This window comes from Pseudonaja textilis, chromosome 1, assembly GCF_049901715.1.
Source record: "Pseudonaja textilis isolate UNSWEBS1 chromosome 1, rPseTex1.2, whole genome shotgun sequence".
In the NCBI taxonomy this organism is placed as follows: domain Eukaryota; kingdom Metazoa; phylum Chordata; class Lepidosauria; order Squamata; family Elapidae; genus Pseudonaja; species Pseudonaja textilis.
Genome location: NC_141990.1, coordinates 332726857 through 332840770, shown reverse-complemented (window position 1 = coordinate 332840770; position 113914 = coordinate 332726857). Strand labels below are relative to the sequence as shown.

Here is a 113914-nt window from a genome sequence, read left to right as displayed (position 1 = left end):
AATAAACGAGAGATTTGAAGTAGGAGAAGGGGGAACGCTCTAATGAAATAATGATTTTAAATATGTGATGTCGGGGGGAAATAACTATGGAAAATAGGGGTTCCCATAAAAGTATGATATTTAACTGAAAAATAATGTGTTAAGTGTTTAAGATCTAAATGAATATTAATATTAACGAATAGATTTGTATTCGCATTGATGATATTGTATAATTTTAGAATGTACCAAACAGAATCCCAATGTAAGCTATGTATTTTATATTAAGTACTATAAATGTAAGGGAAAGAGACAAAGGCGTCATACTCCAATTAGTGTACAGGAGAAGTTTTGTTTAAAGAAGAAAGATAAATGGATATCTGGAAACAGAACAGACAAAGAATAATAAATATTATGATTTGAATCGAGATGAGATAAATAAAATAAAATTAAGAGAATTTAAAAGAGATGAGAAGCTATATAGAAAACTGAAAATGGTAATAAGATATGGAATGGTATACAAAATGAATATGAATTTGAATTTGTGTCTGTATGAAGAGTTGTAACCCGGGACTAAGCAACTGTCAGAAAAGATTTTTTTTTATGTTTCTATGTTTTGTGTTTTTGTGTGTTTATGTTTGATTGAGTAAATAAAACCTTGGAGGAATGTTAGAAGAGGACAATTGAGAACAAAATATAGAAGAGAATAAAGCAAGTCAGAAGGGAAAATAAGTATAGTGAATAAAAACATATAAAATGGATAAATATAGAAAAGAAATATAATTGAGTAAAAGTAAAGGGAGAAATAATTAGGAACTTGAAAGGATACGTATGTGTTTATAAGGAGATGTGTTAATGGTGTATAAAATGTTTTATTTGTTTTGTTAAAATTTACAAATAACTTTCAGAAAAAAGGTTTTATGTTCTTATGTTTTATGTTTTGTATGTCTTTAAAAATTAATAAAATTTGTTCAAAAAAAAAAGAATGTACCAAGCAGAATTTGATTGGAAGTTATGTATTATGTATTATATTGAAGGTCATAACCTTAAGGTATATATTGAAGTTTAAATAAGAGTTGAATGGATATAATTAAAAGATATAAAGGTGTCATACTCCAATTAGTAACTACAGGAGAAAATTTGTTTAATGAGAAAAGATAATATGAAATTGAAACAGAATAGACAAAAGTACAAATATAATGATTTGAATTGAGATGAGATAATCAAAATAAAATTGAGAAAATTAAAAGAGGGGAAAATCTATATAGAAAATGTAGAATAGTATAAGATACGGAACAGAACACAAAAATGAGCATGAAATTGAGTTTGTGTCTGTATAAAGAAGTTCAACCCGGGACCATGCTATTTTCAAAAAAGATGTTTTACTTGTATTTTGTGTGCGTGAAAACCCAAATAAAACTTTATTAAAAAAAAAAAGCAGCAGCCCAGTGGCCAGGCCAGTGAGTTCCCCCCCCCGTCCTTTCCCCCCTCCCCTCACTACCTCGTATTGTTCACGATGCAAGCGACACAAGCCTTGTGCTCCCACGGGCCATGTGGGTGGCACAGCCTTGTGTTCCTGCGCAGCCTGGATTAATTGCTTTGGGGGTGATGTTTCTCTGCGGACCACCAAAATTTGCTGGCTGACCACCAGTGATCCCCGGCCCACTGGTTGGCGACACTGATCTAGACTATTATCAATGTGCTTAACAGGCGTTCTTATTTTATATACAGCCATTCTACCTTTCTCCATTAATTCTATGTAATAATTCATAAGTTTTAAAAGTATCACTACTTATCTCTTGTGTAAGGGAAGCCAGCCCATTATGAGCTCATATTTCCCGAAGTTCATTGCCAGCTGTTTTTAAAAAGAATACTAAAAGATTCATGTCTCATGAGACAAAAAGTCAAATTTAAATATTTTGCCCAATGTGGCCCAGACATGTCTAACCGCCTTTAAGGCTGGAAAGAAAATGACTTACTGCTATAGTTAGAAATAAGAACTTCCGAGACCCTAAAATCCTTCTCCAGCTGAGCCACGTTCACATCTACCTAGAGTCTTGTATGTAAGATGGACAGCTCTAAAAATGCAACAAATGAAAGCAAATATCAAATAAAACAATACTATTAGGTGTCACACTCTTTTAAAAGCCCAATTGTCTAAAATCAAGAAAATTGAAACTACAGTCATCAGTTTTAACTAGGACATCCTCTATATTTGTCCTTTTCACAGAACTGAAACTATTAATGTTTTAATAGTTTAAATATTTAAGTGTGACCAAAAGAGGCATTGCTGTCAAAGTACATAACAATCTTGATACAAAATTCACTTTCACGGCATTACGCTTTCCCCACAGATGTACATCCTACCTGGGAGACATGATGTGAGGACCCGGCGCTCTCAGGGAGTGTCTGATGTCGGGTCCAACTAGACAGGAGGAGGAGAGGACCCACGGATGGACGGATGGACGGATGGAGGCGCCTCTCAGTTACGAGATTGAGAGGGCCCCATCAGAAGCGCTGAAGTGCCAGAGTAAGGATGGGTCCCCCTGGAGGAAACCTATCCATGGGGTTGCTAGGACTTGAAAACGGTGGCACCTTATCTGTCTATTGAATTGAACTGGATATTCTCTCTCTCCAGCAAGGGACTCTGGGCAGCTTAAAATAGGGAGCCAAAAATAGCATGTAAAACAATTAAAAACATTAAAATTGGCTTTAAAAATTAAAATTCCAGGTCTACCTGCACAGTATACAAAACCCCTACACCTGTTGCACCCGTTGAACTGCTTTTGCTCAGGGAGCACTAGAGAGAGGTGGTCAGTGGCCCTCCCCTCCCCACTTCTTTCCAGCCCCTCCTGCAGGGTCTCTCCCCCCTCTAGCGTGATAGCAGCCCCTCCCTCTTCCGGATAATTTCCATCATTTTGGAAAGTCATTTTGTCTTCAGTTTCCTCAGCGCTTGAGAAGAGACAGGAGGACGGGGGGTGCCCACTGCCTCTCTTGAACAGAAGGGGCTCCTGAGTCTCGGGGGAGGGGGGCATGCCACACACTGAGCCTGAGTGAGCCAACCGACTCTCTTGGAGGTGGGGGGTGGGGGTGGGGAGAGCAGCCCCCCTCCTTGGTTAAAAGTCCCCCCCCCACCTGGGCTGGAGAACAGCCCAGTGGGTCTCCCCGCTGAGGCAGCAGTGCCAAAGTGCCAGGAAAGTCTGTTAATGGGTCAGGTGGGCATCGGCACCTGTATCTGACCTGCTGTATCTATGCTATGCAGGGCTGGGGAGAGGGGGAAGAGACCCTCACCCTGGGCCTGGAGGGAAAGGCCCGCCCAGTTCCAGGGCTCCTTGCTCTGGCTCTTTGCTTGGGGAAACCCATCCACTGAGTGGATGATGCCGTGCAGGACTGACTCTGTCTTGGACTGAATGTAATTGCTGTGACTCACTGTCTCCTCACTGAGCCAGGGAATGTGCGTGTGCACACTTCTGCCGGGTGGGGTGGGGGGAGGCAAGCAGGGAGGGAGAGAAGCCCCAGATCTCCCCTTGGCGATCCTGCCCCTGGGGAGTTCTGGATCCACTTCTGATTCTGGAACCAGCCCCGATTTCCACCCTTGCTCCCCCCCCCCCCTCTTTCCATATGGCTTCCATCCCATCTCTGCTTCCCCTCCATCCCGCCCCACCCACCCTAAGGATGTTGTTTATGGCCTATCCTTCCCAGGGCCTGCTTGGCAACTGGCCAGGAAAAGATGGGAGCTGGCTTCTCCTCCTTTGCTTTTCAACCGTCCATGATCAATTTTGCACTTCCCCTGCCCTGCTTCCCCCCGCCCTCCACATGAGAAGCACAGGTGATATTTTTAGTTGCAGACATGATCCCCTGGGGGGGGAGGGGGAATTGCCTGTGAATTCTGCGGAAGGGTGAACCTCCAACTTGTTCCTTACCCAAACCTTTCCCTGAGAGTCTGAGCGCAACAGCTGCTGCTCCTGTTGTTGTTGTTGGGGGGGTGACAGTGCTCAGCAGTGCATCCCCCCACCCCGCTGTGGGAGGAGGCTGCAGCCTGGGCACTCGCTCTCCTCCCTCCCTCCTGCCCCTGCTACCACCCCAATCGCCACCCTCCGTGGGACCCGCCCAAACTGAAACGCGAGGGAGTTTCCGCAGGGCGGGTGCACGCCCGGGCTTGGCTCTGCCAAAGCCTCTTCTTGGCTCCTATGGGTATGAAGCTCCAGGGGAAGCCCACGGACAGCTGTCCCCGGTGCCGCTCCAGGCCAAGAGGGCTGTGGGTGAGGCGGCCATGGGGCCCCGCTTCCGACGTGCTCAACTTCTGGTGAGTAGCCGTCCCGTCTGCTTCGTGCCGGCCCTTCAGAGTCCGCCACAAGGGCCCCGTGCCTGGAGAAGTTCATTCGCGAGGAATCCTGGGCCTTTGGAGCGCCTCCCGCTGCTGGCCGTGACCCGGTCCAAGAGGGACTTCCCAGGTCTTGCCTCGGATCCCGGGCTGCTTGCTGGAGATTCGTGTTTGCTGCTGCGGCCGCTGTGCTGAGCCGTCGGCCTGGCTTCCGCAGGGATGGGAGGGCAGTGCAGCTGCGGGAGCCCCGGGCCCGCCCGGGCAGCTGCCAGCTGTCACCGACCGCCGCTGTACAAGGCAGAGCTGCCTCCAGAGCGGCAGCAGTAAGTGTCGCGGATGTGTCCCGTTGCGGTGCTCGCCCTTTGCCTAGAAGCGGAGACCTCGGGCTGCCGCTAATTCTGCCTTCCCGCTTCCTTGGGCGCAGAGCAATGCTAGTTCCCGAAGCAGCCCCCAGCCCGCCAGTTTGTTAGAGTCGCGCTGTTTCTGGGTGAGGAGGCCCGTTGAGCTAAGGGGGCGAATAAGGTTAAGTCAGTCGGGCTGGGACTTGAGAAACCGAAAGAGCATGCTGTAAAAATGAAAGAAGCCCCTGGACGAGACGCGGGGAGATCTATCATGGTTTCTGCACTCACAACTTCTGGAGGGCGATTTGTGGCCCTTGCCAGCCTCTTGCTTCAGAATAACTCAGTTGGAAGGGACCTTGGAGGTCTTGTAGTACCCCAACAGGAGACACCCCCCCCATACCATTCCAGACAAGTGGCTGTTCAATATCTTCTTAAAGGCCTCCAGTGATGGAGCACCCACAACTTCTGGTGGCAGGCTGTTCCACAGGTTAATTGTTCTCACTGTAAGGAAATTTCCCCTCGGTTGGAGGCTGGATCTCTCTTCAATGATCCTGCCCTGCTCTCTGGTGTTTTGGAAAGTAGGTTGGCCCCTCAAGTTCTGCCTGGTCCCTTCCTGCTCCCCTTTCCAAAGGGCCACCAGGCCCAGGCCCCCCCCAGGAGCTGCTCTCTCTGTCCCCCGTCCCCCAATGCCCCCTTTCCCTTCTAAGGCCCCTGGGCTGGAAACGTCGGGCCACCTGTGCCGGGAGGCTAAGCCTTCTAGCAAAGCCTGGGACTTGGTGGAAGAACAAGAAGTCTGCCTCTTCTTCGGCTTTTTGCAACACTGAGCCTCTCTTATGGGCCCGTTAAATCTCACTCTCGCTTCTGTCGCCCCCAGATGCTCCTCCTTGCGGAGGATCCACAGGTAGCCGCAGAAGCTGAGCTGTTGTGTCCTGGGGACATGGTGGAAGGGACCCTTGCTCCACCACTAGGTTCTTAAGGGAGACTCCCCCCTTATGGTATCCCTGGCGGTGGGGCTGCACGTAGGACAGCTGCTGGCCCGCTTGGCAGTGGGCCCCCCACCCGCTTGGCTGATCTCCAGGGCATAACCGCACGGCTGTTCTGGGCGGCTGTGATGGTTGGAATCCGGCAGCCCAGGCTGCTCTTTTGTGGGTAGCAGACCCGTCAGTTTCAAACCTTTTCTTGGTGCCAATCCCCAAGCGCCCCCTTTCCCTCCAAGGACTTGGCCCGAACCCCATGTGCCCGGTCCCCAAAAAGGACATCACCCGTGTAATTCATCCAGTGTACCCTCTGCCTTCGCTCAGGATGATACAAAAGTTGAAACCATGTTGCTTTCAGCCTATCTATGTGGTTACTCAAGGTCACTGGGGTGGCATCTAATCGGTCAAAATGTTTTTTTAGATACATAAAATAATAGCACTAACTATACCCGTAATCGATCTGTATATTGTTCACCTCTGCACTGAGAATGCCCCCCCTCTGCCAGCCACTCCCCTTAGCCCCAGAGAGAGGAACTCCCTTCCGCCTGAGCCTTTTGTTTTAGGCCAGTGGTTCTCAACCTTCCTGATGCCGCGACCCTTTAATACAGTTCCTCATGTTGTGGTGACCCCCAACCATAAAATGATGGCTTGGTTCCTAAGACCATCGAAAATATGTGTTTTCCGGTGGCCTTAGGTGACCCCTGTGACCCCACAGGTTGAGAACCATGGCTTTAGGCGCTCCAGGGCAGGTGGGGCTGACATCCGTCAGAGACCTTGCCCCTCCATCTCTGGGGGAACTGGGAGGCTGGCCTGGGGATGCCCTCCTCAGGGGCCCTGGAATGGCAGGCTCAGGGGTCAAAAGCCTTTCAGGGGGCGCCCACATTAAGGGGTATTGTCTCCCCAAAGTCAGTTGAATTTCCAAGACTTGTCTTCATCCGCTTGGCATTCCCACAGCCTGGGCTCGACAGAAGTTGTGTCGCTTCTTAAACTTAGTGGTGCACCCTTTAAATCACAGCTTGCCTTCTCCAAGGCGGGACACAAACAGATTGATCAGGCAGGATGGTCATTCCCTGAGGCCCCCCCTGAAGAAGCCACTGCCCACCAGGCCACAAGAGCTGGCCAAGGCTCGTGCCGAGTCTCCGGGGCTGCTGCCGCTGGGTGTGCTGGCAAATCCTGTGACAAAGCAGCCTCTTTGCCGGCTGCTCAGAGGGCGAAGGCTGCCGGTGCAGGTCCCTCGTGGCTCTGCTTGCCAGGGGCTCAGGCGCTGCTTGGCCCACCGGGCAGCCTTCCATCCATCTTGCCCCCGAGGGATGGTCAAGACCTGGACTGAGGTTTTCCCCTGCTTTCTGGGATGCCTTATCGTCTCTCTCTCTCTGAGGGGCACGTTCCTCTTTTGCTCCCAGTTTTTCTCTACAGGGCTTCTACCCTCAGTTGGGAAGCCAGTCAGAAGGCCTCGCCAACCAGGAGGAGGCGAGGAAAGCATTTGCATCCCTTTGGCGCTACAGTCTGGCCAGGGGAGACTTTTGCACTAAGCTTACAAGATATCCTTCCTTTCCTGACAAAGGTTTTGGAAATGTTCCTTTCCCTCTGGTGTTTCCCTACAGGCAGCTGTCCCGCTGGAGGGTCTTGTTCCTGGTTGGCCTGGTCTTTGCATGCACAGTGCAGGTGAGTCCACCCAGCCCAACCCAGAAATGCTCTCCAGAACTGGGTGAGACGACGACTCTCCCCTTCAGCCCACTGCCCCAGCGGTGGGGTTCAAATTTTTTTTACTACCGGTTCTGTGGGTGTGGCTAGGGGGACGTGGCCATGCGACTGGGGGGGCGTGTTTTGTTTTTTGCTTTCTGCAGTAAACCCCCCCACCACTCAATTTTTGGGCTTTCTGGGCCTCAGAGAAGCCTCCTGGGGGAGGGAGTTTTTGTGCCCAGAAAGCTTCCCTGGGGCTCAGGAAGGCAGAGAACGGGGGATAGGAGGGGTACGCAGCACTCCCCGGGCTCCATTTTGGGGCATTCGAAGCCTCCGGGAAGCCTTGGGGGGGGGTGTTGAAGGCTTCCCCTGGGCTCAGGAAGGCAGAAGATGGAGCATGGGGGTGGGGCATGCAGCCCCCCCGCCCTGGAAGGACCTGCCAGGCGGTCGATATGTCCACTGCATTTATGAGCGCCCCTTGACTGGGTCTGGGCCACCTTCGTCCCCAGAGGGCCTGGAGGGGCGGGGGCTACATTCTTCCTTTCTCCTTGGGGGACTCTGCAGGGCGACCCTCGAGGCCTGCCTTTTCTTACTGGAAAGAAAGGCAGGCAGGCAGGCAAGGCCCAGGGGGGAAATGGGGGTGTGGCCCAGAGTCTGGGGGTGCCTTTTGTGCTTCTGGAGGGGAGGGAAAGGAACGTCTTCCACGAAAGTGTTTCGGTCTCCTGGGCCAGAGAGCGCTTCGGTTTGAGAATCCTGGTCATCTGCAGCCCTTTTTTCTTTGAGAAGTCACGGAGGGCAGAGACGGTGCCAGAGAAGGGCTGGAGAAAGGAAGTGTTGTTTCTGCCTCCAGAAAGGGAAAATAGGAGAGAGGGCTGAGGTCATCGCAGACCAATCAACTGGAGGGTCGTGCCACACAGACCTCCAGAACAGATGCTAAGCTGTCGGTTTGTGAGTAAGCAGGAAAGAATGTGATGTGGCTTGGCAGGAGCCAGCGGGGCTCTATCAAGGATAAGTCATGTCAAAGGAGCCAGAATAACCCATTCAACTGACCCGGGAATGTACTGAACATGGTGCCCTTTGACTTCAGGAAAACATGGGACAAGTTGATCAAGGATGACACGTTGTGTACCATCAAGTCATCGTCAATGTAGATGGCTTCTGTCCCTAGCCTGGTTCTTCAGGTGCCACTCAGGTGCCACCGTGACCCCCCCTTGCTGCTGGCTGTCCTCTTCTTCCCTTCCGCCTATCCCAGACTCTCCCTCAGGCGGCTGATGTCATGTGTCTGAGTACCATAATTCGAGCCTTGCCATTTTCCCCTCAAGTAAGAACTCCCAGACTGACAAAATCTCCCAAGAAATCCTGGTTAAAAAAATGACACACTCTGATTTTTGGGGAAATGCTAAGTGACTGTTAAAAGTAAAGGAATATAAAGTCGGTTTATTTGATTGAGGTTAATATATAAGTGTTGTTATTTCTTCTAATTCTTAATAGACTTTTGTTGTTGAGTAGGACTGAATGACCAAGCTTTGAGAAATGGCAGGTAAGAGATGAGGTGGGATATGGGAAGAAGAGGTCATTTGTGATAGGATAAGAGAAAGTTATCAAAACTGTCTTGATGAAGGGAGAATCACTTCTTTATGACTTTCCCTTTTAATGTGTGTGTGTTCATTAAAAAATTATCTCGTTTTTTATTTTTTACACGTTTCACTTGTGTTAGTTTTTAAAATTATTTTTAATCTTTATTAATTTAAAGCTGGAGTTGGAACTCATCACTGATTTAATTTAGTTATTTGTTTTCTTGGTTTTGCTCTTGAATTTTCCTTTGTAAAGCAAAATTTTAAACATTAGCATTTGCTTAATCGTTATGGGCCTCTTTTTCCTTATCCTTTATTTTTTTCTCTCCAAGAAAATTTGGTCACTGCACTGAGAAGCCACGCTCCCTCATGGCTGCAAGAGGCCTGGGTGCAGGAAAACGCTTCTGAAAAGTGCCCACCGGTGCCAAGCAGCCGGCCAAGTGCTGGCACAGCTGATGGGCTTGGTTGGCTACCCTGATCCAGCCTGGTACATCATGACCGGTTCATGACAAGACGCAGAGCCTTATGCCAGTCGGCTGCATGCTCCGTGAGGGCTCCCCTCTGCCCGCTCCCAACAGCAGCCACCGGGTGCCCTTTCCTTGGTCAGAGGAGGCTTCTTCACCTGCCCGTTCAGTCCACGGTGCCACAGTGATGATAACAAGCTGCCTCTGTGCTTGGCATCTGCTGCAGGGAAGGGGGCGAAATGCCACTGCTGCTGCCAGGGAGGGCAGATTGCACTTTACGCCATGATCACCCACGAGCTCTTCTGGAAGCTGCCATTCAGTGGCACAAGGGCAGTCAAAGTGCTCCTTTAGAGCCTCAGGGTTGGGTGGGGGAGGTGTCCAGTAGCCCTCCCCAAATGGAGGGGAGGGAAAGCAGGCCTGATTAATCAGGAGCTGGCATGGCCTTTTCCGGACCAGGTCACGCCTGCCCAGAGAAGGGGTTGATCCTCCCTTCCTCCCTGCCAGCCAGCCAGCCAGCAGGCAGAGCGCAAGACGGGGAGGGGGGGGCCACCCAGAGATGTCAGCGGAGCAGCTGCCTGCCCGTCCGTTGGACCAGAGAGGAAGCTGGCCGGGAAGCGGCACCTTCACTGGATGCTAATCAGGAGAGACGAGTCCAGACGGGGCGGCCAAGGCCCGTAGCAGCCGTCCTTGAGACAGATTCCTGGTAGGGAGCCCTGGGCAAGCTCAGCACAAAGCCTCCTGAGTCGTCAGAGTCACCGCAGCAGCCTGGGCGGTTCGACCAAGGGCCTCCGCTCCCAAAGAGCGTCTCTTAAGTTGACCCACTGCCCCAGCAGCTTCAGAGAGGGCACCCCCCCTGCCGTTGCCAGCAGAGGGGGGAATTAGAGAAGGCCAGGCTGCCCAGGTGGAGAGAGGAGGCTGCCCTGGTCTGCGAGAGACCCCTCCTGGCTCTCTGGGCCAGGCCTGCAAGTGGGGCCTAAGGTGCCCCCTTCCCTTCTCCCACGCAGGGACCACGTGGCCTCCTGAGGGCTGCCCTGTCTTGGCCCCTTCGATGTGGGGGAGTTTCCTCTTGGAGCCCCCTTCTTCCCTTGACTTCTGCCCTGGTGCCCTGGCCAGGGACAGGCCTTCTGACTCCTAAACAGCTTCCCTGTTCATTTGCACACAGGCACGCTGTCTGGCCCCACATCCCTCTGTCTGGCCCACATTGCCAAAGTCTAGCTGGGCACATCCTAAGAGGTTGCCTCAGGATGGCATGGAGGAGAAGACACAGTCCTGCTTCCGATTGAGAGGCAGGGAGTTGCTCAATAGGCCCAAACATGTCAGAAATCTCTCTCTCTCTCTCTCTCTCTCTCTCACACACACACACACACACTTTGGAGGCTGTGCTGAGTGGTACTGGGCCGGTGCCTATCTCCTCACTGGTGACTTTGCCATCTTCTTTTAAGTAGGGGAGAAACAATGGCCCACTGGACCTTGACCGGGAATCAGAGCCCCCGCACCGACACCAACCAGCCCACGGGACATGGACTCACTGGGGCAGCTGGAGTGCTTGTTCCAGTACCTGCGGGGACGGCGTCTCCTTCCGGATCCGCAGGTGCATCAGGTGAGCACACGAGACCTGTTTAGACGTAGCTGCTCAGGGGAAAGGCCTCTCAGAATACAGTATTACAACAAGGGTAACAACAATAAGTTGGAAGGGACTTTGGAGGTCTTCCAATTCTTCCCCCTGCTCAAGCAGGAGATCCTATACCATTCTGGACAAATGGCTGCCCAGTCTCTTCTTAAAGACCTCCGGGGATGATGGAGCCACTACAACCTCTGAAGGGAAGCTGATCCTCTAGTTAATTGTTCTCACTGTCCGGAGGTTCCTCTGTAGTTCTGGGTCGATTCTCTCCTTGATTATTTTCCTTATTTCTTGTCCTGCCTTCACGCACTTTGGGAGAATGGGTTGGCCCCCTCCTCTTTGTGGCAGCCCCTTAGATATTGGAAGGCTGCTATAGAGCCAGTTTCTGCAACCGTTCATCAGAGGCTTTAGCCTCCAGTCCGCTAATCATCTTTGTTGCTCTTCTCTACACTCTTTCCAGAATCCCAACATCTTTTTTTTGTATCGTGGTGACCTAAATTGGACAAAGTATTCCAAGTGGGGATCTGACCAGTGCAGTATTCAGCAGTACTACCACTTCATGTGACCCTGGTACTCTCCCTTTGATGGGGCCGTCTAGGAGTGCAGCGGCAGCTGCAGCACAGTGCTGGCTTGCACTTAAGGGATTGTCCTCTAGGCTAAATGGTTAAATCTGCCCATATGTTGTGAAATTAAAAAGTTTTCATCATGTCTTCTGACTGTTCACGGATGCATTCTGCCAGTCTTCTGCCTGTTTGTCCTACCTTGTGGCTGTTGCACTCATTACATTGTATGTTGTAAATTACTCCTGTTTTTACTTTTGGGGCTGTTGTGTCTTTTACTTAGGATATTTTTTTTTTGTGTGTGTGTGTGTTAGTTGGCTTGTGTGTTTTGCTGATTCCATCTGATAGTCCGTTGGTAGTTTCTGAGATGTTCTTGATGTGTGGCGGTGTTATTCCTTTTAGGACTTGTGTTGATTGTGCTGTAGTGGGTTGAGCGATCAGCACTTTTTCAAAAATTTGCCTGGATATCCATTTTGTTGGAATATGCTATATAGATGCTCTGTTTCCTCTTTCTGCTCTTCCAGGTTGCTGCAATGAGTTTGTGCTCATCTATATGAAGTTCTTACACAGTTTTTCTTGTGGGAGGTTGGGTCGTTGCATTGGTAGTGGAGCACCTGGTTGGTAAGGGTAGTGTTTCTATATACTTGTGTTTCTCGTTTGCCGTTGTAGTCTCTGTTGATCAGGATGGCCAGGAAGGGTAGTGAGTGGGGGTTTTTTTCCCCCTCAAATTGGACCTTTTTTATTATGGCGAAGGTGTCCTCTACATATCTGGTGCATGTTTTGCATTTGTGGGAGTGCTATGGCTTCTAGACATTGCCTTACAACCTCCACTAAAAGTCCTGAAAGCAGTGATCCCAGGGGGTGTGCCTTTCCTTTGTTGGTATGTCCATCAAATTGGAAATATGTGGCTAGGCAGAGGTTTATGAGAGCCTGGGTGTTTTGAAAAATCAGATGTCCAGGTACAGATTGAAAGAAACCTGGCTCAATAGCAGTAACTGCGAGAGGGATCTTGGACTCCAGCAATGTGCGGCAGCTGCCAAAAAAGCCGATACAATCCTAGGCTGTATTAACAGAGGGATAGAAATGAAGTGTTAATATCACTTTATAATGTCTTGGTAAATCTAGTTTTGAGGACCACAATATAAACATGATGTGATTCTGGAAAGAGTGCAGAAAATGACTGGGGGCTTGAAGCTAAAATACATGAAGAACGGTCACAGGAATTGCGATGTCTAATCTACTGAAAAGAAGGACTAGGGGTGACGTCATAGCAGTGCTCCAATATCTAAGGGGCCATCATAGGGAAAAGGAGGGGAACCTATTCTCCCAAAGTGCGTGAAGGCAGGACAAGAAGCACGGATGGAAGGTCATCCAAGAGAGATCCAACCTAGAACGAAGGAGAAACTTCCTGACAGTGAGAAGAAAGAACCAGTGGAATGGCTTGTCTTCAGAAGCGGTGAATGCTCTCACCCTGGAGGTTTTTAAAAAGAAATTGGACGATGATTTGTCTGAAATGGTATAGGGCTTCCTGCCTGAGGAGGAGGTTGGACTAGAAGACCTCCAAGATCCCGTCCGTCCAACTCTGTTCTGTTATTCTGTTTCTCTTGGGCCACAGGCTTCCTGGAGAGGAGCCCTGCCGAGCAGAGGCCAGGCAGTATCGTGTCTGTGAGCAGAAAGTGAGTACCCTCCACTCCCCTGCTGAGCCCGTCTTGATAGGGAGCAGGTGGGCTTAACCGAGAGGCTGGAGGCCACTTGCAGACCTCAGTCGTGGGGAGGTGGGAGGGCAAGCAAAAAGGCACTGGGGGGGTCCTGGTTTGACCATAGTCCTTGGATGCTCAAGGGAACCTTTGCTGGCGTGGCCTGGGAGGAAATCCAACACGCCCATGGTCGCTGCGTGGCCATCATGGTCGCCAGCAGCGTGACCAACATATAAGTGCACACCCAAATTATGGAGAGACAGATCAGCTGAATGCTGCCCAGACCAGAGGTGGCATATTCAGCAGGTTCTGACCAGTTCTGGAGAACCGGTAGCAGAAATTTTGACTAGTTCAGAGGACTGGAAAATGCCACCTCTGATTGGCCCCGCCCCCATCTATTATCCGCCTCCTGAGTCCCAGCTGATTGGCTGGGTCTTCTTTGGTTGCCCTGCACAGGAGAACGGAGCTGGAAAGCAGGTTAGTGGGGTGGGGAGGGAATGGGATTTTGCAGTAACCTTCCCCCAGGAGTGGGGAGGGAATGGAGATTGGATAGTATCCTTCCCCTGCCATGCCCATCAAGCCATGCCCACCAAGCCATGCCATTCCCACAGAACCGGTAGTAAAACAAAATTGAATCCCACCACTGGCCCAGACCGCTTCCTCATAAATGGAGAATCCCTCCTGATTATTATGGGTCTGGAATTTTTTTTCCTTTTTATGACCCTGTAATCCCTTAATTTGGGGGTTATGCCCATCGAATACCCAAACTATATATGTACCAAATACGTTACTAGAAGAAAAAGTAAAGCAGAAACTCCTCTGAAACTCAATCCACAAAATGAGAAACCCCAAACCTTGCAAAAAGAATATGCCCAAATTGAACATAATAATGATCAAACAACTTCTAAAAGAATTGACCTCTTAGAAGAAGAAGAAGAAGAAGAGGAAGAGGAAGAAGAAGAAGAAGAAGAAGAAGAAGAAGAAGAAGAAGAAGAAGAAGAAGAAGAAGAAGAAGAAGAAGAAGAAGAAGAAGAAGAAGAAGAAGAAGAAGACGACAGATGGAAACATGTCACGCGTAGAAAAAAACACAAACCGAGTACAAAACCCCCGTCCAAACCAGCCCAGTCTGATGCAGCCCCACTGGTGCTAAGCAATCCATTTCATGGACTTTCATGGCTAGAAGAAAACTTGCAGACACGTAGAAAAGAAGCACCATCAAGTATCTCTAAAAAAGTAACACCATCGAATGCGTCTGTGACAGACAGAAAAAAACCCAAACCTCCCTCAGGGGAAAAAAAAGGCAAGTGCTGGTGATAGGAGATTCAATTCTCAAGGGAACAGAACAAGCCACCTGTAAGACCAGACAGAGAAGTATGTTGTCTCCCTGCAGCTAAAATCAAAGATGTGGCTGAGAACCTAAATAATAAAACCCACAGTCCCCTTTCTATTACCACATGTAGGGATGAATGACACTAAAAAGGACTTGAAAACAATATTGAATGGTTATGAGCAGGTAGGCAAGAAAGTCAGGAATTTAGGTGCCCAAGTAGTTTTTTTATCTGTACTGCCAACGAAAGGACAACATCCAGTAAGAGGACAACGAATTCTAGAAGTGAACCACTGGCTAAAGCAGGGGTCAGGGAACTTTTTTACCTCTTACCCCCCAAAAAATTTATAAACGCAGACGTTACCCCTCCCGGCCTCTCCCCTCCCCGGCCACCTCAGGCTGCTGACACATAATTTGGAGGTCGAGGCGGGAGGAGGTGCCCTCCCCCGCGGCTGGGAAGAAGGCGGGATAGCTCGCTCCAGGGAATGAAATGTCACCAGGCTTCCCGAGGGCTTCTGGGAATTTTCTCGGGGCCAAGGCGGCAGTTGCAGGTGCCTCTTCGCTTCCTGTGTGCCTGGCAGTGATGAGAGGCTTCGGGGAGGGAGCCGGGCTGGCTGGCTAGTTGGCAGGCAGGCAGGGCCTGGGGGCGAGGAAGCGGGAAGGGAGGATGATATTTGGGAGCCACGGTGACACAAACTGCGCGCGAAAAGCGTGCGGTCATCGCAGCGCGGGGGAAAGCGTCCCTTTTCCCAAAATGCTCTGCCCTATGCCAGAAGCTCGCCTTCCCCTAAAAAACGGGCGGCGCGGCTCTTGCAGAATCTAGCCTGGAGTCATTTCCGACCCAGGAAACAAGGGTGGGGTGGAGGGGATAAATTTGCCTCAAGGGTGTTTTAATAACTGCTGCTATGCCGATAGTTCCGCCATTGGCCAGCGCAACCTCCTCATTACCCCCAGATTTTCACTTTTACCCCATTTGGGGTAATTTACCCCTGTTCCCTGACCACTGGGCTAAAGGATTGGTGTCACCAAAAAATTTTTGGATTCCTGGACCATGGGCTGTGCTATCTCCATGATGGGCTTTTGGATTGTGAAGAATGTCTTTGGAAAATGACTGGCTCAACTTATCAGGAGGCCTTTAAACTAAAATTGAGGGGGGGCGGGAGACCAATCTTGAGGACCCCCAGGACCTTATTCCAAGCAAAAACCCCTAGAAAGCAAGTCATATAATGGGGAAAGGAGGGGTGGGAAGGCAGACAAACTCAAACATGAAGTATAGCCAGGGTGAGACATAAAGGCCTCAAGTGCCTATATACACATGCACAAAGTCTGGGGAACAAACAGGGTGAACTTGAACTACTAATACATGAAGGCAGATATGATATAATTGAAATAAACTTAGCGGGATGAAACCCATGACTGAAACATACTGATAGAAGGATACAAACTGTTCAAAAAACCCAGACCCCATAAAAGAGGAGGTGCACTGTATGTAAACAACCACTAAGATGAAACCAAAGATGAAAACATCCCAGAATGCATATGGCTCAATATAAAAGTAAAAAAAGAATGACATGGCCATGGGTGTGTACTATAGGCCAGGGGTTGCCAACCGTTTGGACCTCAGGGACCACCAAACTCATAATTTTAGATCCCAGGGACCACTAACCGGTTCTGTGGGTGTGGCTTAATTTGTGGGTGTGGCTTGGTGGTCATGCGACTGGCTGGGCATGGCTTGTATGTAAATATTATAAATATTTATATAAATACTGAATTTTTTTATTAAAAAAGAAACTTTTACCCAAAATCAGGCAAAACAGGCAGGCAGATTGAGTTGCTCACAGAATCACAGATTCATTCAGAGATCTATCTTATCTGCCATTGGCTAGCTCAGTCTGTCACATAAAATTTGCTTGCAAGCAAACTCATAAAATTTGCTAGTAAGCAAACTCATAAAAGTAACTCACAACACACCATGCATGTAAATATTGCATTTTTTATTTTAAAAAAGAGCAACTTTTAGCCAAAATCAGGCAAAACAGGCAGGCAGATTGAGTTGCTCACAGAATCACAGATTCATTCAGAGATCTATCTTATCTGCCATTGGCCAGCTCAGTCTGTCACATAAAATTTGCTTTCAAGCAAACTCACAAAATTAACTCGCAACACACCATGCATGTAAATATTGAATTTTTTATAAAAAAGAGCAACTTTAACCCAAAATCAGGCAAAGCAGGCAGATTGAGTTGCTCACAGAATCATTCAGTGGTCTATCTATCTGCCATCAGCTAGCTCAGTCTCTCAAATTTGCTTGCTGTGAGTCTGCACTGAATTTGCTTGCAAGCAAACCTTCAGTCCTAAGGGAGGTTCGGCTCTCCTGAGCCGAAGATCTAAAGACTACCTAGAAAGCAAGAAATTCAACCATTTCCTGCTTTCTAGCTAATCTCCCGGCACAGCAGAACTGATGATGGTTGGAAAAAGGAAAAATAGCAATTTATCAGGCAAGTTTACCTGGTAAGGAGTGAGTGGGCAGGGAGGGTTTCCGCGGACTATGTGGGCCATGCAGCCTTGTGTTTCTGCGCAGCCTGGATTAATTGCTTTGTGAGGGTGCTCTGAGGGTGAGATTTCTCTGCGGCCCATCAAAATTTTCCCATGGCCCACCAGTGGGCCGCGGCCCACCAGTTGGCGACCGCTGCTATAGGCCACCCAATCAAGCAGAAAAATAGATATCCTTTTTGCCAACCAACTAACAACTATATGTAGGAAACACTCTACAATAGTAATGGGGGACTTCAATTACCCTGATATCAATTGGAAAACTAATTCTGCACCAAGTGAGAAATCAGATAAGTTCCTAACCAACCCAGCTGACAACTATATTGCCAAAAGGTAGAGGAGGGAACTAGAGGGACAGCCATACTGGATTTAATTCTTACCAACACAGAAGAAGTGATAGAGGGAGTTGAAACTGCAGGAAACTTGGATGAGAGTGACTATGTCATACTAGAATTCAACATAACACAAACACAAACCGCCAAACAGAATGACACCAGAGTCTTAGATTTTAAAAGAGCTGATTTTAATGAACTCAGAACTTGGAAAAGATTCCTTTGGATGAAAATCCTAAAGGGGAAAACAACTCAAGAATCTTGGGAAACTCTAAAAAGTACAATCATAAAAGCCCAGACCAGCACAATACCACTGAGAAAGAAAAACAAATCCAATAACAAACCAGCATGGCTGCACAAAGATCTCTCTGACAAATTGAAAGACAAAAAGGACAAGTACAAAAAATGGAAAGAAGGACATACAATTAAGGCAGAATATCAGCAGATAGCCAGAATCTGCAAAGATAAAGTCAGGAAAGCAAAGGCTCAGAACGAACAAAGACTTGCAACAAAAGTCAAAGATAATAAAAAAAAGTTTCTTCCAACATATAAATAACAAGAAAAAAATCAAGGAAGCAGTCGGTCTACTAAAGAGAGAAGATGGCAAGGATGTAACAGGCAACAGAGAGAAAGCAGAGCTGCTTAACCCATTCTTTGCATCAGTCTTCACACACACACACAAAATCCTATAGGCCAACCTATCAAAAACATAACTGTAAATGAAATAGTAAGAGAACATCTGTTTGATCTCAATGAACACAAATCACCGGGATCTGATGGATTACATCTCAGAGTTTTAAAGGAACTGGCAGAGGTCATCTCAGAACCACTGCACCATATCTTTCAAAAATCCTGGAGCACCGGGGAACTACCAGAGGACTGGAAAAGAGCTGAGGTGGTTCCCATCTTTAAAAAAGGGAAAAAAAACAGACCCAGAAAACTACAGACCAATCAGCCTAACGTCAATACCCGGGAAGATACTGGAAAAGATTAAAAAAATAAACATCTGCCAACATCTAGAAACAAGTAATAACTAGCAGTCAGCATGGGTTTGTTAAAAACAGATCATGCCAAACCAATCTTATTTCATTCTTCAACATAAATTAGTAGACCAGTGAAATACTGTGGACGTAATATACTTAGATTTCAGCAAGGCATTCAACAAAGTAGACCACAACCTACTTCTTGGTAAGCTAGAAAAAGGTGGAATAGATAGCACCACCACCAGATGGATTTGCAACTGGCTGGCAATCCGTACTCAACCAGTAGTTTTTAATGGGTCTAAGTTTACATGGAGGGAAGTAAGCAGTGGGGTGCCACAAGGTTCCTCTTAGACCCAGGACTCTTCAATATCTTCATAAACAATGAGGGAATAAAAGGGGAATTTACCAAATTTGCAGATGATACTAAGCTGGCAGGAATAGCTAACACCCAAGAAGAAGATAGCCTCAAGGTCCAGATGGATCTTGGCAGCCTTGAACCCTGGGCCCTATCTAACAAAATGAAATTCAATGTAGAGAAAAGTAAAGTCCTACACTTAGGCAAGAAAAACCAAAAGTACACATATAGACTGGGTGAAACCAGAAATTGTGGGAGCTTCAACACTGGAGGCTTTCAAGAAGAGACTGGACTGCTATTTGTCAGAAATGGTGTAGAGCCATGATGGCGAACCTATGGCACACAGAGCCATTTGTGCTGGCACGCGAGCTGCAGGCAAACTTACCTCACTGCGCATGCGCACACCTCACAGGTGATTTTCAGTCAGTTTGAGGCCTTTCTCGGCCTCCCAGATGTTTGAGGAAGGCTTCTGCAGGCTTTTCAGGCCGAAAACTAGGCCTGTTTTGTCACTTCCTGTTTTTCTGGAAATACTGGAAGTGACGAAACAGGCCTAGTTTTCGGCCTGCAGAAGCCTTCCTCAAGTCTCTGGGAGGCGGAAAAAGGCCTCAAACCGGCTAAAAATCAGCTGTGAGGTGTAGTGCAGGTAGGTGGGCAGTGCGGAGTAGGTGGGTGGGTTGGGATTGCATACGTAGGGGACGTAGGGGAGGGTGCATTGCCTTCTGGGTGCTGCCGCACGTGTGTGCTAGTGTGCGCACAATTTTTGGCACAGGAGCCCAAAAAGGTTAGCCACCACTGGTGTAGGGTCTCCTGCTTGGGCAGGGGGTTAGACTAAATGACCTACAAGGTCCCTTCCAACTCTGTTAATCTGTACTCTGTGCGTGTGGGGGTAGAGTTGGCATGACAGAATGAATGGAACTGAGATCTACTGGTCAGATGCCCTTCCTGATGCCCACACAGAGCTCTCAGCAGATATATTCTTTTTGCGAGAAACATCTGCTGCTATCGAGGACTGAACACTCGACCTTCTGAGTGGGGGGTGAGTGTCTTCACCACTAGGCCACCACACCACTCAGAATGGGTACAGAATGCAGGGGTCAATTTCTGCCCAAAGTTTCAGGTAGGCACAAATAGCACTGGGGCCTTGTGGATTTGTGCTTACATTCAAGATGCATAGTTAACATCCAGCCTTGTATTCTAGGACTTTTGTATAAAAACATCACATTTCACAGAATGACAGAATGAGAGTTGCAAGGGACCTTGGAGGTCTTCTAGTCCAACCCCCTACCCAAGCAGGAGACCCTATGCCATTTCAGACAGGTGGCTATCCAAGTCTCTTCTTTTTTTTTTAATTTTTATTGGTTTTTAAAACAAACATAAACAAACAAAACATAAAAACATCAAGCCATCTTCCATATATATACATACAGTGTGCCGGTTGGTTTACAAATTGTTTTGTGCTTCCATTTCATAGTCTTCAATTACAATTACATTGTATATAATCTCGTATTTTCAATCAAAAATTAAATACATTAATATTATTAATCATTTGACTATACTTTTATTCATTCATGTTTTACGAAATATTCATATTTTACTTAATTTGTTTTATGACAGTTCATATTATCATCCCAAATCTATCCTAGAATCATTTTGTAGATATAATAAGGAAAGAATCTTTATATATTTATTATTTTCTAAAAGTCTACATATTTCATTACTATATTTTATTGTCTAACCATTGATAGAATAGATCCCAAATTTTATAAAATTGTTTATCATCTTGTTCTCTAATTTCAAATGTCAATCTACTCATTTCAGCAGATTCCAATATTTTCTTAATGATTTCCTCCTGTGATGGTGTTTTCTCATTTTTCCAGTTTTTAGCAAATACAATCCTAGCCGCTGTTAATACATTTACAATCAGGTATTTCAAGTCTTTACTATATATTTCAGGTAAAATTCCCAATAAAAATATCTCTGGTTTCAAATCTATATGTTTTTTTGTCATTTTTTCCAACCACGTGTGGATTTTAGTCCAGTATTTTTTAGCATACGCACAAGTCCACCACATATGGTAATATGAGCCAGGTGTCTGATGACATTTCCAACATTTTTCAGATTTATTCTTGAACATTCTTGCTATTCTTGTCGGGGGAAAATGCCACCTGTAACACATCTTATACAAATTTTCTTTATATGCTGTTGACATTGTCATTTTATAATTTTGAGACCACAATTTTTGCCATTTCTCTAAATCGATCCCATATCCAAAATTCTTCCCCCAAGCAATCATACTTTCTTTAACTTGTTCTTCTTCTAGTTTAATTTCTAATAAATATCCATACAATTTTTTAATCACTTTTTCATCAGTACCAGACAAAATCTTATCTAAGTCAGTCAGTTTATCATAGAAACCTTCTGTTTTAGAATCTTTATCATACCTTGAATGTATTTGCGCATATGAAAACCAATTCATCTTTATATCTTGTTCCTCTAGTTTTTGTATAGATTTAAGTTCACCCTTTTCATTCGATATTTCACCATATCTAACTGTTTATTCCTTTTTGTATATTATAGGATAAGAAAATGCTTCAACAGTTGATAGCCAGACTGGAATTTCCAAATAACGTTGTCTTTTAATCTTCTCCCAGTTTAACCACAGAGACTCCCGTATATAATGTCTTCTAAAATACCCCTGTGTTTTAGTTCCTTTATACCATAAAAAAGCAAAAGAGTCTTTCTGTTTTGCTTTATTGTTTTCTGTGCTGTATAGTCCAGTTTATTGTCTACAATTCCATTAAAATCTCCCATCATAACTATATTAGTATAGTCCAGTACAATTATTTTCATATGCAATTTTTTATAAAATTCTTCTTGATTGTCATTCAGGGCATAGATTGCAATCAGGAGTGTTTTCATTTTATTGTCCATTATTTCCACCATCAGTATTCTTCTGTCGTCATCAGTATAAATAAATTTCGCTGGGATGGTCTCTTTAATATATAAAACCACTCCTCTTTTCTTGCATTGTGTCAAGGAAGTAAATATTTTCCCTAATTTTGGCTGTATCAACAATTGTTCATATAGCTTTTTAATATGTACTGCTTGTAGGCAGATTATATCAAATTTTAATTTCTCTAATTTATGGAAGGTTTTCCTTCTTTTAACGGCTGAATTAAGTCCATTTATATTAATCGTAATCTATTTTTTTCTCTTCCATGGTTATATTTTGTGGTTAGGTTTGACAGCTCTCATGGATCTTGGTTCACGTTGTTCTTTGGCTTACTCCTTTCCACCTACTGCACCTTCTTCTTTTTCAGTCGTCATTTGGCAGTCCTCTTGGAATTCAATTAGTGAAATTTCTTTTTCTGCCTCTTCCTCTTTCCCTCTGAAAAATTCTGTGTAAAATGATTCAGCTTTCTCAATTGAGTCAATTCTATATCTCTGTTCTTGCCATGTGAACATTAAACCTTCTGGAATCAGCCATCTATAATTCACCTCTTTTTTAAGTAGCAATTTAGTCAAGAATCGGTATTTTCTTCTCATCTCTCTCACTCTTTTGGGTACTTGTTTCAAGACCACAATCTCCAAGATCGCATGCCGTATCATCGCGACACCAGCTCCGCCCCCCGCTATCCAAATCTCTTCTTGAAAACCTCCAGGGATGGAGCAACCAAAACCTCTGAAGGCAAGTCGTTCCATCGACAGACTGCTCTCACTGCTAGTCATCAACGTATTTGACAGATTGACGTGTGAAGCTTGCTGTTGACTTTATTGTGTATTGCCTAACCACCATTCATTTGCAGTAACAATGGTACTGAAAAAGGTGATGAAGCAGTCCTCACGCTTAATGGCCATCGCAGCGTCCATATAGCCAGTGTGCTTATGATGTGGGAGTTTGGCAGCTGGTGCTCATTTACCACACAGCTGTGTGATCGCCATCTGTGGCCTTCCCAAAGTCAATAGGAAAGCCAGGGGCAAGTTGCACTCACCGGATGTCTAGTTTGACAGTCATGGGTGGTTTCCTTAACGGCCATACCAAAAAAAGCTCATTAGGTCAGGTGCTTAATGACCACTTAAAGATGATTTTTTTTCCAGTCTCTATTGGTGTCATAAATCAAGGACTATCTATTGTGGCAGAGGCCACCACGTGCTTTTGAAGTGTTACTACGTTTCATTACAATTTTATTATTCTGTGATTCTGAATGAGAGTGTTGGTGTGTTCTTGTTTGGTACTGTTGGCTCTTATGGGCGTGCCACTTATTGAATGGATGAAGGCCAACTCATAAAATATTTCCATGGTCTTTTTAGAGTTGCCAACCGAAAGCGAGGGGGGAGCAGTGCAGAATGAATGCTTGGGGGAGGAAGTCAGCCGGGACATGTCTTTTCTTTCCACCCCGCAGTCGTGTGCTAACGGTGGTCCTTTCCCTTCCTTCTCTCTCACAGGCCTGCCCAGCCGGCACTGCCCCCTTCAGGGCCATGCAGTGCGCTCTCTACAACAGCAGGCCCATCCTAGGGGGGCAGGCCCAGTACCAGTGGGTCCCCTTCCACGGAGGTGAGAGCATCGGGGAGGAGAGCCAGGCCCTCAAGGCCACTGGGGTGGGGGGGGCTTGGCTGGGGGCTCCTTTCCAGCTTCACTTTGGTAAGTGCTGGGCCTGATCGTGGTGACCAGCTTTCTCCAGCTCCCCAGTCAAGGCAAGGGCCATCCTGAAGGGAGGGAGCCTCATGGCTTGGAGTCCTATGCTTGGGGGGGGGGGGAACCTAAAGACCCCCCCTACCTCTATAAACAATGACTGGCAGACACGAATGCTTCCCCCTTTTCAAGAAAAAAGCCTCAGAGCATCATTATGAGATTAAAAGGTGCTATCAATCCACTGGAAGAGGTTTCCTTGGGTCCCCGTGAAGGGCGTGACTGGAGGCTTCCCTCAGGGAGGAAACCGCCCCCAGGAGGAGGCAGTGGGGAAACAGGTTGATTGCCAGTGAATTGAGCAGGAGGAGTTAAACTTTCTGCTCTGGCAAATGGCCACCGAACTTCATCGTCCAGTGATTCAAATGTGCAGGGGGGCTGGGCCCCCCAAAAGATTGTCTAGGCCAGGCTATCCCCAGCTGAGCGTGGGTTTTGTGTCTTATTTTTGTGGGTTTTGACATTGGGTCCAGTTCACATCCTACACAGCTTAGGACAAGGTGTCAGCCAATGGCTTCTCCTATAAGACCCTAGTGGCATCAGTTGGTGGAGCCTCAGAGCCTTGTGAAGCTGGGGAAGAAGCCCACCCACCCTTGCCGCCCCCTTGCCCTTTCCGAGAAGCTGTGTCTGGGGACAAAGAAGACGACCAGGGAGAGGAGGGAGGGATTCAGCCCGTGTCGTCTGCCTTCTTCTCCTGTGGGGTTCATCTTCTGCTCTGATTGCAAACCAGATGTAGGACCCAATTTATTGGGACAAGTGTGGAGAGTCGGTCTGACGTCTGACTGGCTCAGCAAGGTTACAAATCCCACCAGAGCTGCATTGTGAGGATGGGCGCAAGTAGTGGAGCAGAGCATTAATGGTGCCAAGACAGAACTGAAGTGCCAAAGTGGCCCCAGAAATCAGGGCTCTGCTGGGAACTCTAGATATGTGTGTGTTGTGTGCTTCACATACACACCATTGCCGGGATGGGAATTTGCTGAAAGGGGAGAGAGAATTTTAAAATATTTCCTTCCACCCAAGGGGAAAGTGAGCTGGGATCCCCCAACGGTGGGCTGCCCAGGGCTGGAGGAAAGTCAGTTGCGAGGGGGCAGAGTGCGCCACTGGCCAACCCCCTGGAGCAAAGGCAGCGAGAGGGACTGAAGAACTTCAACCCTGGTCTGGTGCTGTGTGACCTTTAGGCCAACCCCGCCGCCAGTCAAATGATGGGGTACTTTTTGTACCACTGCCTGGCTCTCATGCCCCCTCTGCCTCCTTTGCCCCCCCAGCTGCCAACCTCTGTGACCTTAACTGCCTGGCGATTGGGCACAATTTTTACTACAGCTTTGGCCGAGTCCTGGACGGAACCCCCTGCAGCCCAGCATCGCCAGAACTCTGCATCAGTGGCCGGTGTTTGGTGAGTCAGCCGGCATCCTCGGGTGTGGTGGGTTCTGCCTGTGAGCGGGAGGGGTGTGATGGAAGCAGTGCCAGAGGATTTCCCAGGAAGCACATTCCGGGGAGGGGGAGGGGGTGGGGGCTGAGACAAGCAGCAGCCCAGCCCAGAGCTGATTGGGGGCAGAGGAAGAGAGTTAGGAGAGCCCTCCCCAGGAACCCCCCGGGGTGTCTCTGTTTGGGCAGGGGCAGGGGCAGGGGTGCAATTCAACCGGTATAACCACCGGTTCAGTGAACGCATGCTTTGCGTGCTCACACGCCATGCTCTGCGCGCGGGCTCCGTGTTTAAAATAGCTAATACTTACCTTCAACAGCAGCTGAAGAAAACAGCTGAGGTGCAGCAGAACACTGTGCCTTACGAATCAGCTGTGCTCGAACAAAAAGACACGGAGCCTGGGAAAGAGTAGGGGCGGGTGGGAGGGCCCACATGTTTGTCGGAGCAAACTGGTTTGGAGCCAGGTGATCATAGCACGAAGGGGTTGGGCCCAACTGGGAGAATCCCACCCCTGGGCAGGGGCAGTAAAGGGTACTCTGGCAAGATGCAGTCTGTTTGGTGTGAATAAATAAAGAACTACCTTTGGCTGGATTGTTCAATGTTGTTCTTGGCCCTCCCCCCTTTTGGCCAGTGGAAGGACAGGTGGCCCAGATCCTCCCATTCTCGGCCCTCATTCTCCAAGCACAGCAAGATAAAAACACAAAACCCCACACAAGTGAGGTGTATCACAAACGAAGGAGGCGCTGGAGCAACAGCAGCCTCCATGTTGACCAGGTGACTAAGGAAAGCCGCAGGTGTCGCCATTTTCTAGAGGAGCAGAGCTCAGGAGGAAGAGCAGCCCACCCACAAAACAAGACTTTGGCTTTATGGGTGGGGGGAGGGGCGAGGAGAAATGCTTACTCTGGGGAGGGTTTCCCTGTCCCACCCCAGGACATCCCTGAGCGGCAGCTCTAGCGGTGAGTGGGGATGTAGGGCAGCCTTGCGGTGGGCTTTCTCCAGCCCCCATAACAAGTGGCGTCTCTTCCAAGCACTTCTAATTGCCACCCTTTGTCCAATCCCTCAGAGAGCTGGCTGTGATGGGATCCTGGGCTCCGAGGCCCTGGCCGATGCCTGTGGCGTCTGTGGGGGCAGGAATGAGTCCTGTGTCTTCGTCCAGGAAGCCTTCCGGGCGACGATTCCCGCCTCTGGTGATTGAATGTGCTGACGTGGGTGAAGCTTTGGCTTTTGGCGTTTGTCAACCCAACTCCTTGCCTCTCCTCCCCCTCCCCCTTCCCTCCTCCTCCCTCCCCTGCTCCTGCTCCTGCTCTGCTGGCTGGCTGGGGCTGTCCTGAAGGTGGGTTTTGCCCACCTGACACGCAGGGTGACCCGGGTGTCCTCTAGGAGCCCCACCTCCAGGCTTGCGGGCCGAGCACCTGACACCCTCCTTCCCATAAGCTGAAGCCCTTCACGATGGGCAGCAGGGCACCCCGCAGCTTTGCAGATCCTTCCTGCCCACGGAGGGGGCACCAACACTCTTGGATGGGCACCAGAGTCTCAGCATTCTTGGCGCACAAGAGTAACACAAAAGCACTCCTAAGCAACAGGCAGATGCCCCCGGAGACCAAAAGCAGGACGGAAACGGCTAAGAATAGCGTGATGAAGGGAGAGGCGCATTGTGAGTCTGTGAAATTCACCAAAAGGATTCGTATGGAATCAGTCTGGATGAAACGTATCCACCTGTCTAGCGAGAACACCACTGTGCAAATGACACAGTTGCAGATGTCAGACCCAAGTCCTACCGTACCTGTGTTGTCATTGTGCCCTCTTGGCCCGTCCCACCTCTTGCGCACTTCACATCCAATCTCAAAGACTCGAGCTGACAAGTGCACACCGGGAAATAAAGTGTGTACCAAACGGGGTGTGTGTGTGGGTGGTGCACAGATGAAAGTGAGGCTCCCGGGTGGTGATGCAGAGATGTTGCCATGAACTCTGACAAGGGGAGAACCAGGGGTGCATTTTGGAAACTGAAGGAAGCCCGGGGGAGGGGGGGGGGATGTCCTTGCTTCCTTTGATGAAGGAAGCGGGTGAGGGAGGAGGCAGAGAAAACGTTGACTGGGCCTCTGGAACACAACGCTTTTCAGCCAGGCAGACTGCATGTCGGCACACCCGGCAAAGGACTGGCCCTCCGTCTAAGAGCAAGTCTGATGAGGGGGATGCAGGCTGAACTCTTGAGAGCAGACGCCAAGGCCGGCCGTGAGGGGGCAGGCTGCCTTCATGGCCCTGAGAGGAGCTGGGGGGGGGGGAGGAGAAAGGAAAGAGGGTGGGAAGGAGGAGACGGGGCCAGGCTCTGTCCCAGCAGAGAAGAGGTGGAAAATGGGCCCTTCCTGGGCGCCCCTCCACTCCCTGAATTGGCATGGAGACCCCGGCGTGGCCCATGGGAGGTGTCGCCAAAAGAGTTGGGCATTTTCATGCCACCATTCCTGGCATGTGTGAAGATGAGTCTAGAAGTGGCTGGAATGGCGTAACTGGAAGTCAAAAACAGACCGGGGGAGGGAGAACCTGAAAGAAAACTGGGAGCGGGTGACGCAACGAGGGAGGATTAAGAAGGAAACAGCGCTGAACCGGGTGCACAGAAATGGAGGGAAGAAGCCAGGAGGTCTGCATCAGGCAAACTCCCGGGGCCGGGTGGACAGAGGAGAAAAGCCACCCCTGGTAGGCGGGAAGAGCCTGACCTCTTCAGAGGGCAAGAACGGACGGTCCAATAAGAGGCTGAGACAAGGCGGAGGGAGGGGAGGGGAGGGGAGGAGGGGAGGGGAGGGAAGGGAGGGAGGATGGAGAGGAAGGAAGCATTGCTCTCTCGGTGCAGAACAGGACAGGAGGGCCCCCAAGAGCGGCCAGGGAGGCCCCAGTCCTCCAAAGGGAAGTGGGGAGCGGCTGCAAAGGCCAGGGTGGCCCCTTAGGTGGTCTCCCCAGTGCAGGTCTCGCTTCCCTTGGGCCCCACTCCCCAGACTTCCCTCGCTTCCGCCTTTCTCTGACCGGCTCCCCTCCGACTCTCCCCAACAGGTCTCTTGGGGTACAGGAACGTGACCCGGATCCCGGCCGGAGCCAGACAGATCAGGGCAATGGACAACAGCCGCAACTATCTCGGTAGGTCCGTGCTGCTTCCTCCCTGGCTGCAGCTCCGGTCAGCCTTAGCCTTCCCCCCTTGGGCCTCTCTCGCCACAGCCATGGCGGGGCTGAGGGGTGGGGGGAATCCCAGCAGGCAGCCTCGGAGGGAGAGTGCCAGCCGGAGGTTAAAGGTGGGCAGGGAGGGAGGGGCGATGGGCACCCAATCCTGCCAGGCCCTTCCTTTGCCCAATTCCACGATGGGGATGCAAAGCCTGAAGCCCCAGCCCCCGGGGGCCCCTCCCCAAGAGGAGGCTCAGCATGCCAATGGCCTCCGGTGAGGACACACCCTAGCGTGCCACCCCAGAGACGTTGTCCACTCTTCTCCTGGGTGTGCGTGCAGGAGAGCTTCCGGCTCAGGGAAAATGGCCCAGAGCAGACAAGGGGAGGCACCAGGGCCTGTGGGCATGGGAACACAAGGCTGCCTCCACATTCAGCAGTGCCCGCTCAGTCCCGGAGAAGGGCAGGGCATGTCGCCTCCCTCTCCCGGCCAGATCTCAGGAAGGTTTCCTCTCGTCAGAGGGCGCTGTGGCTGGAGGTGCCCCCCCCCCCGGCTCCCTGAAAGAACATAGAATAATAGAGTTGGAAGGGACCTTCAAGGTATTCTAGACCAACCCCCTGCAACAGCAGGAGACCCTGTACCATTTCAGATAAAGGATTGTCCAGTAGATAAGTGATTGACCAAAGCAGAGGGACGGGGCCCTTGCGCCTTCTGCAAACCCCCCCCCCCATTGGTTCGCTCGCACACATTCTGACCCAAAGAGCCAGCAAGGATCAAAGCCACGGGGCCGCAGCCTCCCAGGATCTGTGTGCTGTGCCGGTCCAGCCCTTGGCACAGCAGCCCAGATGGCTGCTTCTCAAAGCAACCAAGACTTCCAAACTAAAGGCCTCCCTCCCCCTCCCCAGCTCTGCCACCTAGTTCTCTCTGCCGAGCCCACCCAGGCACCCCCAACCCTTCCTGTGCTCTCTCCCTCTGCAGCCCTGATGGAAGCAAACCAGCATTATATCCTCAACGGGGAGTGGGACGTGGACGAGCCGGGTGCCTTCGAGGCAGCAGGCACCCAGTGGCATTACTCTCGCACAGCTAATGGGCATGAGACCCTGGAGGCCACTGGACCCACAAGCGAGGATCTGTTTATCATGGTGAGAAGGGACCCACCCCCTCGAAAACAGAAATGGGACAGTCACTGTTTTTAGCCCCTTTGAAGGAGGCCACCTCTGGGCACTAAAAGCTGGGTGGGAGGCCCAGGCCACCCAAGGACTCGTGGGCCTCACCCTAGAGATGCGGGAAACGGCCCACAGTCCTGGCTTCTCCTGGTTCTCTAAACTGGAACGCAAGGAAGGAAACGGCACAGGCACAGGAGCAGCTTTGCAAGGGCAGGCAGCCGGAAGGGGGTGCAAGTGCGCCTGGGCCTCGGCTAACACCCCCCCCCACCCCCACCCCATTGCCAGGTGCTTTTTCAGGAGGAGAGCCTCAGCATAGACTACCAGTACTGGGGGCCAAGGAAGCAGACCCTCCACCATGCGCAGGGGGAGGCCCGTGCTCTGCGCCAGCCGCAGGCCAGGAAGGTCGAGGCCCAGCACCCAGAAGGCCCTGCAGACTTTTCTGAAGCCACAGCAGCGACACGCCGTTTCACCAAGGCCCAGGAGGCGGCCCAGGAGGCGGCCCAGAAGAAGGTCACCCCAGCACCCCTGAGGACTCCTGCAGTGCCAGGTAGCTCTGGGGCAGGCATGGGGGGGGGGGGGAGAGCCCCCAATTATCCAGACCGTCCATTTCTGTTTCTCTGGCAGAGGCAGGAAGGGGAGCAATGGGCAGGTGAGGCACGACAGATTTCTAGGTGGAACAGCTGCCCTGTGGCCCAGCTCTGGCCCCAAAGGCCCACAGATATACAGGGGCATCCTCTAGCTCAGTGGTGCCCCCCCCCCCGCAACTTCTTAAATGCTACTGTATTCTTTGTTAATGCCGCTCCTAAGGACCTGAACTGGGAGTCCACTGGAGTGCTCCCGAGAGAGGGGTCAGGCCTTTCTTCGGGGGGCGCGGGGGGGACTGCGGGGGGCATTGGCTCTTGGGAGGGAGAGTCCTTAGAAAGAGATGCTCATGAGTTGGCAGGCAGGTAGCCCTGTGAAGCAGGGAAGGGGGCCTTGAGGTCATCCACTCCCATCCTGCTCCAACAAGCCCTTCACTCAAATCCATCCAGCGAAGGGAAGTCTGTGGCACCTTCCATGATCGAACAGCTCCTGGCCTTCCTGTGACTAAAATGCCTGTTGTACACTTCGGGACAGGGAAGAACGTGACGCTTCTCCTTCCCTTCTCAAGGCAAAGCATCCCCAGTTCCTTCCACCCCCCTGGCCAGCTGGGCTTCTGCCCCCGCACTCTCTAAACCGGTTCCAGCCAGGGATGGGATCTGACTGGTACAACTACCGGTTCTATTAGCGTCGCGTGCGCATGTGCGAGTCGTGCGAGTGCAATTTACAACCTGCTGAGCTGCCCGGACAACTGAGCAGCACTGCGTGCAAGTGCGCAGTGGTTGGAAAAGCGCTTTTTCCCTGCTTTTTCAACCGTAGCTGTGCTGCGCAAAGCAGCTGCAGTAGAAAAAGCAGGAAATAAAGGTCAGGTAAGAGCCCAGGCAGGCGGGTGGGCCACATCAGCATCAGACATAGAACCAGTTCTATGTCTGCTGCTCTTCGGAGCAACCGGTTCTACAGAGCTGGACGGAACCGGTAGAAACCCACCCCTGGTTCCAGCCTCTAAATCCTCCTTGCGGGGGCGGGGTGCCCAGCCCGGGAATCAGGGCTCAAGAGAGGCTGGCTCTGATCCCTCCAGCCAGAGTGTCCACAGCTACCTTCTTCGCCTTTTGCTGGCACCTTTCCACCCTACCCTGCACTAGATTTTGGGCAAGCTGGACTGGATTCCTTTCTGCTTGCCTGCTTGCTTGCTTGCTGACTGCCACTTCTACAGCACCCAGATAGGAGCCTCTTCAACCCCTCTTTAAAAGAGGAGGGGCCCTCCACCCCACTTCCCCAGGCAGCTGGTCCCACTGTAGAACGGCTCTGTTATTAGAAAATTCTTCTTCGTGTCCAGGGAGAACCTGCCTATGATGGACAACCCAAAGGCATCTCAGGGAACTATTTCTCCCCAGCAAGGGACAGGCAGCCCAGCAGGACTGCTGGACATCAGAATCGTTGCCATAGCAACCCTAGACTCAGGCACAGACCGTTGACCATTGATCAGAGCCCCTTCCCTTGACATCTTCCACTCCCTCTTTGGCTGCTCCTGGGCAGGGGGCTCTCCCTAACAGCCCTGTAGGCCTTCCAACAGGGCCCACTGCTCCTCTCACAGAGTCTCTGCCACTTGCCCAAAGAGGGTCTAAAGTGGTCATTGCTGCTTTCAGTCGGGACCGGGAGAAGATTTACCCACTGGATTTTCAGCAGCTCCTCAGTAAAACAAGAGGACAGCCAACAGGTGCAATTCCGCCAGGCCCTCACCTGTGACATTGGCACTAAGGAAATCACTGAGATGTGTAGGGGAACTGACCCCCCCACAACCAGCTGGCATCATCGAAAGGTTGCAGATCGGAGGAGTGGCAGCTTGACCAGAAACAACGGGGTGGGTCTAGGCAGTTGGAAAAGCATGCTCCCCCCCCCCTGCAATTTCCCCATGGGCTGCTGCCTTTAATCCAGGAGGAGGAGGAGGCCCAAACCTAGTCCTCTCCTTGCCAGCAGCAGCAGCAGCAGCAGCAGCTCAGGCCGTCTCTCCCTCCCCTCCCCTCTCTTCCTCCTGGCCTTGTAGGACCCTGTGGGAAATGCGACCCGCGGAGAGGGAAGTCGCAACGGCTACATCACTATTGCAACAGCGACTTCGGTAGGTAGTCTTTCCCCTTGCCGGGCTGGGCTGAAGGGGAGACTGGCTGCGCAGGGGCACGGCACTCGGGTCTCCCGTGGCGCCGGCTTCCTTCCCTCAGTCGGTCCACGTTAGGATCCATTCAGGCTGCACAGAAATCCGCTTGGATGGTCCGGGAAGACGTCCGCGCTCAAAACGGCTCATCGGCTCTGCCTCACCGGCGTACCGTAGGAGCCTCAGGCAGCAGACAGGCCGGCACTCCGGCGGTAGCGCGCGAGGAGGAACGCGCCGAGTCCGTATCCAGGGGCAGCCGGCCGCTCGTGGACCAGGGGGGCGGGGGGCGGTGCAGGATGAAGCGGGGAATGGGCGAGCAAGGCCGCGGGACAGCGGCTGATCGGCGGGCGGGCTTCTTCCCTGCAGTCTTCCGAGCACGGATCCTCTCCAAGCGCTACGTCGGCTCCGAGACGCGCTACGACGTGCAGGTGCAGCAGACCTACCGCAACCGTTTCCCTCTGCGCTCGCGCGAGTACGTCTGGGTGCCCAACACCTGCGACTGCCCCCCGCTGCTGGAGCGGCGTGAGTATCTGTTCATGGCGCGGAACCACGTCAACTTCGAGCAGACCCTCAACCGGCTCCTGCTGCAGCGCGACGGCTACGCCCGGCCCTGGTCACCCCGCGAAGACCTGCTGCTTCGCGAGGCAGCCCCGCGTTGCCAGCCCGGCCCTCCGGCCTGAGAGCCCCCGAGGTCTGCTCGCGGAAGGGAGCCGCGAGCCCCCGCGACTGCTCAGCGCGCCACGGAGCCCAGTCCGCCCCGCCCGGCAGGGCAGCGCAGAGGCGGGACTCTGCCGCCGGCGCCCGAGGCTTCGGAGCTGCCCGGGGACGGTGCTGGGAAACCCTGCCGCCGCCGAGGCGCAGCCAAGCCGGGCGAGTCCGGGACCGAGCCGAAGGGGTCCGTTGGGTCAGCCCCGTGATCGTCCCCCGGAAGAGCCGCCGAGCCCCGGGCGTCCAGTGGCCTCTGCCCTTTGGCTCCCAGCTGGACTGGGTGCGTGTCCCGGCCCCGCCGCCCCGGGGTTAGTCTTGCGCTGATCCCCTCGGTCTGAAGGAGAGGCCTGCCTCGGGACACTGACGGAAAGGAGGCGCTCCCACCCCTGCTAGCGATGGTATTTTTTTATTTTTATTTAATAACATTGAAACTCCACCCCCCAATTTATCCATTTTTCTTTGACAGAGAGATCTTTTTCACATTTCATGCAATAATTCAACATTATCCAACATTCAGGGTTCCACAAATTCTGGCATCTCTGTGCTGAAGATGTTACCTGTTACCTTAATAAGCCCTGACTGGGTGTCTTTGCGGATGTACAATTTGTCCCTTTTTCTCTTGCCGGCACCACATGACCCCGTTAGGTGCTGGGCTGAGGGATCGCCCTGGTATATGGAAACCACCTGGAGTAACTCATTTGGCACACAGTTTACATTCCAACTCGGTATGCTTAACTTTCAGACGGAGATAATTTAAGTTTAAAATAAATGTATACATAAACCATAAGTAAGAATCCAGCTTAAATGTTACTATTAAAGATGTATAAATTTATGACACAAATAAATAGGTGCTCAAACCAACGACTTAAAAACATAAGCCTAAAACTGATTGTTACCTTGTTGGATAATGAAAGGTTTGCAGAAAAAAGAGTGCAGAGAGCATCAAAAACCCTGAAGTTCAACCCTGAAGTACAAATATTCTCTTATATTTATAAGCCTAAAATTTAAAAAGACTAATAAAAAAAATAGAAAATAAATTACAAACGAATTTGCAAAAACACGGAGATCGAGTTCAGCATCTCCGCATCCCACTTCCTGGGGGTGACGGAGGCCAACCCAGACTTGGGAAAGGAAACCCAGTGGGAATGTCCTCCCTACAAGCGACAAAACCATTCCAAACAGTCTGTTTTCAGAAAAGGGGAACTACATCACAGTGACCCTAGTCTGGCGCTATAATCATCGGGGCAGAATGTCCAATGCTCCCATGATGACAAAGGGGGGGGAGGGGCAAAACCTGGCAGACAAGGGGAGCCAAGAAGGTCATCCCCACATTTGGCTGGGGGGAGGGGATTTCAAACTGCCCTAAAAGAATCCCAGCCAGAACACAAAACTCAGGCCAGGAGTTGCTCTGGAAAGGGGCCCCAGAGCGGGTCAGAAGCAGGAAGTGGGCGAAGCCCAGTGGTGGGATTCCATTTTATTTTACTACCGGTTCTGTGGGCGTGGCTTGGTGGGCGTGGCAGGGGAAGGATACTGTAAAATCTCCAGCCAGGCGTGGTATTTGCCAGTTCTCTGAACTACTCAAAATTTCCGCTATCGGTTCTCCAGAACTGGTCAGAACCTGCTGAATCCCCCTCTGGCGAAGCCCAAAGGCGCAGGTGCGCAAACCCCCCCCCCCCAAGGAGCGCCTGGCAAGGGAGGTTCAGAGTGAATCAAAGAAACCTCTGTGTCAAGCTAGGCTCCCCACGAAGGCATCTGGATGGAAGAGGATAATAACTTCATTCATCCTGACAGATCTGGATAGCTGCCGAATCGCCTGCGATGTAATCTGTGTTACGTCATTATGTTTTTGATTTTACTGTTGGTTGGTTGATCTGTCTGCCACCCTGCACTGTACGTTGGCTAGGTGGCCATGTAAATTGTCTAAATACAGTGGTCAGCCACATTGCTAAAACCAGACAAATTCCTGGGGGCAGGTGGCACCTCCCCGACTGTAGCAATGACATCCCCGGCTGCATCAATAGGTCAAACCAGGACCAAAAGAGGCCCCTGTGTTTCAGCACGGGTCAGTCCTGTGCACCCCATTTTAGGAAAGATATTGGAAAAGATGGGGGGGGGTCTTACCAGGGGAGAGCAAGAAAGGTGAGATGGGGCCTGAAGAGCAGCGCCTGGGAGCTTTGGGTGTGTTCAGCCTGTGGGATGCACTGAGGCTGAATGCAGGGACCGGCTTCATGGGGGCTGGAGGACCTTCAGTTGCGGGTTCCAGGATTGACACCAGGGAACAGCCAAGAGGGCTCCCACTCTGGATCTGAGAAAGGAATCCCCCACCCCCCGTGTCTCAGGGCCAATGTTGCCAGAACAGGGATGCTCAGGTGTACCCTCCGTGGAGGTTGATCTCTGCCCTGGGGACCTGTTCAGAAGAGAGGTGGCAGCACCCCTGACTATGCCTGGCCCGCCCAGGTGTTGAACCTGCGCACAGAGGCCATGCCATGGATAGGGAGTGGGCAGGGGAGCCGGTGGCCCAGCTCCTGGCACGTCTCATTGTAGGGGTCCAAAATCACCATGTTTGGGACCGCAGCGTTCCCCCGCCTCTCTGCCAGCAGATAGATGCGTCCGTTGGCTGAGCTGCATCCTTCAAAGAACTTCTGAGCCAGGCCATCGTCCTCCACGGGGGTCCACTCGTCGGTGTAGACGTCGAAGCGGAAGGCCCCCCCTCCAAAAGTGTAGAGGGCCCCGTTCAAGGCTGCCACACAGAGGTCATACCTGAAGGAAAGAGAAGCGGGGCGGTGGGGGGGATGGAGCCACCCCACGAACAACACTGGTCTCTGGAGCGACCCGGATCCACGGTTGGGGCTCCCCACAGAGCCTGAGTTGCCAGCAGCCCAACAGCTCAGTCGTGTTGAGAAGCTGTAATGGGGTGCTCCACATCTGGGGTGGCCCTTCAAACGGTAGCCTCGTCTAGCTGAACCTGGCACGAGGAAGGAATCTCTCCCCAAAGCAGCACATCTGAGGAAGGGCAGAGATGGCCCCCAAGACCCCCTTCGGCCCCGACCTCTCCTTCGGCCACACAGGACGCCAGGGAACATCTAAGTCCTCCCCTCTCTGCAGCCCACCCCCTCCCCCAAAGGGAAAGCCGGCCCGCCTCACCTTGGCAACGGTGAGAAAGAAACAACATCCCACATGTCCGTCTCTATGTCCAGCCGCTGAACGGCCCGGCAGACATCCCCGTTTTCATCCAGGCCACAGACCACGTAGATCCGCGTCCCCACACCGATGGCTCCAGCCCGTTCCACGGGGTGGATCAGGGGGCGGGTGGGCTTCCAGGAGGAGTCCGCCAGGGCGAGGCGCTCAACGCTGGGGGTGACGCCCTCCAGGGTGCTCCCCCCCATTACATACAGGTGGAAGCCAACCCCCACGGCGCAGTGGCTATCGCGAGCCTCCTTCATGGCCGGCCCCTCCAGCCAGCTGTCTTCCCAGCTGTTGTAGATCCACACCCAGTCCACGGGGGCCCAGAAAAACTCCTCCCGGAAGTTCCCTCCCGTGACGAAGAGGAGGTTGCCTGCAGAGAGAGCACAGGGAAAGGAGGAGGCTCTGTGCCCGGGGAAGGCTGGCACTTTGCTCCTGGTTGGGAAAGGGAAAGGCTTGGCGGAGGCGGCTCCCTGCCTTCCCCGGGACCTCAGCACCAGCATGGCACTGGGCGGGTTCACAGCAGCACCGAGTTGCGCATCCCAAGGGGGGGCAGGTTGACTGCCACCCACCGAGGGGGAGGGGCGGGAGCCCTGCCTGGAGCCAAAGGTCCAAGGGGAGCCCCGGTAGCAGCTGTCGCCCAAGAAGCGGAGCCTCAAGGTAGGCTGCCTCAGAACAGTCCGTTCCTTATTGGGCCACGACACCTGATGGCCTCCCAAAGGGCTTCGAAATCGCTCACTTTGGCAATAAAGGGGGCACCTCCCCCCAAATTGCCCAGGCCCCACCCTGGCCAGCCACGCGGTGCTCGGAAGTGAGGGGGGGCCCTGCCACCCAGAAGCAGAGCCACTGCCCAGAGTGCATCCAGAAGACTCTCCCCCTTCCTAGCTTGCAGCCCATCAGGACTTGGAGCAGAGCCCCCGACTCAAGTCCCAGCTCTCTCCTCCTTCCAGTTCCACCCTGGGCATTGGGGAGGGAGGCCAAAGGCCCAGCAACCACAAGGCGAGGAACCAGCCCCAGGGCAGAGCACCCAAGAGCCTTTCCCATGACCGTGCAGCTCTGGTGAGGGGGCTTCTAGGGAGCAGAGCAAGCCCAGAGCCGCGTTAGCCATGACTCTCTCCCTGCCCCCCTCTTGTTACGGGGCTGCAGCCCGGAGCCCACCCTCCTCCCACCCCCAGGGAAGGAGCATTACCCACGGCAGCCACAGCATACTGGGTGAGGTTTCTGCGCTTGAGCGGCGAGCAGGCCTGCCAGGCTCCCGTCTTGGGCAGGAAGTGGAAGAGCTCCTGCTGTTCTTGGTCACGCTTCCCGGCCATCACAAAGAGAGTCTCATAGCTCCGGCTCGCGCAGGGGGCCTGGGCAGCATCCTGCCAGTTGGGGGGGGGGGAAGCGGTCCAGCTCTTTCAGCAGCTGAGCCCGAGTGCCCATCCCGGGGCACTGGCTGCCCTTCACCAGGCGGCCAAGGAAGGGGAGGCTGAGGAAGGGCACTCGCACGAGGCCCATCAGCTCCAGGAAATCCTTGGCCCGCCCGGGCAGATCGGCCACTACCCACTGCATCACCGTGTCAAAGACCACGTCCTCGCAAGCCACAAAGAGCTCGTCACTCTGCAGCAGCTCCATCAGAGCCTCCTTGGGCAGCTCCTCAACCTCGCCATTGGTCACCACGTCGGCCCAGTGGCTGAGGGCCACATTGAGGGCCGCAGAACCAAGTGCCACGCAAGCAAAGTGCTGTGCGTAGGCCCTGAGGCTCAGGCAGTTGGAGACATGCAGCTCCCTTTCCAGAAAGGTCTCACAGCGCCTCTTGGCAGCCTCCAGCCGCAGGAAGTCGGCCGTCTGCAGAAGGCTGGTGACATTGCCAGGGGTGATGCCAAGGCTGCCTGTCCGGGTGAAGTCTAGAAGCGCCTGGAAGGGCTCCGCCTCAAGCCCCTGGATCCGGATGTGCCGCTCTGTGCATTCCCGGGTGCCACCAAAGAACATGGCCTCGAAATAGCTGCTGTGGCGGGCCAGGGCCCACCGGTTGACCGGGAAGCACTTCCCCCCCACTTCCAGGACTGCATCGCTCTCAGGGTTGGCCTGAACTGCCACACACGGGGACGGATCCATGGCGGCTGGCTGACTCGAGAAGCTGAACCCAGAATAAAACGCCTTCCTGTCCTGTGACCTTGGCTCCCGTTCAAACCCTGGGGATGGGCCAGCCGAGCAGTTGCTAGGCCCGATATAGACACCACTCCAACCCTAAAAATAGAGGCCAGGCTCCTTTGCCCAGGGACCCATGTCACAACCCCGCATGCCCACTTGCTGCCTGGTGGCAAACCTGCTTGCCTGTCCACCTGGAGCAAGTACAACCGTTTCCGTACAAGAGGAGAAGGAACACCAATCCTGAGGTTAGAAAAGGTGACACAAGGTAACTAGTGGGAAGGCGGTTTGGTATCGGGGCGAAGGTGCAGGCCGAGAAACCACCAGTTCCAGTCCCGCCTTAGGCATCAGCGCTGGCTGGCTGACTTTTGCACCAATTTCTCTCTCTCTCTCTCTCTCTCTCCGATTGCACAGCCCAGGGCTGTTATGAGGAAAAGAGGCGGCAGGAGTATTAAGAAAGTTTGCCACCACGAGTTGCATAATACAACAGTAGGGTGAAATGTTAGTAACTGCTCAGCTGCCCAAGTCTTTGACCCTTACCTAAACGTTGCAACAAGTGGAATTTTGAAAGACTTAACCCGAACAGGAACGATGGGGCTACACTGTGCCTGGGAGGCCGCGTGTACCTTTGGTGAAACAAGTCAGCCGTGGGCAAATCCCTCCTTGGCCCAAAGAACCATTTTTGACTACGACCGACTGCCATTTGTGTTATCTTCCTTTTTAACACCCTTATCTTTTGAGATTCAGACTACTTGGTGTTACACGTTTGCCCTCCATTATAACATTCCTAACATTAGGGAAGTTATGCAGCATTGGAGCAGCAGCGACCTGCAGACCCTATAGGAGCCTACAGTGGATTTTAAAGGCTTTATTTTAGCACCTCACTTTTACTCTCATTCATACCGCACACCTTTCATGTTATTGGTCAGTGGCAAAAGGTGGTAAGAAGCCCCCTTAGAGGGCCAAGATGAACCTCAATGGAAATTGGAAGGTGTGAGTTCAGATTTTTCTTCCCTCAGGTTTTTTTTACTCAACAAAGTCATCCATTTTAGTGATTGTCCATCAAAGTCTGCTTAGTCCTCAACATGTTCTTCATTATGACAATATGGCATTAAGTACAGAGAAATGTACAGTCAAAAATTATCCCTCAGTGAGTTGGCCTGGGAAATCTTGTATTTGGGTATAGACAATTGTTATCAATAGCTGCCGGATTACTTTCCCAACTTCTGCAGCCAATGGTCCCCCCCCCCCCACGCTTCCCCCACCTTTCAAACACAGGTTTTCACCACAACCCGGTGACTGGCACACAAGCCCTTGCTTGCCCATTTTGTCTCCAAGATAGAAACGCCGCTTGCCCGGAGAGAGGCAAGAACCTGGAAAAGGAAGCTGGGCCACTGTTCGGCCCAGGATGTAAATGGAATAATTGCCTTTTTGCTGTGGATCAAAGTCTCTAGCCCAACAAGCAAAGATGGGCAGTTTGCCACCAAGCAAGCAGATACAGACCAGGTTCAAGATTCTATCCCAGGAATCGTTTTGAAGAAAACAGCTGTTGTGCCTCAAGCCCAGCCTACCACTTAAATTGACAGTTTACAATTTTTTCTCAATGTGCACTACCCATGAGTTTTCACATTTTCCTACATTCGACTTGTGAGAAGATTCCGGATGCGTTTTATTATTTGTCAAATAAATTCTCTTCCTTCAACAAGGAACAAAAAGAAAAAGGAATGCTCACAAACTACACACATTTTATCACGTTTCCTTTATGACTAAATGTTCACGTGGCTACTGTTCATTTGTCCTAGATGCCTTCCTGAGAAAACAACAGAGTTATCAGCAAAGATGAAGGCCTGAGGACACAGAACCAAACCAGGAAGCGATCGGATTGTTTATCCAGAGATTAAAGGAACAGGAACCAACCAGAATAGTCTGTTGGGTTTTACCAAACTTTCCAATGTGCTTTCAATGGTTTACAGCAGAAAAGATGGTCCAAGTCCACTGCAGGCAAAAGACACCATCTCGTTGTAAGACTATTTCTTGGCCCCCACACAGTGTCACGCAAAACAAGAACAAATATTATAAGTTCCTCCTCCTCATATACAAAATGAGCATAAAAAAATAATTTCTCCTGGAAATGTGGCTCCTTTCCAGAAACCGCCTTCCACTCCTCCTAAGGTCTTGAACCACAGAACAATGGTCAGCCATCTTGCTGCTGAATGAAGGGGTTCGGAATGGCTTCCATCCCGTCTTGCGGGCAGATGAGGACCACTGAGGTTCCCCTGCAGACCACCAGGCCCAGCTGGCGGGTGTCTTCCGTGAGTTTGTACTGGTCATCCGGATCTGAAGGGGGAGGGGGGGATCCGAAAGCGTTATATGGGCAGGCGCCCCTGGGCAAAGGCCGCGGCCCCAGAGCAGCAGATAGGAGAGCAGGACAACACACACACGCCCCCCCGCCCCGATGAGGTTACCTAGCTGGGCCACGAAACGTCCGAGAGGAAAGCCCCCGCCCACCCCCGTCTCCCACCCCTCATGGGGAGAGCCCGAGGGCCGCCGCCTGCCTCCTTCCCTCCGGTCGGGGGGACGGACGGACGGACGGCAGGGGGCTTCGGGCACCCACCTCTCATGTACTCGATGGTCCCGTCCAGCACCAGGTTGAGCAGCGGGTCGAAGCCTTTCAGGACGCCGCTGGCTGTGGGGAGAGAAAGGGAGAAATGCCCGGCACTCTCCGTGCCACCGCAACCCGGTCGCCCAGCCCACTGGCAGCCCCCGCCGCCGCTCCCGCCGCCGCCGCTCACCTTCCCGTCCGCCCTGGAACTTCACGCGGATGGTCTTGTCGATGTACTTGGAGAGGTCCAAGATGCTCTCCTTCTTCTTCTTCTCCTTGTCCTGCGGCCGGAGAGAAGGACGTCAGGACCCGCCGCCGCTCACCGCCACCCGGAGGGGAGGAGAGCCGCCCCTCCCGCTGACGCCCCCGCCCCCCACCCCGCCGCCGTCGCGGCTGCCGCTCACCGCCATCTTGCTCTCGCCGGGGATCCCGCGGCCGGGACCCTCGTGGCGTCACTTCCGCCCACGGGCCTCCGGGACCGCCCTCTCGCCCCCAATGAGCGACGGGGAGTGCGGTCACGTGACCGGAGGGCGCCTCCGCGGCCACCGAGACTTCCGGGGCTCTCGCGCGAGGGTCCTCGGGTCGAACCCCGTTCCGCTCCGGCGCCGAGACTGGGCTCGAGAGGGGCTCCCGGGCCGCCCCGCGACGGTCTCCGGCTTTCCGCTCCCGGAAGCCCCCCGCCGCGAAGCTCCCCGGCCGGCCGGGAGGAGCTTCCGGGGTTGCTAAGGAACGGGCGCCCGCTTCCTGCCTGGCGCGGGTCGGCCTTCCCCGCTGTTCCTCCGGTGCCCGCGGGAGACGAGAGGGAGAGGCGGCCATGGCGGCTGGCGGGCCGCGCGGATGGGTGCTGGCGCTGCTAGTTGCCCAGGTGAGCGTCCCTCCGCGGGAGGCGGGGAGAGGGGCGGCCGGCCGGCCTCCGGCGGGGTCCCCGAACTGTCCCGGCTGCTCTGCCTCCCGCCAGGTCTCCGGCGAGTACGGCGTGGCCCGCGTCTTCCCGGAGAAGGGCGGCGGCGGCGGCGGCGGCGGCGGGAAGGACTACTGCATCCTCTTCAACTCGCAGTGGGCCCACCTGCCGCACGACCTAGGCAAGGCGGTGAGTCCCCGGGGGGGGGAGGGGGCGGGGGGCGGGGCGGCGGGGGTCCCGGCCGGGCTGGCTGACGGAAGGCCCCCTCCCCCGCGCCCCCCCCCGCGCAGTCTCTCCTGGCGCTGCAGGATCAGACGGTGTCGGCCCTGTGCGCGGCCTCCGAGGTGCCCGAGGGCGGCTTCGGCAACGCGGTGCCCATGGTGATGCGGGGCAACTGCACCTTCTACGAGAAGGTCCGCCTCGCGCAGGTGAACGGCGCCCGCGGGCTGCTGATCGTCAGCAAGGAGAGGCTGGTGAGTGGGCGCGCGGGGGGGACCCCGACCTGGCTGGGAGGGAAGGGGGCTCTCCTCCTCCTCCCCCTCTTTTCCCCTCCCTTTGCAGTGTCTTCGTTAAGGAAACGTTTCACCAAGTGAAAAGGTAGAAAGCAAGAAAGCGCCAGAACGTTAGAAAGCAAAAAGAAGGCAAAAGATAGTAAAGAAGTGACTTTCCATTGTTACACACATCTTTCCCCCTTCTGAGTTGCATCAGGCGGGTCCCTTCTCCCTTATTCAACCCTGAAGAATCACTAGGGTCAGAAATCATCCCTTCCCTTTTATCCACTACAGTTGCACGAAGTCCTTTTTAAAAGGTTTGGTCTTCTATAACAGTGGCTGCTGTTCCCTTCCTAATCAAATATCAATTCAGCCATTTCTGCAAGTTCTGCCGTGGTCACAACCCAAGCATGAAGGTTTAAGGCGGTTCTGATCTGTCTGTGTTGCCCTTCTCTTTGGCCTCCCGTGGCCTTGTGCTCCTAAACACGCACACGTGCTGTTACATTTTTAGCACCTTCAGATCTCCCTCCCACGCCTATATAGGTTAAACAGAGCTGCCCTGAGGCTGGTGAGCTTAGATTTCGGGCCGCAGGAATTGAGCTGATGTTTCCTAGGTGGTGCATTTAGGTGCTGCTGTCCTTTCTACTCTTCTCATCAGGTGCCCCCCGCCGGTAACCGGAGTCAGTATGAGGAAATTGATATCCCGGTGGCCCTGCTCAGCTATGCAGACATGCTGGACATAGGACAGGTGAGACTTCTGCACGTTTGGGTGTTCCTCCACGTAGTCGAGCAAGAGGTGCTTCTAGATAAAATGTTGGGGAAACTGAAAAGCAGAATCAATTTTTCCAATGAAAGTAACATTGATTATTTAATTGGTAAACCTTGGAAAATTGTGGAACGAATATAAACCCCCCTCCCCCAAGGAAAAAGAGTAGCGGTGCTTAAAGAAATAGCGTGTCTTCCTTTTTTAACTGGTAGGCTCTTCCTTCGCAGACTGGGGTCCTAAAGTACTGAGGGGGACAGGTGACCATCCAGCCCCCACTTTGGAGGGGATCTCGTCGCTTCACGTAGCAGAGTGTTCTGCCTTGGTTCTCTAGTTTTCTGGGGTCTCATCAACCTTCCAGGAATTGTTAAGCGTTGCCAAGAGTTTTTCTCAGATGGTTTCTGTAACTCCTCTGTGGGGAACTTTGTTGGCCCTACTGAGAGAGAGAGAGAGAGAGAGAGAGACCCACCCCCAGGGTTCCTTCCGTTCCTACTTAAGGCAGCCCAGCAGAAGCAGACAGGAGGACAGCTATTCTACGCGAAATATTCCTAGTTTGATTCTGATAGTGTCCTCAGGTAAGCCTGGGGGAAATGATTTCCCCCTGCACCCCTGCAGAAGACCAGTTGTATAGTTGCAACCTGCAGAAATTGTGGGCTGCTTTAGAAGAGAGATGTAACCGCATCTATCAGCCAGTCCATGTTTTGCAGCTGCTTGACCTGCCCCCCCCTCACTGGACGAGTGACCAAGGAGAGGGTCATGTCCCTTCCTTTCTCCAGGGAACCTATATCCTCAGTTGGGCCTCTTGCAGGGTGTTTTTAGGAGGGGTTGATTGATCCTGGGTGAGTTTCTGGCCAGAAGAAAAACTAAATGGCACAGTATACAAACAATTGTTGCTGTCTGCTTAACTGGGATGGGGGCAGCATTGTATGCTCTCTTTGAAAAATTAAGTATGTTTTAAAACACACGTGTTTCTGGGGAAGAAGTGTTCTTTTAGCTCTGTGTTTATGTATTTCATGTTATTTAAGAGCTGAGCAGAGGGGTGTTGGGTGATTTGAAGAGTACCTAGGCAGGGCAGTGAGCGGGATGTCCTACAGGGAAGCTGAAAGTACAGTCCATGGTGACGGATGCGACAAACCTTGACCTTCATCTTGGAGTTCATCTGGGTGCTGATTGCTGGGGGGGGGGGAGCGTTTCGCTCTCGAGTTCGTTCCCTTGCTGAGGGTCTCCTTTGCACCCGGTGTAGGTCTCATTTGGGGGTCCGATTGATGGCCCATTTGTCAGAGTGCCAGACTTCTGGAAACCCCCTGGCCTTTCTTTTGGGGCTCGGCTTGGTCCAGGGGGGTCACGGTTCCCCAGTTGAAACTGGACCAAAGAGTCTTCGTCTCTCGTCTTCGTCTCGCTGGTCGTTGCCGTTCATGGAGGAGTCCTGCCAGCCTTCTGCCTGCTTGCCCTGCGTAGTGGTTGGGGTCCCCGTTGGGGCACCTGGAAGATGACTCCCGTTTTTCCCTCTGGGGCTGCTGGGTTGTTCGCCTTACTTGGGGCATTTTGGGGGGCGGCTTTAGCTGGTTCGTGTGCTGACTCCATCCATGTGGCTATAATAGTCTGGTGGCGGTTTCTGAGGTACTGTGATCCTTTTTATGACTTGTGTTGGTTTCGCTGCACTACTGGGTTGAGTGAGCAGGCACTTTTTCATGTGTGGATCTCCACTTTGTTGTAAAATAAGAGTAAACTAAAAGATTTAAAAGATTTAAATAGAAGAAGGCAACCAGTCAAAACTGGGTTTGCGTGGAAATTTCAAAAGGCAACCAAAGAGTTTTAAATACCTTTGTGGAAAAGTGGATTGTTTGGGGAACTGTTTGTGTGAGGATTGGCTGCTTCCCAAAGATAAGAGACCAGAAGGAGACCACAGGTAATTCTCGACTTACAGCCACTCATTTAACAACCATTTGAAATTACGAGAGTGCTGAAGAGTTATGACAAGTCTTCATACTTATGACCATCACAACATTCTGGTGGTCACATCAAAATTTGGCTGCTTGGTAACCGGCGTGGACTTACAACAGCCGCAATATCCTGGGGTCATTGACCACCACTGATGACCTTCTCAGGGGACTTAGGAGGAGGGTGAAGCCAGATTCATTTACCCAGCCTGACCGTGGCAAAGAGATCGTAAAATAGGGTGGGCCTCGCTCAGGCATTGCCTAAGGACAGAAGCTCCGGTCCCAATTACTGTAAGTCAAGATGATGCCCCATTTTGGCTGGCAGAGTGCTGCAGGAGACCGTCCAGGATGAAAACTGGGCGTGGGGGAGGCCATGCGCAGCCCACCCACCTGTGTGCCCCGGTTTAGCTGCCAGAGGTCACCCCAGGCAAGATTTAAGCCTTGAGTTTGACACTGCTGACCTAGAAGCTACCAAATCCTACCCAGAGTAGCTAAAGGGACCCGGGTCTGTTAAAGAAGAGAAGGCTGGAGAGGGTTACACCAGCAGCCTTCCAGTCTGGGAAGGGAAGAGGGAGGGGTGGGCTTTTCCTCCCTGGCCCCAAGTGTGGACCAAGCGGGACTTTGAGATCCTGACTTGAGCTCTGAAGCCACGGAAGGAACAGCCCCCCTCCTCAAGCAGTGGCTGGAGGTTATTGAGGCAGGCCGGACGGCCCCATGCCTGGGCTGGTTAGGAGATCCCTGCCCTGGAAAGGAGTTGGATGGGAGACCCTCCGAGCTCCCTGGGACTAATTCCCAGAGGAGAACAACGTTGGCTCAGCGTTGCACTCGTTTGCTCTTTTCTTTCCCCTTCCCTCCCTCCCTCCCTCCCTCTCCGGTAGAGCTTTGGCCGCTCGGCCAAGGTGGCCATGTACGCACCCAGCGAGCCCGTTCTAGACTACAACATGGTGATCATCTTTGTGATGGCGGTGGGCACGGTGGCCGTTGGCGGATACTGGGCCGGGAGCAGAGACGTGAAAAAGTAAGTGCAGAGACGACGCGGCCCTGGAGGGTGGGAGGAATTGGTGTGTGTGTGGGGTGGGGGGGATGGCGGTGGTTTTGGTCTCCTGCCCTTTCTAAAGGCCTCTGTTGGGCTATGAGCAGGAGGCGGCTGCTCTGCCCCACGGTCTCCCCGCCGCTCTCTCATCCTCACACCTCTGATGGTCTCAGGAGGCCCCTAAGCAGAGCAGAAGGCAGCCCCCCGTCCCTCAGCCATGGGGGATGTCTTGCTTCTGAACAGGGAGTTGGTGTTAAGCCAGCAGTTGACCAGCTCGTCCTCCAGAAAGGAAGCTGAAAATTTCATTTATTTATTTGCTTTTATATAACGGCCAAAGAACATCCACTCGTAGAACCCCGGCTGCTTGGAAGACCGGGTAGTGGAAAAGAGGTAGCCCTGGGCAGCCCCCGCCCAGCCACGGCCAGAGCCCCCAGCCTTCCCGGCACAGGAGGAGGAGGAGGAGGAGGAGGGAGGGGGCCAGCCTCCCCTGAGGACCCACCCCTCTCTTTTCCAGGCGCTACATGAAACACAAGCGGGACGACGGGGCTGAGAAGCAAGAGGACGAGACGGTGGACGTCACTCCGGTCATGATCGGTGTCTTTGTGGTCATGTGTTGCTCTATGCTGGTCCTCCTCTATTACTTCTACGACCAACTAGGTACTGACTAGGAGGCGAGCCCTGGGCAGCCACCTCTCTCTCCCGCTCTTGGGGGCCCTTGGGGTCTCTGGGCTCACCTCGCCCCACCTGTTTCTGTGGCGGGGGGGAAAGGCTGGGCCAGGACCGGCCCCTTCAGGCTGCTGGGAGCTAAGAGAAAGGGAGGTGGCCCGGCCTGGGCTTCCCGGGCTTTGTCTGCTGCGGGGATCCTTGTCCAGGCCCTGCGGGGGCTTCCCCGGGCAGACTGGCACCGTGCCCGGCAGCCCTCAGGCCCTCCGGGTTCTTCCCTGCCCTGCCCGAAGAGAAGGCTGCAGGGACCGAGACCCGTTTCCATTTGGGGAATTCTCCCTCTTAACTCTCCCTGGCTTGGTTTGGCTTCTGGGGCCTCCCCCCAAGTCTTCCCCTCCCTCTCCCTTTCCCCTGCAGTGTACGTCATCATTGGGATTTTCTGCCTGGCCGCTTCCATTGGCCTCTACAGTTGCCTTTCCCCGTTTGTCCGGAGGTTCCCCCTCGGGAAGTGCCGGTAGGTGGGTCGCCGGTGGCTCTGGTGGGGAAGGGGCTCTTTGGCCTGAGCGGCTCCCGTAGGGACCCCCTTCGGGCTCTGGCCTCTCAGCTGTCGGTTTGGCCCCCGTGGCCTTGTTGTGGGCCCTGTTCAGCCAGGGACGGCCCTTTGTGGCTGCTGGAAGCGGAGCAGCCGCCTCTTCCTCCGTAGCTCAGGGCCTCCCTTGGGGAGCGGCATGTCCAACTGCCCCCGACTGGTTAAAGGGCTGCGAGATTAGGTCCGAAAGAAGGTGGGGGAGGGGGAGGGGGAGGTGCAGGCAAGCCCCCCCCGCCCCCTCGTAAGTGCTTGGAGGGTGCTGCACAGCTGGCTTCCTCCCCTTCCTCCGTGCCCACTGCCGCTGCCAGGCGATGCCCAGCCTCTGCCTCTGCCTCTGCCTCGCTTCCAGCCTTCCAAGTAACAACTGGCCTTATTTCCACAAACGGCCCCAAGTCCGGATGCTCCTCCTTGCGGCCTTCTGTGTTGCTGTCAGCCTGGTCTGGGGTCTCTTCCGAAACGAAGACCAGTAAGTCTAGTTTCCCCCGCCCGAAACCTTGATGGCCACGCGCTGAAGGAAAGGGGGCTGGGGTCGCCCCAGGCAGCAGCTTTGGCCTCCAGTCCCCGGACTCCAGGGCCCCCGGCCCCTTCCCAGCGTGCTTTGAGGGGGAGCCACCCTGCCTCCGTCTCTCCGGCACGGCTGCTGCGGTTAGCCCCTCGGCCCAGAAGCAGAGGCCCTGCAGGAGGCAGAACCGAGTGAGTCCGGTGCCGCTGGGGATTTGCCACCAGCCCACGTGAAGACTCCGGTTGGCTCCGTGCGTGAGCCCAGAAAGTGAGCCCGGGTGGTGGCGGAGGGGGTGCAAGGCCTCTGCAGGGCAGGAAGGATCAGCCATGTGTGGCGGGTCTCCCCCCAGGTGGGCCTGGATCCTCCAAGACGCTCTGGGGATTGCCTTCTGCCTCTACATGCTGAAGACCATCCGCTTGCCAACATTCAAGGTGAGGCGGCCATGACGGGCCTTCCACCCGCCTCCTGCCCTCCCGGAGAACCGCCTGCCATGGGCCCCCCTCTTTTCCCCTTCCCTCCCAGCAGAGCTCCGACCTCCCTGACTGGGGCAGGGCGGGGCAGCAGACCTGCCAAGGACCCCCTGCCCTCTCCAAAGGGCCGCTGGGCGCTTCCCAGGCACTCCGGTCCTCAGGAAGGGGCACCTCCAAAATGGCTCCCGGCTGCCCATGGGAGGGGAAGCTGAGCCAGGCAGGCCAGCGGGCACAGAGTGCGGGGGGCAGGGGGGGGCTCCCTCCTCTGCCGCTCCGGAGCAAAGAGAGAGGGGCGCTTGCGATCCAGCTGCTCCAGCTGCTGGTTGAGACAGAAGGCCAGGAACGGATGGAGGCAGCTCCTCTAGGGCCTGCAGAGCTTCCCGGGGTGTGTGTGTGTGTTTGTGTGTGTGTGCGCGCGTGTGTGTGCGCATGCGTGTGCCAGGGCAGGGCAGTCTGCAGGGGAAGCTGTGGCCTCTCTGACTTGGGGTGTGTGTGTGTGTGTGTGTGTGTGTGTGTGTGTGTGTGTGTGTGTGTGTGTTTCTCCTCCAGGGCTGCACTTTGCTCCTCCTGGTCCTCTTCGTGTATGACGTCTTCTTCGTCTTCATCACTCCGTACCTAACCAAGGTGGGTGCTCTGCCCTCCCCCCTCCCGGCCCTTTGAGGAGCTGCCGTGCCTTTGGGGGCAGTCGGGGGAGGAAGGAGAAGGCATGGAGTGCGAGGGTTCCCCCCCCCCCGGACTTGCCTGGGAAGACTTCCTGGCCTGGGGGGCCCGGAGAGAGCCAGAGGGTGGAGGGGTGGCCGGGAGAAGGAAGGGCCCGATAAAGTGGGGCAGGTGCCCTCCGGCTGCTTGCCCGACCGCTTGCCCTACCGCCCCTTGCCAGATCCAGCCGTGCGGTCCAGAACCTGAGACCCTCTGAAGGGCAGCTGGTTGGGAGCGAGGCCGGGGCTCTCCTTTGGCCACCAGCCAGCTCCTCTGCTCTGGTCTTTGGAGGGGGGGGTCTCAGTTCCCGGGGAGGGGGAGGGGAAGGACACACGGCTGTTTTCAGCGGGAGTTGGGGGCGCCGTCCATGCCGGCATGTCCCTCCCTCATTTCCTGATCCCTTCAGACAGGGGAGAGCATCATGGTGGAAGTGGCCGCTGGACCGACTGACTCGTCCACTCGGGAAAAGGTGAGCGGATGCTGCCCCGGGCCAAGTGGGGAGGAATCATGGCTCAAAAACAGGAAGGGGGGAGAGGCCCTGCGGGGGGGGGGGGTTGTCTAGGGTTCCCCAAGAATGCCCAAGTCACCGTACGAGGAAAGGGAGAGTCGGCCTTGAGTTGATAGCTGGTCTTGGGAGAGCTGAGATTTTGGTGGGTTTGACAACCCCAAAGGCCCTTAGGAGCCCCCTGCCCTGCTCCGAATGCAGATCCTCTCCCCCCACCCCGTCATTTTGTGTCCTGCCCTGGAGCCGTGCGCAGGGGCTGGGCTCTCCAGGAAGCCCCCTGGGTGGGGAGGCAGGATTCCTCTGTGTGGCCCCTCCGAGAGGTCTCCCTCCCGCTCACCGGGGACTCTCGGGGAGGGAGGGGGGAGAGGTCTGTGAGCAGCTGGCAGGGGAGAAGGGCTTCCTTGCAGCGGGGCGGGGCGGGGCGGGGCGGGGGGGCTGTTCTGTGTGGCCTCAGTGAGGTAGGAGCCACCAAGGGCACCGCTGCAGAGCTGATCAACAGCCTTGAGTTGCAAGGTGGTTTTCATGAGGCAGGTGCCCTCAGCTTCCAGAAGGCAGCAGGGCCCCCTGTGCCAGGCTTGGCCCCTCTTCCGTTGGCTGCTGCCGCTGTGGTTCTCATGCTTGTGGAGAGCCCCCCCCCCCGGGCATACCAGGCCCTGGGCGCTGACTGACCAAGCAATGGCTGGCAGTGGGAGGGGCTTGTAGAGGGGTGCTCTGGAACAGGGGTCGCCAACCTTTGGGACCTCAGGGACCACCAAACTCATAATTTTAGATCCCAGGGACCACTAACCGGTTCTGTGGGCATGGCCTAATTTGTGAGTGTGACTTGGTGGTCGTGTGATTGGCTGGGCATGGCTTGCATGTAAATATTATAAATATTTATATAAATACTGAATTTTTTATAAAAGAGCAACTTTTACCCCAAAATCAGGCAAAGCAGGCAGATTGAGTTGCTCACTGAATCATTCAGTGATCCATCTATCTGCCACCGGCTAGCTCAGTCTCTCAAATTTGCTTGCCGTGAGTCTGCATTGAATTTGCTTGCAAGCAAACCTTCAGTCCTAAGGGAGGTTCGGCTGTGCTTAAAAGCAGAGGCGAAGACCTAAATACTAGCTAGAAAGCAAGAAATCCAACCATTTCCTGTTCCTAGCTAATCTAAATCTTCCGGCACAGCAGAACAGCTGTTGGTGGGAAAAAGGAAAATTATCAAGCAAGTTTGACGGGCAAGGAGTGAGTGGGCCGTGTGGGCAGCGCGGCCTTGTGTTTCTGCGCAGCCTGGGTTAATTGCTTTGGAAGGGTGCTCTGGGGGTGAGATTTCTCTGCGGCCCACCAAAATTCTCTCACGGCCCACCAGTGGGCCTCACCCCACCGGTTGGCAACCGCTGCTCTGGAAGATGTCCGGGGGGGGACAGGACACCAGGAGGGGCTGGCTGCAGGGGAGAGACCCACCTTCCCCTCGGGGCAGGGCTGCTGCGGCTGGGCCCTTGGGGCAAAGGGAGGGGCGTGTGAGCCGACGGGCCGCATAGCTGGGCCCGAAAGGGGCCGGAGCCCTTTTGAGCAGCCCTGGGTGGGAAGCGAGATAGCATTGGGAAAAGGTCCGGATAGAGGGGAGCCCGCCCGGCCCGGCCTGCGAGATCTGGCTGTTACAGCCACCGTCAAGAACATGCCTTCGGCCTTCCCGTGGGGCTGGTCCCTGCGTTCTGGGCTCCTGGGGGGGGTGGGGGTGGGGCTGACCCTTTCGTCCCCTCAGAGCCAGGGAAGAAGGAGGGGGAGGGGTTTCCTGCTCCTCTACAACTGGGGGCAGAGCTGAATTGGCGCCTCTTTCGTTTCCAAAGCTCCCCATGGTGCTCAAAGTCCCCCGGCTCAACTTCTCCCCACTGGCCCTCTGTGACAGGCCCTTCTCTCTCCTGGGATTTGGGGACATCTTGGTACCAGGTAGGAGCTCCTGACTTTCCCTCCCTCCCTCCCTGGCCAAGTGGCTCTGGGTGAGTCTGCCCTGTGCGGCCAACAGGCCCCGGGCCCTCGCGGCTGCCCCCGTCTTGGGCTGGGGGCCTAGAACCCGGGTCTATGTCCCTGGCTGCCTCAGGGAGCCCACCGGGCGGAGGGGCCCTGGGGGTCCGCTTGGGGCTCCTCTGGAAAGGCAGCCGACTCCTCTGCCCTCCTCTCCCCGTGCAGGTCTGCTGGTGGCCTATTGCCACAGGTTTGATATCCAAGTCCAGTCCTCCAGAGTGTACTTTGTAGCTTGCACCATCGGTACGTGGGCTGCCCCCGCCACCTCCCCCTCTGCCTGAAGGGGCCTTCGGCTGGCCTCTTCCCCGCTGATGGAGCCTTTCCCGGGAGGAAGTCACTCGATGCCCAGGAGGCCTTCCCTGCACAGGAGGGGGGCTCTGCCGGGGCCTCTGCCCTCCTGGGGCTTCGGAGAGGCTGGAAGAGGCGGTGGGTGGGTGGGGGGCTTCCCTCTGTTCATCTTTTGGCCCGGGGGGGGGCGGGGTGGGGTCTGGGCAGGTGAGGGAGAGACCTGCTGCTTCCTCCTCCTCCTCCTCCCTGCAGGTTACGGCATCGGCCTCCTGGCAACCTTTGCGGCCCTGGCCTGGATGCGGAAGGGCCAGCCGGCCCTGCTCTACCTGGTGCCCTGCACGCTGCTCACCAGCCTCCTCGTGGCCCTGTGGCGCCGGGAGCTGGCCACGTTCTGGACGGGCAGCGGCTTTGCGGTGAATACCAGTTTGATATGAATCTAGCGAGCCCCTAACTAGGATTAAAGTTGAGTAGACCTCTTGCGTGGCTCTTCCCCTCCAGGCGAGGGAGGTTTTGCCTCTCCTTCCTCCCCGCTTCCTGTCCAACTCCCCTGGGCGTGGCCCCTTCCTCCAAGGCCAGGCCTCTCCGGGAAAGAGGTGAGGGGGGCAGCCATTTTCTGCTGGGCGGGGCGGGGTGGGTGTCCTGCAGGGGGCGCGGCTGCCCAGCAAGCAGCTCAGAGGCCAATTGTAAATCACCCGAGGGGGGAAGGAGCGGAGCGGGTGGGGCGTGTTTAATCTGGGACTCCCCCAGACCCGCCTAGAGTTGCCCTCGGCTTTTCTTTCTTTCGGGACCCCCTCCCCGCTTCCAGGATTTTAACGCATCTGATTTTTCAACATAGGCCTGCAAATAAATTTGATTTTCTGGACCTTTGAGAGGATCTTTGGGGACCTCTCAGACACCCCCCCCCCTCCCCGAGATAGCCGGCCCCGGGGCGAGAAACCGGGAAGCTTTCAGTTGGGTCTCAGCAAAGGTTTCCTAAGAGTGACCGGGTGGTGGGGCCCGCTTCCGAGGGCGGTGGGAGCTTCTCTGGGTGGAGGGTGGGGAGGGGGGACGAGGGGCCAGGGTTACCCCTCCTTCCCTGACATCGGCTGGGGAACACGGGAAACAGTGGCCGACTCTGTTCTGCTGATTTTGGGGTGGGGTGGGGTGGGAGAGGGAGCCACTGCATGGTCAGTTGACCTGGTCCAGTGTGGAAGCAAGCAGGCTGGGCAGGACGAGGGGACCGGGGCGAGGGGGCTCAGGAGAGTCCCGGGAGCCTCCCGTCCCGTTCAAGAGGAGGAGGGGGGGGGCTTGGTGCCTCACAGCCGCCCCTTGACCTTGGAAGTTTCCCTGGGAGGGCATGGACCCACTGCGGTCCTTCCGTGGGTGTGTGCAGTGGAGTTTTATGGTTGGTTCCGTCATCCGCCAGATATTCGGATCCAGTTTGGGATTTTCCCCAGCTATTATTGATACTAAACTAGTATGTCGCAAGACTCAGGGTGGCTCACAACAATCAAGCAATAAAATCAGTCAGGCCGAAGGAAAGTGTCTGCAGCCGTGCACTGTCTCAGGGGCTGCTGTTGCGGACTCTGGTCTGGTGGGGGGAGCGGGGAGGGTTTAGAAGAGCAAGGCGTGGTCAGTTTCTTCCTTTGGGGGATGAGCAGAGAATTCATTGGACCAAACCGTTCCTTAAATTGAAAGGTGACCTTTCCGGTCAAAGGTGAAGGAGCTTGGTTGGCAGGTGAGAGCCCCACCTGATCCCCACGTGGTGGGAAGGTGAGACAGAGATGCTTGCGGATGCCGGAAAGTCCCGTGTTTCCTTGCAAGATGAGAGCAGCAGGACTGAATTGGCCGAATCGGCTTTTATAGTAACCCAGAAACTGAGCATCGGGCGCTGGAGTGGCACATGCCACGGTGAGATGCGGCCCAGCCCGCCCCCACGCCGGGGCTGGCACCCAGAGCTGGGCAGCCCCCTGGTTTCCTTCGCCTTTCGCTGCCAGGGATTGGCACGAGATGCCTTGAAAACGGACCCCTTGGGGGTCCTGGCGGATGGGCCCAGGGGCTGCCCGGTGCTGGGCTTCCTCGGGCAGCAAAGCTGGGCAGCTGCGGGGCGCAGCATTGCTGGACTGGAGCAGGGGAGAAGGGGGGGGGAGAGAGGTGCTTTCGGGCAGAGGCCCCCAGCCGCCCCCCCCTCTCCTCCTGGCTCCCCAGGGGCTTGGATTGAGGGGGGGCCTGTGGAGGGCCTGTTGGGGGCCACTTCTCTCCCCGCTGTGATCCTGACCTAAGCTTTTCTATATGCAGAAAGAGCTACCTCATCCTCCCTTAGTCGTCTCCCCCGTCAGCTGCCCTGCCCCCCCGAAAGCGGGGGGTCCTCCAGCATCCCACCCAGAGGCCGATGGAGAAGCCGCCGCCTCCCCTGCCCCCCCAGGAGAGCCCGCCGGCACTCCCATGGGCCCCAAAGAGGAGGAGGAGGAGGAGGAGGAAGAGCAGGAGCCACGCGCCCCTTTCCTGGAGGTGGAGCAAGAGGCGAAGGAAGAGGAGGAGACGGACCCTGCTGAGCCCCAGCCTGACCAGCCGCCGGCCCAGCAGCCCCAGGGAGAGGCGCCCGATGACCCTCTGAAGGACGACGCTCCAGGACAGACGAGCCCCCTCAGCCGAGCATAGTCAGTCTGGCTAGACTCCCTCTCACCCCCGCCCACTTTTCTTCCGGTCCCTCCCCTCCCTCCCCCCATGCAGCTGAGGACCGATTGGGTCCCCGGTGCATTTCGCTCAGCGGCACGATGTCAATTCTTGAACTGTTAGGAGACTCCCAGATTGCACTTTGGAGGGGCAGCCGCCTGCGTTTCATACCAAATCCCCTTCCGTTTGGAATATGGTGCTTTTACGAAGGTTCAAATAGAATTTCAGCAACGATTTAAGAGACAAATCAGCAAGCAGATGCCTTGCCTTGCCCCGTTTTAGTCTACTAGCGTTAATGTCTTTTTTTTTTAAAGAAAAAAAAACCTGTAGGCAGCATTTTGCACTGGTCTGGCCGTGATAAATCGCTTCAGCATCTAACTAGGGCTCCAGCGGTTTCCTCTTTTTAAAACTCCCCTCTCCGTGGGAGACGCCGCGGTGCTCGTCCTTCCCAGAAAGGCCACCCAGTCTTCAAGGAATGAGCCGGTCTCAAAAAACAACGTACCCACTCTGTCCCCGCAGGCTTTTAGTCCCGTCTGTCTTTTCCGGGGGCTCGTGTGCTGGAAGGAAGGGGTGTCGGGGCCTGCAGACTAGCTCCTTGGGGCACGGCCCCCCCAAAATGCTGGCCTCAGGAGGAGCTTCGGAGCCCAGCATTTCCTGGCTCCCTGGGCTGTCCCTTCCGACCACCAAGGCCAGGCCAGGCAGGGACCGGCTTTCCACGACCGCAGCTCATTGTGGACGTCGGTCCTGGCCCTGCCCGGCCTGTGGCTGCCTGAAGGCCACTTCCAGGGAACAAGGCCGGGCGAGAGGCAAGAAGTCTTCCTGCAAAGTGACCGCCCGAGCCCTGGAGGGAGAGGCAACGGGCTGGGGTTGGTGGGTCCCTTCTCTTCTTCTCGCCCAGCTGGGACTCACGGAGGAGGAGGAGGAGGCTCCGACAGGCTGTTTGGGGAAGGAAGCGGCTGCAGCTCCCCGCCTCCCCCCAGCCCTCCTTTGTAGGGGGCCACCCAGTGAGGGCTGGTGGGTGGGGGAACCTGCCTGCAGCCTTCCAGGGACAACAGTCTTAACCCGGGGAGTGCCGGCCCCCCCTTCAGCTTCTCCTCCTTGGCATCTGGGCCGCCAGAGGGTCCTCTGTGTTGTCTTTGTGTTTCAGTGTAGCGTGTTTGCAGTTTTTTTGTTCTCTGGGCTGCAAGCAGCAGCTTTACAAGCCTGCGCATTCAAGGTTTGCTGGCTTCCGCTGGCCGGTCCCCGTGCTCTTGGCTCTCAACCGAGGAGGGAGCACGAGGAGGGCTGTTTCAGGGAGGTTTGTCCCGATTCCTTGGAGCAACTGGGGCGGGGGGGGGGCTGTATGTGTCAGTGGGCCTGGCTCTCTCCTCCCCCTCTCATGCAGAACGACAGGCACTTGTTTAGACACTATAGGATTTCGCCTTAATTTAAGCCATTTTATAAATAACGTACATGGAATTTTTATTTTACTGAAGCAGGTAAAACAATAAACTTGATGAAACTTGCAAATGCCCAAATGTTATGTGTTAACATTTTTTTGGCTCAGCCTTTATGGAATGAGGGGCCCGTCCAGGGATGGAGAAGATCTGTGCAGGTCCCCCAGAGAAGGTCTGGGGCCACGGCGGGACCCCTTTCCTGGTGGCGTGTGAGGTGGGCGGTTCTGTCCACAGGGTGGAGGGAGAGGTGACATCAGGAGTGCACAGGAAGCCTGGAAACACCGCCGCCTTTCCCTGCATTTTTAAAGCTCTCAGCCCCGGGTGGGGAGGGGGAGAGCGGCCGTGGGAGGGAGGACGGCAGGAGAAATCGGGGGCTGGGTCAGTTGGGCTCCCAAGACTTGCTGCCCTTCCATTTTTGGGGGGGTGGCGGGTGGGGGGGGTCAGCTTCACAGCCCCTGGATATGATTCCAGCCGACTTGCAGAGACCTTCCTCCTTTGTCTCCCGATTCGAGCCCTGGTGAGCATCTCAGGGCAGCTCAAGGACGCCTCCTGGGCTCGCTCCCCTCCCCTGTGGCCAGGGCATCCCTGCTCCTGCCTGTGAGTAACTGGGCAGGCTCCAGGCCCCGGGAGATTCAGGCGGTTCACATCAGGCATCAAAATCCGGGGGTTCTTCCACAGTGCAGGGCCAGGTCGAGGTGGGAGCCCATCGGGTAAATGATTTGGGCTGTTGGGCCCTGTTTTGGCTGTTGCTGGTTTCGCCATTATGCTCACTGCTTATCTTCACCTCCCAGAACTAAGGAGAAACTTACGGTGAGAACAATTAACCAGAGAATGCCTCCAGAAGTTGCGGTTGCCCCTTCACCAGACGGAACAGCCCCATATAACTCCGCCCCCTGCGCATGCACGTGCAACATCCCCCCCCCTTCCCTCTTACCTGCACTGTGCATGTGCGCGCCTCCCAGCTGATGGTTGGCCGTTTGAGGCTGTTTTCGCCCTCCCGGAGCCTTGAAGGAAAAGCCTCTGCAGCCTCGGGAGGCTGAAAATGGGCCCCTTTTGGCACTTAGGGTATTTCCGGATGGCCCATTTTTCAGCCTCCGGAGGCTGCAGAGGCTTTTCCTTCAAGCCTCCGGGAGGGCGAAAACAGCCTCAAACGGCCAACAATCAGCTGGGAGGCGGGCACGTGCACAGTGCAGGTAACTTTGGCTGGGGCTCGTGTGCTCACACAAATGGCTCTGTGTGCCACCTGTGGTACGCATGACACGGGTTCACCATCACAGCCCTAGTCCAGCTGTGAAATGAGGGGAAGGAGTCCTGATCCAGGAGAGGACGCAACTGGTGCCCAACCCGTAGCTGCACAAAGGGTCCCCTAGGCATGGCTGCCACCTGCTGGCTTGAGCAGGAGTCGTGTCCAAGGGAACTGCCAAGTTGTGGCCCAGATCCATCGGGGGTAGTTCCACCCCATCCAGGATTAAAGAGGACAAAAGTCCAAATCTCAGGGCCCCACATAGCCAGAGCCATTTGCTCTTGCCAGGGTCCATTCAATGCCCATTGTCCCCCATCCAGGCCCCCACAACCTGCGAGCATGGTGAGAGGTGGCCTGGACAGCATCGCTTGGATCACCAGGGGTGGAGATACAGAGTTGGGTATCATCGGCGTCATGCAGGTACCTTAACCCACGGTGACGGTTGATCTCGCCCGGCAGATTCACCTAGATATTAGAGAGGAGCAGAGAGAGTACCAAGGTCTGTGGCACAGCACGGGGCTGGGCCCCTCCCTCCCTCCCTATTAGCCCTGATCGGAGGAAGGAGCCAAACCTGCACGAGACTGTCACCCTGTCCCAGCCCCACGGCTGGCCCAAAAGGATTCCCTGGTCGATGGTATCGAAGGCCACGGAGAGGTTGCAGAGCGCAAGGATGTGGGCCCCACTCTCATCAGAGATCCTGGACAAGCGCGACATCCTCTTGAGGAGAAGCAAATAGTCCTTAGTGGGTCTAAGTCTACGTGGAGGGAAGGAAGCCGTGGGGTGCCACAAGGTTCCCTCTCAGGCCCAGGACTCTTCAATATCTTCATTAATGACTTAGATGAGGGAACAGAAGGGGAACTTACCAAATCTGCAGATGATACTAAGCTGGCAGGAATAGCCAACACCCAAGAAGATAGCCTCAAGGTCCAGAGGGATCTTGACAGACTTGAACACTGGGCAGTATCTAATGAAATGAAATTCAATGTAGAGAAAAGGAAAGTCCTACACTTAGGCAAGAAAAACCCAAAGGACACATATAGACTGGGTGAAACCAAGCTCAAAAGCAGGAACTGTGAGAGGGATCTTGGAGTCTTAGTGGACAACTAGCTAAATAGGAGCCAGCCGTGTGCAGCAGCAGCCAAAAAAGCTAATGCAACCCTAACTTACAATCAAGATCAAGTGAGGTACTAATACCACTCTATAAAGCCTTAGTAAGCCACCCCTAGAGTACTGCATCCAGTTTTGGTCACCACATTATAAAAAAGATGTTGAGACTCTAGAAAAAGTACAGAGAAGAGCAACCAGGGTGATTAGAGGACTGGAGGCTAAAACATACAATGAACCGTTGCAGGAACTGGGCCTGGCTAGTCTACTGAAGAGAAGGACCAGGGGAGACAGGAGAGCGGTCTTCCAATATTTGAGGGGCTGCCCCAGAGAGGAGGAGGGGGGTCAAGCTATTTTCTAATGCGCCTGTAGGCCAGAGAAGGAATAATGGATGGAAACTGAACAAGGAGAGATTCAGCCTGGAAATGAGAAACATTCTGACAGTGAGAACCATCAACCCATGGAACAGAAGTTGCCCTTGGAAGTTGTGGGAGCGCCATCCTTGAGACTTTCAAGAAGAGACTGGACTGCCATTTGTCAGAAATGGTGTAGGGTCTCCTGCTTGGGCGGGGGGTTGGACTAGATGACCTATAAGGTCCCTTCCAACTCTGATTATCTGTATCTGAAGTGCGGCTGTGCGGCTGCAGCCTCTGGGAAAAGGGTTGAAGGAGACCCCTGTGCTTGGCACCCGGTAGCCAGGAAGACTGATGCTCCTCCTGTCCTTCGTCCTCCCCCTCTCCCTCCTCCCCTTCCTCCTCCTCCTCCTCCTCCTCTGTGGCAGAGTCAAGGAGATGGTCATTCACATGTTTTGAGCCAGTACAAACTGTCTCCGTGCTGTATGAAAAGTTGCTTTCTGCACTGTAAATCCCACAGCCTTGTATATTATTATAACTGGTGATCGGGCCAATGGGGAAAGGGGTGTCGGTTAAATCGATGAGGTTATGGCCAGCAATATCCTTTATAAATTCTGAGACTCCTCTCAGTGTAAGTCAAGGTTGCTGTTTGTCACCAGCCAAATCTTTTGGGGCCTGGGGCTGACTTATCTGCAGGGCCGTCAGTCCCTGATTAATTCGGCCCACCCCCCACGAGGACAGACAGGTCCCTTTAGGAAGCAGTGCTGCCCTGGTGGGACTTGGGAGATCCTGCCTGGCTTGGCACAGGCCTTCTGCGACCGCATGCCCAGCCCAAGACCTGGGTGACCTGGCAGCCTCTGGGCATTAGGAAACTCCCTAGGTAGACAGGTGAGGGTCCTCGGGTCGGATGCCCTTTCAGTTTTGGTTTGATATTTTGGACTCTTGCTCCTAACAAGCCTTGACTTCAATCAAGTTTTCACTGTTTTTTTAGGAGGCTCTAGTGCGGGCTGTACAGTGCAGAGACCACGTAAATGGGACAAGTGTATAAATAAACAAGACACCTGGATGCTGTTGATATCTTTTTTCTTTGAAAACGTTTTGCTTCTCATCCAAGAAGCTTCTTCAAGTGATGAGAACCAAAAGAAAAAAAAATCAAGAACATCCGGCTGCCTTTTCAAAAAAGCAACAACCACGGCCATCTCTTTTTTTATAAAAGTTTTTTATTTCTATAACAACAACAACAACAACAAACATATAAAACCTTTCTGTTCCACAGGGTGTCAGTTGGGTACATATTCCTTTGTGCATAAAATAATAGTATCCATATTGTACTTGTATATATTTATAGTCATTCTAATCAGCATTTTCTATCGTATATGTCACTCATTCTATTATCCTTAGCTTTATAACCATTGACTTTCAATAATACGTTTCAGATCCATTTTCTTGCTCTATCTAACTCATCCATTTATCAATAACGATGTATCATACTGTATAACTAGATAACATGTCGTTCATGAGGGGCAGTGGGTGACACCTCTATGGACAAGCACGAAAGGGGGAAGACCAAGCTTGCTGCCCTTTTAGGCTCCCGGTCCCGGATCTGACTTAGCTCCGCCTTGTCCTGGCAGTTCCAGGCGGCTCAGGTTCCTTTAAGGGATTTCCCCCCCCCTCCCCCACCCCAACCTGAGAGCCAGAGAGGGGATGCGGGTGAGAGCAGTCGGGCACCAGAGTTGTCTCGCCTAGGAGTGGCTGCTCAGGAGGTGAGTCCAGCCTGGGCGGGAGGCGGGCAGCCCAGCCCAGCGCTAAGGCAGGGCCTGGGGCAACCAAGGGAGGGTTGGGCCCCTCGGTGCACAGTCTGGGCAACCAAGGGGAAACTAGCCAAGAGAATGCTGGGGGGTCCAGACCATGCAAAGGGATAAGCGGGGTGGGGGGGGAGACACGTGTGTTCAGAGAAGGGATGCCGGCTGGCAGCCATGAGCCGCAGGTCTGGCAATGCCCAGAGAAGGGACCACAGAGCCCGGAGGGGCCCTTAGCTGCGGGGCCCTTAGCTGTCTAACCCATCCCCAGCTAGATTGGGAGCGGGGGCCAGGGGGGGGTTCCTGGTCAAAAGCATGGAACTAACTTGGAGTAGGATCATCCCACTCCCCCAAAGGGCGGGAGGTGGGAGGTGGGCTGTGCCTGGGGTCCTTCTCTGCCCCTCCCCCCTTTAGTAATGGGAGCTGATCGGAAATGCCCCCATCTTTCTGAGCCTGCCAGAGGGGGAGGAGCAGCCCTGGCCCGACCCCTCCCCTCTCCTGCACTTCCCAGCTGACGTGTGTGTGTGTGTGTGTGTGTGTGTGTGTGCGTGTGTGGGTCCGTCCGTCCGTCTGTCCATCCTGAACAGGTTCCCCTCCCTCCTCTTGAAAGCCCGTCATCTCTTCCAGCCCGAGGTTTAAGGAGACCAAAATGACCAAAGAGATCCAGTCTGGTCTAATGGTTAAGGCCCCCGACAGTGAGTTCTAGTCCCACCTTGGCATCAGAGCGGCTAAGACACTCTGGGCCAGTCCGGCTCTCTCTGCTCCGGCACCGAGCCCAAATGATGGGTCAGCACTCGACTGACTGGGAGCGGGAACGGATCCTGCACCTGTGGGAAAACCCTAAGAGGGGTGGGAATGCAGACATGGAAGAGAACACAAAGGAGTTGCGACGACCAAGGTTGGAGGCAAATGAACCTAATTTGGTCCGTCCCCACCCTCGCCCTCTTTTGGGATGTGAGCCTGCCCAGGATCTGCCTCTGGGCGGGAGAGGAGGAGGAGGAGGAGGCCAGGTTGAGGCTCTGAGGATCTTGGCTCCAAATTGCCTCACCTGCTCCGCATTGTCCCCGGGCGGCTCATTGACATGCAAGCTGGCCAGGGGGACGGGGAGGCCCCCATCAAATGTGGCATTGTCTGCTGTCTGGACTGCCTCCTTTCACCAACGGGCAGGGATGCCCCTGCCAGGCAGCAAGCCCCCTCCTTCGGAGGCACACAAAGGCAGGCGGCCCTTTCCCACTGCCTCACAGGCAACCCCCCTCCAGTGGGGGGCAGGGAGAGCCACCCGCTGCATCGAATTTCTCTTGGCCTCCCCCCGCGCCTTAGCAGCCCTCAAGGTTGTTTATGTGGCAGGAAGAGAAGCTGCCTTTGCCAAACCTTGGCTTGGCTCCTGCGCTGCAGGACTCCCCCCCCCCCGGAGAGGCTCCTCGGCTCCCCTGGCGGGAGAACGGCTGCCAGCACAGTCAGGAAGTGAACCAGCCCCGGGGTCGGGGGGGGGGGAGGGGAGCTTCCTTCCCGGCCCAGGTGCACCACAGCAACCTACCTGGCAGACTGGCATCTGTAATCAGCCCCTGCCCTTCCTCGGCTGCCAGCTCCCCCTGACCAAGCCTTGGCTGAGCACGGCAGAGGGAAGCCCCCCTCTATGGTGGGGAAGGACCCACCCTGGGGCCCCTCTGGGGACAAAGAGCAGGGTGGGCAATCTTATTTCTAGGTAGTTATTGGGGTTTTGTTCGGTGAGTGTGTAGGTGTGCACCCTTTGAACTCCTGGCAACTTCCCGCACTAGTCCCCGCAGTTTTCCTGGCAACGTTTTTGCCATTGTCTCCTTCCTAGGGCTGAAAGAGAATGGCTGGCCCAGGTCTTAAGGCAGGACTAGAACTCACAGTCTCCCGGTTTCTAGCCTCCTCGTCACTGGGCTTATAAACCTCCCCGAGGGGTCTTTGCAAAGCTGGGGACTGAAAAAATAAACAATACACGAATAACCAGCCATTTGCGCGGCAAAGCGGCTCTGGGACCTGCTTCTCCATTCCAAGGGTTGCAGAGGCCAGCGGAGGCCTTCGGAGCTGTCCATTCAGACGGACGCCATGTAATCCCCTCGGGTAACTTGGGCCATGAGGTGGGTCTCTTGGTCTGCTTGTCTGCCTCCCTCTTGAGGCTTCCTGGTTGTGCCAGGGAAGCAGCTGTAGCTCTGCCCCGTGAGGGGTGGGCCTCCTGTGCCTCAACAGCCGTCGTGGGAGGCCGCGCTGGTCCTCAGGGCTCCGGACCCAGGAAGCAGAGAGCAGGGACGTGTCCTCCTCTTTCTTTCCATATCCAGCCCCATCCAGCCATGGGACTACCAGGCATCCCCTCAAGGCCGGCACTGGAGCGACTGACAGCACGGCCCGTGGCTGGCGGTGGAACCTGCAGCCGGACTGCCTTGGCCACCGTCCTCACCAGCACCGCAGCAGCCCTGTGTGTGGGCATCCTTGTGTGTGAGTTGCTTTGAAATGGGCTTGGGGGTCGCCCTGGGGTCCCCAATGGAGCTTAAAGCCCCCCACAAAAGGTATGATGCACCACTGGACTGAAAGAGAAAGAGCCCCTGGGTGGTGGGACCAGGAACCTACCCCGCCCAACCGAGCAGCGCCGAGCATCCCCTGCCGTACCTGGACTGAGCCTTTCCCCCGAGACCAGCCGCCCTTGGGGGGCAAAGCTAGTGAGACGGAGAAGGTGCACTTCCTGGGACCTGCCAGCTGAACATGTCTAAGGAGAGGGATCTGGTGGGCCTGGCACCCTCTGGGAAGGGAGGCAGGGAGCACCCTCATCACTTGCCTTGGGGGAAATGGGAGCGGGGCGGGGGAGGACACTTGCAAAGGTGACGGGGGCGGGGGGCGGGATGTGTGTCTTCTGAGGATGGCAAAGCAAAGGGCAGGGCGAGGAAACCTCTTGGCTAGACGAGGAGGGTCTAAATGCGGTGCTCATCTTGTGCCAGGACCCTTCTGTGGCATCCGTGCCAAGAGGAGCCCGGCAGCTGGCCTGCCCATCCTTTCAGCACTGGCTCTCCCATGGCTAAGGCCACAGGCAGCCCCAAAGGGTGGCAAGGCCCTGGCAGCTAGGCAGCTGGGTCAGCTGGCAGGGCTCGGAGGGGCCCTTGGCATCGACGGCTCTCTCCTGCGGCAGATCTCCTGGGGAAGCGAGAAGCCCACTTCGAGCACAGGGCGGAGCTGCAAGGGATCCCCTACCGGAGCAGTTTGCAGCAGCCCAGTTCTGGCTACTCCCGCCTGCTGACCCCTATTCTGGAGCAGCTGGTAAGGACCCCATGCCCCCTCCCCAAGAGGGTGAGCTGTGGGTGAGCCACTGGGAAGGGCCGCCCATTCAGTGTTCCCCGGGAGTGCAGCTCCCACCCGCTCCGGGAAGGGTGGCTGTGCACAAGACTGGTCGGACTGTCCAAGGCTGGCAGAACTGTTCCCACGTGAGGCCCCTGGTTCCCGGCGGTCCAACCCTGGTGGAAAGCCGAAGGGAAGGGGCTGGAGAAGGGAGGGGAGGGCTGAGGGGATGCATCCTGCCAGCTAGCTTGGGGTTTGCAGCGGCTCCTCTAAGGCCCAGGCTAGGCACCCCTTTGGCTAATTGCTTGAGGGGGCAGATGGTCCGGGTCTTTTCTTGGGGCAAAGAGGCTGCTCTGAAACTGGGCCTCCCGGCTTGATTGTGGCTCTGATGGGCACAGCAGCAAAGCCAATCTGCTCTCTTGCTCTCCTGTCTGACCGCTCAGTTCAAAAGCCGCTTTCAGGACTCGCCCCTGGACGGCAGCTGCTCCAGGTGTACCGTCGTGCAATACAGGTGGGCAGGGCGGGAAGGCTGGCCTGGGGGGAGGCTCTCCTGCCAGGAAGAGAGGGTAAGGACTTCTTGCTTCTGCTTGGCAGGGAGGGCAATGCCAGCCTCATTGTCCACTTCCACCTCGGCTTCTCTCCACCGCCGCCCAGCCCTGGCATGGAAGAGGATATCCTGAGGCGGGGACTGGCAGCAGCTGTGGGCATCAGGGTGCCCACCTACGGTACCATCTGGGCTGCCTCCCTCCTGGGTATCCCTGCATTCTTTCTGGCCCTTTGGCCCAGGGCTGACCGGGGTGGTGTGTGCTCAGACCCTTCCGGGCTGCTGACCTGTGCCCACTTTCTGATTCCCCCCCCTTTCCAGCAGGTCCACCGGACCCCACATTCTCAAGCCCAGAGCTCAAGTCAGGTAGGCTGGTCGACTGTGGAACCCGTCTGGGATCCTGGTTTTGGGGCCCCAGCCCCACGGGCAGCATTGGGGACTGGGGCCCGTTTGGCCTTAGGCCTAGTCACTTGAGGGCAGAGGCAGGAGGGTGGAAAAGGGCAGCCAAACGGCTACCCCAAAAGCCCAGGCTGTTGAGGGCAGGGATTTCCCGCCTCAATTAAAGGAGGTGCTGAGCACCATGGCTGGACCCCAGTGACATTCCCCCCCTGCTTTTCCCCCACCCCCAGTGCCTGTGCTGAGGGGAGGAAGAACCTGGGAGCCAATTCTGCCCCTGTTGTGTTCACAGGAAGGTGTCTCGGGGAGGCCTTTGCCTGCCACAATGGCCAGTGTGTAGCCCCACGAAGCGTGCAGTGCAACGGCTGGAAAGACTGCCCAGATGGCTCTGATGAGGCCGAATGTGGTGAGTCTCTCACCACTGGGGCTGCTGGCCTCACTACCTCTGCAAAGCTGGGGATTCTCCAGGCTGCCCCGGATCTCCCTCGAGGACGGGCACAGACTGTGGGTGCCTCCCTCCAGGGAGGGCTGAACCCCACAGAGTGCAGGACCCAGAGTGCAAAGATGATTGACCTCCGTGGGAGGCAGGGCAGCATCTCCAGAGAGGCTACTTTTCCGGGGGTCGTGGGGGGACATGAAACCAGAAGGGGGCTGTTAGTGGCGGGGGAGCTCCTTGTGCATGAGCCTAAAGAGAGGGATCATATTCAGGGGATTTGGACCGGTTCAGGAGAACCTCCAGGGAAAATTTTAAGTGGCCCCGCCCCCACTCTTACCACTGTTGTATTCTGTTGTTTCTCAGCTCAGCTGATCTGTGTGGCAGAGCAGATTGCCGCGCCTCAGCTGAGCTAAGGTCAGTCTTGCTGTTATCTGTGCCTGCACAAATAGAATTCTTTATTGATCAGGTGTGGTTGGACACACAAGGAATTTGTCTTGGTGCAAATGCTCTCAGTGTACGTAAAAGAAAAGAGACATTCGTCAAGAATCATAAGGAACATCACTTAATGATAGTCATAGGGTACAATAAGCAATCAAATCATACTAGGAAACGGTGAATATAAATTATAAGCATACAAGCAACAAAGTTACAGTCGTACAGTCACAAGTGGGAGGGGATGGGTGATAAGGAGTGATGGGAAGATTAATAGTGATAGTAATGCAGACTTTGTAAATAGTTGAGCAGTTTTGAGGGAATTGTTTAGCAGAATGATGGCTTTTGGGAAAAAACTGTCCTTGTGTCTAGTTCTTCTGGTGTGCAGTGGTCTATAGCATCATTTTGAGGAAAGGAGTTGAAACAGTTTATGTCTGGGATGTGAGGGGTCTGTAGATATTTTCACAGCCCTCTTTTTGACTCATGCAGGATTCAAGTCCTTGATGGAAGGCAGGTTGGTAGCAATTGCTTTTTCTGCAGTCCTAATTATCCTCTGAAGTCTGTGTCTGTCCTGTTGGGTTGCAGAACCAAGCTAGACAGTCATAGAGGTGCAGATGACAGACTCAATAATTCCTCTGTAGAACCGTTTCAGCAGCTCCTTGGGCAGTTTGAGCTTTCTGAGTTGGTGCAGAAAGAACATTCTTTGTTGTGCTTTTTTGATGATGTTTTTGATGTTAGGTGTCCATTTTAGGTCTTGGAACTGTGTTGTCTAGTATTGTAAGAGGTAGTAGTATGGGGGGGGGGGAATTGCACGTTCGGCACCACCCCTGGGAAGGTAAGAAACAGCTAGTGGTTGCTGTTTGTCCTATTTGTGTGCACACGAAGCAGGGGGCAGAAAAGTTCAGCAAGGTCTCCTCCTCCTCCTCCTCCTCCTCCTCCTCATTTTGTCAGCCCAAGGGCAGGGGGTGGGGAGAAAAGGTACATACAGAGGCCATAGCCCTGACTTGCAACATCGATCATATGACTGGGCGTGACCATCTCGATGTCATTCACAGCAAGGTGCTGCCCACCAAGTCACATGACCACTTAGCCAGGCCCACAGAACCAGTGGTGGTAAATTTTTAATCCCATAACTGCTTATTCTGTCCTTTGAAGGCATAAGGGGCATCAACTCCCAGCAATAGTAGTAGAATTTCTGCTTCCGGATCTAGAGCAGGAAAGCGATGAGCCAGGTGCTTCAGGTGAGGAATGCTGCTTGCTACCTCGGGTGTTGCGATCTGGCTGTGGTCGTTTGGTATCCCATCCCATACTAACACAGGCGGCAGTGAGAACTGGGAACTTCCATTGAATGACTCTATACAGAGTCCAGTAGCTCTTCTCCCCGCTGTACTGTGTGGTACGCTGCACGTTGATATAGGGGTAGGGTTAGGTTTGATATTTTGGGGAAGGGAAAGTTGCTTGGCCAGCAGGTCTTGGGACATTGGGGTAGGTCTGCTGCCTTTGGAAAGGGAGTCTTGAGTCTTAGGTCTTACGACGTCAGTTTTCTGACTGGCGTGTAAAGTCTGTAGTTTCTCCTTCTCTCCTTCGATCCCTTGGTTCTGGGAAACTGCCAACTAACCGTGCCAGTTCTACCTGCTTGTTTCACAGTGAATGCTACTCATCCATGTAGGCCTTGACCTGTGTGTCTAGGCTATCTTCTTCCAATTCTTCAAGGTCGAAGTTGGAGGAGGCGTTGTCGGCCACCTTCCGCAATGCTGCAGCCCGCGCTGTTTTTTGCTGCTGTCTCTCTTTGTCGTTCGAGCAACTCCACTTGGCCCTGGCCATTTCTGCCTGTTGTTTGGCCATTTCTGCTTTCTGCCGTGTCACCCCCGTCGTGATACGCAAATCTGCTTCTGCTACCGCCACTTCTATCTCAGCTTCTGAAGCTCGGTCAGCGTAACTTGCTGCTTTGGAGGCCTTAGATGCGACACTGAGAAGGGAGGATGCTCTGGAAGGATAGTGAGAGACAGCAACAGAGATTTGCCACGAGATGCTGGAACCTGCCTGAGATCTAGCCAGTTTGGGATGGAGGGAGGTGGCTTTCTTAGATACAGATAATCAGAATTGGAAGGGACCTTGTAGGTCATCTAGTCCAACTCCACCCCTGTATAAGCAGGAGACCCTACACCATTTCTGACAAATGGCAGTCCAATCTCTTCTTGAAAGTCAACTGTTGGTGCTCCCACAACTTCCGAGGGCAAGCTGTTCCATTGGTTGATTGTTCTCACCGTCAGAAAGTTTCTCCTTGTTTCCAGGTTAAATCTCTCCTTGTTCAGTTTCCATCCATTATTCCTTGTCTGGCCTTTGGGTGCTTTAGAAAATAGCTTGACCCCTTCCTCCTTTCTGTGGCAGCCCCTCAGATATTGGAAGACCACAATCATGTCTCCCCTGGTTCTTCTCCTCACTAGACTATCCATGCCCAGTTCCTGCAACCGTTCGTTGTATGTTTTAGCCTCCAGTCCCCTCATCATCCTGGTTACTCTTCTCTGTACTTTTTCTAGAGTTTCAACATCTTTTTTATAATATGGTGACCAAAACTGGATGCAGTACTCTAGGTGTGGCCTTACTAAGGCTTTATAGAGTGGTATGAGTACTTCCCTTGATCTTGACTGTATCCCTCTGTTAATACAATTTAGGATTGCATTAGCTTTTTGGGCTGCCGCTGCACCCTGCTGGCTCCTATTGAGCTGGCTGTCCACTAAGACTCCAAGATCCTTCTCATAGTTACTGCTATTGAGCCTGGTTTCACCCAGTCTGTATGTGTCCTTTTGGTCTTTCTTGCCTAAGTGTAGGACTTTACTTTTCTCTCCACTGAATTTCATTTTATTAGCTATCGCCCAGTTCTAGTCTGTCAAGATCCAACTGGACCTTGAGCCTATCTTCTTGGGTGTTAGCTATTCCTGCCAGCTTAGTATCATCTGCAGATTTGGTAAGTTCCCCTTCTGTTCCCTCATCTAAGTCATTAATGAAGATATTGAAGAGTCCTGGGCCTGAGAGGGAACCTTGTGGCACCCCACTGCTTCCTTCCCTCCACGTAGACTTAGACCCATTAAGGACTACTCATTGAGTACGGTTTGCCAGCCAGTTGCGAATCCATCTCGTGGTGGTGCTATCTATTCCACCTTTTTCTCGCCTACTAAGAAGTAGGTTGTGGTCTACTTTGTCGAATGCCTTGCTGAAATCTAAATATATTATGTCCACAGTATTTTGCTGGTCTACTAATTTAGTCACTGTGTTGAAGAATGAAATAAGATTGGTTTGGCATGATCTGTTTTTAACAAACCTGCGTTGACTGCTAGTTATTACTTTACTTGTTTCTAGATGTTGTCAGATCTGTTTTTTTTAATTATCTTTTCCAGTATCTTCCTGGGTATTGATGTTAGGCTGATTGGTCTATAGTTTCCTAGGTCTGTTTTTTTTCCCTTTTTTGAAGATGGGAACCACATCAGCTCTTTTCCAGTCCTCTGGTAGTTCCCCGGTGCTCCAGGATTTTTGAAAGATATGGTGCAGTGGTTCTGAGATGACCTCTGCCAGCTCCTTTAAAACTCTGGGATGTAATCCATCAGGCCCCGGGTAATTTGTTTTCATCAAGATCAGACAGGTGTTCTCTTACTATTTTTTTGCTTATTTTAACTTTTATCTCTGGTCTGTCTTTTACAGTTATGTTTTTGGTGGGTTGAGCTATAGTTTCTTTTTGCGTGAAGGCAGATACAAAGAATGAGTTAAGCAGTTCTGCTTTCTCTCTGTTGCCTGTTACTTCCTTGCCATCTTCTCTCTTTAGTGGACCGACTGTTTCCTTGATTTTTTTCTTGTTATTTATATGTTGGAAGAAACTTTTAAAATTATCTTTGACTTTTGTTGCAAGTCTTTGTTCGTTCTGAGCCTTTGCTTTCCTGACTTCGTCTTTGCAGATTCTGGGTATCTGCTAATCTGCTGGGTAATTTGCCTTAGTTGTATGTCCTTCTTTCCATTTTTTGTACTTGTCCTTTTTTTCTTTCAATTTGCCAGAGAGATCTTTGTGTAGCCATGCGGGTTTCTTCTTGGATTTCTTGTTTTTCTTTCTCAGTGGTATTGTGCTGGTCTGGGCTTCTGTGATCATACTTTTTAGAGTTGCCCAAGATTCTTGAGTTGTTTTCCCCTTTAGGATTTTCATCCATGGAATCTTTCCCAAGTTCTCTCTGAGTTTATTGAAATCAGCACTTTTAAAATCCAAGACTCTGGTATCATTATGTTCTGTTGCTTGTGTTTGTGTTATGTTGAATTCTAGTATGACATGGTCACTCCCACCCAAGGTTCCTGCAGTTTCAACTCCCTCCTTCTTCTCTGTAAGAATGAAGTCCAGTATGGCTGTCCCTCTAGTTTCACCCTCTACCTTTTGGACAACAAAGTTGTCAGCTAGGTTGGTCAGGAACTTATTTGATTTCTCACTTGGAATAGTGGAAGGAAGGCACATGTGATTGAGGAGCTATGTCGGATGTGCCCCACTCCCTTGACACTACTTCCAGGCGTAGCGCGTTGTTGAGCGCTGCCTGGAGGGCATTTTTGCCTTTCTTAATGCATTCTTCGTGTTCCTTGTTAATCTCATTGAAGCCTTGAATGTGTACTTGGAGCTTTGGGTCACCCAGCTTTGACTGGATGTACTTGAGTTTACTTTCGTTGTCTTTCCATCCGTAGGAGAAGGTCATCTAGCTAGTTCTGCAATGTGCGGATTGTTGGGGCTTCGCAGATACCCAGGAGGTCCAACCATAAGTCTGTATAGCAGTGATACTGCCTGTCCCAATCCCTCCTACAGCATGCCTCCATAGGTTTGGTGAGCTTCCTATGCTGTCTGAGGTCATAGGCTTTCTGAGGTACTGCTGCTTCTCCGGAGGTTTGGACATTTAAAACTGGGTTTTGGGAGCCAGATTCCCTGTTTACATCAAGGGTGGGTGGAAGGTTTGAGTCCTCTGGTACATCAGAGACATCTGTTATGGCGGAAGAAGTTGCCATGCTTCAAATTAGCAAAAGGTGAATTTTGGAAAATTTAGAGGTTTTCCATGCAATGCCCTTTATTTCCACTAGGGTGCGCTGCAAGCAAGTAGCAGAAGGTAGGAACTTCTGCTAAATTCAGTACTTGACCATGTAGGTGGCGTTGCAGGCGTGTTGCTGAATTTGAGAAAATTCAGAAAATTTCACAGGTTGACCACTAGAGATGTGCTTTGCAATGTGTGGGAGACGCTGATGAAGCACGCTGGTTGGCTGCTAGGGGGTGCGTTGAGAAGTCTGAAAGACGTTGACGCAGAGCACAAAATGGCCTGTCAGTGGTACTTGCTAGGTCTGGAAGACACTGGTGTTGCACAGGTTGGCCTCTTCAGTGATGGAGCTGGAGTTGAGTTGGGTGGCAAAAGTAAAAAAATTTTTTTATTGAATTCTCTGTGAAATTTCTACTTGACCACCAGATGGTGCTATAGGCTGGCAGTTGAATGGTAGCAGATTAGACTGGAAGGAAAAGTCATTAAATATATAGAATACTTTTGTACAAAGTCATTTAAGAAATGTAATAATACTGTAATCCATTGCATAAATGCTGTGGTTAGATAATTTCTCTTTAGACTGGCCTTTAAATTTTAAATTTTCAGTAAAGGGAAAAATCTTCTAGCTCTGTCATTAACTAGAAAGGCAAAGTGCTTCTTTTGTTCAAATTAGGCTCCTCGGATCAGACTTGTGTCTTATGGGGAGGGGGGATGTGCTCCGTTGCTCTGGAGACAGCTCTCCACCGGCGATTTATGACCCCGCAATAAACTGGCCAGAGACCTCTTTTATGACTTTGCTGCTTGGATACCAGGTTGCAAACTGGCCGTATAAGGCCTCTTTTTAGGATCCTCTGGGCTGGAGAAATGCAATTTCTGTGTTAGAGGGCACAAGAAAGACTCAGAAAATTTAAACAGGTTTTAAAACTTGAACAGAATTGTTTCCCTTGAGAGGCAAATTTCTGGCTCTTCTTAGCTATTCACAGTCTCCTTGTTGTGCAAATTGAGTCTTTGAGATAGCAGATAAACAGAGATGCGAAGACCCAGGGAGGACTTTACTTGTTTGCCTCTTGTGAAATGGGGGATTCTTAGCCCCTCCCAACCATCCAAACACCCTGTAAAAACTTCCATTGCAGAGAGAGAGAGAGAGATGGGGAGAGAGAGAGAGAGAGAGAGAGAGAGAGAGAGAGAATATTCAGGCAATATGATTAGTTATATCTCTACCTTGGAGACTCAGATTAGCATTGTGCTTTGACTTGGGAGTCCTGATTTCAATATACTTTGCTTTATCACACGAATTCCAATAGCTTTTACTTTTGGGGAGTCCAGATTCAAATTCCCACCATCTTTTTACTGAGGGTTTGCAGGAATTCAGATCTACTTATTTTATTATTCTGTCCTTTGATTCAATTGTTGAATATAAAGACAGATAACGCTACAAATTCTTCCATACAAAGTTTCTTTTATTGGATTATATTAGGTATCCTCAAGGTAACTCACAGTTATGTCGAGATGCATCTAATGTCCAATTCTTTGCATAGTTGAAATAATAGTGCAAAATGATAGAAATCTTTCCCCTATTTCATCCCATAGTAGTGGAGCCAGAGGAGAGAGGCTAGCACGATGCTAGGGGTCCGAGCAAGAGTGAAGAAACCTCCCCCAACCCACCAAGGCTCAATTCAGTGACTAATCAGGATTACAGATGTGACCACATGACATGGACTACATTTCCCAGGATACCTGAACTACATTTACCACGAGGCATTCCCTTAAGGGGCCAGCTCCCAATTCCTAACTAATTATCCCAATTCCCATATACTGGCTGGGCAGCACTCTGCTTAAGAGCTAATCCTCACTCAAAATGTGACCAATCAGGCCGCAGTAACCACAAGCAGGAGGAAAACAGGTGGCTGAAATATTGCTTTCGCCACGTCAGAAAAAGACAGGGAATCTTCCCCTCTGACCAATCTCAACCTGCAGACCTGGAATAAAACTGGCGGGGGAGGGGGGAGGGCAAATGTGTTTAGGGCTTTCCTAACTTGCGAGAGGCTGAAAGTGTGTGTGTGAGGGGGGGCTCTCCTGGACTCCCCCATTCACCAGCGGTCCCTGATGCTCTCTTGCAGACTGTGGGACCCGGCCAGCCATGCGATCTGCCACTCGGATCGTGGGGGGATCGGAGGCACTTCTGGGCGAGTTCCCGTGGCAGGTCAGCCTGAGAGAGAGCAACGAACACTTCTGTGGGGCGGCCATCCTGACCGCCAGGTGGCTGGTGTCTGCTGCCCACTGCTTCAATGAGTAAGCCCGGGAGACCCCTGTCACGGCTGGCACCCTCTGCAGTGGGTTGGTGCCAAGGGGGAGGGAGAGGCTGGCGGGGGGGGAGGGAGGGAGCAGCTCAAGGATGGAAGGAGGCAGTAGGGACACCCAGCTGCACATCCCTCGCTCAGGCTGGAGGGGAGCAGGTGGAAGCATGTGCTGTGTGTGTGTGGAGCTACAGCATGGGGAGGAGGGAGGGAGGAAGGAAGGAAGGGAGGGAGAAGAAGAGAAGGGGGAGGTGGGGGGGGGGTAGAAGAAGCCCCAAGCAGGAAGAAAAAGGGATGGAGGACTGGGAAGGCCCAGTCAGATCGAAAAGGTCAGGAGAACCACAACGGAGTGTGAGGTCACAAGTGAAGGATGGGCCTCACCCCAGGCAGGCATGCGAGGGACGGGGTGGCTTGCACTCCCCCCTCCCTCCCAGGGGGGGGGTGGGGGGAGCCAGGGGAGACTGAAGCTGTCCCATTGCAGGTTCCAGGACCCCCGCACCTGGATGGCCCGGGCCGGCAGCATCCGGTTGAGTGGCAGCGAGGGCAGCCGGGCCCAGGCCAAGGTGCTGCGCATCCTCCAGCACCCCTCCTACAATGTGGAGAGCGCCGACTACGATGCAGCCCTGCTGGAGCTGGCCGAGCCCCTCACCTTCGGCAAATACATCCAGCCCGTCTGCCTGCCAGCCCCCTCCCACCGCTTCCGCCCGGGCAGGAAGTGCCTCATCTCCGGCTGGGGGTATCTCAAGGAAGACTTCCGTAAGCGGGGCCCCTAGCGGTCAGGTGGAAAATAGGGGGCGGCACAGAAGGAATCCCCCATCCAGGGCTGGAGCTGACTGGCCTGCCTCAAAGGGATGTTGCTGTCCACTCTGCCTCCATGTGTGAGGAGACCTCTGGCTGCTCGGGGACCGCAAGCGGCCACCGCTGTCCCCACAGGCCCAGAAGGGAGGCTCCTGCTCCCACACCAACCCGCGGGAGGGTGGGAGGTAAACTCCTGAGCAAGGCCAGAGTAGCCCCTGGATGCCCCTGCAAAGCTCCTGGTGTGTCCGCTGCAAGGAGGGGGGTTGGGGGGGAACAATCCAGGCAGACCATAGCTCCTCCTCCTCCTCCTGCTGCTGCTGCAGGCACACACTCCGCCCAATGCAGCGCCCCAGACTCTGACCTCAGCCCCCAACCCCGCTGAATTACCCGGAGAGCAAGGCCAAGGTCCACTTAGCGTCCATCCTGCCCCTCCCCCAGTAGTGAAGCCGGAGCTGCTCCAGAAAGCCACGGTGGAGCTGCTGGACCAGGCTCTCTGCGGCAACCTCTATGGCGGCAGTGTGCTCACTGACCGGATGCTGTGTGCTGGCTACCTGGAGGGCAAAGTTGACTCTTGCCAGGTAGGGCCCCGCCCCCGCCCCCAGAGCTCAGCAGGCTTTGGACAGACCTCTCCGCACAACATGCACTCACCGTGGCTCTTTCCTTCCGCAGGGGGACTCCGGGGGCCCTCTGGTCTGCCAAGAGCCCTCTGGGCGCTTCTTCCTCACTGGGATAGTCAGCTGGGGCATTGGCTGTGCAGAGGCCAGGCGCCCCGGGGTTTACACTCGTGTGATCCGGCTCCGGGACTGGATCATCGAGACCACGGCCACATCAAGGAGCCCCGCGGCTTCCACCATGCCAGGCCCTGGGCGCCATCATTCAGCTCCAACCGTGGGCACAAGCGCAGCCGGCCCACAGCACCCTAGCTCCATCTCCGGCTCTGCTTCCCCAGCCTCAAGTAGGCCGGCAGCCACGAGCCCCCAGCCTCCAGGTAGGGCCTTGGCGTGCAGCTGGCAGGGAGCAAGTGGAGGTGGGGCAGCCCCTCCTGCATCCACCACAGCCGTCCCCTGTTCACGTGCAGAGTGCGGTCGGCGGCCTGGTTTCTCCAAAGCTATGAAAATTGTGGGTGGCCTGGAAGCATCCCACGGGGAGGTCCCCTGGCAAGTCACCCTGAAGGAGGGTCTCCAGCATTTCTGTGGGGCCGTGATCATTGGGGAGCGGTGGCTGCTTTCAGCTGCACATTGTTTCAACCAGTAAGTGTCGCTCAGTGGGAGCCCTCCTGAAAGGCTCCTCTCTGGGTTTCTGCCCTGAGGGGAAGTTTGAGCAGCTGCTCTTGTGGAGGGGCCTGTTTGGCAGGAGGGGGCGGCGGGGAACCCGAGGGAGGGGTGCCCCATCGGGGCCGAGGCACCCCTGGAAGTCGCCCGCCATTCTGTCTCACATCTGCCTCCCCCAAGGCGGGCTCTGCTCCCTCCAGCCTCAACCCGGGGCGGGAAGGGTGCCCGAAAGGTGCAAAGGGTGTGCTCTGCCCCTGGGCAGACCGGGCGCCATTCCTGTTCCTGTATCGGCAGCACCAAGGTGGGACACCTCACTGCCTTCGCAGGCACCACTTCACTCTCAGCCACGGACAGCTCTTCTGTGAAGGTCGGCATCCAACAGGTGGTGCTCCACCCTTCTTACAACCCCGCCCTCCTGGACTTCGACGTGGCAGTGCTGCAACTGGCCAGGCCGCTGCGCTTTGGCAGATACATCCAGCCCATCTGCCTCCCCTTGGCTGCCCACAAGTTCCCCGTGGGCAGAAAGTGCCTGGTTTCAGGCTGGGGCAGCCTCCAGGATGGCAACGGTAGGTAGACGGGAACGGGCCTCGGGTTGTGCTCTGTGGGTAGGAGAGCGCCCTCCCCTTGTGTACCGAACCTGGGGTAGTTGGAAGTGGGGCTCAGGGGCTTTGGGCTGGCCCCTGTGAGGTCTCCTCCTCTTCCTCCTGGGCTTCCAGCTTCTCAGCCTGAAAACCTGCACCGAGCCGCAGTCGGGATCCTGGAGCAGGCGACCTGCGAAGGATTGTACAACGTTTCCCTCTCAGAGCAGATGATCTGTGCGGGGCTCCTTGAGGGGAAGGTGGATGCCTGCCAGGTACCAGGAGCACTTTTCCCCGCACCCTGGCCCTTTCAGGACACACACACACACACACACACACACACACACACACACACACAACCACAGGGAGGAGGGGGGCATAAAGGCTGAAAGGGCAGTTTGGAAAGGTATCACTATTTTGCAACAGGATTCAAGTTCGTTTTCTAATTTCAGTAGCGAGAGTCCAAAGGATGCACAACCACGGGGGCCCTTGGTGCTCTTGGAGCCTGGTGGTTTTCTTGCAGACTTGTCATAACTAGGTATCATCAACAGTGCCAGACAGAAATGGGGGGGGGGGGTCTAGCACTGACGATGTTCCCTACTCGGGTCACGAAACACCTGCACGAAAACCACCCAGCTCAGAGAGCATCGATGGCCCTTCACAGAGTCTCTCCCAGGCCTGACTGCTCACCTTACCTCACCCCACCCCACCCCACCCCTCCCCTCCTGCTGCTGCTGCTGCTACTCCGGTTTCCCTGGGCCCCTCCCCTTCCTTCGCCCTGCAGTTCAAAGGCTCCCTTTGCCTTCCCGGACTCTGGCGGTTGCGGCTTCTCTGTGCCACTCCTGCGGGAGCAACTCCCCAGCTCTCCAGGGCCAGATGTCGGGGCAGTGAGGGGAGCCCCTTCTCCACCCCCCCTCCTCTGCGGGGGGTCCTGCTCCTGACAGGCACCTTTGGCCGGTGCTGCCTGCTCCACTTTCCTCCCCAGGGAAGGCCTCAGCCTCCCTCTCCCACCTGCCCATTGGCCACTTTTTGTCAAGCAGGGAACTTGCTGCCAGCCCTCCAGGTGACCGGAGAGGGGGGCGGTTAAGGGCCTCCTGTGCCCCCCCCCCCCGAGCATTTAGGGCATTTTCGGGTCCAGTTCCCACTGAAGAACACTTTCGGCCTCCTCTATTTATGGAGGGATTGCCTTGGCCATAACAGAAGGGGCACCCACCATTAAGCCACTGCGCTTGCCAAGAGATGCTTCCTCCTGCCTCCTTTTCAGGGGGACTCTGGGGGACCACTGGCCTGCGAGGAGACCCCGGGAACCTTCTACTTGGCTGGGCTGGTGAGCTGGGCCGCTGGCTGTGGGCAAGCCAAGAAGCCAGGGGTCTACGCCCGGATCACCAAGCTCAAGAGTTGGATCCTAGGTGCCATTTCATCCTGTCTCAGCACTGCAGAGCCCCTCAGAGCCAGGAGCCCCTCTGCCTCGACCGCCTCTGGCCCGGAGCAAAGCCCGACCAGCCTGGCCACATCTGGGCTGGAAGCCGGTGCCTCCAAGGCCACCCAGCCACCAGGTACAGGGCAGGAAGAAAAGCCTCCGCGCGTGAAGTCGGTGGGGTGTGCAAGCCAGCAGGGCAGGGTGACCTCAGCGGCTTCCCTCTCCTCGGCCACAATTGCTGGTGACAGGCGGCCTGCCAGGAAATGCCCTCAGGCAGAGCTGCCGGCCCTGACTCCGCCTCGCAGCCCCTGCCCCGGAATTCTGGCCCCCTGTGGGGAAAAAGAGCCGGGCCTCTCAGCTGGACTCACCTGCTTAACCCCCCCCAGCTGTGCCCTGCACGCCCTCCACGTTCAAGTGCTCCAACAAGGTCTGCATTGGGAAAGCCAACCCCGAGTGCGACGGCATCATCGACTGCGGCAACGGCTGGGATGAGACTGGCTGCAGTGCGTACCCCCCTCCTGCTCCGGCCCCAGGCACCTCCACTCCGCCAGGGGCAGCGGCTGGCCCGGTGGGGAGGGAGGACTTTGGAAAAAGGGACGGACACGGAGATGTCGGAGGAGGGGGGTCTCCCAACAGAGTGCTGGTTAGAGTCTCTGATGAGGGGCTGCCACCCACTTCCCCTACGCCCCGCCCCCCCACTGTACCCATCCTCTCCAAAGGTGGCTTGGACCCAGCTGCACCGGAGGGGCGGGGGAGGGGACGGACCCTGTGGCAGCACATGGGGGGGCGGAGGGGGGGGCAGTGGGAGGAGGCAGGCCGGCCCTGGGTCAAGCTGCCGTGAGGGCGCTTCAGTTGCATCCATCAGGGGCTGGAAACATACAAGTCGGGCTGCCCCCCCCCCCGCTCCCATTCCAGCAGATGGGGTGGGGGGGGGAGGGGAGTGGCTGGGCTGGCCTGCCCTCCCTCCAGCCCCTGCTTTGGCCTTTTCCGGCAGACTGCGGCCTGGGCCCCCTGGCAGCCTTCAGCAAAATCGTGGGGGGCAGCGGTGCAGCGCAGGGCGAGTGGCCGTGGCAGGCGAGCCTGTGGCTGCGGCGAAGGCAGCACGCGTGTGGGGCTGTGGTGATCGCCGAGCGGTGGCTGCTCTCGGCTGCCCATTGTTTTGACGTGTGAGTGGGAGGGGGCCGGAGGACCCAGGCCCCTCCAAGCCGCCCCGTTCTGTCCCTACGCCAGGCCTCTTGGGCTCAGGAACCTCCAGGCTTGCCCTGGCCAGCCCGGAGGGCGGGTGCTGAGCCCTCCAAAAGGAAGGCTGACAGACTCGCCTCTTGCAGCTACAGCAATCCCAGGACGTGGGTGGCTGTCCTGGGGACGCCCTTCCTGAGCGGCCTTGACGGACGAGTGGAGAAGATTGCCCGGATCCACAAGCACCCCTTCTACAATGGCTACATGCTGGACTACGACGTGGCCCTGCTGGAGTTGGCCACCCCCCTGCGCTACACCAGCACCGTCCGGCCCATCTGCCTCCCGGACCGCACACACGTCTTCAGTGAGGGCAGGCCCTGTGTCATCACCGGCTGGGGCTCCACTAAGGAGGGGGGTACGGATGTTCCCCAGAAGCCCTGTCCCCATGGGGCACAGCTCAATCCAAGGCCCGGGGCCCACCGACTCCCCGTCAGACCGAGCCCAGGGGGTGTCCTGGCTTGGGGGTCTTCAGCTCAGGGTGGAAATGTGACCGGGGTGCTGGTGTGTGTGTGTGTGTGTGTGTGTGTGTGTGTGTGCGCATGCTGCTACCCGCAGGGCTCACGAGCACGCGACTGCAGAAGGCGGCTGTCCAGGTGATCCGGGAGCAGGACTGCTGGAGGTTCTACCCCATCCAGATCAGCAGCCGGATGCTGTGTGCTGGCTTCCCGCAGGGGGGCATCGACAGCTGCTCGGTGAGCCCAAACGGCATTGCCCTCTGGCCGCCAGGAACAGCAAAGGGCCTTGGGGTGCTGCTCTGCAGGGGGTGGGAGAGGCAGTCCCTCAAGGCCACCCTCCCCCACCCCGTGCTCAGGGCTGCCGCGCCCTCATGCTTCCCTCTTGCTCCCCAGGGAGATGCAGGGGGCCCCTTGGCCTGCAGAGAGCCGTCTGGCCGCTGGTTCCTGGCAGGCATAACCAGCTGGGGCTATGGCTGCGCCCGGCCTTCCTTCCCCGGGGTCTACGCCAAGGTGACAGCAGTCCGGGGCTGGATTGCACAGAACCTCAAGGCGTAACCCCCTACTCACCGGGGCCAGCAGGGGGGGGGGGCAAGGCCCCTCATAGTCCCAATCCTGCCAGAACCCCTTCCGGAAAAGAAGAATTCTGCCAGACAGGCCTCTGATCCAGCTGCAGGTACATTAAATGAAAATAACCCACTTGTGAATTTCCGTGAGGTTTCTCTGGGCCTGCTGGGAGGGAGGGGATGGTTTCTAGCCCCCCCAGCCCCCCCCCCCCCAGCTTGTCAGAAGGAGCCCCTGCAGTTTTCACACAAGCTTTCCGAGTGGGGTGGCTTCCCTCCTTCCACCCTGCCAAGACAATGCTGCATCTTCAGACAAGAGGAATGGGGGAGGGAGGGTGTGTTATCCAGGGCAACCTTCCCTGCATTGGCCCGTCTGCCGCTTCCTCTCGCCAAGCCACAAATGGCGGGACGCACACAATGTGCTCAGGAAAGGTTAGCAAAACACACCCCGGCAGTTCTCATAATCTGCAAGCCTGAACTAACGTTCCACGTCCTTCCTCAGCCTCAGGGACGATCAATCCATCCATGCACCACCCACGACCCATTCTAGCTGTGCCCAGCCTCGCCTGCCTCATTTGATCCAAGGAGAGAGGCTGGCACTCCAGGGATCGAAGCCTCTTCCACTGCTGGCCAATGGAACAAGGCTCAGCAACTGCACCCTACTTAGCCCAAACCAGCTTCGCTGCACTCCCACAAAGCAGAGGGACAGCTCGCCCTTCTTCAAGGATGCCCCCAAACCAAGGCCCAAGAAGATCAGCAGCCTGTGTTGGCGTTGGTTGCCATGTCAGGAAGCCCACTCGCTGCCAGGGGGCCGGGGGAGGGGGCTTTGGCTGCGAAAAGAGCCCAGCAGCAGGGAATGGGCAGCGGGCAGCCCTCGCTTCTGCCAGCCTCAAGGGGGGAGGGGCTGAGGTCGGACCTCAGTAACAAAGGCCGCAACAAAACTCTGGTCTCCCATCAGGAGCTGCCTCCCAGAAAGCAGACCAGCAGCCCCCCTCCTCAAATTCAGACACAACTCCCTGAAAGAGGAAATGAGCAACATGGGCCCCTCGAGGCCGGCTGGCCTTGGCTCCTGGGGGCTGCAGCCAAGACCTCCCCAGAGCGACACAGGGCGAGGGGACGACAGAGGGGCGTGTGGGTCAACGTTTTAATGGCTATTGCGCCGACCGATCAACAGTCCTCCGCTGCTGCTGCTGCTGCTGCCCTTTGCAAGGGTCCCGGCCAGAGTCCCCCTCGCTCCGCCTCTCATATGTTCGCCCTCTCCCTCTGCAGGCGGGAATTGTAGGCGCGGGAAACCGTGTTCCAGGCGTCCATGTAGCGGTCCATGCACATGGCGATGCACTTCTGCGGGGGAGAGAGCAGAGGAGAGGCCGGGTGAGGGGGGAGGACGGCGAGGGGAGGGGTCGCAGCAGGCAACTCGCCCCAAAGGGCCTTTGGGGGCCGCAGGGCTCACCTGCTCCGAGTTGTCCAGGGAGCTTCCGGGCTTCCCGATGCATTTCCTGAAACACTTGTCGGTCATCCTCTGCGGGGGGGGGGGGAGAGATCAGAGGAAGGTCAGCGCCGCTGGGTCCCCTCCCCTCCCTCCCCCAGGAAGAGACGCGATCCGCAGAGCCCCCTCCCCGCCATCAGCGCCTCCTGGGGCTCCCCTCCCCCCGCAAAAGGCCCGGACGGTGGGGTGGGCAGCACAGTCCGGGGGTCCCCGAAGCAGCGACTCCCGCTCACCTGCAGCAGCTCCTGCGCGTTGGCCACGGCGATCTGCACCTTCACCTGCTCCATCAGCGCTCCCGGGTCCAGCCGGCCCGACGACGCCCCGGAGCCGAAATCGCCGCCCGCCGCCATCCCCGCCGTCCCACGAGCCTGAGCGGCCACTTCCGCCGGGAGCTCCGCCTCTTCCGGAGGCCGGCTTCCGGCCGCGCTGGCCGCCCGCCGGGGCCTCTGCTGCCCGCAGCGGCGGATCGTGGGAGGGCGCCCGCCGAGGCGGAGGAGGGTCGGGCGGGGTGCGAGTGGCGCCCTCTCCCCTCGGGGCCCGCTGCGGGCCGCGCCTGGGAGTGACGAGACCCGCGGGGGGAACCTTTGTAGCTGGGGGTCCACTTGGGGTGGAGGGGGGAGGCGGGTCCTTGGTGCCCTCCGGGCTAGGCTGGTTTTCTTGCAGACGTTCCGTGACCCAACTGGACAACACCCTCAGCACCACCAGTAGGGAGGAAGGGTTTGCTCTCCGCCGATGTCCTTCGAGTCCCTCCTTGCGGGTCTTTCGCTCGGGCTGTTTCCTCTTGGCTTGTCTGGCGGTTCCCAGACTGCGGGGTGGTTTCCTTCTTGGTGATTATTGGCCCGGCGTGAATCCTGGAGTTTAACCTCTGCTCATCATTGCAGCCCACGTGGAGAAGAAATCCCTTCCAGCCCCACTCCCGGACCTTTTCCCCGCCAGCCCTCACCCAGCTCTTGCCTTCTTCCCCCCAGGCGCTTCTGTGCCCCGGTTGGGTTCCTCCCCGGTGCGCTTTTCACCTCTGTCGCACCATTCTCCAGACCGGGTTGCCAGAGCTCCAGGCAGGACCGCAATGAAATGCGTTACACGTTTGAATAGGGTGAATATAATAGCATTGGCTGTCTTGCTTTTAATCCCTTTCCTCATATGCCCCCGTATGCTGAGTCAGCATAGTCTTTGGATTTTCTTATCCTGCCTTTATTACTTTTATAAATAACCAAGGGAGTGAACGTAAGTAATACCCCTTCCTCTTATTTTCTCCACGTCAGCCCTCTGAGGTGGGTTGGGCTGAGAGGAAAGGACAGGCCCAAAGCTGCCCCCCCCCCGCCCCCCTTGGGTGGCTTTCATGACTAAGGCAGGACTAGAACTCAGAATCTCCTGGTTTTTAGCCTGGAGCGTTAAGTATTAGACGGAGCTGGCTCTTCTTGAGTTTTCCAGTTTAACCCCCAGATCTCTTGGCAGTTTGTCAGTTTCAGACCCGCTCAGTGCCTGTGTGAAGTTGGGGCAGGGAGACCCTCCCAGGTCCCCCGAGTGCACAGCTTTACACTTACTTACATTAAGCTACATGGGCCGTTAGACTAGCTTTTCACCCAGCGTAAAGCCATCCTTGGGAGGGGTGGGGGGGGGTGTCATGGCCCTCCATTCTCACCTCCCTGAAGCAAAATAGGCATTCACAAGTGGGGCCGTGTTAATCTATCCCTGGAAGACCACGGAACATCCAGCAGCCAGAAAGGAAGAGCAGAGGGCAGATCTGAGTGGACAAGGGGCTGATGGCCGGAGCTCAGCTGCCAGCACGGCCCCAGGCAAAAGGAAACGGAAATGCTCAGAGATGGGCCTCTCCTTGGCTCACACCATCCCAGAACCACGAGCCAAAGCGTTCTGGAGAACCGGTAGCAGAAATTTCCAGTAGTTTGGAGAACCAGCAAATACCACCTTCTGAGGGGAGATTTTTGCAGTATCCTTCCCCTGCCACGCCCAGCAATCTACGCCCACAGAACCGGTAGTAAAAAAAAAAAATTGAATCCCACCATTGGTCACTATTTAAGAAAACCTCCCTTCCTCATCTCCAAGATGTCCATTTTGTCCGATAGTCCAGAAATTCTCATGGTGGAATGACAATAGGTCCCCAAATCTCCCATCTGCACGTCCTCCTGGCTGTGTTGGGACAGGGGTGTCAAACTCAATTTCATTGAGGGCCGCTTCAAGTTGTGTGTGACCTCAGGGGGCCGGGGTAACCGTGACCAGGGTGGGCGTGGCCAGCTTGATGTCACTTGTCAGCGCTTTGCCTACCAAGCTCTGTTTATGGCTGCGACGGCCTCCTGTAACCTCTGCTAGTGAAAGATCTGTTTTCCCTGGCAGAAGCACCATGGACCAGATCCAGGCCATGGCCCTTGAGTTTGACATCCCTGCATTAGGATGTCTGCTTCAGCCCTCTTTCAAGGGGGCAGCCAGAAGCTCACAGCCCCGAGCACAAACCCACCATTGTCTAACCACCATAGGATGGATGACGCCCTGCAGTCAACCTGATGTCCATCCTTGAGACGAGGTGGGCAAAGGAAGGGATCCCATCCTCTGCAAGGTTTTAGGCCTTTCGGCAACTATGACGAAGGATGGGGGAGCCAAGCAGGCCACCCTCCAGAGATCCCAGCTGTGACCGGATACCCTGCTCCACAGCTGAGAGCTCAGTTGGTTAGGGCTGCCGCTGCTGAGAAGACACCCCCCTCCGGCCGAACAACAACCCTCTTGCAGCTCCGGCTGGGAGGGAAGCCAAGTCCTGCACCCCCTGGGTGGGTCTGGCCAAGATAACATGGGAACTGTGGGCTCCTCCCGTTGGACTTCAGGCCCAGGTCACCCCTCAAAGCAACCAGCATGTGATTGGAAGGCAGGGGAGGCTGTGATGGCTCCTTGGCTGAGGTCAGCATGGAAATTATCCGCTCTTTGTGCCTCTGTTGAGCTGGTGGATTGGCTCAGATGTAAAATTTGAATGTGTGAGCCTGGACAGGCTGCACAAAGGTGCCGTGCCCCAACCCAGACCTCACAAATTCCACTCCTGTGGTGCAACATCGGAAGGAAAGCCCCCTCCCCATGAGCACCGGTCCCGGGGAGTCCCTTGGCAGCAGCCTGTGTGCAGCACAGTCTGAGCAGTAGGAACAGCATTGTCAGATGGTGCTCCATTCAAAATCCAAGAAAGAAATACTTAGACTCCATTAATTAGAGAAAATATATCTTTTACTGGAAGTCAAGCGGTAGCAACAAAAGAATTCTGAATCTGAGAAAATCAGCGCGTAAATCACATCACACAAAGTGATGGCAACGTTCCCACCCCCAATAGTTCAAACGGTTCTTCCAATTAAAAGTTGTGTATAGCATCATGTGGGCCTCTCCAGGGGGTGATGAGGCTTCTGTCTGTTGACCTTGACATAGTTTGATAAAGGGTTGCAGCTGCGCATAGGGTAGAAGCCTAAGCAAGGACCTTCCCCTCCCAATTTATACAGTTCCGTTTTGTAACACCTCCAGCTCACTTCCCCTAACCATGTCCCCCCTCCCCCCCCAACCTACTTCTGACAGCCGAAAGATGCAAAGCAAAGGGAGAAAATCTTGAAGGCTGACAAGCATGTTCACAATGAGGAGTAAATATTCTGTTCTGGGAGCTGTTTGGCACCCACTGTGTGCATTTGACAAGCAGATTCCACTGTTTTGTCATTCTACCTTTGAAAGGAGGAAAGAACAACTAGAAAGGGGGGGGGGGATGATAAGTCCCAAAATGTCCCCAAAGTATAGTTAATGCTAACGCCATAAAATGGAGGGGCTGCCTAATATCCTATAAGACAGGAAGGTCCAAGCAGTGTGGCGGGAGGGGAGCGGAGAGGAGGAGGCGCCTGACCCAGTCAGCCTGGAGGGATCTTTCGCTGCCCCGGGACGTCCACAAAGCCGCCCTTTCTGATCACTCCAATTAGGGAAGGGGAGCCCCTCCTCTGTCCCCGCCTGAGAAAGCCCCACGTTCTGTTCCCCAGCCCCGTTCTGGGAAATGAATCCAGAGAAGGGCCACGGGGACCCTCAGAGACTGGAAGAGGAGGAAGGAAGGCGCCGCCTTCCCTCTCCCCCCTCTACAGTACGCGGTCGGCTGGCCCTTCGCACGGTGCTTCACGGGCCTGGCCCAGAGCTTCTTAAAAGCAGGGATGAAGCCCGGCCGTGGCTGCTTCTGGGCTCCCCTCCGGCGGGGAAGGGAGCATTCATGGCCAGGAGGCGGAAGATCGCCGCCCCAGACAGCTGCCCCAAGGCAGTCTTGGAGAGCGAAGGTGAGGAGCTACCTTCGCCAAACGGGGACCCCTCTTCCGCCACCCGGAGCGCGAGAGGTCAGCACCCCCGGCCCCCGGGCCCGCTGCCCTCCTTTTGCTCGGGATCGGGCGTTGGAAGGGGCGGGCTCGGCTGCTCCTTTCTCAGCCACGCAGGGCTCCTCGCGTGTCCTGGCCCCGCGTGACTGCAGCCCCTTGGACGTTTGAGGACCGAGAGTGGCGCTTTGGCCCTGGCAGTGGCCCTTCGTTTCTTCCCGGGAGCGTCTGCTGGGCCGGGCACGACGCCAGAGACAGGGAGCCGGGTGCCCCAGCGGAAGGCGAGCGGAGGGCTGTGGGCTCGCGGTCCCGGCCTCGGTTTGCCCCCGTCGGAGCGGCTCCAGGGCCGCCGCCGGTCAAGCGGGACAACAGGCCGCGCACCGCCTCTTTTGCTCCAAGCCGGGGCGTCCTGCTCCTCCGAGGCTCGTTTGCCGAGGCGGCGCTCGCCATCTGCCAGCGGGCCCGGAACGCGGCGCGGCGCGCGAAACGTCTCTCCCGCAGCCTCGGCTGTCCGGGAGGGCGCCCTGTCGGACGCAGCGCGGGCCCACGCACGGCGCGGCAGCGGGAACGAGCAGGCGGGCGGCGGCGGCGGCGGCGGCGGGGGTCCTCCAGCCCCCGAGGCGCTCGCGGGCCAGAGCAGCATCCCAGGCGCGCTGCACGCCCCGCCCGAGCCACACGGTAGCTGGCCGGCAGGCAGGGATCGCCGCTCCCGATGCGCCACGGAGCCCCGCCGAGGAAGAGGGCGGCTGGCACGGGTCATCCTGCCGCTCACCCGGTGGATTGCTGCTCGCCTCTGCTCCCATTCCCCGCCGAAGCCTCGTTCCTCGCCCTGCCCGGTAGGTGCCCGGCTCCTCCCGCTTGCCTTCCGAGCGGAGTCCTTGCGCGAAAGAGGGACTGGCGGGCGGGGGCAGGAACCGCGGCGGTCCGCGGGAGATGGCGCCAATGACCCGGCTCGCCGGGGAGCACAACCAGCCGGGAGTGGGCGGGCGGCCGGCGGCAGCTTCCTTTGTCCGCCGCCGGCCCGCAACAAGCTTGTTTCTTGCCGCAGCTGCCCGGAACTTTGGGCTCGGAGGGGAGGCTTCTCCGTCGCGGGGCAGGGGGCGGAGGCGTTTCTGCTCGGCCTCCTCCTCCTCCTCCTCCTCCGCGGGCCAGGAAGAAGTCGGAGGGAGGCTGGCTGCTCCCAGGGATGGCGCTTTCGGGGTGCGCAAGTCAGACGCCTGCCTGGCCCGCGGACTAAAGGGCCGCCGGAGCAGGAGGAGGCCTTTGGGAAAGGGGCTGCCGGTCGGGGGTGATCCCGCAGGTGGGAGGGCCGGCGGCCTGCGGTGCCGAATCCCCAGCGGGCAACTGGGCGGACCAGGGTCTGCTTCGGATCCCAAGCCCTCAGGCACCGGTTACCTGTCCTCCCCGCCCCGCGCCGCCTTCTTGCTTCCCGGGCAAAGGGCAGCGTGTATATGTGTGTGTGTGTGTGTGTGTTTGTGTTTGTGGGGGGGAATTCTTTGTCGAGAGCCACGTTTGTCCCCGGCTCCCCCGAGAAGAGGCGGCTTCTGGGCCGGTTATATTTCAGAAATCTGGGCTCTACTTCCCTCGTGGGTGCCTTTCTGACTTTTCTGCAGTGTTGAATCTCGGAGTTTAGGGCTCTTTTCACTTCCGAAAGGCCTCCCAGTCCGCGAGGCTTGTTTCTCTGGGTGCTCTTAGCTGTGCCCTGTATCCCCCTTTCTCCCCTCCCCTTTAAACTTCTGTCCCGTCCTCCCTCCCGCTTCCTCTCTGGGCCCATTCCGCGGATGGTACCGCTGGGCACCTCTCTCTGCCCACAGAGGGAGGCAATGCCAGGCCATGTGGATTTCAGGCCTCCAAAGCCCACCAACCAGCAGCCCTGCCTCCCCCACCCCGCCCCACTGCAGGGGGTGGTGTGAAGGTGAAGGGTCCAGGACGGCCGCCTCTGCAAGTGACAGCTCCCACCCAGAGGAAAGCAGGCACAGAGCAGAATCCCCTGCAAAGTGGGGAGGGGGACGGGGGTGGGCTGCCCTGGCTGGCGGTCTCCTGTGCTTTTCTCCAGCCCCAGGTGCAAATCATTCCAGGCCCCAGGGGACTTTCCCCGCTGGATTCTCTCTCTTTGGGCAAGCTGCCATCTTTGCAGGTTGATTTGGCAATGAGGTTTGACACCCAGTTGTCTCTGCCCACTTTCTGCCAGCTGTGACCCCAATTTTCTGTTGCTTCTGCTGACTGACCGGTCATGTCCAATGGGCCAGTGCTGTCCAGTCCTGAGAAGGGCTGATCCAGCCACCCGTTGGCAGGAGATTCTGTCCTGTGACCCGCTCCCTCTGGCAGCTCTTCCGCAAGCCCCGCAGGACAGCTCCGCTCTTGCCAGGGCAGTGGGGCACCGAGCGAGGCACTCGCTCCCCACGTTCCCCAGGCTGAGTGCTTGCTCCTCTGTCACAGGCTGAGCCAGCCTGACCTCCACTGGGGGTGGAAAAGGCTAAGCACGCCTGTGGGGCAGCGGGTGGGTTGCTCCCCTCCAAGTGGACATTGCCCCACGCTGCCCAAACTGCCCTGGGTGGGCCGAGGGGACCTGAATGCGGAGCAGCCAGGCTGCCTCTCTCTGGCCCTGTCCCAGGAGAAGCCTTTCTGCTTAGCCAGGGCAGGACTGGGGCGCCTTGAGGGGCCCCTCTCGGCCTCCCTTACCCGCCCCACCACGACAGGCCTTTTTAGTGGGGAAGCTGACAGGGCCGAGCAAGCATCTGCAAGATTAAGTGAGGGGAGGTTAGGATCAGGGGGTGGCTGGGGCACGTGTGGTTTGTTTTCCTTAAGGGGACATTTGGGGTGCAACCCCGCCCCCCGCCTTGTCTTCCATATCCTGCCCCTCTCTTTCCACCTCGGACAGGCTCTCCTCTCTGGTGGGTCCTGCAGGGTCCTTTAGGCTGCCCCTCCCTGTCTCAGGTGGGGAGAGGGTCGCCGTGGGTTCCTAGTGGGGCTCAACCCATGGAGGCCGGCCCCACACCTGTGTCCCTTTGTGCCCCTCGGATTCCTGGAGGGGCTCAGCCGGGGTGGCCTGCCGGGTGGGGAGGGGGGCTCTTCTTCCTTGGATGCTGAGGATGGGCAGCCCCCTTGGATCTCAGAACGGGAAGGAGCCCCCCGAGAGGATCCCGCAGTGGCTGTGTGGAGGGGGGCGGTGGCCGTTCCTTGAGCCAGGACGCAGGGCAGAGAAAGCCACGCTGGTATGGTTACAGGGCCTCTTGGGCTTCAAGGAACGCCAGTCTTAAAGAGGGCAGGGGTCCCAGGGGACAATGACTCCCTGGGTGCCCCTCCCCGTTGCCTTCCCAAGCTGCAGCCCTCAGACTGTAGCTGCAGCTTGTGTAATGTGCTCTCTTGGCGGCACTGCCACGCAGGAAGGCTGCGGGGGAGGAGATCCCACATGGCCTGGGAACATTTCTCAAGGGGATCCGAATACTTTAGATTCACTCAGCTTGCTTCCTGCCCGGTCCTGATCAATTGCAGGACGCAAGGGTCAAGCAGGCCTAAAGCTGGACCGAGGGGAGGTGGCCCTGCATGGACCCATCTCCTGGGTGGACATCCCCACGTGAGCTTTCTGAGAGGCTGCCCCCGCCAAGTTACCTGCAGGAAAACACACCTTGAGGGAGAGAATTTCCCATCAACACTGGTCGTGCTGTCAATCTGGCCCTTTTTCTGGGTGGGTGGGTGGGTGGCTGGCCCGGGCAGGGCTGTCCTGAAAGGGGGGCCGCAGATGGCAGTGAAAGCCTGGTTGGGCAGAGCTGGACCCAGCTACCTCTCTACCCATGCCAGATTGGGGGCAGGGGGCAAAGCAGAGGCTGGCCCATTGGGAGTGACCATGCAGGTGGTTGTGCCCCCCCCCCGCCACCTTCCACTTCACCGTGGAGCCTTGCAGCTGGGAGGGGAGACCCACAGCCCCAGGCAAGTCTTTATGCTGATGTTACCCCCCAACCCAGCCCAGGTGGGAGATGGGGGGTGCTGAAACCCAGGCCTCCCCCCACGCAGATCCATGGGTGCCAGCAGTGAGGAGGAGCCCTTGGTGCGGACAGTCCTGGAGTTGGGAGGGAGCCCCTGCTTTGGGCTGGCCAGCCCAGGCCTCAGCCTCTGCTAACTGATGGCCAGGCTCTGATCCTGTTTCCAGCCTCTCCTTGCGATCCCCAGCTGCCCCTTCACTCGACACCCCCCGCCCCCAGCCTTGCCCCCTCTGGGCTGCTGAGCATCCAACCCCCCAGCAGGCAGGCAGGTGGCTGTTGAGCCTCCAGGACAGCAAGACCCAGGGGTCCTTGCAGGGCTCAGAAGCCCCCCCGGGCAGGACGGGGCGGAGGATGAGAGGGGGCCAATCCCTCCCAGGGACCTCCCTTACAGCCTGGCAGAAAGAGGGAAGCCCCCCGCTGCTCCCTCCCTCCCTCGCCTGGCTGTCCCCCTTTTGGGAGCTGCCTGGACATCCCTCCGTGCTCCCGGCTGGCCGGCCGGGGAGGGCTCCGCTGCATCTAGGATTTTCTAAAAATAGCTCTGGCCTTGGTGACACAGGCAGAGCGGCTCCCCTCAAGGCTGGCAGCTGTTTTATCCACTGGAGGAATTTCAGGAAGAGTGAAGCCAGGCTCCAGGGGCTGCGCCTCCCAGGTGCCTCCGGAGGTAGGGAGACTTTCCAGGTAGGGACAGCAGAGGAGAATATTTGCAGCCCCGCGTTGGACGGAGGGGGCCCTGGGGGCTCTCTGAGCCAGATCGGTTTCTTGAGGTTTCATGACCCAAACTGGGCAACAGCATCAGAAGGGGGGCGGGGGGAGTTGCTCTCAGTCCACGTCCTTCTGGTCTCCTCTCCTGTCCGCATGGCTGGGGCGGCTCCGCAGAGGCTCTTCGGTTGGGCCATTTCTTCTTCAGCTTGTTTGGCAGATTCTTGGCAGGTTGATTATTGTTGATTATAAGGCCATGCTCATCTGGGTGCTGATTGCTGGGGGGGGGGGAGCGTTTCGCTCTCGAGTTCGTTCCCTTGCTGAGGGTCTCCTTTGCACCCAGTGTAGGTCTCATTTGGGGGTCCGATTGATGGCCCATTTGTCAGAGTGCCAGACTTCTGGAAACCCCCTGGCCTTTCTTTTGGGGCTCGGCTTGGTCCAGGGGGGTCACGGTTCCCCAGTTGAAACCGGACCAAAGAGTCTTCGTCTCGCCGCTGGTTGCCGTTCATGGAGGAGTCCTGCCAGCCTTCTGCCTGCTTGCCCTGCGTAGTGGTTGGGGTCCTCGTTGGGGCACCTGGAAGATGACTCCCGTTTTTCCCTCTGGGCTGCTGGGTTGTTCGCCTTACTTGGGGCATTTTGGGGGCGGCTTTAGCTGGTTCGTGTGCTGACTCCATCCATGTGGCTCTAATAGTCTGGTGGCGGTTTCTGGGGAATAAACTTTTGGATGACCATCCTTTGCAGGTTTTCTCCCAATGGGTGGACAGGAAGGCACTTCTATGCTGAAAACGCAGAGGAGCTGGGGATGCGGGGGGGGCTGCTCTGGCTCCCAGGCAAGGGCCCCTCCCTCCCTCCCTCCCTGCCTGAAAGCCTCCGAAAGCCCCAGAGTGCTTAGGCTCCTGCTCGGCCCAGCCCACTTGCGCATGGCTTCAAGGCTGGCAGGCCGTCCAGCCTCGGTGTGAAAACCTCGGGGGGGGGGCGGGGGGCAGCCGATCTTCAGACCGGAGCGGGGAACGAGGCTGCGCAGGGCAGCTTCCAGGCCAGCAGCCTGTGAGCCTGAGTGAATCAATCCGCCTAGGCAGGACGAGGCTGCCAGCCCCGGACCATCCCCAAAGCCCCCTCTGTGGTTCTCCAGCGCCCCTGCGATGTGGCCAGCCTTCCCCGGGCAGCCAGGCTCGGCCACCATTCATGCAACTGGAGCCGAAAATCCCTGCTGCAGCCGGGCTTCAGGTGGCAGGTCACCACCCGCCCTCTGCCAGCCGGGCAGCTTGCCGCCTTCTCCCAATCACAGCCTCTGCCAGTGATTTCCCTGCCACCGCAAGAAGCACCTCCCCCACCCCAATGGAGAATCCGCCAGGCATCCGCCGCTGAAGCAGGAGGGTCCGGGGGAGGGGCGGGCAGGCTGGGTGGGGGAGGACGGGGCCCATCTTCTCAGAGGCTCACCAGGCAGCTGCCCAGGGATCAGCTCCGGAATGGGCCTCCTCGCTCTTCAGCACCCCCCCATGGGGTTGGGAGGGGAGGCAGGCTGGCGGGCGGGGGGGGGGAGGGGACCCTGCATCCTCAAGGCTGCAAGTTTTCCTGAACGTCAGAAGGGAAGCCAGGCAGGGCCAGGTGGGAGCCTGGCCCATCAGCTGCCCAAGGGCCTGTCTGCCAAGGGATGGCCTCCAGGGGCAGCCATGGTGCCACCAAGGCCGATAGCCCTCCAGCCCTGCACCACCGTCTGTCCAGGAATCTGAACGCAGCCAAGCCAGCATCCTGGCCGCCTCTCGCCGTAGGTGAGAGAGAACCAAGCGAAGACCTGCTGCACCTCCACAACTGGGGGACCAGCTGCACTCCAAACAAGCCCTCTGGACTTCTGTCTATCCACCCGGCTGTTTTTAGTGGCATTTTAGCTGTTGTATGTCCTGTGTTGGTTCCCCCCGCACCAGCAGTTGTGTGCCAGCAAAAGTGCGTTGCGGTTTCTGCTAAGGAAATGCTGACCCAGATCTGCTCCCATCGGACCGGGAGGGAGCTGGACCCAGACTGACCGAAGTCAGTGACTGGAAGCCTCCATGAGGCTCAAACCTTGAGGGGGGGGGGGGAGGCAGGAACACCAGCTGTGTTTGGATTGTGTCTGGACGGAAAGGGGGCCTCTACGTCTGGCCACAGCAGCCCTGGGCCTAAGCCGGCCCTTCTCCCCACAAGCTGACAACAACTGAGTGTTCCTGGCCTGTTTTCCCAACCCACCCAGGGCTCCCTTACCTGCAAGGTGCTGGCCGGTTGCTAGGCAACCATGACCAAGGTAATCTGATGCCTCCTCCTCCTCTCTTTGAAAGGCAGGTGGGGAGGGGATGTGCCTCTGCATCACTGCAACCGTTCCCGTCCCTTGATCTGCCCCCCCCAACGGCAAGGGTGCCCTCAAGCCCCTGCCCACCCCCACCCCCGCAGGCACTGCTGGAGGCCTACATTAGGGCCAAAGGGCAGCCTGGGCGGAGAGGGGGCTCTCGGTCCCAGGCAGGAGGCCTTGCGGGGTACCTGGAGGCGTCCGAAAGGAGGGGCGGGCAGGTTGGGGATGCGCTTAGTTGCTGGCCGTCACAAAATGCCCAGGGCAGGATGGGGAAAGGGGGGAGTCCTTGCATGAATCCCCCTCAGGCTGAGCTGCTCTTGGGCGGAGGGCGAAGAGCCGGCACGCCTTCGTAGGGAACTAAGTCACCATGACCTCCGTGCCTTCCTTGCGGCAGAGACAAGAGCCCCAGAGGAGCCCGTGTGCCAGATTTTGGCACTGCTCTCTGGAACAAAAGGCCCCCGGGGGCCTCGCCTCCATTGTGGAAGGCAGCTGGGAAAGAAAGACCTATTTAGCGGCGCCCCCGCCGCCCTCCGTGGCCCGGGGATCAAGAGCCCTGACGGGGAGGCTGAAGACCGCCGCCCTCCTTGGCAGCTGCTCAGCCCCGTGTCCGCGGGGGACAGGCCAGCTGCAGCCAAGGACGACCAGTCTCCCTGCTGGGTTTTGTGTGGCAAGGAAGGGGATTCTCCCTTCCAGCCCGCAGGGGATGCTTCGAGGATGCGAGCTGCCCGGCTGTGGCGCGAGGGGCTGGCCGCCCACGTGGGACCCTGCCAGTTGCGAGTCCATCTAGGGTCAAATTAGTGACCAATCGGGATTGCAGATGTGGCCACGTGACATGAACTACATTTCCCAGGATACCTTTAACTACATTTACCATGATGCATTCCCTTAAGGGGACAGCTCAAAATTCCTAAGCGGCTATCCAATTCCCATAGACTGGCTGGGACAGCACACCCACGAAGCCACACCCACAGAACTGGTAGTAAAAACATTTGAGTGCCACCACTGGCAGAAGGGGCCTTAGGCCCACAAGCCGGGACTCAGGAGGCCCTTTTCCCCAAGGGTTGCCGGCCGAAGAGGCCTTCTGCGTAGGCCGCTTTGATGGCTCAGCCACCTCCTCTCCATCCAGCCTTCTCTGAGGAAGCCCCCCCCTCCCCACCCACCTGCTCCCACACACCCAAAGAGCGGGCAATTGTGAGGGGGGGGGGGGGAGGATTGACCTCCTGCTCCCCCTCCTGGCAACCACCCAGCTCTGCAACCTCCCTAATGGATGAAGAAGAGCTGTAATCCCATGGCTGTGTTTGCCAGGTGGTGCCTGTTGGCCAGTGCCAAGGAGGCAGATTCTGGATGCCTAGGCTGACTCCCACATGGGTCCCTGTTACGTCTCACCTTTCCAATGAGGATGGAAAGTCCACAACTCTGACAAAATACAGGCAGGCAAGAAGATTCAGCAACTATAGAGTTAATTCTTTGAAGCAGGCAGTGCTCTTGGCAGTATCACACACAGGCTGCCTGCCAAGTCCGACAAGATAACAGAACCATAAATCACAAAGGCCCCCAATAAACAGACTACACTGAAGCTTCACAGAAAAACTCACACTTTGTTCCATACGGAGCTCTCAGAGAAAACACACCCACTTTTATCCCCTGTGGGGTGTGTCAGTCACTCAGCTCAGTCTCTGATTTGTCCCCGCTTCCTGCGTTGCAGCTCACACTTTTTCCTGCGACATTGTCTAGCATCAAGCCAGCATTCGTCTATGTGATTCTCTGTCAGAGGCTGCTCCGATATGCCCTCCTCCTTCTCCTGGTTAGCGTCAGGCTGTCCCTCTCAGTTATCTGCTGACACCTGAGGCACAATCAGGGAGGAAGGCACTGCCGAAGAGGAAGGTCCTGGGGAGGAAGGCATTCCCAATTCCTCCTCTTCCCCATCGTCCGAGTCCTCTTTCTCCAGCAATACAGGCTCAAGTCTCAGAGGCACAACACTATCCCTCACCGCAGGGCCCTTCCCCCGAGTCTGATGATCAGGACGTGGTTTCAAAGGGAACTGAGCATGGAAGCTCCGTATAAGGTCCGGGGCGTGGAACGTGGAAGCATCCACCCAGGAAAGGGCCTCCGGTCCATCCCCCAGCCTCTTGATGAAATATTGAAACCGTCCTTTCAGCCAGTGGGAATCCCGAATGCTGACCACCGTGTCGTCAGCAGTGGTATCATCGTCGGGTACAGGTGGAGGAACCGCTACAGCGGGAGAATGGAGAGCACACAAAGGGGCATCAGGAACCAGAAGAGAATGGTGGAAGTCAGGATGAATGTGCATGGAGTGCGGTAGGGTGAGCCGATAAGCTACGGGATTGATGACCGCCTTGATAGGTAAGGGACCGATGAATCGATGGTCCAGCTTCTTGATCAGGCAGTCGACCCTTAGATATTTCGTGGACAACCACACCCGGTCTCCCACAGCCAGCGGGGGCGTCGCCCAGCGAGAGCGATCCGCGAACCTTTTATAGTCCTCCTTAGCCCATAACAATTGCTGTCTAATCAACTGTTGAACAGAATGCAATTCTGACAAGAATTCCCTCATCTCGGGAACCGGGGAATCCAAGAGCGACAATGGAAAAAACCTCAGATGGAAGCCCACATTCGTGTAAAAAGGTGTCATTTGAGTGGGGGTGTGCTGGGAGTTATTGAAGGCAAATTCTGCTAGAGGGAGATAAGTCACCCAATCATTCTGTCAGTGGTTGACAAAACACCGTAAATATTGTGCGAGAATGCCAATCACCTTCTCCATCCCACCATCGGTCTCTGGATGGTGTGCCGATGATAAGCACACCTGCACCTGCAACGCGGTCATCAGGCTCTTCCAAAATTGAGCGGTAAATTGGACACCGTGATCCGAAACTACCCTGTCCGGCAGACCATGAAGACGAAATACATGCTGCAAAAACAACTGGGCAGTAGTAAGGGCTGACGGTAATTTATGACATGGGATAAAGTGGGCCATTTTGGTTAACTTGTCGACCACCACAAGTACAGTCGTAAATCCAGACGAAGAGGGCAAATGTGTTAAGAAGTCCATGGAAATTGCTCCCCATGGTCTTTCCGGTGTCGGCAGAGGTTGAAGAAGACCAGGAGGCGCACCCGTCATGGCTTTCGCTTGCCTGCACGGTACACAAGATGCGACATAGGCGTGGACATCATGCCGGACTCGAGGCCACCAAAAAGTCCATGTGACAAGATGAAGGGTCTTAAAAAACCCAAAATGGCCAGCAGCAGGGTTGTCGTGTCACTGAGTCATAATAAGGGCTCGAAGTGGCCCCGTGGGTACGTACAACCGGCCTCGATGTCGGAGTAAGCCCTCCTCCAAAGTCCATGGGGAGTCAGGTCCAATCTCCCCCATCCTCTGCTGCGACCAAGCGTCCAGGCGCTGCGCCTCTCGCACCTGAGTCCGCAAATCCACCGGTTCCTGAACTACGGCCAGATTCCGCTGGCAGCACCGTCCATGGAGGAAGGGGGTTCTCGGGGCAAAGGTACTCAGGTTTGCGGGACAGAGCATCTGCTCTCCGATTGTGACCACTGGGAATATAGGTCACAGAAAAGTTGAACCAGGCAAAAAACAACGACCACCGGATCTGCTGCTGGTTCAACTTCCTCGCCGTGGACAAGTGTTCCAAATTCCGATGGTCTGTCCGAACCTCCTTGTGCCGGGCCCCCTCAAGATGATGTCGCCAGGTCTCAAACGCAGCCTTGATAGCCAGCAACTCTTTTTCCCAGATAGTGTAGTTGCGCCCGGAAGGAGTGAGTTTCTGGGAATAGTAAGCGCAGGGAAAAAGAGGTGCACTATCCGCCGGGGCTTGCAACAACACAGCCCCAATAGCCACATTGGACGCATCCGTCTCCACCACGAAAGGACGATGTGGATCAGGATGCCTCAGGACAGGTTCAGAGATGAAGGCCTTCTTGAGGGCCTCAAAAGCCTGTTGCTGTGGGGGTCCCCACTGGAACAGGACCTTCTTTTGAAGGAGCTGGGTTATTGGATCCATCAGCTTGGCAAAACCTGGGATGAAGGTCCAGTAATAATTAGCGAACCCCAAGAGATGTTGAACATCTTAAGAATACGCTTCTTGTCTCTGCAGTAGCACCCGGTAGACACCTGGCCTCTTTCAAAACCTCCGTATCCTCTCCTAAATTTACATCCCTTACAATTGAGTCCCCAACCAGAAGGTGGCTTCTCTTTTTGGATGCCTTGCTCTTCTTGTGTGACTGGTGCGTAATACCTGATTCACACTTTCTCCTTTCCAAAGTAAGTTCTTCTAGGACCCTGATCCCCGGCTTACTTGAGTTATCATTATCACAACTACCTTGACCTGTCACTTTAGTGTCTCTATTAAGGTCAGCAAGGGCACTGTATCCGTTATGCTGGGACACAGCAAAAGCTTTGTGTCTATGGTCCACAGCTCTCACCCTGCCTGATCCCACGGTTGTCCATACTGCCCTTTTCCTGTAGGATCTTTGTGGTAGTTGGGGCTGGTAGCACGGCAGCTCAATAGATGGCTGGATTGGACACCTAATTTCTGCTTGGAGAACACAGATTACAGATTCTAGGTAGGTAATCTATCCATGTAGACTGGTCATTTTTTTTTACAAAGAAGTCAGTATCTAAGTTTGAAAAGAGTACTGCGAAAGACAGCTGTAAAACAAGTATTACACTGAACTAAGCTGGTCATTTTGAAATAAAATAAAATCACAGTCTCAAGCGCACACTCACCCTAAATGTCTTATTGGTATTCTTGGTTTATAGTTATATGATTCGCGTGCCGTTAGGTGCACGGGCCGCTATCTTTCTCCTCTCTACTCACCCTCTGCTTCCTTCACAAACAGCCAGCAGCTCCTCCCACAACATCTGGGAATTTGAAATGCAATGGAAGCAATTTAATCTGCCATCAGAGGATGATCAATGAGGCAGATGCAGGCTTTGGGTCAGCCTTTGGCCCTCTCAATTACCCAGCATGCACCAGCTGGCCTTTGCCCCTTGGCCTGTCCTAAAACTGGCCTGAGCATCTGACACCCACCCCTGCTTTTCCCTATCAGGACTCTAAGCTGCCTCCGATGACGCTAACTGCCATTTTGCTGGCATCTGAAAGCGCTTCTGTCCTTCTTCGTGCTGACGGTGGGTTGAGGTCTCCATAGTGCAATGAGCGTCTTCCTTCTGTTTCTCTCTGTCTGTCGGGCCCTTTAGCCCATGCATCTCAGGTTGGGGGTCTCCTTCTGCCAGGTCCCAAATCCAGCCACGTCCAACCCTTTATTTGCTTAGCCTGCAGCCAGTCCCTGGTTTAGGACCCTACGTGAGCCTAGAAATGACGGTTGTGAGTCATGAAAGTTTTAAAATGGGCCACCCACACCACCGACCTGACTTTGCCACACCTTATGTGGTGGCTATTAAACAAACCCTTGGTTCACGGGGGGCCAATTTTTTGCCTGAAAGGAGAACCAGACACCAGTTTCTGGCCAAAACATTACAAATTGCGACCCTGTGACTCTGCAAACAGTTGTAAATGCCGAGCACCCAAAATGCGGCCATGTGACTACAGGGTCGGCCATCTGAACTTTCAGAGCTACCGGGTCATAGGTAGCTTTTGGGAGGGTTGATTGTAACTTTGAATGGTCAGTAGGTGACCAGTCTTAAGTTGAGGAATGCCTGGAATTGACAGATTCCTTCCTATCTAAAGCTACCCTGATAGGCCTGTCCTGAGAGAATCTGGGGTGTGGCGGCCCTGAACCTCTCCCCCTCACCCCTCACCACTTCAGCTGGGGGCTCCTCCGCTCTCTTAATCTGGGCTTCAATCTGGAGTGCAAGGCCTCCCCCCACAAAGCTCTGTGCTGCCAAGACTACCCCCCACACACACCTCCTAGCTGCTTCCCCAGGTGCCCCGTCCATCACACCTGCTCAGTATGGAAGATTTTCCTCGGGTTTCTGTTTCCATTTTCAGTGTTTGCAGGTTTGGTTGCTACACATCTCCTCTCTGGAATTCTTCATTCAGATCCTTTCTGAGTTTTATGTCTTTGACGTCTCTTGATGGCATGCTTCATTTCGTAGTTCCTGATTCCTTAACAATGAGATTCAGAACTTCAGAGTGATTCCTGATACCTTCCTTGAAAATTGAGGATACCCCATCCAGTGATGTCCCCTTACCATATGCATTATTTGGGTTGTTTAAAGAACGCATCAACAGTTAAAAAATTATTGCACTGGCAGAAACGGAGTTGTTCTTCATTTTGGCCTTGTAGTTCTCCCATTTTGCTTCTGTGTCTTTCCTATGGAAGCAGCTCCGTTCCTCTCTGCTTTTCATGTTTTCTGAGTAGCAAACGGTGGGATCTTCTGACTGAGCTAGGGGGTCCATCCCGATTTGCTGATGCGTAAAATGGCAACCTGTCTGGGGCTTCGTTTCATCGTTCGCTGGACTGAGCTTTCTCTCTCCGTCCCGCTGCAATTCTGTCATTGCCACTTCGGGTTTCTTCCCTTGAACGGCAACATCGGCAGCCTGAACGCTTCGACCCGCCACGCCATAAATGCTACCAGGACCCAGGAAGCTCCTCAGCGATTCTGACCCGGGGCCTCTCCCCACAATCGGCCCACCTTCTCTGTATGTGGGAGGCTTCTTGGTTACAAACATGGAGAGGTGAGGCCTCACACGTGGCCCCCTCCTCCCCCCATTGCCCTGGTCACCAAAGCGAGTTCAGCTTCAAGCATCTTCCTGGATTCCTGCTGCACAAAGAGGTGCCTGCTGGCTTTGGTTGGCAGCCAAGGTGGCCACCTCACCTTGGTTGACCCAGCTGGGATCAGCCACGTAATTTGCCTTCTAGAAATCCACACTGTGCTTTCCAGATTCCCATGGGCTGATTTCACTGGTCTGTCCAGAAACAACCTGTCCTTTCTGTAGCTTGTAGGACTCCCCCACTTTTCTTTCTTTCTCTTTCTTTCTTTCTTTCTTTCTTTCTTTCTTTCTTTCTTTCTTTCTTTCTTTCTTTCTTTCTTTCTTTCTTTCTTTCTTTCTTTCTTTCTTTTTTTTGAAGAAAGGGACAACCAGGGATCCCATCATCTAGTATTTCATCCTTTCGGCAGGGCAAGGGCATTGCAGACCACCGGCTCCTTCATCCAGTGCACTGGGCTGCGATTCATCCAAAATGAATAGGGGCCTTAGGCGCAAACCGCTGGACGCTGGAACACCTTCAGCACTGACCGACTCACCATCGGTCAATTGCAAAAGTGGAATGAGACGCCTGGGGGACGAGGGGAAGTTATGCTGCCTAGGAAGCAATTTGACAAAGAGGGGTGGGAGCCCCCAGTCGCCAATCAACCCCAGAAAGAGGCCGAGAGGGGACCTGCCCTAATGGATCGAAAGCAGCCGAAGGAAGTGCAGCGCTTCCAGACCTGCAAAATTCCATTGATGCAGCTTCACAATAAAGGACGGTTTAGATAAACCGGTTCCGTTTCTTGTCCGGTCGATCTGGGCCCTGTCTCCACTCAGATCACTTGAGGGAGGGTCTCTGTCCCTCCTCCCCCCCCCCCAAAGGCATGGCTGACAAGCCAGCTTTTCACAGCTGGGCAGGGGCCCTCCAGATTCCAGGGGGGGCTCACTGCACAGAGAGAGAGGGCCCTGCACCTGGGAAAGGGGCTCGCCGAGGCCCTGAGAGACGACAAAGGCGGCTGCAGCGTGCCAATCCTGACGGTCTCTTCAGTCAGGCAGATACCGAGGAAGAGACGCGGTCCTACCCACAACTGGGCTCTGGGGCAGGTGGGGCTTTACGGGTAGCGCCCAGCACCTGTGGCACATGATCCCTTACAAGTTCCCAAGTGCACTTCCGCCATCGCCATCTTCTGTGGGGGAGCCACGGGCGAGAGCAAAAGTGGTCCTCCCTTCCGGCTCTCATTCCTTGCAGGCTCAGTGAGCTGAGACCGGGGGTGGGGGAGGGGCTTGCTCTGCCTTAGATTTCCCCTCAAGCTGCCTCAACTAGGTCAGTGGCAAGCCTGGGCCCTCCTGGAGCTGGAGCTGGAGCACGGCCGCAGGCAGGCAGTCGTTTCCAGGGCTTCTGACAGCTCCAGCTTTGCCCTCCGAGGGGAGTCCCCGGGCGCTTATGAACCAGCACAAGAACACTAAGCGGGGCGCTGGAACTGCCTTTCTCTCCCTTTTCCTCTAAGTCCCAAGGTCCACGGCTGCAGAGTTGGGCATCGTTCCCCAGGCAAAAGCATCCTTGAGCCCAGAGCAGGGAGATAACATTTGGAGGAGACTCCGACAGGCGCCTCCCTAACTCACTGCAGCAGGAGGAGGTTTGGCACAAGCGGATTGGCTGCGTTCGGTCCTTCAAGCTGAGTGCCCAGCAAGGGAGGGGGGGGCGGGCATGGGAAGAAACGGCTGCCAGTCCCTGGGGGTCTCTTGGGGCCACAGGGGAAGAATCCCTTGCAAGGAAGAAGGGCCCCTATGCTCCTTCCGTCTCCTCCCCACCCCCAAATGCTCTGCCTGGGCAGTCAGGAAGACCTGGCCACCAAAGACTGGGGGAAGCAGAGCTTCGGGGGTCTCCCCTCTTTCGGGAGAACCTACCAGCATCCAGGGGGTTTCCCAGGCTTTCTTGGGTGAAGTTGCGCCAAAGGGAGAGAACAGGGGTGCCCATCCCGCTGTCTGGGCCGGGGGTGGGATTTCTGAGCTTCTGCCCTCTCTCCCCACCGCCACCTGAGGCGTTCTGCAGTAGTAAAAATAGAAGGGGACACGGATGAATTCAGTATCTTCACAGAGAAGCAGTGGCCAGAGAAGCATTCGACCAGTTCTGCCCAGTTCTGGAGAGCCGGTAGCGGCGATGAGCAGTGGAGACCGAACTGGTTCTCTTTGCTGCTCTGTGTTTGGCCCACCCGCCTGCCCGGGCTCCCATACTCACTTTTATGGCCAGAATGCAAAGCGCAGGTGCTTTGCGCAGCGCAGCTGCTGCAGCGACCAGTATCGTGCAGGCTTGTAGGAGGCAAGTTAAACCGCCTCTGTGTCTGCGCAAAGGGTGTGTTTGGCGCGCGCGTGCACGCAAAGTGTACATGCGTGCAAAGTGTGGCCACCAAGCCACACCCACTGAACCGGTGGCAACTTTATTTGAATGCCTCCACTGCCTGAACTGGCTCTGAACTGGGGTTGAGTGTCTCTCCCTGCTTGCCCCAAGAACTGGTCTGGGCCTCCCTGCAAACTCCCAAAGGACGCCTGTGTGTGTGTGTGTGTGCGCCACCCTTTTTGAGCACCTCCCTCCCTCCTGCTACCCCCGCCCACCCCCAGGCCCTGCACTGAGGCACAGCACCAAGTGGCTTTTCTTGCCTCTGCAGATCACACCCATCGCAGGCGGTGTTCCAGGATCCACCCTTCGTAGCTTAATCCATAAAGAGCTACAGTCACAAAATGATGCCAGACTGGCAGAAATAGCCATAATTTAGCTTTCTTCTCTGCAGTGGTGGTATTCAAATAAAGTTGCCACCGGTTCGGTGGGCGTGGCTTGGTGGCCGTGCTTTGCACACATGCAGAGTTTGCGTGCACACTTTGCGCAGGCGCAGAGGTGGTCTAACTTGCCTCTTGCAAGCCTGCACGGTGCTGGTCACTGCAGCAGCTGCCGCGTGGTGTTATTCTGCGCTGCGCAAAGCAGCTGCGCTTTGAATTCTGGCCACAAAAGTGAGTATGGGAGCCTGGGCGGGTGGGTGGGCCAAACAGAGAGCAGCAAAGAGAACCGGTTTGGTCTTCACTGCTCATTGCCGCTACTGGCTCTCCAGAACCGGGCAGAACCAGTCGAATACCACCACTGAGTTCAGGGCTCCCGAGTGAGGCCTGAGGGAACAGCACAAAGCCTGCCAGGGTCTGAGTAACCCCCCTTCTCTCTCTCTCTCTCTCTCTCTCTGCTAGGTGCATGGGAAGATGGTAAAGTGCCTGTAGGACCATGCCCTACACAATGCAGTATGGCTTTTTCCTCCTGGCCTCCTGCTGCTCCCTCCTGAGTGTTGCCCCCGGGCGGGCCTGCCCAGCGCGCTGTGAGTGCGTCCCTCAGCTCCGGTCCGTCACCTGCCATCGGAAACGCCTGACGTCCGTCCCGGAGGGAATCCCGACCGAGACCAGGATCCTGGAGCTGAACAAGAACCGCATCCGCTGCCTGAACGCGGGCGAGCTCTCCTCCTTCCCCATGCTGGAAGAGCTGGACTTCAGCGAGAACGTCATCTCCAGTGTGGAGCCTGGGGCCTTTGGCAACCTCTTCAGCCTGCAAGTCTTGCGGCTCCAACGCAACCAGCTCAAGCTGATCCCTGCGGGCGTCTTCCACAAACTGGCCAACCTCAGCCTCCTGGACATCAGCGAGAACAAAATCGTCATCCTTCTGGACTACACGTTCCAAGACCTGAGGAACCTGAAGCACCTCGAAGTCGGGGACAACGACCTGGTCTACATCTCCCGGAAGGCCTTCTCCGGCCTGCTCAGCCTGCGGGAGCTGACCATCGAAAAGTGCAACCTGACGGACCTCTCTGCCGAGTCCCTCTCTCGCCTGCAAAACCTGGAGGTCCTCCGGCTCAGGCACCTCAGCGTCAGCCTGCTGGAAGATCAGAACTTCCGGAAACTCGGCCGTCTGCGGCTCCTGGAAATCGACAACTGGCCGTTGCTGGAGGACATTTCAGGCAACGCCTTCCAGGGCCTCAACCTCACCTCCCTCTTCATCACCTTCACCAACATCACGGCCGTGCCGGCCACAGCACTGAGGAGCCTGGGGCACCTGGTGTACCTCAACCTCTCCTACAACCCCATTGGCAGCGTGCCCAGGGGCTCCTTCCGGGACCTCACCCGGCTGAGGGAGCTCCACATGGTGGGTGCCCTGCTGGCCTCCGTGGAGCCCCAGGCGCTCTCCGGGCTGAGGCAGATCCGCCTCCTGAACCTCTCCAACAATCTCCTGTCCACGCTGGAAGAGAGCACCTTCCACTCGGTCAACACCCTGGAGACCCTTCGGGTGGACCGGAACCCCCTCGTCTGCGACTGCCGCCTGCTCTGGGTCCTCCAGCGCCGGAAGACTCTGGACTTCGACGGGCAGCCACCCAAGTGCTCCTGGCCCCTTGAGATCCAGGGCAACGCCCTGCACGACTTCCCGGACTCCATTCTCTTTGAGTACTTCACCTGCCAGAAGCCCAAAATCCGGAACCGCCAGCTCCAGCGTGTGATGGCTCACGAGGGGCAGGCGGTGTCCTTCCAGTGCCAGGCGGAGGGGGAGCCCCGGCCCTCCATCAGCTGGGTCTCTCCTCAGCACCGGATGATCACCTCCAAGAGTCTGGGCCGGGCCACCGTCTCACCTGGCGGGTCACTGGAGATCCGCTACGCCCAGGCCCAGGACAGCGGGACCTACATCTGCATCGCCAGCAACACTGCCGGCAACGACACCTACTTTGCCACCCTGACGGTCAAGGGCCCCCCCACGGATGGCATCCTGGATGCCAACCGGACAGCGCTGCTGGGCGAGCTCAACGACACTTTGCGCAACGACACCCGGGTCTTCGTCAAGTTCACCCTGGACCTCAAGACCATCCTGGTGTCCACGGCCATGGGCTGCATCACCTTCCTGGGCGTGGTGCTCTTCTGCTTCCTGCTCCTCTTCGTCTGGAGCCGCGGCCGGGGGCAGCACAAGAACAACTTTGCCGGGGAGTACTCCTTCCGCAAGGTGGACGGCCCCACCTCAGCTTCCGGGCAGGGCGGGGCCAGGAAGTTCAATATGAAGATGATCTGAAGGCCCCCGGCCGAAGGGGCTCCGCGGGGACAGCGGCACCCAGCAGGGAGGCCACCACTGCCCTGCTCCACCTCAGCGGAACTGCACGGCTGCGGCTGCAGGGGGAATCAAGGGCTTGTGGTGTCCCACTCCCCACTCACGCTCTGCGACAGCCCTTGTAAGGCCAGGCCTCCCCCACCCTCCACCCCCGGATGGGGCAGAGGGGTCGGGCTGCTCTCCTGGCAGCAGCTGGTCCAGGTCGGCCCGCAGGCGCTGGCAAGAGGGCTCCTTTGGCAAGCAAGTGGCCAGCTGCCTCCCACTGCCTGTGGCGGATGGCCGGAGCAGCTTCAGTTGGGGGGGGGGAAGGGCCTTTGTCCCCCTCAGGACATCAACTGCCCTACCCCCCTCCCTCAGAGTCCGCCTCACTGTGCTTCCATCTCCTCCCCCATGTCTGTTGGCCAGGTGGGGAATACAAGCGGGTGGGGGGTTGGGATTCCCCCAGAGCCGAGTCAGCGTTTTCTATTCCAACTATGCATTTTTCAGCCACTGAGAGGATTCCCTTCAGCCTCGGAGGCCCCTCTTTTTTAGCAACGATTTTGAAAAAACAAACAAACCAGGTTTAGTCGATGGGTTCGTTTTTAAATGGTTTTATATCCGCGTTCATCGTCTTCCTAGGTGACAGGACTGCAAGGGAGGGGGCGACAGCTACTCCCCGCTCCCCCCTCGGCCCCTCCAAGCAGAGCTGAGCACCGGCAGCCGTGGCCGGCCTCCGGAGCGTTCCCCGGGGGCGGGGGGGCAGGTCAGCAGGGACTGGCCGGCAGCTCCTCTTCCCTGCCAGAAGCCAAGGGGGGCAAAGAGCAGAACCCCGAAGCTTCTCAGGCTACAGCGAGACGGCGGCTTCCGTAGTGCCCTGAAGGGGGCGCCGCTGAGCCCCCCGCGACCTTTGGGGCTCAGGGCCCCCCGGCTCTTCCCTTGGCAGCTAAGGGCAGTTTTCACACATTGCGATTAGCCATAAAGTCTCCGGTCTCGGCTGAGCGAGACGCCTGAACCGCGCCAATGAAGGCTTAATTAACAAGCCATAGTTCAACCAGGAATTGCTTAGCACGCCGCTGAGACCAGCTTGCATGCGCGTGTAGGCCTGAGGGTCCCTGGCCGGGCGGCGGCCGCCCTTCTGCCCGCCCTCCCCGTGGCCGCCCGGCATCCCTGCAGCAGCGGAGCCTCCACACCGGCCCGGCGGCCGGCAGCCCCCTCCCTCCAGCGGAGCCACGGGAAGGGGCCGCCCAGCAAGGGAGCCCAGATGGGGCCCAAGGCAGAGGGGAGCCGGCCTTCGCTGAGCCGCATCCCGCCTCGGCCGCTGCCGGACAGGTTGACGGGAGCCGCCCCCCTCGGCCGGGCGGGCCTTCCCGCGAGGAGGGGGCTCGGCCTGGAAGGGAGAAACGGAGGAGGCTCTTCCGTCCCTCCCCTCCCATGGCGGGGCGGGGGACAGACTGGCACCCAGGCAAAGGCACAGCAACGGGGGCCGAGTGCGGAGGGCCAGCCCGTCGGAGGGCTCCGTCCTGCTGAGCAAAGCGATCCTCCAAAGCCCCCGCCCTGCCCCAGTTACCGGTCCCGCTGGGAAGAGGTTCCAGGCCTGGGGCCAAACCGAAGAAGGAGGAGAAGAAGAGTCCCCTCCCCGCGCACACCTGCTCCCAAACTCACCCCACCCAGGGACACAAGGGCCCATCGAGCGAGGCAGCGCGGCTCCCGTCCCCCAACGCAGGAGCGGAGTTACCGCTCTTCCTTTTCTCTTTTGGGGGGGCGGAAGAAATGCTGGGCTGGGACTGGACGGGCCTGGGTTTAAATCGCCCTTCAGCTATGGGACCCCGAGTGGCTGAGCCAGCCTACCTTGCAGGGCGGTCGTGCAAAAGAGGCCAGCATAGGCCCAAAGGAACGCAAGTCTTAGCGGGCATTAGCGCCGGCAATAGCTCACCCCCCAATTGTAGGGAGACCCCGCCCAAGAAGGGGAGTGGTCCTCGGAGCTGTCGGTCGGCAAGATTTCTCCCCCCAAAAAATCACCTCCCAAGCGGGGGCGAGGGGCACAGCTGGGAGAAAGGGGGTCCTGGGTGGGGGCCTCCTTTCTTCCTCTCCCGCTGTTTCCTTCCCGAGCCCCCGCCCGGAAGGAGAGCCTGTCGCAGCCATCCAAGCACGTCCCTCTTCCTGCTTGACTTAATAAAGAAGCCCGTTTCACACGAGCTCTGCTCCTCCTCTTTTGTTCGGGCTCCGAAAAACAGCGCCGGCATTTTCTCGCTCGCCCGCCCGCCCGCCCGCCCTTTCGGAAGGTTTACAAGCAGCCACGAAGGGCGCTCCGTTCCCACGCCACGGACAACACGCAAAGGCTCCGCGGGAGCCCGTGGGGAGGCGGAGTTGATGGCGTGTCGCGGAAATCCAGTTTCGAGGAAGGCGCGCCGCCAGGTCATCCAGCCTGACCCGCTCCAAGCCACGACCCGTCGGCTCTTTGGACCCGCTCAGCCCCCTCCAGGGCCCGGCGCAGAGCCACGACCGTCGGGGGAACGCGGGGTCTCCGAGCGCCGCCTCCGAGGTCCAAGATGGCGGGCACACGCCGCACTACATCCCCCGGCAGGCGCCGCGCGGCCTCCGATTGGCCACGCTCCGTCTCCCGAGGTGCCCCGCGAGGGGCGTCGCCTTCGGCCGTCGGTTGGCGCGCGCCGCCATTTTGTGGGATTGAATGACCCGCCGCCCGCCCGGCGGCCTCCGCTCGCGCCATGTCCGCCGCCGCCGCCGCCGCCGCCGCCCCCCCGGCCCCCCCGGCCGGCCCCCCCGCCACGCCCCTCTCCCCCGCGCGGCTCTCGCGGCTGCAGGAGAAGGAGGAGCTGCGGCAGCTCAACGACCGCCTGGCCCACTACATCGAGCGGGTGCGCGCCCTGGAGCTGGAAAACGACCGGCTGCTGCTGCGCGTCTCCGAGAAGGAGGAGGTGGTCACGCGCGAGGTGGGTCGCGGGGGGGCGAGGGGGCGTGGGGGAGGGAGGGAGGGGAGGGCCCGTCACGGCGTGTCTCGCTCTCTCTGTCTCGGTCTCTCTCGGCCGGCAGGTGACGGGCATCAAGGCGCTGTACGAGGCGGAGCTGGGCGACACCCGGCGGGCCCTGGACGAGACGGCCCGGGAACGGGCCAGGCTCCAGATCGAGGCCGGGAAGCTGCGGGCCGAGTTCGAGGAGCTGCGGCGGAGGTGGGCCCGGGGGGCGGGGGGAGCTGGAGGGGAGGAGGAAGCGCTCGCCCCGCCCCGCCCCGCTTGTTCCTGCCCCCGGGAGGGGGAAGGGGAGGGTCGGTGGGGGGGAGGTCGGCGGGCAGCCTCACTTGGGGCGGAAGGTCCGGTTTGTGATGATGATGCTGGTGATGCTGGTGATGCTGCTATAGTCTCTTGCTAAGTTTGCCTGAAGCTTCCAGTGGGAAGGAATGAATCCCGCGCCGGTTCCACTTGTTCGCTTTAATCAGATTGCCTAATATTTGAAAGTTGGTTCTGGCGCTTCCCAGTTCAGCCCCTCAGGGAGCCGCTTGCCCCTGTCCTTTGTGTAAACTCCTGCCCCCCCGCACTGTTTCTGCCCCCCAGAGCTGCTTTCATGTGGGCCTCCCGCTTCCTCGGCCCCGGGGACCGGCTGGCCTGAGCTGAGAGGGGCCAGAAGCAGGCGGGGGTGGGCCTGGGGGCTGCCCCACCTGCCTTCTCCCTCAGCTGGGCAATCTCGGTGCTGCTTCTCTCCTCTCAGCTATAAAAAGAAGGACGGGGAGTGGTCCACCTCGCAGGGCCGCATCAAGGAGCTGGAGGTGCTCTTCCACCGGAGCGAGGCGGAGCTCACGGCCACTCTGAGTGAGAAGCAGAGCCTGGAGGCTGAGCTGGCGGACACCCGGGCCCAGCTGGCAAAGGTACAGGCGTGGCGAGCGGTTGGGAGAAGCCCTTGTAGCGGTCCTCCAGCAGCCGGGAGAGGGACCGGAATGGCCTCTGTCGCCTGGCTGCTTTCCACACACAACTGCCCCCCCCCCGTGCCGAGGGAGCCTGGGCAGCAGCAAGCGTTTGGGGGGAAGCGGTGGCTTCGACGAATGAGGTGGCACTCGGGTGTGAGTTCACGTGGCTGGAAGTCACACAGGAGTCTTTGTGACGGGTTCCTGCCAGCCTGGATTGCAGAAAGAACGGGACCGAGAGGGGCGGGTTATCCTTCTGAATAGAGGCCTCTGAGGAGTGCCTGGGGTGGCTGTCTAGCCAGATACCTGGTGCATCCTGCGGGGGAGGGGGAGAGGCTCGGACAGGCCGAAGAAAGGTGCCTCCTCGGTGGGTCTGCAGTTACGGGTTGCTGGAGATGCTCCCCCTGGCGACCGGATGTGGGTGGGGGTCTCTCCTGCCCGCCCAAGGGGGCAGCGCCCCACTCGGAGGCTCTGGAAGGCCGGCCGGCTGAGGGCTCCTGTCCGGCCTTTCCCCAGTCGGAGGACGCCCACGCGGTGGCCAAGAAGCAGCTGGAGAAGGAGACCCTCCTGCGGGTGGACCTGGAGAACCGCTACCAGAGCCTGCAAGAGGAGCTGGACTTCAGGAAGAGCATCTTCGAGGAGGTGGGCAGCCCCCGGGGCGAGGGGGAGGGAGGGCTTGGGCCTCCCGTACAGGAGGGGGCCCAAGCAGGCCTGGGGGGGGGGGCTGACCCGCGGCCCCTCCCCTCAGGAGGTCAGGGAGACGCAGAAGTGGAACGAGCGCCACCTGGTGGAGGTGGACAGCAGCTGCCAGAAGGAGTACGAGTCGAAGGTGGCCCAGGCCCTGGAGGAGCTGCGCAGGCAGCACGACCACCAGGTGCAGCTCTACAAGGTGGAGTTGGAGCAGACCTATCAGGCCAAGGTGAGGGGCGGGAAGCAGGCCGGCCTTGTCCTGGGGGGCCCCTCCCCTCCCCCCACAGGGAGGCCCACCAACAGCGGGTGCCCTTTTCTCAGCTGGAGAACGCCAAGCTCTGCTCGGATCAGAATGAACGGGCGGCCAGCGCCGCTCGGGAGGAGCTGAACGAGGCCCGCATGCGGATCGAAGCCCTCAGCTACCAGCTCTCGGGGCTGCAGAAGCAGGTGAGGCGGCTGGGCCGGTTCTGGCCGGGGGTGGGGAGGGGGGCCCTCCAATCTGCGGGACCTGCTTTGGGTGGCTCCTCCAGAAGGACGGGGTTGCCTCTGGCGGCCAGGGTGCCCGGGAGAAGGAAAGCCGGGGAGACCCTGACGGCCCCCTCCCACGCCCCTCAGGTGAGCACGGCGGAGGAGCGGATGCGCGACCTGGAGGAGCTGATGGCCGGGGAGCAGGAGAAACTGCGGAAGATGCTGGACGCCAAAGAGCGGGAGATGACGGACATGCGGGAGCAGCTGCAGCAACAGCTGATGGAGTACCAGGAGCTGCTGGACGTCAAGCTGGCTCTGGACATGGAGATCAGCGCCTACCGGAAGCTGCTGGAAGGGGAAGAGGAGAGGTATGAGCCTCCCCGGGCCCCTCCCGGCCGCGCAGGCCCAGGGAAGGCCGCCAGAAGCGGGGGTGGGGCGAGGGCCCCCTCCGCGGCCGTGGCTCTGCCGCCCCCCAGCCGCCTCTTGCTTCCCCGCCAGGCTCAAGCTCTCCCCCAGCCCTCCGTCCCGCATCACGGTCTCCCGGGCCACCTCCTCCAGCGCCTCGGGCGCCCGCTCTTTGCGGGGCAAGCGGAAGCGGGCGGAGGCCGAGGAGCTGCCCGGGCAGGTGCCCGGCGGGATCGCCCGTGGAGGGGGCAGCGGTCTCCGGGTCAGCCAGCAGGCCTCGGCCAAGGGCAGCGTCAGCATCGAGGGGGCAGACCCCGAGGGGAAGTTTGTTCAGCTGAAGAACCATTCTGACAAGGTAGGACCCCCCCCCCGAACCCACCCGGGGACGGTCCCACCGGGCTGCCCAGGGCTCCGGTCCTGGGGCAGGGGCTGAGCCCTCCTGTCTCCCACAGGACCAGTCGCTCGGGAACTGGAGGCTGAAGAGGAAGACTGGGGAGGGAGAGGAGATTGCGTACAAGTTCACTCCCAAGTACGTTCTCCGGGCTGGGCAGACGGTGACGGTAAGTCCTGGAGCGTCCCGCCCTGCCCTGTGTCCGAAGGCCGCCTCCCGGTGGTCAGGCCTGGCCTTTTCTAGCCCCTCAACTCTTTGGGGATTGCGGTTCTACTCCTACGCGCCACCCCACCCCCCCAGCTCCCAATGCCAAGAGGGTGCCCAGTGCTGGCCTGGCTGGGGTGGGCAAGACCTGGGCAAGGGCCAAGCCTGTTTGTCTTCCTAGATCTGGGCCTCTGAGGCTGGGGTGGCACACAGCCCCCCCTCGGTGCTGGTCTGGAAGAACCAGGGCAGCTGGGGTAGCGGGGACCACATCCACACCTGCCTGGTCAACGCTGAGGGAGAGGTAGGCCGGGCAAGGGGCACGGGGGGGGCACGGGGGGGCAGGCCAAGGAAGGAGGTGCGCAGGATCCACTGCCAGGCGCCCGATCCCAGGGGAAGCTGGTCCGATCTGCACTGGGAGGGTATGGCTCCCCACACACGCACACACCGCGTTGCTTGTGCTAGCAGGAAGAGACTGGCCTGTTCAGGGGAGGGGGCTTGAGGGGCGGGGCTGGCTGAAAAGACCCCTCCCTCCCCTCCCCCAGTGTGTGTATGTGGGGTGGGGGGGGTGTTGTCCTCGTCTTGCGTCCCTGGCCTTAATTGCCCTCATCCTGAGGCTTCTCCTTTGGGCGGTGACCTTCCTCCTCTCCCTGCTAGGAGGTGGCCGTGCGGAGCCTGACCCAGCTGGCAACGGGGCTGCAGGAAAACGGGAGGAGGAGGAGGAGGAGGAGGAGGCTGAGTTTGGGGAGGAAGATCTCTTCCACCAGCAGGTAAGCACCGGAGCGGCTTCTCCCCAGCCCGCTCCCTCCCCTCTCCCCTCGGCTGAGGGAAGCCGCTCACCTGTGGGGCAGCGGGGGTGGGGGTGGGGGCAGGCTGAGCCACCGCTGGGCAGAAGGGAGGGGCCCCCTCCTGTCTGGTCCTCAGGGCCGCCCCCAGCCCGCTCTCTTCACGCTGCCTTTCCTCTCCTCCCAGGGGGACCCCAGGACCACCTCCAGAGGATGCGCCCTCATGTGAAAGGAAGAGCCCTTCACCTGCCCCCCGTCCCCCCTCGCCCCCCCGCTTCCCCTTTGGCCTGCATTTCTGGGAAACTCTGGTTTAAGGCTCCTGTGGCGGAACGGAGTTTTAAAGAGCAGGCGGCTGCCCAGGTTGCCTCCGGTGCTCCTGCCGCTGCTTTTTAGCCCCGAGCCAGAGTGGGGGGCCGGGGGGGCTGGATTCCACCTTGGAAGAAGAGCAATTCCGAACTCTGGGCTTCCTGGATCCGGACCCCTTGGCCCCTTGGGGCCAGGCCGAACAAAGCGCAGAGCGAGAAGCGGCGGCAGCAGCAGCAGGGAGGGACCGGCTGGACTCTGGCCCAGGGGGTGGGGGTGGGGGGAGTGGGGGACGTGGTGGGGCCTGAACGTCTCCGACCGGCCTGGGACCGGGTGAGCCAGAGCTGTGGCAGGGGGGTGGATGCCCTCCAAGACGGGCAGCAAAGGGCCACTTGAAGGGACCCGCCTGGCCGCCTGGAGGAATCCGCAGGGGCTCCGGCATGAAACGCGCCGGCCCGCCAAGCGCTGGGCGGCTTCCCCTCCGGAACTGGGCCTGGCCTTCCTTAGAGGGGCCGGGAAGGAAAGAACCACGACCGGAGCTGGTCATTGGCTGACAGATCGTCAAAATCCGACCTTGCCGGTTTTTGTCGGAGGGGATGAACGCTGGAGCGGCTGTTCCGGGTGGGGTTCCCGGCCCTCGGGGTGAACCCGTCCCAACTTTGGTCAGCTCACGTCTGTGTGTAGCTCTGATCTTCCCCTTCGAACACTCGCCTTGAAACACGCTGGCTTGGTTCTTCGTTTTATTTTATTTTATTTTGAAAGAAGACAAATTTGAATGGGGAAAAAAAAAAAAAAGTCTTGAGTATTTCAGCGAGCGACATTCCCGAGGGTCGGTCGCCAGTCCATCCCCTCCGCCAGCCTCTGCCCTTGGTCACCTTGGCCCCGCTGTCCTGAGGACCGGACTTGCCTTCCTGATGGGGCCCCCCGGGCAGGCCGGCTGCCCTTGAGGGTCTCGCTCGCTCTGAAATCGAAGAGTGGGAGGGCCCCCAAATTCATAGAGCTCAAGGGGGGGCGTCTGACCCAAGTCCCCTCACTACTTCAGTGGCCTTTCTGCGGCTTTAGCTCCAGTGCGAGGGTCAGTTTGGCAGCAGTAAGGGGTGATGTCAAAGGAAATATTTTACACGGGAATAAAACAGCAATCCTGTAGCTGGATTGTGACTAGGAAATCAAATGTAACAGAAATAATGTTTATAAGCAGCAAACATAACAGAGACGTTTCCGTGCTGCGCAATGTGTTAATAGCCAATGTGAATTAATGTGAAAGTGTTTTAGATGTAGAATCTGTGAGCCTCTTTCTGTGGAGCCTCGAGTGTCACAGCTCAGAAAAGGGGGCTTGATAAGGGATCAGGTTGCAGGAATTCTTCTCTATTCTCTCTCTCTCACACACACACAAATAATAATACTAATCTGCTTGGGAGGGAGGCAGGAGGGGCCACAGCCACGCTTCCTGTGGCTCAGAATGAGGAGGGGAGCAGATGGGGTGGGGCGGGGGCTTGGCTGCAGACCCTCTGGCTTCCCAGTGCATCACCTGCTGCCACCCAAGCCTTTCAGTGGGGCTGCCCTCCCCCTTACTGGCCTTCCAACCCAGAGGAGAGGCTGGGTGGGTCACCCGTTGACCCAAGAGGCTTCTAGAGGGGGGGGGGAGTTGGAAGGGCACCCTCTCCCATCGGCCGGCCTGCCTGCCTTCACCCACACAGGTGTGCGCATCTGCGCCTCTTCCTCACAGTTTGTGAGGGCTAATAGTGGAGATGCATCACGGAGGTGCAGATTCTTTTTTGGGGGGGGGCATATTTGGACCGCCTTGGTCTTCCCTGGGCGGGGGGGGGGTGTTTTTGCGATGCTCCCTGGAATTGCTGCCAGGGCTGTGTGTGTGTGTTGCAACCAGGGTTAGCTGGGAGATCCATTTAGCACCTGACCAGCATTTGGTTGTGAGGTGGTTTGGTTGGTTGTTCTGGGAATGCTTCTTGCTTTACACGCTATACAAAATGTGACTTTTAAAATATATTTTAAGTCCATGTTTACACATAGTTATTGATAAATCTTAACACTAGGGTTAAATACTAGGTTTAGTAAATTGTGAAAATCATTACAGAACACTGGATATTGGAGCCCCCTCAGTTTTATCCCTTGGCAGCTACAGCTTTACTCAGCAAATCCTCTAGCCGGATGGCCAGTATGGGCCCCGTGAATAGTAAGGGGGGAGAAGGGGAAGGCCTAGCTCCTCCAACCTTTTCCCTTTCTCTCCACTGCCCTGAGCCTGCCCCCCCCACCCCCGTACCCTCCCCCCCATGGGGGGGCCACTTTCCCTGCAAGGGGGGTGCTGGGGGCCCTTGGCCAGCCCTGCAGGCTCACACTACGTTTTGCAAGCAATGGGCACTGACTGGATACAAAACCCATTTCCTTATTATTAGAAGTCTATTTTTATAGCGGTGTGACTTTTTTTTTTAACTGGGGAGTTTTGTTTCCCAAAATGGGACCGGCTGAAAGGATCCTTTCATTGGGGGCGCAGCGTTCATGTTGGCCGGTGCATCATGTCCGTGGGGGGAATGACGTCAGTGCTCGTGTTTTTGTGTTCTTATGGATATGCATGCTCTGTCTTTCAGCAGTTTATACATTTTTTGGACTGGAAACATTTTGTACAACGCTTAAATAAAGGTTTTACGTTTTTACCTGAACTCTTGTGGCAAATTGTGAACAGGCGAGAGTGCCTGTCACTCCAAAGGATTCCGGGAGGGGTGAGTGGAGTCTGCTTTTCTCCTGCGCTGCGGTGAGAGGATCCTGCGCAGCCCGCCCCCCCCTCCCTTTATTGGTCCATCCCAGCCGGGGGGGGGCGATCACCCCAAGTGGATGGCGTCTCTGGGTAGGTCGAGTCTGCATGGAGCCTACAGAAGCCGCCCCAGAGCAGTTCCGGGCCTCCCCCGAGTTCAAGGCTGAGAAAGGAAGAGCAACGGAGAGGATTAAGGGACTGGCGGCTAAAGCAGCGGCAGAAACGGCCTAGTCTGAGAGAGGAACGTGCCGGGGACACGACCGCCGCCGCCTCAGGTCCGAGGGGGCTGCCCCAAGAAGCGGAGGGGGGCGGGGGGGGGTTCAACCTCTTCTGAAGCCAGCTGCGTTCCTTTGCGCTGGGCGGCGCTCCGTTATCCAGCGGTGGTGTCGGTCTTCAACTGGTCCGCCCTAAGTCCTGCTTGGCCATTAACCGGGCGCGAAGGCAGCTCTCTCTGCCCTGGGATGGTGCAGGCCAGGTGGGGGTGGGGGGTTGCTGTCCCCTCGCCCCCAAGAGCCACGGTCTGCGTCAGAACTTCAGCCGAACCCTCCGACTCAGCCGAAAGTAGCTTTTGCTTGGAACTCGGTCGTCCCCTTGCAAGCCTCGGCTGAGCGGGCGAGCGGGCTTCTTGGGACGGCAG

General features: G+C 56.2%; 8 protein-coding genes across 11 annotated transcripts; 5 read left to right on the top strand and 3 right to left on the bottom strand.

The window, feature by feature from the left end:
* The first annotated feature begins 3455 nt into the window (after positions 1–3455).
* Positions 3456–33415, top strand: ADAMTSL5 (ADAMTS like 5). Of its 3 annotated transcripts, XR_015741343.1 has the most exons (13): positions 4047–4282; positions 7223–7283; positions 10785–10939; positions 13136–13196; positions 23214–23322; positions 24717–24844; positions 25938–26061; positions 27917–28000; positions 28998–29161; positions 29471–29732; positions 31809–31880; positions 32280–33019; positions 33139–33415. XR_015741343.1 is itself a non-coding variant. In XM_026722525.2 (12 exons), exons 1-12 carry the CDS (start codon positions 4167–4169, stop codon positions 32591–32593), a joined length of 1650 nt encoding a protein of 549 aa, XP_026578310.1. In that variant the 5' UTR covers positions 4047–4166; the 3' UTR covers positions 32594–33415. The 3 variants fall into 3 exon arrangements, 2 of the variants coding, with proteins under 2 accessions (XP_087779052.1, XP_026578310.1); XM_026722525.2 differs by having other exon boundaries at positions 32280–33415; XM_087922926.1 differs by lacking the exon at positions 31809–31880 and having other exon boundaries at positions 3456–4282; positions 32280–33415.
* Positions 33416–33437: 22 nt separating this feature from the next.
* LOC113451163 (kelch-like protein 21) lies at positions 33438–39435 on the bottom strand. The gene is given in 4 exon segments (XM_087922927.1): positions 33438–35381; positions 35766–36177; positions 36994–37192; positions 37194–39435. Coding segments are annotated over 4 exon segments (1644 nt in total). The 5' UTR covers positions 37905–39435; the 3' UTR covers positions 33438–35059.
* Positions 39436–39681: 246 nt separating this feature from the next.
* Positions 39682–40970, bottom strand: LSM7 (LSM7 homolog, U6 small nuclear RNA and mRNA degradation associated). The gene is made up of 4 exons (XM_026722510.2): positions 40944–40970; positions 40730–40820; positions 40552–40623; positions 39682–40274 (listed from the first exon to the last, which is right to left on the bottom strand). Exons 1-4 carry the CDS (start codon positions 40947–40949, stop codon positions 40132–40134), a joined length of 312 nt encoding a protein of 103 aa, XP_026578295.1. The 5' UTR covers positions 40950–40970; the 3' UTR covers positions 39682–40131.
* A 70-nt stretch (positions 40971–41040) lies between these two features.
* SPPL2B (signal peptide peptidase like 2B) lies at positions 41041–55562 on the top strand. The gene is given in 16 exon segments (XM_087922923.1): positions 41041–41404; positions 41498–41629; positions 41731–41913; positions 42590–42679; positions 45513–45652; positions 46182–46324; positions 46748–46844; positions 47269–47385; positions 47771–47852; positions 48441–48515; positions 48997–49059; positions 50928–51027; positions 51268–51345; positions 51643–51803; positions 53668–54003; positions 54005–55562. Coding segments are annotated over 16 exon segments (1887 nt in total). The 5' UTR covers positions 41041–41353; the 3' UTR covers positions 54044–55562.
* Positions 55563–59893: 4331 nt separating this feature from the next.
* TMPRSS9 (transmembrane serine protease 9) lies at positions 59894–79048 on the top strand. The gene is made up of 20 exons (XM_087922929.1): positions 59894–59944; positions 62287–62443; positions 63129–63256; positions 63718–63785; positions 63869–64026; positions 64140–64184; positions 64507–64620; positions 72254–72425; positions 72912–73186; positions 73667–73806; positions 73898–74216; positions 74307–74478; positions 74794–75065; positions 75216–75352; positions 76342–76633; positions 76884–77000; positions 77492–77663; positions 77826–78091; positions 78292–78428; positions 78585–79048. Exons 2-20 carry the CDS (start codon positions 62299–62301, stop codon positions 78744–78746), a joined length of 3291 nt encoding a protein of 1096 aa, XP_087779055.1. The 5' UTR covers positions 59894–59944; positions 62287–62298; the 3' UTR covers positions 78747–79048.
* An 833-nt stretch (positions 79049–79881) lies between these two features.
* On the bottom strand, positions 79882–80630 carry TIMM13 (translocase of inner mitochondrial membrane 13). Its single transcript, XM_026722515.2, has 3 exons — positions 80471–80630; positions 80202–80270; positions 79882–80092 (listed from the first exon to the last, which is right to left on the bottom strand). The coding sequence occupies exons 1-3, from the start codon at positions 80585–80587 to the stop codon at positions 79994–79996; spliced, it is 285 nt and encodes a 94-aa protein (XP_026578300.1). The 5' UTR covers positions 80588–80630; the 3' UTR covers positions 79882–79993.
* A 4631-nt stretch (positions 80631–85261) lies between these two features.
* Positions 85262–105634, top strand: LINGO3 (leucine rich repeat and Ig domain containing 3). 2 transcript variants are annotated; one of them, XM_026722527.2, is made up of 2 exons: positions 85262–85398; positions 101485–105634. In XM_026722527.2, the coding sequence occupies exon 2, from the start codon at positions 101519–101521 to the stop codon at positions 103334–103336; it is 1818 nt and encodes a 605-aa protein (XP_026578312.1). In that variant the 5' UTR covers positions 85262–85398; positions 101485–101518; the 3' UTR covers positions 103337–105634. The 2 variants fall into 2 exon arrangements, with proteins under 2 accessions (XP_026578312.1, XP_087779051.1); XM_087922925.1 differs by lacking the exon at positions 85262–85398 and adding an exon at positions 89092–89206.
* A 283-nt stretch (positions 105635–105917) lies between these two features.
* Positions 105918–113185, top strand: LMNB2 (lamin B2). Its single transcript, XM_026722519.2, is given in 13 exon segments — positions 105918–106302; positions 106403–106539; positions 107075–107231; positions 107784–107909; positions 108016–108186; positions 108279–108404; positions 108573–108793; positions 108924–109185; positions 109283–109390; positions 109607–109726; positions 110080–110133; positions 110136–110192; positions 110395–113185. Coding segments are annotated over 13 exon segments (1806 nt in total). The 5' UTR covers positions 105918–106077; the 3' UTR covers positions 110437–113185.
* The last annotated feature ends 729 nt before the right edge of the window (positions 113186–113914 follow it).

Coding starts and splice junctions, on each gene's coding strand:
- TIMM13 (XM_026722515.2), bottom strand. CDS start 80,587: ATGGCGGCGGGCGGCGATTTCGGCTCCGGGGCGTCGTCGGGCCGGCTG. Junction 80,271..80,470: donor ACGCGCAGGAGCTGCTGCAG/GTGAGCGGGAGT, acceptor CCCCCCCCGCAG/AGGATGACCGACAAGTGTTT. Junction 80,093..80,201: donor CCCTGGACAACTCGGAGCAG/GTGAGCCCTGCG, acceptor TCTCCCCCGCAG/AAGTGCATCGCCATGTGCAT.
- LINGO3 (XM_026722527.2), top strand. CDS start 101,519: ATGCCCTACACAATGCAGTATGGCTTTTTCCTCCTGGCCTCCTGCTGC.
- TMPRSS9 (XM_087922929.1), top strand. CDS start 62,299: ATGGGACTACCAGGCATCCCCTCAAGGCCGGCACTGGAGCGACTGACA. Junction 76,634..76,883: donor CAAGGCCACCCAGCCACCAG/GTACAGGGCAGG, acceptor AACCCCCCCCAG/CTGTGCCCTGCACGCCCTCC. Junction 78,092..78,291: donor GGGCTCCACTAAGGAGGGGG/GTACGGATGTTC, acceptor TGCTACCCGCAG/GGCTCACGAGCACGCGACTG.
- LSM7 (XM_026722510.2), bottom strand. Junction 40,624..40,729: donor GTTCCAGGGCGGACGGGAAG/GTGAGCGGCGGC, acceptor CTCTCCCCACAG/CCAGCGGCGTCCTGAAAGGC. Junction 40,275..40,551: donor GACCATCGAGTACATGAGAG/GTGGGTGCCCGA, acceptor CTCCCCCTTCAG/ATCCGGATGACCAGTACAAA.
- ADAMTSL5 (XM_026722525.2), top strand. CDS start 4,167: ATGGGTATGAAGCTCCAGGGGAAGCCCACGGACAGCTGTCCCCGGTGC. Junction 23,323..24,716: donor GTGGGTCCCCTTCCACGGAG/GTGAGAGCATCG, acceptor TTGCCCCCCCAG/CTGCCAACCTCTGTGACCTT. Junction 31,881..32,279: donor CTATTGCAACAGCGACTTCG/GTAGGTAGTCTT, acceptor TCTTCCCTGCAG/TCTTCCGAGCACGGATCCTC.